We start from the raw sequence: 135,695 nt of genomic DNA on the forward strand, positions 1-135,695 counted from the left end.
ACTCGTCTTAATCTGTGTACCATATTACTTTTAATTTTATGCCATACTACTTTTAATGTTATGCTTAATGAGTCATTCAAATGGAGATTATAAGGCGAATTTCATAACTAATACAAAAAAAATTAAGTCTCTTGGATTTTTTTTAAAATGATGAAATGCTACTTTAGCCTTTGCCATGACCAAAGATTTAGACCAGTCTTAAGTAAATTGTTGTTTGTTTGAGCAAGGGTAGGAATTTGACAAACAAACGAACATTGTTTAGGGAAACAATGGACATCTTAATTTGAGCAATAGTGCATGCATTTGAAAAATGACTGCAAACATGTTCTCCATTCTTGTGCTGGGCCCAGATCTAATCTAAGCCAGAATGTGCTTAAAATAAATGCCACTGTCTGTACTTGTGTCCTGCCTTGTAACGATCATCACTAACTTAAGTTTGGCAAGAATACTATAACTAAAGGTAAAAGGGCTTCCTGATCTGCTAGCTGGCAAGCTATTGGCAGCTGAGCCTAACATTTCAAATCTTGAAGTAATTCTTTGGTATATGGTTGAAATTATTCTTTTGTATAGAGCAGGGGTAGGCAACCTCGGCTCTTTTATGACTCATGGACTTCAACTCCCAGAGGAATTCTGTGAGTAGAAGTCCATGAGTCATAAAAGAGCCGAGGTTGCCTACCCCTGGTATAAAGAAACAAGATTAATGATTTCAGCAGCAGGAAATTACATTCTGGCTAATTTACCATCAATTCTGCAATGGCTCAAGGGGCTAGATGCGTCATGGTGAAACTGCGCCCACCCCATTGACAGCAATGGAAAAAAAGTCACGTTATGTCACAACATGTCACATGATGTTGCGAGTTTTACACCCCTGATTTACACCATCAAAACATATCTTTAAAAAAGTAAGATAAAATGCATCAACAAATATGTATATGCTTTCTATTTTCCAAGACAATGTTGTTACTTTACAGCCAAGCCGCTTCTTTCTACCCCCATTTGCTTTGGAGTCTTTGATGGCCCAAAACAGGAGAGCAGAATTAAGAAAGACAGCCTTATTCTTTCACCCATTTTGAACATTTAATCAATCCAATTTTCTATGTTTATAGGACACCTACAACACACTAAATTAAAATGTAACTACGTAGCTAGTTTGTAGTTCAGTATGTCACGTAACTAGTCTTTAAATGAGCTTTGAAAATGATTTGACTTCCATGAACATCTTTTAATTCTCTTCTTAATATTTAACTGAAATGCATTTTAAAACTTCTTATTTTAACTGATGTGCTCTGTTTTGCTATTTCAGGTTTTTCTATTGTGGTGACTTTGCAAACTGCTTTGAATATATCATGACTTGGAAGAATAGAACAGAAACAAATACAGTGGTGATATACTTGTTAGGCTAAAGGGACGTGGTGGCTCAGTGGGTTAGGACGCTGAGCTTGTCGATCGGAAGGTCAGCAGTTTGGCGGGTCGAATCTCGAGTGCCACGTAACAGAGTGAGCGCCTGTTACTCGTCCCAGCTTCTGCCAACCTAGCAGTTCGAAAGCACGTAAAAAATGCAAGTAGAAAAATAGGGACCACTACAGTGGGAAGGTAACAGCGTTCCGTGCACCTTTGGCATCTAGTCATGGCGGCCACATGACCACGGAGACGTCCTCGGACAAGCACTGGCTCTTCGGCTTTGAAACGGAGATGAGCACCGGCCCCTAGAGTCGGAAACAACTAGCACGCATGTGCGGGGGAACCTTTACCTTTATATACTTGTTAGGACTGAGTATGATTAACAACTGAATAAATTACCATTCATACATATTTTGTTTCAGATGCTACTGTCTCACTTCCAAAAATATTCATATAATGATAACTCTGCTGAATAAGGGAAGATTGTTAATAGCTGCCCCTTAGTTGCTTCCTTTTCTTGCAGCATAAGACTAATGTATGATTGCAAGTAATAGATATCCTTCTTCAGTTTATATACATAAGCTATAAAAAGTACAATAAACACAAGAGAACTACCAGACTACTATATTTTGGACCTATTCTAGAAATGTCCATCCTTGACATGTGAAAAAAGTTTAATAAATTGCCATACTCTTAATCCAGATAATTCTGGTGACAGCTGTATTACTATTACTTGTTAGATTTACATTCCATCTTTCTTCCAGAAGCTATACATCCATTCCTGTCTCCCAATTTTGCCCCATAAGAACCCAGAGATATGACAACTGGCACAGGGAACTTCCTTACAATTGCAAGAAAAGATTTAGGCACCCCCTGGCTAAATAGTGGGTTTTGGTGAATCTCCACATGAATGGAAGCTGACACAGCATCTACATGCTATGAAGTCAAACACAACATCTTCTATGGGATCCTTAGTTTGTTGGTTTTCCTGCAGACATTTCATTACTAAACTAGGTAACATCATCGCTAGATAACATGATCATCACAAGGCTGTTACCTAGTTTGGTAATGAATCATTTGCAAGAAAACTACCAAGGCATCAAGGACACGCAAGTTCAACTCTGAGCTACAAATATTCTATCAGTACAACTACAACATGATCTTGTACGCATCCTCCTGAATATGTACTTAGTAAATATGTAAATTTTTCTTCACTCTTTCTTGCACAACTCCTCTAGTTCACCAATATTCTCAGGCCCATGTGTGTGTGAGTGGTAGGTTTGATAGCCCCTCATAAATTGTTGATATTTAATTCTGAAGACTGTGAAAGTCATACCAGAACTTTTAGCTTTCCTGTACACACTTCATGATTAATTTGGAGGTAGTTTAGTTTATCTTGCTAAGATAGTTGGCCTCTTTTCAGTTTCTTTACTAACATTAACTTCCAAATATGCTGATATATACTTGAAACTATTCTTCATTCCACCTGCACAATATTGCATGTGCCACTGATTGCCATCTAACCCAAAATATGAGACATCTCTGTGCTTCATGGTTAGCAACGTGTCCATTTCTTCACATGCTTCACTCCCTTTTCTCCAAATGTATCTTGTGTGATTGTAACCAGACAGTTCAAATGTTTGTTGCAAAACGTTTCAGGCTTATTGAACTTTTCTTGTTCATACTTTGGAGAATGGTTTGGTGGATGAGTTTGGAGAAAAGTTTTCCTTACATGCAGATCATTGCTATACAAGGGAAGCTGTGCTATGGATAACTCCTCTATTAAACATTTCATTGCAGGGGTCCGAAATTCTGTTTTGTAGATCTGACCAATTTGGAGGAAGTTTGAAGAGATTTTTCTTGCACTTCCAGATCTTGCTTTTAATTTACTTTTCTATGTAATCTCACAGCTGGGGGCATCTAGAGTACTTTTTAGAATCTCCTGCTGCTTTGTAAGTGCTGATCTTTATTTTTAAATGCTCAAAGACCAGTTTTGTGATGCTCATGATTGTTGAAAATAGATTGAACAATCCAATCTAACTAGAGGCATTTCTTGATTTGTTGGTATTATCTTCTCTAATTAACTCTAATAAATCAATCGTGGGGAGTTTATTAACATGCCAGCAGTTTTTAAAAAAGGCACTGAGTGCCCATATTTCTGCACCTGTCATATTTTTTAAAGCCATGAATAAGTGGCAGAAGTACATTTCACAAATATTTCTAAATAAAATTTGACTCTGGAAAAAGTTGCACATAAAAAGTGATGATAATATTACTCTCTCTTCATAACCCAAAAGCAACGTTTTCATAGACATGCTTAATTAGATTTATTGGGGGAAAAAGGAGTTAGGTTACAGAAATTTTAGCAAGTGAGTACACTAGTACCCAATTTATCTTTCAAGTTTGTTAGGGTGGCAAGTTCTTGATCCTTTTGCTAACCAACCACCTGTTGATGGGTTAGGCTGGTGTTTTGCCTTTTTCTCGATAAAGGAACAATGTAAGAAATTCAGAATTTATAATATTTTTCAAACCATCATTCTCTTTCCCAGGCTCTTGAAGCCTATCTACCCCGGTGGAACCCAGTGGAGCCCAGTGGATCCTGATTATTTTGGAGGATCCTGGAAGATCTACGCCCTCCAATGCACCTGTTGTGACCTGGTTGGTGCTGCTGGATTGTGTGAGGACGCTGGGGACATCAGTAGATTTGGGGGGATCAGTCTTCATTGATCACACTCTGGAAGGCCCTAATGACTATAGAACTGAGGGCCCATGGAGTTGTGGTCAGGTACATCTTTCTGGAATGGCGGAGCAGCGGGGGATTTCGCCGTTAGCTGACCAGACTATGATATCTATGATGGCTTGCCTTTTACACATCATCCCCAAAGGACTCAGAGGTTCCTGGATATTAGCCACCGTGAGAGGGTGGCTTGAATTTACATCTGCTGCCCCTAGAGGTGAGAGCTCTAGGAGGCATGCCATATCCGGAGTGGTTGTTTCGGACCACCACCTCTTCCCCGGGAATTGGCTCGGCAGCCGTTGTGAGAGGACGGTGGTCGGCCTGCTCGGGGGGTTTACCCAGCTGAGTGGCAGCAGCTGGGCGGAGGTCTGGGACACCTATTTACCCTCTGTTAGATCCTCCTTACTGACTGACCATCAATTATGGACTGCCTTCTACTTGGACTACGCCTTATGCCTTTCCTTAAATATTCTTGCACGGACTTGCTCGCCCTCAGGGGTGCTCCCCCTTCCTGGGTGCGACCCGCCTTTCTAGCCGCTTATGATCTCGAGGAAGGGCCCATTTATTGGGACCCCGAGAGATGGCTGGGCACGGGTAGGGGCCTTCGACGGAAACCTAATAGGAGGCCCCTGATTAGTTTTCTTTCTAAATTTTTTAGGGGGCTAGGGAGGGGGGAGGGTACTCTTTTTGGTTGTCTGGACAAGGGGGGCAGTCCAACAACCTCTATTCAGGCCAGTGCCAAGGTAGTTCGCGGGGGGGGAGGAGCGGGGGCCGGTTGCCTCCGGGGCTCCAGGGCTGGTCGTGGGAATACCTATTCCCACGACGTTAGGGAATGGCAGCAGGTGTAGGAGCAGAGGGCCGTATCGTCCTCAGGGAAGGCCTCTCCGCTGCTTAAAAGCGGTGGGGCACTCCGACCCTCTGGCTCCGCCCCAGGGCTCTGGGAGTGAGGATGCGCAGCCTCCTGAGCTCCGGCTGGTGTACTTGAATGCCAGGTCTGTCACTAATAAAGCTCCTCTCGTCCGTGATGTGGTCGAGGGTGAGCAGGCGGACCTGGCTTGCATCACGGAGACTTGGTTGGGCCCAGAGGGAGGGATTCCTCTGGTTGACCTTTGCCCACCAGGTTTCCGGGTGCTACACCGGCCTCAGGTTCAGGGTAGGGGTGGAGGTGTGGCTGTTATGAGGGAGACCTTATGTCCGCGGGAGGCCACCGTTCCCCAGATAGTCGGGTGTGAGTCTCTCTTTTTGAGATGCGGCCCTGGTGCGCAGTTGGGCTTGCTGCTGGTGTACCTTTCGCCTAGTCACATAGCAGCAGCCCTGCCTGAGCTTCTCGATGTCCTCTCTGGGTTGGTGATTGAGTTCCCAAAACTTATAGTTTTGGGGGACTTCAATCTACCATCGCTGGGAGGATCATCTGAGTTGGCTCGGGAGTTCATGGCTTCCATGACGGCCATGGACCTGACGCAAGTAATTTCGGGACCGACTCATGAGGGAGGCCACACTCTTGACTTAGTTTTTTTATCTGGACGGTGGTTAGATGATCTTGGTGGGGGCTCCCCAATTGTTATGCCCCTGTCATGGACCGATCATCATCTCCTGCGGCTGGTCTTCCATTTTGCCACCCCCCGCCGTGGGAGTGTGGAACCAATTAAATGGTACCGCCCCAGACGCTTAATGGATCCCCAGAGGTTCCAGGCGGCGCTGGGGTCCCCACCTGCCTCCCTTGCTCACAGCTCGGCAGATGCCTTAGTGGAAGCCTGGGAAAGGGCAGCCACTGAGGCTCTTGACCGAGTTGTACCCTTGCGGCCCCTGACCCGGTGCAGATCCCGTCGAGCTCCATGGTTCTCCGCGGAGCTCCGGGAGATGAAGCGTCGGAGATGGGGCCTAGAGAGCGGTTGGAGATCCAGCCGATCCGAACCCGACCGATTGCAACTAAGAACCTACACTAGGTCTTATCTCGCTGCGATAAGGGAGGCGAGGTCTAACCACTTCGCCACCCTTATCGCGTCCGCAGATAATCGCCCGGACGCCCTGTTTAGGGTGACTCGCTCCCTCCTTAATTAGGAGGTGAGGGAGGAACCCTTGCAGGGTTGTGCCGAGGAGTTTAACCAGCATCTGTCGGACAAAATCGCTCGGATTCGGACCGGTCTGGACTCTGACTGGGCAGAGGCTGTCGAGCAGGACGCGGGCGGTCTTGTCGATATCACCTGGGAGGAGTTTGATTCTGTGACTCCGGAGGAAGTGGACAGGATCATGGGGAGGCTGAGCAACACCACATGTTTATTGGACCCGTGCCCTTCCTGGCTGGTGTATGCAGCTCGGGAGAGGACACGCAGCTGGTTCCAGGCAGTTATATCAGCTTCTCTGAGTGAGGGTAGCTTCCCCGCCGTCTTGAAAGAGGCGGTGGTGAGGCCTCTCCTCAAGAAGCCTGCCTTGGACCCAGCTGTATTGAACAACTTTCGTCCTGTCTCCAACCTTCGCTTTCTTGCGAAGGTTGTTGAGAGTGTGGTGGCACATCAGCTCCCTCTGGTCCTGGATGAAGCGGATTATCTAGACCCGTACCAATCGGGTTTCAGGCCCGGGTACAGCACGGAGACGGCATTGGTCGCGCTGGTGAATGATCTCTGGAGGGCTCGGGACAGGGGGCATTCCTCTGTTCTGGTCCTGTTAGACCTCTCAGCGGCTTTCGATACCATCGACCATGGTATCTTGCTGCGGCGTCTCAGGGGATTGGGAGTGGGAGGCACGGTTTTTCAGTGGTTCTCCTCCTATCTCCAGGGACGCTCGCAGTCGGTGTTGGCAGGGGGGCAGAGGTCGACCGCGAGGTCTCTCATTTGCGGAGTTCCTCAGGGGTCGGTCCTCTCGCCTCTCCTGTTCAACATCTATATGAAACCGCTGGGTGAGATCATTCGTGGTTTTGGAGTTGGGTATCATCAGTATGCTGATGATACCCAGCTTTTCCTTTCGACCCCAAACCACCCCAGTGATGCCCTCAACATGATGTCCCGTTGCCTGGAGGCGGTTCGGGTCTGGATGGGGAGGAACAGACTTTAACTCAACCCCGACAAGACCGAGTGGCTTTGCATACCTTCATCCCGGGTTTATTCGGACATGCCACCTCTCACCATGGGGGGTGAATTATTACCCCCCGTAGATAGGGCTCGCAACTTGGGAGTCCTCCTAGATTCACGGCTCACCCTGGAAGACCATATAGGAGCTGTGACTAGGGGGGCTTTCGCCCAGGTTCGCCTGTTGCGCTATTTGCGGCCCTATCTAAGCCGGGATGATCTATGCACGGTCACTCATGCGCTCGTGACCTCTCGACTTGACTACTGCAACGCTCTCTACATGGGGCTGCCCTTGAGGACCACCCGGAAGCTCCAACTGGTACAGAATGCAGCTGCGAGAGTTGTGTTGGGAGTCTCCCGATACTCCCACGTTACACCTCTGCTCCGTGAGCTGCATTGGTTGCCAGTTGCCTTCCGGGTGAGATTCAAGGTACTAGTAATGGTATTCAAAGCCCTACATGGCAGGGGTCTGGAGTACCTGAGGGAACACCTGCTGCCGGCATTCCCTCCGCCCTGTGTGTTCCCACAGAGAGGGCGTCCTCAGGGTGCCTCTGGTCAGAGAATGTCGACTGGTGGCCCCCAGGGGGAGATCCTTCTCTGTGGGCGCCCCGGAGCTATGGAATCAGCTCCCGGTTGAGCTCCGGACGGCGCCCGACCTTCGCTCCTTTCGCCACGAGCTAAAAACATACTTTTTTGAACAAGCTGGCCTGGCCTGATGAGGGGATCGGGGGGTGGGTTTGCTATTGCTATTTATTAGGTTTTAAATATGTATTTTAGTATGTGGGCATTTATTTAATTTAGTTTTAACTTTTGTAATTTGTATTTTTATTCTTGCCCTGTTCACCGCCCTGAGTCCTGCGGGAGAAGGGCGGTATAGAAATATTATTAAATAAATAAATAAATAATTTATGTTTTCAAATGTTCAGAAAGGTGTTTCGCTTTTTGTCTATGGAGACTCTCAATCATCCAGGTCACGATTGTCCCAAAAGTGCATTTTCCAAAAGGCAACTGGACTTTGTTTTCTTTTCTTTCAAAATGTTTTGCTTCTCATGCAAGAAGCTTCTTCAGTTTAGCTTAAATTTTGGTTTAGCTTCAGTTTTGTAAAGATTGTATCTGCGTTCTCCACTTAAAGATGAACTGAAATATACAATTTAACCAGGGTTTAACTGCTGCATGGAACAGCATTTGATAGCATACTGCAGACATGTCAAACACAAGGCCCGGGAGCCGGATTCGGCCCGCGAAGTGGTTTCATGTGGCCCACGAAGCCATCCTGGAAACAGTGAGGGAATGGCCCCCCACTTCCTTGGCCCTGGCTCAGAGACCCTCCTTCTGCCAGAGACCCTCAGATCTGTCCCACTCCTGCCCAGGCCCCCATAGGCACCCTTGATGTGAACAATGTACAGCTGGCCATGCCCACCCAGTAGGCCATACGCACTTTAGCCACGCCCACCCTGGCCATACCCACCCGGCCCCCTGAGGGCAACCGCAATGCTGATGCAGCCCTCAATGAAATTGTGTTTGACACCCCTGGCATGCTGCATCACCCTGGGTCTACTCCAGTATTTTAGCCATTATACTACACTGCTTTTATTGTGAGTTTTCCCTGAGATGATGCCACAAGTACAGAAAGCATCTAAATGTTAAAGAGATTTTCACCAATCTGGGGCCTTGCTTTCTGGGAATTCTGGGAACGTGTTCCAACATATCTAAAGGCACCAGTTTGATGGAAAGCTGTTTTCATTAATGAAACAATTGGTGTCACAGGTAGTTTTGTCCTTAGTTTTTAACATTTATCGATAGGATGTAAGATTATGATTTGACACTGGCAACACTGAATTAAGACATATATTTTAAAAAGAATTTTATGAATGTTAAACTTTAATACATGTAAAGTAACTGCTGAGAAACTGCAAAGCCAACATAAACAGAACTGTTTGTAACATGATGTATGTTATGGTAACAGAAATTATGGTAACATCTCCCATAGTAATGCTTTTTCTTCTTTTTTTAAGGAAATTGAGGAAATGTTAAAACGCAGCTATATTTCTGCACGTAATGCAGACATGTTCATTTACAAATCATCATCAAATGTCTCGGTGCATCGCAACATCACAGTCTCGTAGTCTAACTGAAGAATTTCTTCCTGCCAAAAATAAAGGTGGAGGAGAAGAATAATTAAAAGTTTTGTTAGGAGCTGGACTATTTTGGGTAATACAGTTAATGAATAAACATTTCATAGCAAGTTTAAATGACCTACAGAACAGTTCTTTGGTAGTCAGATTCTCAATATACTGAGCATACTTGTTTTTTTACATAAATGCAGCAAGACATTGTGGCAGATGCTAATCAGAGCCTGCTGATTTATAGATGTGAATGTTGTTCTTTCAGCTGGTTTCCTTACCAGGAGGGCTGGCTATTTCATAGCTCAAAAATTCTGCAAGTCAAGTCCACTAAATTTAAATCAAGATGTAGACAAAACATTGCACAATAATAATGTGATAAAAGTTATCCAAATACTATTTTGTAACACAAAATCCCAGTGTAACTCTGTACCTCACATTACAGAATGGATCTAATCCAAATTGTATCTGCATTTTTTTAAAAAAAGGAGAAAATTAATGAAAGAACGTGCTACTAAATAGGCAAGCTTTTTGTTAAGTTTCAAAAACCAACTTCTCCCTCTGCAGAAGTTTTGATTTGCTGGTCAGAAAGCAAATATAAAAACACAGACAAACTTACAGAGAACTGATTTTGTTAGACAATTTCTTTTGAACATGGCTCTTGGTATCTGATGTAATTTCTGTTTTGTTTTTTTGCTAAGTGTTCAGATTTCTAGAACTCAGGTGATGGGAAACTCAATTATTAGCATTCTAAAACTATTTTAAAAGAATTTAGAAAACATACTAAAGGCTGATTAATATGATCACGCGTGCTTACTGAACTTGTGGATCTGGGGTGAAACATATACATAAACACCATTTATTGTCATTCTTCAAGCTTAGTTTAACTAATTTATTTTATCACCACAGCACAGTCAAATGCAGAAGGAATGGATGTGGAGTAAAATAGGGTAAGCTGCAAACTATGTGCATAAAATAAAGTATGATATATCTTGCTCCTCTTAAATTGATTTTGATTCACTATACTGTTTTAAACAACAGAAACATCTACATTTCATTGATATTAAGAAAAACCTGTAGGTAATTAATTTTGGTTAAGGTTCATAAACTAGGGTGTACAACAATGTATACAGAAGCTGCACTGGGATAGAGATAGTAGGAATTAGAATGGGAAGCACCTGCAGGTCAGTGGCTGGAGTGAGCTGCATTGGGGATTTATCAGTTGATTTTTTAAAATGGATCATTCTCCTAAGCAATTCTACCTCCTTGGGTGCCATTCCTCTCCTCTTTAAATTCTGGAAGGATTTTTTTTTCCATAATGCAGATGTTATTCTCTAGACATTAACCGGAAATTGAGGAGCTGTAATGCCAGCATATCAAGGATATGTCAGTTTGTGGGAGGCCACCATAATAAAATTGCTCAACATATTCTCATATTCTTTACAAGCAGATTTTACATAAAATTATACTGATATCCATCATTTATTCCATCGAAACCATTATGGGCATTATTTTAACTTGCAGGCTTTCCATATCACCCACATTGTCATTCCTCATAAATCAGTTTGAAACTAAGCACAAGTAACTTCAAATCTTTCAGTCTTGAAACACTGAGACAAAGAGAATCTCATAAGCCAATTAGTGCTTATCCTACAGTTAACAAAAAGAGACTTTAAAGAACATTTTTACTAGTCATTGGAGCAATACAAATTCCTACACCCTTGCTACACATAAAAGGAAATTAGTGCCTAGTCCCATCATTTTTCAGTATTTGGTAGTTCGACAAAGAGGTTGTGATGGGTAGCTAGGCTGAGAGAAAGTTGATAGTGAAGAATAAATACAGAAGTGCATTAAAATACTCCTCTAGTATCTTCTTAGCTAACCTGCTGCCATTTAAAAGCTCCTGTGAATTCCATATCATGAAAGTATTCTCAAAGAAGTACCATGCTGGCAAATTTGCAACCAGTCACTTTTCCCAGTAGTTATGGGAATGACTGCATGTTTCTACAACTTTAACTGGAACAAGGAAGAGATAAGTTCTAAATAAAATATACAGCAAGAAATGTAGAACTGTGGGATGATACAAAAAAGTTTAATGGCTGTCTTGCCTTAAACCCATGGCTTCAGTAAGGCAGGTTTCCCCAATAATAAAACAGAGTACCACAAACATGTAGTACCCCAGAGATTAAAAGAAACACTGTTAACAATCATATCAATTTCCTCAAACAATATTGTGAGAACAGTCAAGTTCAAAGTCAAACCCAAAATAGTGTAAAACAATGATGTGGAAGACTCCTAAATATCCATTCAATCCAGTACCTATTAGCCAATAGTTTTGGAAGTTCAAATCTCAGTCCAACAGGATACTTAAATCTTAGTCTATTTCTCTCCCTCCCTCCAAAACTGTCTACATTAATTTCCTAGAGAAGCCATGGTGTACTGTTGGAAGATCTAAAGACCAGTTTAGGGACAAATTATCCTGGAGAAGATCTACTTTTATGTTCAATATGAGCTGATACTGACTTACTGACATGTAATAAATCAGTATTAATTTCCAACACAATAGATTTATGAATGTATTTGCTCTCCCCACGCCAGTTAGTTATTTGTCAAAACCCAATCCTATTATATTCCATTTCATTTCTATTTCATCCCACTTCTCCTCGGTTTTGCCATGCTTCCAAGGGGGAGGAGGGGATGTGCCTGTAGGGCATTGCTTTCACTTCCTCCCCCTCACTACAATGCAATCCCTTATTTTGTTTATTGGGGCTCTATCCTGTTTCCTGCGTTATCTCTCTCTCTCTCTCTGAACTCTTTAAACTGTCAATTGAGAACAAAGGAAGAGATAGGGATCTAACCTCAGTGCCTGGATTTTGTCTACGCTCCCAGGCTGGAGACAGGCCGATCTTATCTCCTCGGTTCCCACAACGGACTTAACACTTGGGGATTGGCTATCTCACATGGGGGGGTTGTCGATCTATAGGCTGGGGTCCTGCTTAGGGACACTATAACCTGCTGTGTTGCGTGGGAAATCTCAGATCCTGTCTATTATGCATGCTATCTCCTATTCTTAATAAAAGTTCCGGCTTGGAAGAAATTGTTTCCAAGAGTTCTGCTTTCTTAAGATGTGGGCTTGAAGTAGGTCCTGACACTAAGTTTGTACAAAATAAGGGGCTTTGAATGGGTTCTAAAATACATGCTCATCAAATACTACAGCCAGCTTTTATGAAAGTTATTACTTATACATAACTCTAGTTGTACATTAGTATGTTGGATAAAGAAATTTATATATTTTGAAAAAATAAAATGCTAGGTGAATCTCACTTTGAAAGTTAATATACCTGCTTTAATATTTTTTCATACCATTCCCAATTTCATAAATCTGTGACTCTTTATGAAAATCACCTTTTTCATTAGCTAAAAATTATCCTCTAATTCATTTCTGAATTGTTTCATATGGTAAGAAATAACAATAAAATAAGATTAACCATTACATTTACCAAATATAAATGTTTCAAATCTGTTAAACATTAGATTTGTCTTACAGAGTGTATTAGTATGCCAGTGAAATGAGCTATTTAGATTCCCTTTTTTTAACATTAACAAAATGTGCACCAAGTGTTTTGCACCAAGAATCTAGAAAAACCGTAAAGAACCTAAAGGTGTGAAGGCCATCCCTTTATTGTTTTCTCTCTTCCATCTCATTAAGGGAAGATCCTGAAACTAGAGGGCACAAACAAAATATTTACTATCAAAACATACTTCATCAACCAGATTTAAATAGGTGGTTATGATCCACCCTGTTTTGAAATCTACCTACATAATTCTATGGGAAGGTAGAAATTAGATAGCATGTGATAGCAATCAGACACAGACAGATGAAAAGCAATGTATTCGCATATGATAATTACATTTTAAAAAAAGAAAACAGGTGGTCCTGGTTAACCAACCTTTAGCTGCGCAAACAAAAATACTTCAGCAGATGTATTAATGAACAAAATGGCATTTAAAGTAGGTAAGAGTCTGGCAATATTAAACACTTATTGGATATGAAGCTCAGAATTACTACTGTGAAAACATAGTTTGGACTAAATTCACTTGCTTAGAAATAGCACTGATTAATTTTTTAGCTAAAAGAGACAAGAAATGAAATAACATTTCTATAACATTTGTTATTTATAACTAAAATTGTATTTACTTTGTGTCTCTACACTCTATTTATTGCTAATAATTGCTCACTACTGCTATACAAGGAGCTGCCTTTGAAAACCACCCAGCAGTCAAATGACCCAGATTGCAAATGACCCAGATGAATAGATATAAGCTTATTGTAGCTATACGATATTTTTGCCTTACTAACTGCATGGTTCCCAATAAGTTTTTGGTTGCAGTTCAGAGTGCTTGATTATCACCTATGAAGCCTTTTTAGCACATAGGATTGGTTTATTTCTGGGATGTCTGTTCCCAAAAATAACTATCCATTCCACACACTTGAATAAAGTGCATAGACAGGGTCCCTTGCTTAAATAATGTCATCTTAGGAGTCCCAGGTGTGTCAGAGGCCCATAAGATCGAATCAAATGGCCACATATTTAGGCATCAAGTGTCAATTGCTGTAAACCACACTATTGCATTTCTATTTTTTTTCATTACTTAAATACCTTCATTTACGCAATTTTGCTTTCCTTCATTCCTTGTGGTTTTCCTATGAACAGCATGCCTTAAAAAATACAGGGATTGAGTATTTTATCAATGAAATACCTATTTGACATGATCTTCAACAACTACAAGCAAATTTCAACTTTTTATGATGCTTGTGGAGCATAAGGATACCCTGTTTCCCCTCAAATGCTCAGTTTAATTATGCTACAGTTCTCCAGAGATTTAAGAAAGGTGTCTTTTTACAAGTCAAGGAATGGCTGAGCCAAAATGAACTTTGCTTTAGATGGTGGCCGAACGTGGCTGATGTTTTTTAGGCTTGGAAGATAAGTCAGCTAGGTGGTGGTTGGTATTTGGATGAGAGATCACCAGGGTATTTCAAGGTTGTAGGCTAAAGTGGGAAGTAAAAAAATAATAATCCCAGAAAGTGATGGTAAACCATTTCATTACTATTGCTAAGAAAACTGCATAGCTGGATACATGTAATTACCAAACCTAATCCTAACTTGGAGGCAGTTTCAGTTGAAAATTGTTACCACATGAGTAGCTGAGAAATGACTTAATTATGGGACTCTGAAAGCAGATTTGAAGTCATTTATTGTCCTAATGCATTAGTCACTTTCAACTTACCCAAATGCTTCAATGTGACAGAGCTTGTACTTTTTCCATAACATGAGAAATGGTCCTAACAAAGCTTATTTCAATCACATTGAAAAATCCTACCTGTGATGGTTGTGTGCTAGCAAAAAACAGGTTTTTCAAGAAGCTAATGATCTGCAAGTAGAGGTGATGTTTATCCTCTTGACTATCTGAAGCACAGACTGTGAACGCTGAGCTGCAAACAAAATAATCTATACTGAGGTCACCTATCAAGTGTGTGGAAGAAAAAGCAAGAAAACGTATATAAAGGCCTCTGATTATAGGTTTGGCTGAAAGGAAATTCACACAATTACCTATCTTTGCTTTCATGCAGTGCCTGTACTAATGGAAACACTGACTCCTGAAATTAAGCTGCTCCCAAAGAGTTCCTTTGTGGTGCCATCTGAGCAGGTTTGCATCACTGTCCCCTCAGCCTGTCCTGCCAGAGTTCACAATTGGTGGCAGACAAAAGCCAGTGTGTAGAAAGCCACAATCAACATGTTGCTGGCCCAGTAGGTTTTTTTTGTCTCTTCTTAAGGATCATCAAATGCATAACCTCTGTATGTGGTCAGCTCATCATCAACCTCTAACACACTCCAACACCTTTGGGGGATGTTGGCAACTGGTCAACCATTTTGTTCATTTAAGGAAATAAAAGTGGCTGCTAGAGCTGGAGGATTAATCACCTTCACAGCAAAAAGGGGGCTGAGGGGCAGAGATTAGACCCTGGAGGGTATGTTCCCACACAGGAAATAGCACTAGCACTAAAATGTACATACCACTTCACAGTGCTTTACAGCCCTCTCTAAGAAGTTTACAAAGTCAGTATATTGCCCCCAACAATCTGGGTCCTCATTTTACCAATCTCAAAAGGATGGAAGGCTACGTCAACCTTGAGCTGGTCAGGATTAAACTCCTGGCACTGAGCAGAGTCAGCCTGCAATACTGCATTTTAATCACAGTGCTATCAAGGAAACTTGTGGAACCAATTGGAACATGTGATTTTAGACTGCCTTCCCCATGAGCATTAATGTGCCATATATTGTCTGCATGTGGAGTCTTGAGGCAGAATATTACAGACAGCAGAATTTCTAGAGTAGAACACCAGAAAACCTCTTTCAGCTACCTCTGCTATAGGCTGCCTTGAGATTCAAGAAAAGGTACAAGAACATATGGCCTGGGACCAGGGAATGCTTATGGTAGGGTCAGTAGACTATGGGGATAAGGCCTGAAGTTGACCAACGCAATGGGTAGCCCAGACATATAGGAACAAATAGTTATTCTGACCTAGTTAAAGTTTATCTAGTTAAAACCATTACCTTTGACTGGATATTTCTTGAGTTTCGTTTCTATCAAGGAAACTAGTGGCCACATCAAAAGCATCTTCAAAGAGGATCTAAAAGAGAAAGCATTTTGGACACTATATCCAAAAGCATCATACAAGAAATCTCTTTCTAAATGCCTGCTGTTGAATAACTTTTATTCTAGTGATTCCTAAATAAGGAGTGTGGCATTTGGGTATTCTAAGATGAAACGGGTTGGTATGAATAACTGTTATGCACTGATTTTTCAGCACTCAAATTTAAAAACAGTTAGTATCTCTTTTTTAATCAAAGAACATTTATTTTTATGGTTTATAGTTTATGATGATTTCTAATTTTTAATGAGGTTAGTTTATTAATTTCTATTTTATGTTATCACTGAGCTTGGTTGTAATCAAAATGGCTCAAGAAGAACCAAACAGTGTAAGATAATAACTAAATTACTCTCTGCCTCCTTACTAGATGATGTTCTTTTTCTGAAACTGACACCATACAAGTGCTGCTGGTACTGTCAAAACATCATAGGGCATAAGACATTAAGACAGGGATTAGTTTCTGTGGAACCTATTTAATTAAAAACAATCACATCTTTCCCTAATCACACATGGATTCAATGGAGAAACCCACATAATTATTAGCTGATAAATGAGGCTTTGTAACTTTTCCACCTAATCCACAAATCACATATCTCATCTGGTACCTAACATGTTTTAGTTATCACCAATATGAGCTAACGGGTGAATAAAGCAATGATGTGGCATGAGTTTACATTCTGACCAAATGTGGTTGTGTTGTAATAAGATTATTATATTATATACTCTAGGCTATTTTGGCTACAATTTTATTCTTTTTTCTTGACTCGAGCTCTCTTTTTTAACAATTTCTGAAACAAATTCTCACCTCCTCCGGTGTGGATGCTACTGAACTGCTGGCTCCCTGACTGTTGTTTCCACTGTCTCTCACGCTGCCCTCATCAGTACAGGCAGGTTCTTGAGAAGCTGTCTTGAACTCTGAGATGAAATTCTGTCTTTGACCACAGTACTGCAAAACACTGTCCTTCCTGTCTTCTGGGAGTCCCTGCCACAGATGGGAAACAGCTGTGGAGACCACAGGGAGCATAATATCTTCTGGGCTCACAACTGCATTATCAACCAGCAAGTCTACAGTCTGTTTGTAAAAATGCAAGTATCTGGAATGAAACAGGAAAGGAGATATCTCTCACAATATGGTCTGGGATGGTATCTAACAGGAGCAGAGCAAAACACTTTGGGCGTCACTGAATTGAAATGGATGAGTATTGGACACAGTCAGTCAGAAGATCATACTGTTCACTGCTCAGGACATGAAAAACAAAGACAAGATGCCATTTCCTTATAGCGAGGAAGAATGTAGCAAAGACAGCACTTTGGTACAATGCAGTTCATGAGGGTTATTCAATGTTTGGCACCAACCAATGATGCAGAAGAAACCGACAAATCTTGTGGTCAAATTCAATCTGAAGTTGACAGAACATGCATATATGATGACTGAAATGTGAAATTCGAAAGCTGGAAAAAGCTGGACTACATGGTCTAGGGAACATCACCAGATCAAATATTTGACTACATGATTGACACAAGTAGGTGGAAGAATTCAGTTACAACAGCAAAAGTGCAGTCAGGGATTCTTTGCTCATGTGCAAGTTGCAAGTCAGGACTAAAACAGAAGAAAACCAACTAGTTTCCACCATATGATATGGAATATTTTATACCCACCATTTTCAAGGAGAACTTTGAAGTCCTGAACCTTATTGATGGGAGCCAGAGGAACTGTGGAATGAAATCAAATAAGTTGTTAATAAAAAGTGTGAAAAGAGACTGTCTATGATTAAGAAATAGAAGAAACCAAACTGGATTTTTGAAACAGACAGTAGAAGTTTTTGAAAAAAAGACAGAAAAACAAAACTCTCTGGAAGGCTCTAACCATTCCATTCCTAGAGAAGGAACAGTATTCCAACATCTATAAAATCAAAGATTGAAACAGACATGGAAAACAAAGTAAAGTCTTCCAAAAGATTTATTAAACCAGAAAGAGGTTCTAACATCTAATTGATATGCTAAAGATGTCAAGACAGATTCAAAGAAATCAAGGAATATATTGAAATTCTGTACAGTACAGTACAGATGTCAACATCCAAGACAGTTTAGCAGATATTCCCTACTTATATAATTTTCTGATACTAGAGTACCAAGTTAAATCAACACTCTGATTATTACCAAATTGGAAAACTATAAGAATTGATGGAATATCTTCAAAAGTATGGCAAGCAACGAAGAAGAATCAGTAAAAGTTCTAACTGAACTGTGCTAGAAAATGTGGAGAACACAATGGCCAATCGATAGCAAGATGTCTGGCTACATACCAGTACTAAAGAAAAGATCCTTAAGAGATTGTGCAAACTGCTACACAATAAGTAACTGTAATTCGACATGCTAGCATAATAATGCTTAGGATCATCCAACACAAATTAGAGCCTTATCCAGCTGTTCAAATTGATTTTAGAAGAGGGAGATATTATAGCTTTAAGTATTTTGCAAAAATCAGAAAAGTAAAAAAAAATATCCTCCAAAAGACTTTTGATTGTGTCAATCATATCAATCTATTAAATGTCTTTAGAAAAATGGGATAAACAGAATATCTCATTATCTTCATACAAAATTTATGCACAGGTCAGGAAACAATAGAATGTGATGAAACAGACTGGCTCCAGTTGGCAAAAGAATAAGATAGGGAAATTATCTCCTTATCTGAAAATAATGAGAAAAGCTGCATTAGAAGATGAGTGCAGTTTTAAATCTGAAGAAATAACCTGCATTAAATTGAAGCAACTACACTGATATTTATTTATTAAATTTGTATGCCACTTATTTCGCTGTTACAGCGACATGTAGTGGCTTATAAAATGATAAAGATAATACAAAATGAATATGTCCCTATATATTGATTAATAATCTTATCTTATCTTCAATGCTTCAACCAAATACAAGGGGTCAAAAAAATGCCTGACAAGGAAGATTGCTACTTTAACTGCACTTTCAAAGTAATTGCAAGGGCCACAGAACTTTATAGCTTAACTATGGAAAATAAAGTGTAGGAAAATAAAACTGATGAGAATGATCAAATAATTTGGAAAATTAATTTTCTATCTAGGGTGCCTGACAAGGCAATATCTGCAGAAAATTATGTTACCCAATAACAACATCCTTAATTAAACCACTTATAATTCTATGTTAACAATATCTGTTGCTAACGTTTCACAACAAAAGAATAAAAGGACTAGAAAATTTATTTATTTATTTATTTATTTATTTATTTATTTATTTATTTATTAGTTGAATTTATATACCGCCCTATTGCCGAAGGACTCATGGTAGTGTCTGCTTTTATCATAATCCAAATTGAAGAGGTTGCTTTCTAAAACATTTCATCGAAGGAGAAAAATCAATATAACTCTTATTGTAAATGGAATTTCTGTTTTAAACACTAAGTTTGTACTGCCATTTCTTTTATTTGTAACTCATGGAAAAAACAAGCTTCCCAAGTAAAGTCAAAATCAAAATGTTAAACAGACACACATTACAATCATGTTTTATACAGAATATAATGTAATTATGATGAGACCTCACAAAATGAATATATCCAAAATAAAGTCCAGAACAATTGCCAGCATATAACTATTTATTTTTTCATAAAATTCTAAAATTTTTCAAGCTGATATTTAATAATGATACTAAAGGAGCATAGTACAACAATGGGGATAATAATAATTTATTACATTTATATGCTGCTAGACTCCCAGCAACTTTGGAGGTATATAAATGAAATATTAAAAATAAGAAAGACAAGAGATAAAAACGAACAGTAAAAATGGTAAATGTGACAAGAACCAGACAAGAACAAAAAAGAAACAAACCCACTTAATTCAACCAGACTTCATTCATCCTTTCTAAAGGCCCAGGTGATGAACTGGGTCTTCAAGGCCCTTCAAAACATCAAGAGGGTGTGGTCTGTTTTGATCCTGAGAAGAATTGTATTTCAGAAGGCAGACACTGCTGGGGAGGAGCCATGCTTCTAGGTCCCAACAGATGGTCTTGTTTAATCAAACACGCCAAACGGAGCATGCCAACCAAGCCATATCAAATCAAATGGGCAGATACTACAGCTGGTAGGCAGTCCCTCAAGATACCAGGCCCTATGCTAGGTAGGGTTTTATAAGTAGTGACCAACACAATGAATCACAGCCAGATGTAAACTGGCAACCAGTGCAGCACACAAAGCAGGGGTGCTGCTTGGGCAAAGCAAGGTATGATTATCATTGCCTGCACCACTGCATTCTAGACCAACTGAAACTTTTGGGTGGTCCTTAAGGGCAATCCTATGTAGAATATGTTGGAGTTAAATTGTGAGATTGGGTGATTGTCTGACGAGGCCAACGGGAGCTGTGAGTTCAGGAATATCTGCAAATTGCTTATCATTTGTCAGGTCTCTCAGGAAAATCAGACAGGAAACACAACCTCATAAGCTAATTCTACTTTATGGTATGGCTACAATAACAGAATCTTGCAAATCTGGAAGTACAAATCTTCCATGATTTTTTTGTAGCCTGATCACTTAGGGTGGGTTCTTCTTGCTTCTTTCTCTAATTAACTAAGGGGCTTTTTGCCCTCATGTCTGACTGTTCCCTAGGAAGCATCTCTTTTCCTTGCCTGTCACATACAATTACATTTAATCCATCCAAAGTGACAGATAGAATATTCAAGACCTGGGCTTTCTCAAAGACACGCCGCCCCCCCCCCCCCCCCCCGCCATGCCATCTTTGTAGACCTGGCTTGGAGATGGTTCTTCTCCATCTAAGCACACAGAGTCTTCAGGCACCGGGACGTAATCTTTAAATTCTCACTTGGCCAGCCCAAAAGCAAAAGATAATAGACTAAGATTAAATACAAAAAATGACCACACTAATGACAACAGGCAGTTAGAACTGACAATGAAAAAAATTTAAGTGGTGGATAGGTTGTTTTTTGGGATTGACTACTAACAGTAAAACAACTAGAAGTATATTACAAACTAGAACCTGACAAGGCAACAATGAAAGTCTGGAAAAAGATATTCAGAGGCCTGATCACCATCTCCTTCTTCCCCATTGTCTACACTTACTGTGACCTATAAAGATTAGAATTGTAATGACAATAGTTTTTCTTGTGACACTCTATGGGCGCCAAGGTTGTACTGACACAAAATAAAAAGTATTGGTGCTTTTGATATTGGAGAAAACTCAATAATACCATGGACAGCTGGGAAAACAAATAAATGGATCATAGTACAAACCAATCCAGTTCTCACTTGAAGAACAAATGAAAGGAAAAAAAATGGATGACCAACATCAAGATGGATGGACTGTTTGCTCTTATTTATGATTTGTAGGATGGCATTTGGGTTTATTTGATTAAGTATATCCTAAAAAGCAGGAATTAATTTCTTTCATTAGGAGACTAATTGTGGAATTAGAAAATAAATACAAGCCAATTCACCCTAAAATCTTGAATATGAATAATTTGCATTATTATAAAAAACAGTTATCATATTTGCTTTGAAAGTATCACTGTAAAAGGGAAGGAATGAGACAAGAAATCACAAAATAACTGTATAAGTCATGGATTAAAAAACAAACCTTGTACTGATTTTTGCCATCTCTAAAAAACAGATAGGTTAATTAAGAAATGCCTCAAGTCCTATAATCCAAACACGCTTGCACCACCTGCTGGTCATATTGCATAGTTATTCTTACAATGCTGTCCCCACTTCCTCAGAAAAAAAATACGTATTATGCTATGTGATAGGTACACAGGATCATACTATGTGACAGATATATTTAAGAACAGCAGAAACAGAACATGTGTTTTTCAGAAGCAGTTCAGGTTAAATAGTGACTCGCAATTTGCATCCATAAGCATTTCCATTTTATTTGGAGCTATTGTTAGATATATTTTTCTTTTCTTCTGCTTCTTTCTTCCCTTATTTTTTCTCCTTTTCCATTCCATATTGGTTGTTTGTTTTTATTCTGAATAAAATTTTTAAATAAAATTTATAAAAAAATAAAGCAAATATCACTTTGTTAACTAGGATTCTTGACTAACCTGACACAAATGAACCTTTTCAACTAAGCTATATACCGTAGTTACAGACAAAATATATGTCTGTAATACTGATCGGCACAATTGGGCAGTCAGTGGTGCGTTCTCCCCCTGCTACACAATAAACAAAATATAAAAATATTATAGGACAATATTCTTCCATTACTTAAAAGACCGTGACGTGAAATATAACATCCCCTTACTTTCTTCTATCCTGCAGTTACTAAAATCTATTAAATGTCTTCATTCATTCAGCTCTAGACTAACTGAAGCAATTTAACCCTATATAACTTTATTTGATGAATCGATTCAAAAGAAGTATCACATTTCTTCATGTACCGTTCAAACTCCATGAGATCGGGAGAAGAGGTAGTTGATGACTCTGTTAGCCTTTGACTTACATCTTCTTCTACAATTGGTTTCTCATGTTCTTGGATCATGTACCAGACCGTGGTGCCATTTTGTCTCAAAACATCTGAAGAGGGTACAATGCTAAAAAAAATAAATGGAGGGATTACCTAAATTTGTATATTTTTTTGTCGTGAACATGTGTCGAAAAGTCAACAAATTTTGTTTGGTGTAATTATTCTTCACGAAACACACCATGCTACATAAACCACCTGGGGAGCAATATAAACGAAGAGAATAAAGAGAAACGAGCATAAAAAAGTGGGATTGAGATTCATTACATTAAAAATCGCACTTTCATATTCTCTATTTCACATGAACTTTCCTTCTTGCTGTTTCTGCAACACATTAAAGACTGTAAGTCCATGCATATTTCATAGAATAGGAATGTAATTATTTTCTGAAGCTCATAGACCTGAGATATTTAAAAGGGACACTTTCAGAAAGTTTAAATTTTTTAACCTAGGATTGTTGAAATACATCTTGACATATTCCTCCTTTACATCTTCCAAACTGGATGGATTGCCGTCCTCCAGATTTAAAACTTCTGTTGGCAACAAAAAGAACATCCATTACTACCGTAATAGGCATTTTTTGAAATTTGAGTATAATCAAATGTATTTAAGAAAGTATTGTAGGAAAATATTTAAACAAGCAGAGCTATTATCTTTATTATTGGTTATTTGTAATATTATCACTGCTAGTATTATTAACAGTGTGTTGCTGCCCAAACAATATACACGAAGTATCTGTCAATAAAATAATCCGAACATAATTTCAACCGATACAACAAAATGAAAACAGATAATATATTGGCAACAAACATTATATAAGCAACAAGTCATAAAATTCTATGGATAACAATAGGTCACCTAGCTCTATTTTGGAAGGGGCTATAGCTCAGTGATGGAGCACAGATCTTCTCTGAAGAAGTTTCAGTTCCCCACATTTCCAGCTAAGGCCACCTGGTAATAGGTGATGCAAAAGTTGATCACAAGCAAGTTGAGCGCTTGAATAGATGGTCAAATCACTCATAATTAGCAGCTTGAAAATTAGGCTACAAAATGGTGACATGAGCAATGATCCGAATGTCACAATGGAAAAAGGAAGTGAATAGAGTTCTCTCTGATCCAAATATAATACAGTTGTATTTAATAAAATATATTTGACCATGGGAAAAATAGATACTTTATTTATATGCTTTATATGCCGCTTGGGGGGGCGAAAGCCCTAATAAGCAGGGATATACATAGAATGAAGGCTACTGCTAAGCTTGTAAGCCGCCCTGAGTCTTCAGAGAAGGGCGGGATATAAATGGAATTAAAATAAATAAATAAAAAATATTTCAGTCCAAGACTAGGAATATAAAAAGAAACCATTACAAACACAACAAATTACAAAACGCACAAAAAAGTAAGATTTAAAACAGAGCAGCAGGAATGAACTTAATCTATAGATCAGCTTTTATATCACCTGTGATACCCTTCATTTCTTGGTAAACAGTGCCAGAGACAAATTTTACTACCTTATAATATTGTCTAGATTTAAATCATATAAAAAGAAGAGACACATGTGTCTGATCTAAACTATGGGGAACATTTTAACAATATAGGATAACAGCTATGGATAATAAATACAGGATATAGTTTTAAAATGTTTTAACTGTAAAATATTTTTTTGAATTGTAAGCTGCTCAGAGTCATTGACTGTAGATAGGCTGCTATAGAAATTGACTACTGATTGACTGACTGACATTGCCCTTCAGAATTATCCATTCCTCTGAAGAGATATTTTGGTGCTTCCTGTTTTGGCTTGGGTAAATACACATTTATATCAAGTTCAGCACCCATTTAATCTTAGCTGATCCAAAAAAGACTAAACAGGGTTCTTCAGATTAATATTTGGGTAGGACACAACAAAAAAAATCTCAAGGCCATAGATTAATTTATTTAATTTATCAAATTTATATGCCCACCCATCTCACAAGAAGGGGGCCTGGCGATGCAGAAAAAAAGTATAAAAAGTATGTCAGTCTTATAAGCACACACACAAGATTCAATCAGCAATGGAGCAGCCTTGAGATCTCACCAGTCCCCTGAGACCTTACAAAGCCAGATCTTGAGAGAACTAGATCAGGAATTCAAACTATTTCTGGAAGAAAGCAGTGGCAAATCACTTTCATATTGCTGCCAAGAAAAACTCAACAGGAATGTCTGTAAGGTTCCGCAGAGTGAGATCAAATCAAAGAGTCTTTAACTTATGAATGCTCACTGAATATATCAAACATGGAAGCAAATCTATGTGAAAATACTTAAGAGATTAAGCACACCCTCCTCACCTTCTGATAATTCTGTTGTTCATAGTGATCTGTTACGCTAGTAAATATGAGCTGCAAAAGATTCATCTTCTTATGTTCCAGCCTGATTCTGATCCTATAACTTGGCCACTAATCTAATTTTTTTTAAAGAAACAAGGACATAGCAGAGGAAAAAGATTTAGGAAGCACTTCTATATAGTACCTTTCATCTTCAACAGATTTTCCAAAGTTTTCTCCAATTCCTGGATATAATTCTTAGCTTGGCATAAAACCTGAGACTAAACAAATGAACAAACAAACAAAAAAGAGCCAATTGAATGCATTCTGAAGAGACTAATATTCATGTGTTCATTTAATTGTTTAGTTAATTAATTAACTGGATTTTGAGGCCAACCTCTGAAGGGTTTACGTCCCAAAGATAAAAAATAATAAAATTAATGCCAGATTTTGAAAGAATTGTAGAATAACTGCAGGGGAGAGCTATACAGATGTCTGGGGACAAGGTGTTCCAACTGACAGGCATCATGTCAGAGAAGGCATGCTTCCTAAGGCCCAACAGGTGACAATGTTTAATTAAAGGGACTTGCAGCATGCTCACTCTACCCAATCCTATCGGGCAGGCAAATCGCTATCAGAAAGATAGTCTATCAAACAACCAGGATCTATATCATGAAGGGCTTTACAAGTGATAAGCACCACCTTGGATGAAACCCAGACACATGTATGTCCTAGTTTTCCTAATCAACCTAGTGCTCCTGTGTGATGGGAAACTCATGGCTTACTGGAAACTGCTAAATTATAACTCCCAATAGCCCTCCACATGGGCTACGCTCAATGGGGACTGTACTTTAGCAAGATCTGGAGGGCTACTGTTTTCCAACCTCTGAATTTAATACATCAGGTTATGAGGAGAAAAGTTTTTTAAAAAGGAAAAGCATACAGCTGCCATACAGGCTTACAGATTATACTGACTTATTGTTGAGGCCTGGATTCATATTTTCTATGTAATAACAAATAACATGATAATATCGTGGTGTTAAAGTACGGTATCTCCCATATGAAAATCATGAAACATGCAATCAAAATCCATGTGGAGAAAGAGTAAAATGTAGCTTGCCTTACTGGCCATCAAAGTGTAGGTAGTCCTCAAATTATAACACAATTGAGCCCAAAATTTCTATTGCTAAGTGAGACAGTTTTTAAGTGAGTTTTGCCCCATTGTATGAACTTTCTTGCTACAATTAAGTGAATCATTGCAGTTGTTAAGTTAGTAACACAGTTGTTAAGTGAATCTGGTTTCCCCATTGATTTTGCTTGTCAGAAGATTGCAAAAGGTGATCACATGACCCCAGGCCACTGCAACTGTCATAAATACATGCCAGTTGCCAAGAGTCCAAATGTTGATCACATGACCATGGGGATGCTGCAATGATGAAATTGAAAAATGGCCATAATTCACTTTTTTCTGTGCCACTGTAACTTTCAACAGTCCCTAAACAAATGGTTGTAAGTTAAGGACTACCTGTATTCATATCTTCCTACACTAAGTATAATAAATAGTCAACCAGGAAGGAGAATACCACTTGAGAAGCAAGGAGCTTGAAAACAGTTTGAGAGGATAGACTGTTGATAGCATACCTGTATAAAAGGCCTGAGATGGCTTAATATGCATTTAATTTTCTCAGGAAACCAAATTCTATGAGAAGAACTAGATAACTTTATTGGAAAAAAATAGTCTCTTTCTTCATTAAATCTTAATTATTCTTTCAGTTATAGAGGTGAGTTCTCTGAAGTAGCTATCTTTCACAGACTGAAATTTTTGCTTTGACTTTGCACATATCAGCAATAGATTAAAATGTATATTTGTTTTCCTGACATTTTTTTATTGTGTTAAGTGCACTGGGTAAATCAGACTTGCTTTCGATCATTTTTTTTTTAAAAAATACATGAAACAGTATGAAACAGGTTTATATATTAAGATAATACTAAATTGTCATGGACCAGAAAGAAATCAATTTATAAAACCTTACTTCCATATCTCATTCTATATCACAGCTTGCTGGCTCAAAGCTCTAAGGACTTTTGGTGTCCATCAACTTCCCTGACATCTGACTTAAAAGAAAGTGTCAACCCCCGCCGGCCTGCCGTCCGATCGGGCCTCGACATCGCCTCCATCGAGCCCCGGACGCTCGGATGGTGGGCGTGGCTTTGCCCGAACTCCGCGGAGCGCGCCGCCGCAGCCCCGCCGAGCAGCTGGCCGGCGCTCAGCTGATCGGCGCGCCCGCTCCCGGACATCGCCTCCCTCGACCCCCGGAGACTCGATTGGCGGGCGTGGCTTTGCCCGGACTTTGCGGAGCGCGCCGCCGCGATCCCAAGCAGCTGGCCGGCGCTCAGCTGATCGGCGCGCCCGCTCCCAGACGGCCGGCGGGTGCACGCTCGCCTCGTCAGCGGGGACGGTGCCGGGCACCCACCGGTCTAGCGCTGGCGTCTGCCCAGGACCCTTTAACTCCTCGGCGGCTGGACTCTGAGCTGCGGGCGGCGCCCGGGCAGAAACGGACTGGACCAGACAGTTAGACTCGCCCCAGCAAACTGTAGAGGGGTGTGTGGCTGTGCCCGTTTTGCCACCCTCTCTCACTGGGCGCTTGGATGGACTCGGGGAGAAGTTAACAGCCGCAACGCCGGCACGGACTGGGGCGCGTGAGGGAGCGGAAGGACAGGACTTACCTGGGAGGGGGCTTGACGGGCTGCAGCAGTGCACACGTTGGGTGGTGGCTATGCACGGTGATGGGTGGGGCGTTTATGGGGAGGCGGGCAGATGCCAGTTTGCTTTGAAGGGGTGGGGTTAGGGTGTGGTAACATGATAAAAGAGCGTTGAGGCTAGGTGCCTCAACGCTGACTTTACCGCGGTTTGATTTGTGGAAGAAATAAACCTGGTCACCCGTTCCTTTCGGAGTGCTTGTGTTTCCTGGCAGAGGACGACGTGACAGTAAGATTATTCTACTAAGTAAAATTAAGTAAGAAGCTAGCATGTTGCAAAGTAAAGCAAAGCATCATTTGTAACATTATTTATTTGCAGCAATAGTTTGACAATGAAGAGAGAAATCTTGAGATTCCTTTTGCTAAATGGATGGTTACTAGTGGTAAGACCCAGAGCTGCTTTGAAAGGAGATGGGTAGCAAATAAATTTAATAAATAAAAAATTGTTTTTTAAAAAAGTAAATAGATTGGTATGTCTGTCATGGCAGTTTTTTTGTGAGTTGGCACTCTCCCATAGTATTTACTTCTTTATTAAAAAGACTGCCTGCTCTCACTCACGAGATATAATTCTAGCACACAGAGGACAATTCCCTACATTTACAGATGAAATTGGAAAAAGCACTAAATCAAACTTCCATGATAGCTTTAATTTCATAAATTAAATTTAAAAATAGCAATTGTAAGAGAATATGAATAATACAGCAAGAATATTTATTACTATTACTAAGTATTATTCTTACTGTATTTTTTTTTCACTTTTAAAGACTCACATACTTATTTCTGTACCTTTGAGACAGAATTTTCTTGCTGTGAAAATACAGTTTCTCGTAAGTTGTTGAACAGTCCTGCCAAAGTAGCTCTATGACGTGCCTGAGATAAGCGTCTTTTGCCCACTTGTGGCTCAATACCTTGCAGACGAGTATGGTATTTAGGAGTCACTCTGGCATATGAGGTGGGGTAGTCTCCAGATATCTCCATCAAAAGCTGAAAGATAATACCTATACTAAACATGCATAATGTGAAACCTATTGTTTCTTACTATATTCATATTATACCATCACTGAGTGAATTAGATCAAAATTAATTTTAAATGCTTATATTTATGCAATAAGGACAAATAATATGGCCCAAACTAGATGAAAATATATGCATGTTGAACATTTTCACTGTTATATATTATTATTATTATTCATAGTACTATTAGTTAAACTACTATTAAATTTTCATATAATAAATGTTGGTGAGAGGAACTATCAACACACTGAAATTTCATGAAGCAGTCAAAGAGCTGAAGAGTTTAAGGACCCCTGTCCTAGAGACATCCAGCCATCTTGGTGTAGATAGGGCAATAATGAGTGAGACTTTCTACTGCCTCCATAATGGCTGCGTGGTGCTTGCCTTCATGACTTTAGTTTTCTCAATTCTGGACTGTGCTGCATTTGATCACATGAACTTCGGACATCTTAGTGGATTTTAAAATCATTCTTTGCCCTTTGGACTAAACCTGAATTTTGGACTTTGTGAACTCTTGCCTTTGCTTTTGAACTCAGTACCCTTGTGCCTAGACTGAGTATTGCTGGACTCAATAGGACTGCTTTGGGTGCAAGTGGGAACTTGAGGAATTAATATTAAGGACTTGGACTATTAAAAAAGTCCTTAAAACTCTCGTGTATATGGATTGAAACAGGATAAATATCCTTATTAAATATAAAATTGATAGCTCTTTTGCTAATCCATGCATATGTCATCTAATAGAAACCTGAGAATTAAATAAGTAATTTTCTTACACAAAATATTTATTTAGGATGTTGAAAGTATACCTACACACTGCCATCAGTTATGCTGTATCTGGACTACACAGCTTGCTTTGCTTTAACTGGTAAAGTTTGGATTACTGTTAAGTGCTGTATAAGAGAGTACCCTTACAGACAATCTGAAAAGCTGTAAGTACAAAATATGCTGGCTAATATTATCAAGAACTGAGCATTAAAACCATTTTATGTTTGTACAACAGCTTTTTTTACTGGCACTTTCAGGCCTAGTGCAAATTGCTGTCATTAGCCTGAGAATTTTACAGCTTGAGACAATACAGCATTGAACAAAGCATTTTCTTGTACATTTCTTCCCAATCTTCAAGATTATTAGCTACCCTGTTTTGAGTACCTTCACATGTTGAGGTATGACAGGAGGCTGATGTCAGCAATGGACATTTTCATTAATACTCCACTAGTTTGAGATCTGCCTGGCATGTGTATTATTCTGTGGGGGAGGGGGAGGGGCACTTGGCAAAAAATCAAAATAGTTAATTCTTTTGTCTCTGTTGGTTTAAAACATTGTTTTATTTGTTTTTTATTAAGTTTTTTCACTGATTTTATTGTACTTTTGTGGTGCATTGTCCAGAGAACTTAATACAATTTAGCAATGAATAAATAAATTTAGCCTGCAGTGGAGACCTTGAGACTATATTTTCATGATACATTACTCAAGGTTCGATCAATTAACAGTTTTCTGAATTTGTACAAGATAATAAACTCATTCAGGCTGTGTTCATTCAAATGACAAAAAGTAGGTGGCTACACAGGAAGTCATCCAAATGTGAAAAGGCCAATCTACCAATATATACTGTATTATATACGGAGGTAGCCCTTGACTTACGACCACAACTGAGCCCAAAATTTCTGTTACCAAGTGAGACAATTGCCAAATGAATTTTGCTTCATTTTGCGACCTTTCTTGTCACAGTTAAGTGGATTACTACAGTTGTTAAGTTAGTAACACATTGTTAAGTGAATCTGGCTTCCTCACTGATTATATCAGATCACAAAAGATGATCACATGATCCCAGGATAATGTAACCATCATAAATATTAATTAGTTGCCAAACATCCAAATTTTGATCAAGTAATCATGGGAATATTGCAATGGTCCCAAGTGTGAAAAATAGTCATAAGTCTCTTTTTCAAATGACACTGTAACTTTGAACAATCATTAAATAAACTGTTGTAAGTCAAAGATTACCTTTATTAGCATATTACAAATACTGGCATATTATAATCTTCTAATGTTATGTATAGGGAATTTTTTATGAAGAAACATTCATCTTCCATCCATATTACAACGTAGTAAATTCTATTTAAATTCAGTACTTCTGTTAGGATGCTCAAGATGACACATCAGAATTTATGCAAGCAATAATTTCATTAGAAAAATCGACATTAATTTTTTTTTAGTCCTACATGAAATTTCTGTCCAACTCCTTTGACTGCAATTTTGTATGCCGCAGGTGGAAATCTGATGGAACTGAGAGATAGACATACTCAAGTTTAAGTTAATATGCTTAAAACTATACCATGAATCAATTTATGTTTTGCTATAAATTTATATGGATGAATGTTGGTCATTCCTTATTACAATATGAAACCAGTGAGCTCTTAGAAGAAAACCAGCTAGAACTCAGGTCAATGTTTTTCCTTATTTCTCAAATTTATCTTTATTTAACCTCACAAATTTATACCTGCAATTCTTTTACGTAAATATGGCCTACCTGTTCAACTGCTATGAATAGGGTTGTCCATATGAAAATGTCAGAAGTGCTTTAATATTTAGAGTAATAAATATAGATTATTTTAAATAACAATAAAAGTGGGAACACTGTATATGTCTTCTAGTTCTGCCAATTTGAAATGCAATGTAAAATTTTATTATTCACAAAAAGAGATACTGAGATTTGAAAAATACAGTTGGTATTTGAGAATTAGACATGTCCCTTTATACGTTAAGGCTTCGCTATCTCTGAATATAGATTCTTTAACAGAAATTATTTACTCTAGTGAGGAAGATTACAAGAATCGTACATATTCAGTGAATACATCTACAACATTAGTTCAAATGAAAGGTTTAAACATGATTTAGAAAAATTAATGGAGAATAAGGCCATTTATTCAGACCGAAAATTGTGGAGTATGCTTGTAGCCCAATGTGCTTAGCATAGGATGTAATAATAATAAAGCTATTTATGGCTACTAGTTAAATTCAGCAATATATTACTTTCAGCATTGAAATAAGAGAAGGTGCAATACAGTAGCATTCCGCTTTTGCTAATAGGCTTCCAATTTTTATTTGATTGGAAAACACCCAGCAGTTTCAGCTGGGTCCATTAGTGGTTTTTTTGTCTCTCTTATGTTTTCTTGCTTCTGCCTAAATATGTGCTTAGGGCATTTTAAAAAGTGGGGGGTTAATATATTATATACTGGTCAGCCATACATTTTGCATGCAAAAGAACTAAGATTCCTTCTCTTGAATCCCAGAATTATTGCTATTGCATAGACAAATTGGAGGGACCAACGAACTGATATGGCAACATTCGGAGAATGAAACTTGGTATTGAAATAGCAGCATTTGTCATTTTCTCAGCCTGCTTTTCCCAAGATTTTCAAATTACAACATCGTCCCTCCTGACTTCAAAAGATAAAGATTGAAACTTACTACTTTCTCTATTAACTATACAGCCAGCCAACCAGCCAGCCAGCCACTCTATTTATCTACCATCGCCTGTGTCCAGCTATTCTCCGGGTTTGTCCCATCCCCTTCTGTAGAAACACCTTTTTTTCACCATCTTTTTTTAACGTCAGCGTGCCTAACTAACCTTCCTTAGTAGTGCAATTCTTTCCTCACTTTATGCTCCCAGTTCCTCACTCCACGCTCTCCCGTCTTTACAGACTCGACTCTGGAATACGAGAGATAAAAACTACACTTTTCACTCACTCATTCGTTACTCCCAAGTCCTACCGCTCATTCCACCTTGCATACATTCCACTCACCCACCTACCATCTGCACACACTCTCACCATAGTATTTAGTGGCGCACAACATAGGACCAATCACATCGCAGGAGGACTCGTCAACTGCCAATAGGAAGACAGGAATATTAAACAAGAGATTCGACCGAGGTGATGCCGGAAATTGTAACAAAAACGCGGGAAAGATAAGACGAGGCGAAGGGAGTAGTTTAGAGTCCCAGAGAAGAAATAGATCTGACTTGTGTATCGTTTATTATATATTAGGTATATATTAGAATACGGGGTCTTAAGCTTTTAAGCTCCTGGAAATTTCAACGTGTTTGGTTCGAGGTACTTTCAGTGTGTACTGTACAGTGTCATCAAATAAGAATGCTTGCGCTCTTCGTATTTAGTTTAAACCGAATCTACTTGCTTGTAGTACCAAAGCAGCCGAGTCTTTCGCATAAATATCAGGTGCATAGAAACACATCCAATTCTCAGGATGAAAGAGGCGTTTACTTTTACTCTGCCTTATTTTTTTAAACAAATTTGCTTACTGCAAATTACTAATAGCCTAGATAAATATTCCATACCTCTATCCTCTCCAGGTGATGGTAGTTCATTGTTTTCAGAGGTACAGAAAGGTTTGAATTTAGCATACAGATTCTAAGAACATTTATAATAAAGCCATTTAACAGTAAATAAATGAGCAACCGTATATAAAATGTGTAGGAATGCTGTTTCTATTTTTAAAGAAAAATTTCATTTTAAGGTGCAGGGTAAATTGTGCCCTAGCCAGGTATCAATGTTGACGTGAGAAATACCTGCTGGCACCAGTAACAAACTAATGACTGATTGTTATAGATATTGCAGATTGAAACTGCATAATTGACTTTTAAAATGTTGACCTAAGTTCGTCTGTACATGCACAATACCACTCTTGAAATTGTACTGTTGGTTCATTTTCCACTTTCTTGAGTCCTCCTTAACTGAATGGAGAACATGGTCTACACTACAGCAGCTTTTTGCAACCATAATCCTATAAATTCTGAAGTCTGCTCTGTTAAAAACTTGATTTAGATTTTAATGTATTTGTGTAGCAATACCAGAACATTTTTTTAAGATTGAGAGGCTGAGAAGTTGAAGGTTGAAAGTACCATCCCCAATTTTTTTGCTGCATCCTTTGTCCACTGTTAGTTGCATAAATAGCCCAGTAAGTGAGAGGGCAAACAAGTGAATGATTTCTTACTATATTTTATTCATTTTGGTTTGTTTCTTTGAATGGAAAATATTAATCCATTATCAATATTGAAATGCATAGAATGACACCCCCCTCCTGGATAATTCCTTTAAAAAGGCCTTGTACATGCATGTTAAAAATAATATAACAGGGTTAGCAGCATTAATATACAGGATAGGTAATAAAGTTGGTGGGTCCATCCACATGAAGGATTTTTTTTATTTACACACTATGTGCGATAAGGAAAATTAATAACTAAGTAAGCTAATTAAGAAACATCTAGGTTCTTTAAAATCTGAAATACCGAGGGTTGTGCCAAAATCATGAGTTTTCTTTAATAATCGGCGTTGCCAATTCTCAGTCAAGGATTTATTTATTTAGCGTATGGCATATCATACGGGAACTAACAATATAAATTAACAAGTAGAAATCAGTCAAAGGAACCAACGTCTTTTAAGGATATCAGTGCTTTAAGGCTCCGACCCAGTTTTCTAAGCAAAACAAATCACAATTTGAAAATACAAGCCAATCATTTGTAATAAAAAGTTGGGTGGCGAAGGGGCGGAGCGGAGCGAGGAGGAGGAGGATTGAGGCAGCCAGCGAGCGAGCGTAGGGCGGCGCATGGAACTCCGGCCGTCTCTTCGTCTTGTCGTCGAGCCGGGGGCGCGATGGCGGCTGCGGCGGAGCGTGTTGACGAATTGGTGCGGGAATACTTGCTGTTCCGCGGCTTCACTGCCACGCTGAAACAACTAGATGCGGAGATCAAGGCAGACAAGGAGAAAGGCTTCCGGGTGAGGATTGCAGGGAGGGAAGGCCTGAGCTAGTTTGAGGAGGTTTAGGTGATGGGGAGGGCATTTAGTCCAGAACGCCCCTTCCCCGGTCTTCCTTTTTCACGCTGATTTGCTACTGCCAGAAGCAGGAACAGAGAAAGCATTGTTGTGCCCCGGAATTCTGAGCGTCTTGCCGGAACAGCGGTTTCTGGCTGGATGGGCCTGCCTTTCAGCAGGGACTGGTTGAAATTATTTTTGGATTTGCTTCCAGTTCGTTAGTTAGAAGGCACCCAGTCAGTCCCTTGCAGCTCTTCTTTAGAACCGGTCTTCTCAGAGAACGGGAGGTGAAGAGCATGTGTAGATTTAGATGTTGACATTTTGCTTATATATATATATATATATATATATATATATATATATATATATATATATATATGTGTGTGTGTGTGTGTGTGTGTGTGTGTGTGTGTGTGTGTATGTATGTGTATATGTATATATGTATGTATATGTATATATGTATATATATGTATATATATATATATATGTATATGTATATATATGTATGTATGTATATGTATATATGTATGTATATGTATATATATGTATATATATATATATGTGTGTGTGTATATATATATATATATATATATATATATATATATATATATATATATATGTATGTATAATAGATTATTGGAAGGGACACGGTGGCTCAGTGGGTTAGGACGATGAGCTTGTTGATCAGATGGTTGGCAGTTTGGCGGGGTCGAATCCCGAGTGCTGTGTAACAGAGTGAGCGCCTGTTACTCATCCCAGCTTCTGCAAACCTAGCAGTTCGAAAGCACGTAAAAATGCAAGTAGAAAAATAGGCACCACTATGGTGGGAAGGTCACAGCGTTCCGTGCGCCTATGGCGTCTAGTCATGCCAGCCACATGACCACGGAGATGTCCTTGGACAAGCACTAGCTCTTCGGCTTTGAAACGGAGATGAGCACCGGCCCATACAGTCGGAAATGACTAGCACACATGTGCGGGGGAACCTTTACCTTTTAATAGATTATTAATCAAAATAAAATAATCGTCACTAGAATTTATTTAAAAAGACTAAGTCCAAAAAGTTAAACAGCTATTAAATTGATTTAATATTTCAGACAGAGGCATAATCGGGAGCCTCAGGGATCCATGTAATTTCTGAAATGAATGCTTTTAAAGCCAGGGTGCAGTCGTGATAGATCTTTTAAAATTATTTTGTTTAAAAGTTATGTATTGCTACCTACTTTGTGGCACACAACTCTGGTTGGTTAACAACAATGTTTAAAAATACAAACAAAACTAATATGAAAAGAATGAAATAAAATAAAGTTAAGAAAAACCACACACCCAACCCAAAACTTTACGTAAGTATCCTGGATTCCAACCTTATTGTCCCAGCCAGCTCTTTACCAATATGCAGAACGCTTGTTACCAAACTGTAATTTTTTAAATATGACAGAAGTGGAAAATTATGAAACATAAATCTAGAATGGCAAAAGTAAATGAAATAAAATATTTTTCTCCTGATCCTACCAACTAATATTTGGTTTGTAGCACTTTGACCCAACATTCAAAGGCCAAATGCAACTCTTGTCTGGAAAGTTACTGTATATATTATAGTAAATGTTTCTATATCTCTGGTTTTTCTTTATATGTTCTATTTCAAGTTCCTTTTTGAAACAACCTGTTCTTTCCTATTTCTATTGGTTTTAGCTGACAACAGTTGTATATTACTCTACTCACAGGCCAGTAACCAGACATTCCCTTTAAAGCTAAAATTGACCTGAGATAGAGGGTTATAAATAAGAAAAATTGGCTACAAATTACAGGTAGTGCTTGACTTACAATGGCAATTAGAACCAAAATTCTTGCTGCTAAGCAAAGCACCCAGTTTTACAACCTTTTTTTCTATGGTTGTCAAGCTAATCCATTGCCATTAAGCAATTCTGGCTTCACCCATTGACATTGTTGGAAACCAGCTGGGAAAGTCGCAAATGGTGATCATGTGACTCTGGGATTGTGCAAATGTTGTAAATACTGGTTGCCAAGCACATGAATTTTGATCATGTGAACATGGGATGCTGCATCAGTTATTAAGACAAAGACCTTTTCGTAAGTCACGTTTTTCAGTGCTGTTTTAAGTGGTCACTAAACGAATGGTCATAAGTCAAGGACTACCTGTATATCGAAACAAAGGTTATGGTCTTCTCAGTAACAGAGTTAAAGGCAGATGGAGAATAAATCAGAAGGTCACAATTTAGAGATACTTTTCAGTGTTTGAAGGGAACAAATGTGGATTGTTCCAGATAGTAACCAAAGATATTCCAAAACTGTTCTAAGCTTCCCTACCTGTACTTAATATTAAGTTACCTGCCACTTGCCATTCATTTTTTCAAAGTTAAAACAATCAGGCAAATACTATGTGACTCCCAGGTCTGTTGTTATAAAGATTTCTTCAAACATTTTAAGAGTTACATCCTGGACTCCAGATAGTTCCCATTGCATCTTGTTACCTCAAAGCCTGGCTTGCCTCATTTGGAATTTAAGACATATCTTTTCAGTTGCATTCTTTATACTACTGGATAGTTATGTTTCATCCTGGAACAAAGAAATTAGAAGCAATCTTTATTGTAGTTTCTCAGGACAACTTTTAATTGTCTTGGCTTTTGAGTCGATTAATATGTTGGATACGGATCATCAGAAAGTCTTAAATATTTATCAAAAATGGCAGGAGCTAACAGAGGGATGTTAATCTCCATTAACCATTTATTTAATGTTGCACATGTGTTTCATAAAATTTTCTCCTTAGCCAGGCTGTCAGACCCTCAATGTTTTTGGAGAGGAAGTAGAGGAATTGGGATTGGAACAAATTTGCCCATGTGAAGTTAGGTAATAGAGACAGCCCCACATGTATTACTATACTGCCTCTTTAATATGAATTGTTGTACTGCTCTGAACTATTAAACCCTGTCAAGTATATTTTAATTATATATACAGTATATGAATCTTATTTCTTTAAAGGAGACGCCTGGTAAATCATGGTCAACATACATGATTTTGATTTTTTCCTTCTCTCCTTTATCCTCTGACAGATAATTGTACCCCCTAATTATTGCTGTGATTTTTCTTGATAACTGAAGTTGTTGATTACATAACTTACTTTGGTGGGTTTCTAATTAGGTGGACAAGATAGTGGACCAGCTTCTGCAGTTTGTTCACAGCTATGATCTAGCTGCTCTTCGAGAGTACTGGAGTTACCTTGACAGACGCCTTTTCAGTCGACTGGAGGATATGTATCGACCTACAGTGAACAAGCTGAAAATCAGCTTATACCGCTATTATCTCATTCATGCTGTGCAGGTTTGTGTCAACTTAATAAGCTTGCTTCAAAATAAGGATAGTTAAAAATAGGTACAGGTAGTCCTTGATTTACTGCAGTTCATTTAATGACTGTTTCAAGTTACAACAGCACTGAAAAAGTAACTTATAACTATTTTTGACACTTATGACCATTGCAGCATCCTCATGTTGCTGCAGATCCTTGGCAACTGGCTCACTTATGACAGTTGCAGTGGCCTGGGGTTGTATGATCACCTTTTGCGACCTTCTGACAAGCAAAGTCAATGGGGAAACCAGATTCATTTAGCAACTGTGATTAACAACTGCAGTGATTTACTTAACTGTGGCAAGAAAGATCATGAAATGAGGCAAAATTCACTTAACAGCTGTCTCACTTAGAAACAGAAATTTGGGGTCATTTGTGGTCAAGGATTATCTGTAATCTGTCAAAACAAGATATTCATAATTCTTCAGAAAATAGCTGTGTAGTTTAGTGGGAAAGATACTCTTGTTCTGTTAGAGAGCTATAAAATCTGTATTATCAGCTGCTGAAGATTGAACAGCTGCTGCTGTGGGAAAAAGGGATATCTGAATCTCTTTTTTGTACATTTTAGACAAACAGAAATGACAAGATACAAGAATTCTTTCTCAAACAAGCCTCCGAACTTCAAAATCAGACTGAATGGAAGGACTGGTTTGTTTTGCCTTTTATCCCAAATCCAGATGCAAATCCTAACTTTGCCATGTATTTTTCCCGTCGGTGGATAGATATTTTTATTGTTTCTCTACATAACTTCCTCAGTGTTTTATTTCAGTGTATTCATATCCTTTTCCATATGGAAGAATATTGTAAGCCTGAAGCAACTGCTTTTCCGTGCACATGTTTTCTTTTACTTGTTTTTTGTTAGAAAGTAATAATTGTTTTTATGAGGGCAATAGGAATCACCTTTCCATTCTAGCGCAACTGCTTCTATAACTAATGAATTAATGTATATTTTTATATTTTAAATAATCATCCATTACTCTACCATGCTAGAACTGTGTACTAGAGACCCAGCTAAATGTAATTTTTGGCTAAACTGTTTGAGAAACTATACAGGGGTGTCAAACTCAATTTCATTGAGGGCCGCATCAGCATTGCGGTTGCCCTCAGGGGGCCGGGTGGGTATGGCCAGGGTGGGCGTGGCCTACTGGGTGGGCGTGGCTAGAGTGCGTATGGCCTACTGGTTGGGCATGGCCAGCTCTACATCGTTCGCATCAAGGGTACCTATGGGGGCCTGGGCAGGAGTGAGACAGATCTGAGGGTCTCTGGCAGAAGGAGGGTCTCTGGGCCAGGGCCAAGGCAGTGGGGGCCGTTCCCTCACTGTTTCCAGTATGGCTTCGCGGGCCACATGAAACCACTTCGCGGGCCGGATCCGGCCCCCGGGCCTTGTGTTTGACATGTCTGATTACTATAGCATTCAGATAGGATCATATAGACCACTGGTCCAAAAGGACTTACAAAGTCAGGTTTTTAATGCTGGACCTTGGGGGGTGGTGAGGGGAGATGTTATTTCATAGGGCAAGAGCAGTACCAGGGAAGGCAAAGTTAAGATATTTCCCCAAAAATTCTTAGGGTTCTTGGAATGTAAAGTTTGGTGCATATGCAAAGGGAAGAGACCTGTAAGTATCTTAAGTATCCTTAACCTTTGTTACCTGTGCCAGTGATTCTGAACTTCGAAGCAGAATGTCAGCGGACAAATCTCCTGCAAGAAAAAAATGAAATCCTTTGTCAAAAGGTAAGAATTGCACCTGTATATTAAGATTTGTGCCGCAGTTCTGGCACTGAAATATATTGTTCAATCTTTCACTATATGTATTTAGAAAAACTATGAAAAAAAATAGATCTTCATAATATGAACTTGATCTAAGTATCAAACAACTCAGGATTTACAAACCAAATTTCAAGCAATGTTTGTTAGACTATCCTAAAATGTTTAAATGAATCATATAAAAATGTTCCTTTGTGGCTGGTAAGCATGCTTGTGCATGCTGCCCATTCATGTTGTAGTTTGATAAACTAATATTCTTACCTAATAGTTTGTGCTAATATAATTGCTGTTTTGGCATTAATGACCAATTAATTTCCATTTCTGTGGCTTGCATTCATGTAGAGGGAAGGCCAATTCTTTCTCCATCTTTTTCTAGTTATTTGCTTTGCAAGCAGAATACTCCCATATGAAAAAAGAGGAACAACACGAGGAGGAGGATTTGACACTTCATCATAAACTTCCTTCATATGTAGTTAACATGGACCATCTGGGAGACTCAGAGCTGTGAGTGTATGTTAGAGGCTAGTCAGTGAGCACACAATTAGATTACCCAGAGAAATCTTGGACCTTATAGAAGTGTTTGCATGATTTACCTAGTGAACTCTCCTAGAGACATAGACAGATATGATGGAAGAGAAAGATGAGGAAGCATTTGAAATGTATTGCTTGTCTTCCACCTTCTCCCTCGGCATTCCACGTTCTCATAAAACTGATGTTTAGCTATATCTTTTTTTTTTAAATCTTCATGAGTTGTTAAATGCACTTCATGTAAGAAAGCATCCCCCAACTGGTGCCTCTAGGAATCTTGGGACTGTATTGCTATAAATTCTCAGCTAGTTGGCTGTTCAAGAGTGGGAATTCTGAACGTTGGAATCCTACAATGTTTCTGAACAAGCCAGGTTGGAAAAGTGTAGTTCAAGGACTCTTTGTCTGAAAATGAACATTATGTGACATAAATGAAACTTCTTTTGGAAAGTGGAATTTTTGTCAGGTATGGAGATTTAGGGTTCACCTCCATTAATTTGCCTCCCCACCACTACTCCCTGCATCTCATTTAGTGACTTGATATGCAGCCAGAGAAGCACTGCACATTCTCTGCAGGCCCGAGGAGGATTTCTGTCTTCCTTGCTACCTCAGAGCAAAAAGGGCCCTGCAAGAACAACCCAGCCAACAGGAGCCACATCAGCACAGACAGGAATCACACAAGGAGGCAAAAAAGAGCTGCCAAACCACCAGGTAAGGAGAAATGATTGCAGTTTCTCTCTCTGTGTGTGATATGTAAGAATCAGGGTACACAATACAGTATTGCTTTTGTGTGTGCTATTCTGTTATGTACCTGAATTGCTAATTTAGACAGAGACATGGGGCTTTGGAGAATAAAAATGTGTCAAATCTTCCCTTTGCTTTCTAGGTTCCCAAAGGGAAAGAGGCTGCAATTGGAGGCAAGGAATCAAAAAGTCATATCGGTGGTGTGGTTTCCATGGAGCCTACCTCAATACAACAGAATCAGAGACGTTTACAGGATCGTGGAAAGGAAAAGAAAGAGTTTGGATCTAAAATAACTTTCCAGGTAGTGTAGCTAGTGTCTTGTGTGGATAGGGCAACATTTCCTTCTGAGTATTTCTGAGTCAAGTGAACTATGTGTCTTTCTGCTCATAACCAGCTGATTGGTGTAAGGCAAAATGACCCGTGGAGTCTGAGCAGTTACTTATTTGTTTGGGTTTTTTTTTTTAATGAGTCACCTATTTGAACTGGGCAAGTGATAAAACATCAGTGTTATTTCTTCTGCCAGCTGATGTTCTCTTATGAATCACGAAAGGGACAAAAGGTTCCTTAAAATAGTTCGAGCAGCAGAAGTTTACGCAGGCTTTTTGCCCTATGACTAGTCAGCTGCTTATTTCTCCCATAGTGTATTTGCATTCAGAGATGAATACTTTGTAGGGAAAAAGCTTGTGCAAGCCTTCCCAGCTTTTGAAACTTGATGGAAAAGAAATAAGCAGCACTTTCCCACTTTAAAAATTTTGCTTGTGAAAGACCCATTGTGATCTGTGGTCAGAAAATATAGTTGGTCCTTTTTATGTGAACATTTATTGTGGATTGTAATAAGCCCTCAGTTACTTATTTCTAGAATAGTAGAAAGTTCCTAACAGTTACCTCTTCTATTAGAACTGACTGGGCTAGGATGCCTTTTGTTTTTTTTACAATTACCCTTCTAATGGCAAATAAGTAAGACATGGTACATGTACAAAAAGTCTTGTTGCAGCACAGATTTTAGAAACAAAATTTATTTCAATTTGAACCCTTAGAAATAAACTTTTAGAAGATAGGGAGTTCTTCATTGTCCTTCAATATTTTGCTGACTTGGGCAATTAGAATTATTGATAATATTTTCAGGGTAGATTAAAACATTGTAGTATTTTGGTGTTCTCAATCTTTTTCCTAAATGTTTGTTCTAAGATGGTCTCCTTTGTTTATTCTGTTTCTGCTCAATCCTTGAGATCTCTTTTTTTTTGGAGGATTAAGGGTCACATTAAGAATTAATTCTCTTTATTTTTTGCTGAATTTGTTTGTGTTTGCATGTACACATGAAATGAAATAGTGAGCTTTATCAGCCATTTTGCAGCAAAAGTGCCAAATACTCCTTTGAGGCTCTTTTATTCTTGGTATTATAACCCTCAACGTGTTACAGTATTGGAAGAAGCCTTGACTTCCTCAACACAATTAATTAAATATCCTTATGTAGAATATTTTTAAATGTGGAACTCACAGCATGCTTTCTTTCATATTGAAAACTATTCATTTAATCTTGCCCCCTCTTTTGATTCTCGACTGTTTCAACAAAAAAGTTCCATTGATTTATTTTTGTTTGGTGGGTGATGATTGAAAAAAAATGTTTCTGCTTGTGCTTTGTGTTTTTCCTCTTTTTATATGTTATCTTCTGTTTATGTCAAAATTGTTCAGTGCTTCTGTTTTTTAGTGAGGAAGTGACAAGTACTAAATATTCCTGCCTAATCCTGCTTAATGCTATTAACTTAGAGAATTGTGTCTGAATCTCAAAGTTGAGTTTGGCAATAATCACTTTTTCTAAACCAAAAAAATATGTTCTGCTCGACAATCGCTGTTGCATTAAGAATTCATTATCCAGGGTTCCGTTTGTAAAATATGTAGATGTCCAAAATATACCATAGTATAAAATCAAATTCTAAAAACAAATGGCAAGGACATATTGAAAAAAAGCTGGAAATGTCTGTAGACTACTCATGTCTCTGGGAGATGTAGATTTGTCTGTCAGCATTGTTACATTAAGGGACACGGTGGCTCAGTGGGTTAGCTTGTTGATCAGAAGGTCAGCAGTTTGGCGGGTCAAATCCCGAGTGCCGCGTAACAGTGAACGCCTGTTACTCGTCCCAGCTTCTGCCAACCTAGCAGTTCGAAAGCACGTAAAATGCAAGTAGAAAAATAGGGACCACTACGGTGGGAAGGTAACAGCGTTCCGTGCGCCTTTGGTGTCTAGTCATGCCGGCCACATGACCACAGAGACGTCCTCGGACAAGCACTGGCTCTTCGGCTTTGAAACTGAGATGAGCACCAGCCCCTAGAGTCGGAAACGACTAGCACGCATGTGCGGGGGAACCTTTACCTTTACCTTTATTGTTATATTGTACACCATTGGGAATCTTCAGACTACACTTGAATACAAACATAAATATGTGGATGCAACATGGTTACTGATTAAAATCATGATGCTTCTGTGACACAGAACTAACGCTAGGCAGAAGTGATTTTTTGTAAGTTCCCATTTCTGTGCCCCTGAAGGCAGCAGGGGACCATTTGCTATATTTGCTGCTTAGAAGGTTTACATTTGGGGAATGGCAATATACTTTATAGAAGAGTATTTAATATTTAGCCATTTTTTCTCCTTTTAACATTTACTGCTTTTTTCTTTTTTTAAAAAAAATGGTTTAATAGAATAGAAAAGAATCAGAAAACATACAAAAAACTTACAAAAAGGAAAGTGAAATAGATAATACCTAATTTTTTTAACAAATCTTGACCCCAGACTAACATATTGTCCAATCCTTTTATTGTAACACTAAGGAACTTTTGAAAAGTGAGGGTGCGCACGTTTAATCTAACCAGTTTTTGGTCCCATTTATACATGCAGCTTTCCTATGACAATAACTTGTTACCATCTAAGCATGATGGATCTTAAATAGATAATTTCTAAATATTTGTAATGTAATGTAATATATTTACACTTTTGAAACTTGATTCAGAATCAATAATATTTAATCAATATAGAACAACCAGAAGATATAACCAAATCATGTATGACTTTACTTTTGGATTTATTACATTTCCACCATAAAATATGTATAACCAGCCCTTATGAAATGCCTACCGAGAAATGTTTTAAACACCTCCCAGGCAGTGATCAAATTGGTAAATTGTATATTTGAAAAAAAAAATCTCAAAATCTTTTTGTTGTTTGTCAACAAGCTTTGGATCTTCTAATAATGAGGTATTAAAGTACCAGCTTGAAACATTCTCCTAAATGCCGTAAATAATGCCACTAGGCTGTGATCAGATATTATAGTAGATCATACAGAATTTCTGCTTTTTTGCTAGCTGAATGACAGGGGTTTGCTTTTTAGATATAGTAAGTTATGCAGTGGTCTAACTTATTGTGCAGTCTCTGAATGAGGAGGTAATTTTAGACTGGATATTGAATTGAGTTCAGGGGTCTAGTTTCATTGGGTTCAAATAGTTGAGTGTTTGCTTTTTTCCCAAGGGTGATTTCTCTGAGAATGGATAGACCAATGAACAAAAATGTCTCATCCTGCAATTTGTAACTTTCATAATAATATTTTTATTGTTGCTGATAGGATACAAATCTGTGGCCTTAGTTACCTAAAACCTAGCTTGGTGCAAGATAGGTTTGAAGAGCTTAATTGATTCTCCTAGTTGGCTGTGTCTTTTTAGGGACAGAATGCTGAGAAGAAAGTGGAGATTACTGTCATTGAAACAGAGCCATTCCCTGAGGTTCATGTTGAACAACTGGAAAACCAGACAAAAGTATTTGGAACTGTCATGGATGCTGGAGGCATAAGGCATGAGCAGCCCTTCATTGTTCTGAGTCAAGAGGAATATGGAGAACACCACTCATCCATCATGCATTGCCGGTAAGGATTGAATAGAAAACTGAATGTCATATTTATCAATATCATCTCAGTAGAGTGGAATCCAAATCTTTGTGATCTTACCATACCAAATTGTGGACATTTATTCTTGGCTCCCAGTCTGTCGATTGCAAATTATATTTAAGTACATGTTTTGTTATCATAAGAAATATACAAAGTTTTGCATATTAGAAATACTATTTAAATGAGCATGAATATATCTACACAGGATTTAATAGATGTGAAAGATCAAATGGATAATAGAAATCCATACCAAATTTATGAAGAGAAGGCTATAAACGCAAAAGTCTTATCTTCTTTCTGTGTGCAGGGTGGACTGCTCTGGCAGAAGAGTGGCCAGTTTAGATGTGGATGGAGTCATCAAGGTGTGGTCTTTCAATCCTATCATGCAGACAAAAGCATCTTCAATTTCCAAGTCTCCACTGCTTTCTCTGGAATGGGCAACCAAACGGGACAGGCTGGTGAGTAGCTGGGGTTACTGTGATTACAGTTTTGGCCAGGGATGATTTTTAGTCCAGTCTATGAGGAGGCAGCCATGTTGAAGAAGTTATACTAAACCCACCTTCCTTTTTGCTTGGATGTTCCTAGCCATAAAAGTACCTTAAGATACCTGGCTCTGATAGTAGCTATGGTTTTAGGACATTGATGATGCTACAAATACTAGGCTTGTAGCAAAATTAATAGAAAAGGATTGCAGAATTCAAATTTGCTATGTTGGGTGATTTCTGAAAAATAAATTCAGAAAGTGAAACTAAAAGGTTGCAGCTTGGATATTAGGTTACAAGCGGTGTTCTAATATCTTCCATCAGTTTAACAGGTATCAGCTCTTTATTGTTGCTGAGCAATTTTGAGTTTCTTCTTAATAGCTCTTGTTCTGGGAATATTCCGTGGCTAAAAACTATTTTGATTATCCACTTGATTGTTTCTTATTGCTTATTTGTATTCCTTGGCTGATGCTGTGATTTATTTTAAATGTGTGCTGTCCTAAATCGTTGAACTGATTATATAATAATAATTCCCAAACATCTGGAGTACCATTTGAACATCACTGGCATTGACAAAATCCCCATCAGTCAATTGCAAAAGGCAGCTTTTCTTGGAACAGTTTACATCCTGTGATACCTTTAACATCATCAAACAACAACATTGCCTCAGTAGGAATCAGTAGATGGATAAAAATGCAAATTCTCTTTAAATATCTTGCTGACCATATGACCATCCGTAATAATAATAAATTAAATTTATATGCTGCCCACCATGGATGCCTCATAACAATCAAACAAATTACAATAACATAAAACATAAGTAAAGCATAAATAAATAAATAGCCTTATGTTAAATATTTAATAGTAACTATTATAGAATTCTTAGAATAAAAATACCTTGTATGAAAGGATGAGAAAGTCTGCAATAATATTTATTTTATTAAACTTATGTGCTGCCCATCTTGCCTGGAGGCGACTTTAGCCTTACAATAATATGCCAGGATAATCTGGAAGTACTCATATTTCTTTCTTTCTTTCTTTCTTTCTTTCTTTCTTTCTTTCTTTCTTTCTTTCTTTCTTTCTTTCTTTCTTTCTCTCTCTCCTCCCTCCCTCCCTCCCTCCCTCCCTCCCTCCCTCCCTCCTTCCTTCCTTCCTTCCTTCCTTCCTTCCTTCCTTCCTTCCTTCCTTCCTTCCTTCCTTCCTTCCTCTTTCTCATACAAGATTTTAGAAGTCTACCTTTCAGACAATGGTAATTTCCTTTTTGTCAGGAACTATCTCACAGTTGCAGTTAGGCTATGGACAAGATTAGTTAAAGAAGGATTGATTAGAACAAGACAAGGTTTGATTTCTTTATTTACCATGTTAGAATCTCGACTTGTCCTAGCCTTCAAGACACAAGTTTATTCTCAATCAGGCCTCTTTAAAAATATGTAAACTTTAAGTAAACTTTAAAGTAAACTTTAAGAAGGCAATACTGTCTAGCAAACTAGATGGCCTAAGCTAAATGATAAAAGCACCCCCCACCCATCCCCCATACACACACACAAAGCCTGTTAATTTTCAGAGGAATACCAATCCTATCGTTCATCTCTGTTTTTCCTCTGTTACTTCTCTGAAGTTGTTGCTTGGCAGTGGAGTTGGTACTGTTCGTCTATATGACACTGAAGCCAAGAAGAATCTTTGTGAAATTAGCATTGATGAAGATATGCCCAGGTATAAGCCTGATCTTTAGCTTTTGTATTTCATCTTGAATGATAGTTATTTTTGTGACATGAATAAGAACAGTACTGTTGATTGTTGCTTAAGCTGATTGCTTATTTGTGAATTGGAATCATGAATGTGAGATCCTTAGTGCTCTCTTGAGCTTGGCTGGGTATTTGCAGATGTTTCATTATCCAACATAGGGTAAACTCTGATGATGTTACCTAGTTTGGGTAATGAAACATCTGCAAGAAAACGATCAAGCTCAGAAAGCAACAAGGATCCCTCATTTCAACTCTGAGCTACAAATATTCTCCTTTATTGGAATCTTGGAGTGTATTTTCAGCTTTGCTTCTGTCACTCCTTTGCCATTTCAACAGTCTTGGGAGGAATTGTTAATGCTGTATTTGGGGTGTTTTACATACTATGGCTTCTCTGCATAGGAAAATTCTGTGACAGAAGAATCACATAAGACTTTAAAAATTTTACTTGTCACTTTTCGTAAGTGTGACAAGCCTCCTTCTTTTTGAGTTGTAAGACAGTTAAAGAGAAAGGATGAGTATAATGCTGCTGTATCATCAAAGTTCTAGAGTGGTACATGATCAGGCACAGGACTAAGCCAAGTGGTAGAGGAAAGCAAAAGATTTTCTTGGGCTTCCTACAGAGGTGCAGCATGAGCTGACACACAGACTTTATTATGCAGATATTTGGTCATAGTCATCTATAGCTGTTCTGACTCATTTGCATTTATTTAAGAGATCTTCAGAGATTGGAGGAGGAGAGAATGAAGAAGGTACATGTTTACATTTTCAATATTGAAAGTGGGTATTTATACCTAGCATAGATGCATATTTTTGTGTTAGGAAAAAGGACAATGTAGAATTCTGATCAGTCCCAATAGCAGTTGGCTTCCCTCTTGGTTTGCTGGACTATGTGGAAAGCCACATTGTTTCTCTTTATTTCAGGATCCTGTCCCTTGCTTGTAGTCCAAGTGGTGCTTCCTTTGTCTGTTCAGCTGCAGCATCTGGCCTTGTCAATCAGCTAGATTATACTACATCAGATTCTGGAGGAAAGGGCATCAATCAAGTTCCTGGGAAATTGCTTTTGTGGGATACCAAAACTATGAAACAGCAGGTATAGTGTTTATTCCCCCCCACACACCCTTGCGCTTGTTTGATAAAAATAAAAGAATGTTTTCTTAATCTATAGCTCAAAAAAGAGGGTACTTAACTGATGTTTTTAACAAATTCGTCATATATTTCTCCTTAATATTATGGTTGCTTAGAACTTTTGAATAATTGTCATCACAGTAGCTTTAATGTTGATGTGAGCTAATGCCAACTTGACCAATGTATGTTTGCTTATTGCCACCTTCTAGATTCAATATTGGCCAAGGATCCCTAGTTGGCTTTTGTGGCTAGATGTACTTTTTGTACAGCTTTGAATGACGCAGATCGTTAACTGCAAAGAAAACATGTTAAAGAAAAGTATGTCTCTTCCAATGAACTTGGGGGGAGGATATCCTTCATCTCTATTTAGGTTATATTTAGGCCTCTCTTGGTGGGAATTTTTTCATTTTATAAATAGCTGCTTTCAGGAAACAAGGGTAGTTTATGAAAAGCTCCTTGTGTCCATTTAATATTTTCAGAATACAGTGGGAGATGAAGAAACTCAGATGTAAGTTTGTGGTGTTTGGTTGAACAACTGGATTATTTATTTATTTATTTATTTATTTGAATTATTTGCCACCCATCTCATTTCAATGCTATTCTCAGATGGATATCTCAGAGTAATTGCTCCCTTGGGAAAGAACAAAAAATTTACATTCTGTGTTCTGTTTGCTGTTTCAGCTCCAATTTTCTCTTGAACCAGAGCCAATTGCTATAAACTGCACAGCCTTCAACCATAATGGGAATCTCCTGGTCACTGGAGCAGCAGATGGCATAATTCGCCTCTTTGGTAAATGGCTTTTTTTCCCCCATTTTAAATTCTGTAGGTCCTAGGATTTTCAGTTACTGAGCAGACACTTCGTTGTGGGAGCAGGAGTGGGAGAATGGGTCAAGGCTGGTACACTGACAAAAATTAACCAGTGAGGTTATTCTCATTTAAACATTTACTTTTTATTAGATCCCTCATTTTAATAGATACAATGCAGTGTACTTTAGGTATATTTTGACTATAATTCTCAGCTAAGATACAACATTCAGGGAGGTTGTTATTGATCTGTATATATATATAAAACCTTGAGTGAAGGTCTCTATCTATATCAGATTTCATGTTAGGACTTGGCAGTTAACTTTTTATTTATTTGTATCCCATATTATTTATACAAATGACTCAAGGCAGTGAGCATATCCAGCACACCTTCTTCCTCCTATTTTCCTCATGACAACAACCTGTGAGGCGACTTGGGCTGAGAGAGGGTGATTGGCCCAAGGTCACCCACCTAGCTTTCACGGCTAAGGTGGGACTTGAATTCACAGCCTCCTGCTTTCTAGCCTGGTGCTTTAATCACTAGGTCATTCTCCTCTGCTTTCTTACCTCATACTGGAATAAATAGAACTAATGATTGTTTGTGTTTTGGTAGAGATTGTTAAGGTTTCAAAATTGGTCTTTGTTTGTTGGATGTAGCTTCAGTTAGGGATGAAGAACACGCCCCCCCTGAATGAAGTTCTAACTCCATTTTCTCCAAAAGCAAAGCCAGTGATTAAATCCACAATATGTGTTGTGCCCAAATTCAAAGGAGGTTATCAAATTGGTGTCTCTCAAGCTTCAGAGCATCTATAGCCTTTTAATAGAGTGGAGATGGAGGATTGGTGGAATTAATCATGTTGAAGACCATTGTAACTGTTGTATTCATGCAGATAAAGATAATTATTTTCCTCCTCTGTTGTTTTCTTCCTCTAGAGAAATCATCCCATTATAACACCAGCCAGCAAAAGTCTGTTCAGTCAGAATATCAACATGGTTGGCCAAGAGAGATACCAAGTTCAAAAACTGTCTTACAGAACTATGAGGATAATCCACGTGGCCTTTTTTTTCTCTCTGTCTTCCAGATATGCAGCAGCATGAATGTGCTATGAGCTGGAAGGCCCATGATGGGGAAGTTTATTCTGTTGAATTCAGCTATGATGAGAATGCTGTTTATAGCATAGGTGAAGATGGAAAGGTAGGTTTTAAAAAAAATGTGGCCAAACTGACATTATATATGACAGGAACACATTTATTTATATTAGTATTTACCTGTTTCCCTGAAAATAAGACCCAGTCTTCCTTTTTTTTTATTCCAAAAGAGGCATTAGACCTTATTTTGGGGAGATGTCTTATTTTTTTCTACTGTCTCACCTCTTGGCAGTGGCACCAACAACCCCATCCAGCATGAGCCTGTGTGCCCACCACTGGCCCACTTCCTCTGCAGCCGCTCGCGTACATCACCCCTGGCCTCTGTTTCACTGGCAGAGACCTTCAGGAAAGCCCTCTGCAGCTGAGAACGGAGCCCTGGGCTGATGCATGCGTCACCCTCTGACCTCCATTTTGCTAGCACAGGCCTTCAGGAAAGGCCTCTGCAGCCAAGAACAGAGCCTTCAGGAAAGACCTCTGCCGGTGAAATGGAGGCTGGGGATGATGAGCAGGTCAACCTGGGGCTCTGTTCTCAGCTTCAGAGGCCTTTCCTGATGGCCTCTGCCGGTGAAACGGAAGCTGGAGGTGAAGTGCGAAAGCGGCGGCAAACAGCGGCAGAAGGAGTGGGCCGGCGGCAGCCATGCTGGCTCCTGCTGGACGGGGCTGTTGGTGCCACCGCCATGAGGTGAGACAGATGTTGGGGCTTTTGAGGCCTGGCTGCAGGGGCGTGTGGGACAGCTCCCCCCCTGCCTCGCCTCACCTCGCACCGCGAACAACCAGACGGAATGGGCTGGTGGCCAGTTTCACATGCTCTTAATTAGGGCTTATTTTTGGGGGTAGGGCTTATGTTAGGCACATGTGTAAAAATCAAGCTAGGGTTTGTTTTCAGGTATATCTTCCTTTGGAGGTATATTTGGCCCTCAAAATAGCTGGTAACTACATCTAATTAATGTCACCATATCTGGAAAAGACCTTGCAACTCTCTGTATCTTCTGAAGTTTCATCTGAAAGCTGTTCATCCAGTGAATCTATAAATCATTTTGAAAATTAACAGTTGTCCTAATTTGTAGGGATCCCCATTGGTTGCATTTCATCTGGTGTCAATGATTTTTTCTTTCTGTATCTGTGGGTGCTATATTGCAAAGTAAAGAATGCATGTGTATTCTTGTATATCTTACTGGGATCTGTTATATCGTTGTAGTTTATTCAATGGAATATCCATAAAATCGGATGCAAAATTTCTGAATTTAGTCTCCCTAAAGATGCCACTGGGCCCTTTGTGTTGTCTGGCTACAGCGGATACAAACAAGTCCAATTCCCACGTGGAAGGCTCTTTGCATTTGATTCTGAAGGAAACTACATGTTAACCTGTTCTTCCACAGGAGGGGTTATCTACAAGGTACTAGCTATTGATTAAGATAATTACATGCTGTCTCTGAATTTGTTTGAAGAACTGAATTTGTTCATTCTAAACCAGGCCTTCAACTATGACTTATGAATAAGCATCAACTTGATGCAGTTTCACCATTTGCATAACTTATGAAAGCATATATGATTTAGAAATCACATGTCTAAGCCAAAACCAAGTAGCCACATTGAAAGGTAGTATTATATGTTAGGCTACATATAGTACCTCTGGGTGGAATTTACCAAAGAAGATCTTGGTTCTTGTAGCCATCTATATTAATTTTCCTATGATCATATATCTTGTTAAAGGGTTTGGAAAACGTAAGTGGAGACAGAGTATAAATGCAGCATATTTTGAGAAGTAGAGTGATGAAACTTTGATCTGTTTTATGATCCATATAACCTTCATTGACATTAGTGTATATTGTACTTTAATCATCATTCTGGCATTATTTATCTCAGCTCTGCTCTATGCTTAAAGTCCAGGATAATACTCTATTTTTTTTTAAAGGACTAGAGTTGTCCTAGAATTTTAGATCCCAGACTGGCAAGTGATTTGTACCTTAAAACCTTGCTAATCTTTGATTTATTTTTTCTCTATTTCAGCTGAATAGCAATGACAAAATACTAGAGAGCTGTCTTTCCCTTGGAGGACACAGGGCTCCGGTAGTCACTGTGGACTGGTGCACAGCCATGGATTGTGGGACCTGCCTCACTGCATCCATGGATGGGAAGATCAAACTAACCACTCTACTTGCACAGAAGTCTTAAATGAAACTATGCTCCAAGATGAGAACAATTTTTTTCTACAGAAGAATGATCAATCAGTATTAACCATTAGCTTCAGGGTTTTGTGGGGAGGGAGGGTTTAATCACTTGTCTAAAGGTCATAATCTCCTTTTAAGTTAGGAGTTAAATTTAACTGCAAAACTGCTGCCACTTCGAAGGGGACCTTCTAACAGTTCATCTCAACAAATATTAAACATTCCCTGATCATCAAGCTCCTTTCAATAAGGATCAGTTCATTTAACTCTTGGTCTTCATTAGCACATAGCCATAATTCTCTGGGTTTGTCCCAAGATGGAGTACAAATTTGTTGTGGTTCTAGCAGGTGGGAGACGGAGTGGGAAGTCTTTTTCCATACTAACAGTATTGGCTGCATTTTTACTAGGAAGAAAATTTGATTGCATTTACATTATGCTGCTTTGGTTGTTTGAAGAACATTCCGTGCTATGCTTCTAGAAGAAAAAAAGTTATTATATAATTCATATTGTTTATTTTCCTTTATTTAGAGTTTTGGACATCTGATATAGACTGCAGGAAGCATATGATAGTAAAAATGTTATGAAATGGCTCATCTGTTTATTACTACCAATTTTTAATCAGTTCATTCTAATTTAAGTTCTGTTAGGAAAGCAAGCAAGCCGAGAGTTTTATGGAACTCTCAGCTTTCTTTCTTCTATATTTCTAGCAATTTGCATGTTTGGAGACGATAAGAATACACTATACACAGTGAAAAACCTATGCATGGCTTAAGATCCAAGCAAAAACAACAGCATACCTTGGAATTGGTTTTATGTCGATCCATAATTTTTTAGATATACAGTCATGGCCGAAATTGTTGGCACCCCAGAAATTTTTCCAGAAAATCAAGTATTTCTCACAGAAAAGTATTGCAGGAACACATGTTTTGCTATACACAGGTTTATTCCCTTTGTGTGTATTGGAACACAACAAAAAAGGGAGGAAAAAAAGCAAATTGGACATAATGTCAAACAAAACTCCAAAAATGGGCTGGACAAAATTATTGGCACCCTTAACTTAATATTTGGTTACACACCCTTTGGAAAAAATAACTGAAATCAGTTGCTTCCTATAACCATCAATAAGCTTCTTACACCTCTCACCCAGAATTTTGGACCACTCTTCCTTTGCAAACTTCTCCAGGTCTCCCTTATTGGAAGGGCGCCTTTTCCCAACAGCAATTTTAAGATCTCTCCACAGGTGTTCAATGGGATTCAGATCTGGACTCATTGCTAGCCACTTCAGAACTCTCCAGCGCTTTCTTGCCATCCATTTCTGGGTGCTTTTTGACGTATGTTTGGGGTAATTGTCCTGCTGGAAGACCCAAGATCTCGGACGCAAACCCAGCTTTCTGACACTGGGCTCTACAGTGTGACCCAAAATCCTTTGGTAATCCTCAGATTTCATGATGCCTTGCACACATTCAAGGCACCCAGTGCCAGAGGCAGCAAAACAACCCCAAAACATCATTGAACCTCCACCATATTTCACTGTAGGTACTGTGTTCTTTTCTTTGTAGGCCTCATTTTGTTTTCGGTAAACAGTAGAATGATGTGCTTTACCAAAAAGCTCTATCTTGGTCTCATCTGTCCACAAGACGTTTTCCCAGAAGGATTTTGGCTTACTCAAGTACATTTTGGCAAACTGTAATCTTGCTTTTTATGTCTGTGTCAGCAGTGGGGTCCTCCTGGGTCTCCTGCCATAGTGTTTCATTTCATTTAAATGTTGACGGATAGTTCGCACTCACACTGATGCTCCCTGAGCCTGCAGGACAGCTTGCATTCCTTTGGAACTTGTTTGGGGCTGCTTATCCACCATCCGGACTATCCTGCGTTGCAACCTTTCATCAATTTTTCTCTTCTGTCCACGACCAGGGAGATTAGCTACAGTGCCATGGGTTGCAAACTTCTTGATAATGTTGCGCACTGTGGAGAAAGGCAAATCTAGTTCTCTGGAGATGGAATTGTAACCTTGAGATTGTTTATATTTGTCCACAATTTTGGTTCTCAAGTCCTCAGACAGTTCTCTTTCTGTTGTCCATGCTTAGTGTGGCACACACAGACACACAATGCAAAGACTAAGTGAACTTCTCTCCTTTTTATCTGCTTTCAGGTGTGATTTTTATATTGCCCACACCTGTTACTTGCCCCAGGTGAGTTTAAAGGAGCATCACATGCTTGAAACAATCTTGTTTATCCACAATTTTGAAAGGGTGCCAATAATTTTGTCCAGCCCATTTTTGGAGTTTTGTTTGACATTATGTCCAATTTGCTTTTTTCCTCCCTTTTTTGTTGTGTTCCAATACACACAAAGGGAATAAACCTGTGTATAGCAAAACATGTGTTCCTGCAATACTTTTCTGTGAGAAATACTTGATTTTCTGGAAAAATTTCTGGGGTGCCAACAATTTCGGCCATGACTAAGTAACATGCATAGCATTCTTGGTCATCGGCCCGAGTTCACCAAATGCAGTTACTCTCAGAAATACATCTAAGGAGGCACAGCTGTGGTTTTCAGCTGTAATAGATTAAACACATCAGAAGTCTAAGCATAAGGTGAACAATAGTGTAATAAAATGTGGTTTGGCAAGTGTTGAAGATGGTTGAAAGAAACAGAAAAGTTCAAACCTACAGCCTATACCAGGGGTCGGCAACCTCGGCTCTTTTATGACTCGTGGACTTCAACTCCCAGAATTCCTGAGCCAGCATAGCTGGCTCAGGAATTCTGGGAGTTGAAGTCCACGAGTCATAAAAGAGCCGAGGTTGCCGACCCCTGGCCTATACTAACTTAGAATCATTCTATTTTTTTAGGTGCGGGGAAATAGATGAAATGGCACCATTGCAACCATAGCATGTTTATGGAAGTGCAATATAGACTGATTAAAAAATGGGGGAGGGGAGCCCAGTGTTGTCATTTATTAATAAGGCCTTTTTCATTGGAGGAAAACTGTTGAGCTGACAGAATTTCAGATGGTAGCACCCCACACTGCAACAGTGTGAAATCTCAGTTGGATATACAATTTCCATACTTAAGCATTCCTGTGATAGAGACTCATGAGGAGTTCAGATGTGTCTGCGTTCCTATGACAAGTTTATGTTTAATAATTACAGGTTATTGTGGCTTGACATTGCACACCAAATCATGAACTAACCACATTAATTTTATTAAAACAGAATTGTGGGATAAAATACAGCTATTATATAGTTTGATGTCTTGTGCAAACAGAATATGAAGTTAAGGGGAAGAATAAATGCATGTCAGATTTCTTAGAGGAAAAAATCAAGTTTATTTAGAAATTGTTTTGCACCTAAAAACCATTTTTATCACTTTGAAGTATTTAATTGTGATAAATGAAGATATGTGGACATTTCTGAGACTAACATAAAAAAATGATATAAAACGAACTGTGGCAATTATTCAAAGGACGGAGGGGGTTACCGCATGACATTTGGATCAGTGTTTTTCAAACTCTGTACCTTTAAGGTGTGGACTCAGTGGTGGGATTCAAATTATGTAAACAACTGGTTCTCTGTGTGGATGCCGCTTCCGGAAGTCCATTCTGGGGCTGGGCAGCAAAAAATTAGCTACCGGTTCTGCCGAACTGGTGCGAACTGGCTGAATCCCACCACTGTGTGGACTTAAGGGAATTCTGAAGTCCACACATCTTAAAGGTGCTGAGTTTGAAAAAACTGATTTTCATCACTTTTTTTCCTTCTCACGCAGAGCTCTAGTCTACTGTACGCAACATGTCTCATTCTGCTTCCGGGTGCCTCCTTGAAATTCAAGTCCCAGAAGTTACTGGTGTGCAACTAACATGATGGAGTAAACCCGGCTTCCACCCCAGCTGCCAGCAGAAAATGGTTGTTTATGCTGTTGCTTTGGGTTTGGAGGTGTGATGGGTGAGGGTGTTTCTTTTTTCTATAAGCACTTCTTGGAAAGCCCCAGTTCTTCCTCCGGCTTTCCAAGGTGGGCATCGGCAAGCAACGCGAAGCATCTTCATTCGCAGGACGAGTAAACATCCAGTGGTTTTCTTTTTAAAAATTAAGATTTACTGGTTTTACAGATTCTAGCTTGAGATATTTAAAAGAATAACTGCACAGCTTGTTGCGCGAGGAACTGGGATGAATTGGATTCAGCCTGCAGTCTTTGTCTACTGGTTTGGGAATAAGTGCCATGGAATATAGTAAACCTTAATGTGCATTGAATTTGGTGCAAAACAATATTAAGCTCCTGTGGGGGCCCAGATGGGGCTGGGGGGGGAAATCTAGGGATCTCTGGCAGAGGCGGGGGCAGGACCAGGTTGGGCACCGGGGCTAGAGCCTTGCCCACCCTCTTAGGCCATGTGGGGGCTTGCACAGCTGCCTGGGGGATGGGTGCCCAGTCCTTGAGCTCCTGGGGTGCCGGACGCTGCAGCCCGGCTCTGCTTCTATGAGGGGATGCCTGGATGTGCTTGCCTTCAGGCTGCTGTAATTGTGCTTGTTCTCTGCCCAGATTGGGCTGAGGGCGGCTGAGGGGTGGCAGGGCTCCTGCTGGATGGGGCTGCTGCTGCTGTTGCTGCCATTGAGGTGAGGCAGGTGGCGGGACGGGTGGCCTAAGGATCATTACTGGACCAAGCCAGGGAGTCGCCCATGGGCCATGAGGGACTGGTTTTATGGCCTGGGGCATGGAGCGGGCTGTCGGGGAGGGGGCCGAGTGGCTCCTACCGACTTCTGCCCCCCCCGCATCCTGGGACTGCATTTTCTGGCCACCTCACCACCAGAGAGCACAGAGAGAAGTGAGGCCAGGTGGGCCTCCTACTACAAATGCCATTGGCAATGGGACCGGAGAGCAGCGACGAGCAAGAGATGCCAAAGGGAGGCCAGGGGCAGGTCGACCTATCTGACTCCCCCTGGGGAGGGGGTTGCCCTGGGGATGGCCTTTGCGGTGGTGACCCATGCACCCTCTGCCCTCTGGTGCATCTGGGATCAGATGGCGCCATGCCTCAGACATCTAAGGTGGTGCCGATGTGCGTTACCCTCTGGAGGGGGGTGGATATGGGTGGGCTGCCTGAGCACCGTGCCTCTTTGTCGAGCCAAGCGGGTGGTGACGCATGACCTCCAGCGCTGTGACAACAGCTTCCCTACCGTCGTTGGCTAGCCTCGACCCCATGTCCTGGATGGGTCCTCCCAATGCAACACACTGCGACTCCCACTCTGGGGTCCTCTCCTTGTCTTGTAGCCTTGGCCCAGCGCATTGCCCTCCATCCTTCTCTCTTCAGAACCTTCAGGTGCATCAGACCAATAGGAGGAAAATTTTCACAGGCCAAAAGGGGGAAGGCAGATTGCCGCTGCAGCCGTTCTTTGCTCTGGGCATCCTGTGCATGGGGGCCAACTGTATCTGGCAGCAACCTCACTCTGTAGTCCGCAGCCCACATAGCGCAGGTGGGTCTGAGTGCTGCAGCCACCGGGCCAGCCCTCCAAACAGTACATGGAGGCAGAGGCGCGGGGGGAGGCACGTGATCTCGGCTGCTGGACAGCTGGGGCAAACGGTGGGACGGAGCAAGTGTGGGGGCAGGCAGCCACCTGGCACATCAGGATCACGTGCCTCCCCATGCCTCTTCCTGTGCCTGTTGCTTGGAGGGTCAGGAGGGCAGTTACAGCACTCAGACCCACTTGTGCTGCATGGGCTGCGGAGCCTCAAGAGTGTGCCAGCTGAGGGGGTGGTGGGTTGTAGCTGTTGCCAGACACCGTCGGCTCCAGCACACTCGCTGCCTCCTGTGCACTGAGGAGGGCTGGGGCAGAGGGGACAGGTCTCTTGCTGTATCCAGGGTGGCCCTGTGGGCCAATTCTGGGCCCATCGCAGGCTGGATCTGGCCTGCGGGCCTTGTTTTAACATGTTTACACTAGAATTTCTGTAGCTTGCTTCTGTCATTAGATACTGCTACCAATACTCCCAAAATTATGGAATTTGAAATCAAATCTCACTAGGTTGAAACGGGTGTAGAACTAGCAGAAGAACCTTTCCTAAGGTGTTTTGAGATGTGTTGAGACTCAGTTTCGATAATTTCCATTGCTGAAAAGGATAGCATATCTCTCAATAATTCGTTACTGTGCAAATAATACTTAGTAACTGAAAACAGTAATAAGATTATCTACATACCAATGTATCGCCATTAACCCATAAATGAGGAGTTTTTCTTTCCCCAGGGTTCAAATTGTATGTGAACAATGCCATGACCTTTTAATTAAAACTGAATTATTTGTATTTTTATATTAGTATATGGTAGTCCATTTTTTGTCAACTTTCTGCCAGAAACAAAGTAATTTGTAAATAAAATCATCTTCATTATTAATAAATGTGTCAAAGTTGCATTTGTAAAACAGCATTATGTCAAGGATTTTTTTTACTATATAGCATTTTTATATCTTTTCCCATCTGACAGACATTAACACAATGCTTTTTAGAAGTACCAGATGCTCCAGATCTGCGGTTTAAAGCTACCATACAAGTAATAAATGCACTGTGATAATTTCTTGATTCTTAGTCACAACCCAGGTAATTGCTAAATGGTCCGAACATTAGTGGAGAAGAGATACCTATTTAATGAAGACAAATAATAGAACCTAATCCAAAAATGCATGTCTCCAGGGCACTTGAGTACTTTAGCAGATTTCCCTACCACCACCACCTATTGTTCTATTATATTCTTGCATCATAGGAGTTTAATCATTAATTTAAATATAGGTAATTCTCATTTACTGACCCCTCATTCAGCCAATATTCAAAGTTGTGATGGTGCTAAAAGGGGGCACTTAAAACTAATCCTCAGAGTTCTGGCTGTCACAATGCCTCCATGATCACGTGATCACAACTCAGGTGCCTGGCAGCCAGGTTGCACTTATAACGGTTGTAGCATCCCAGGGTCACATGATCACCATTTGGTAAGGCAGCCAATACTGAAGCCAGCAGGGAAAGTTGTAAAATATTCCTGTAAGTCATTCACATTCTTGCAGCCTTTTATCCCAGAAATCTCATAGCATGTACTCACAGCACCCCTTCCCCTACACCTGCACCCTCCCCCACCTCCGGACACCATAACAGCCACTTATTCAGCTGTTAGCCTGTTTGCAAGTTGCCTGGGACTTCCCCAGTGACTGTTGAAAACTGTCGGTTGTGAGGACTGTCGCAGTGGGGACAGTCAGGATTGCCATCACCAAGCGATGCGGTCATGCGATGTTGCCCTTTATGACTGCATTACTCAGCACTGGAATGTCCAGTCACAATTACTGTTGTTAAGCAAGAACTACTTGTTTATAAAATGTAACAGGGCTTGAAGATTGAATAAATATTTTGCTTCTGGGAGCTCAAAATTAGAGAAACAATTTTTTAAGCCAGGGATCAATTAAATCAGATAGTTCAGGAAGCTAGAGGTCAAGACTACTCTTTCTATGACTGGATTTACACAATTTGCTAAGCCAAAATGAGGTTTGTTTGTTCGTAAGCTAGTATAAACCTAGGCAATTATACACTGAACTATGATTAAACAAATTGTAGCTCTTAATTTAGTATGAAGATGGCCAGTAAGAACTACTTACATTTATTTTTAAATACAGAATTCAAGTCTTCCAAGTCAAGCAAAAAAAAAAAAAGCTTATTGAACCTGGGAACCCAGCAGGAGATTTCTTCCCCCAATGCATCCCATTAAATCTCCAATTATAAAAACAGATTTCCATAAAGTCTCCTCCTGATCAGTTTATTTCATGAAGTCCTGCCATTGTGGTGTAACATTCCTTCACTTCTGGTATCCAAGCCACCATTATCCTATCTATATCTCCTATTTCTGAGCTTAAATGGACTCCAGAAGATGGTAGAGGACAGGAAAGCCTGGAGGAACATTGTCCATAGGGTCGCGATGGGTCGGACACGACTTCGCAACTAACAACAACAACAACAACAACAACAACATATCTCCTATTTATCGATTTAAAAAAAGTAGATGTTGCTTATAAATGTTAAAATTATGTAAAGAAAATCTCCCTGACATATTTTAAGGCATCATCGTCTTCCTCCGGTTTGGTTTCCTCGTTGCTACTTAAAGAAGCTGACTGAGCTGGAGGTGTGGATGGTACAGGAGGATCCTTGGCAATGTTGGCAGCAGTCCTTGGATGGTGACCATCTGTCAATTCCTGTTGACGCTCTTGGACCTCATCTTCTGATGAAATCACATCACCTTCTAGAGCTTTGCAATTCTAAAAAAGGAAGCAATCATATTTTCTTTCATTTTGGGATCAAGACACCCAAGTTTTTCTCTTTGCTATCTAAATTAGGATAAGTGAGATGTAGAATATCTACAAATATGCCTGATTGGTAAACATGTAAATAATTCTCTGTGGTCAAAAGAAATAAGCCCAGATGTCCTTGAACTTATCAGTGAGTTTGATCACCCAGTGCAATTTTTAATTTATTTTTAGTTTTTAATTTTAATTTATTGCACAGATGATTTTAATTTTATTTTTATCTTAATTTCTGTACTTATTGTATGTTCTGTTGTTAGCCGCCCTGAGTCCTTCGGGAGATAGGGCGGGATATAAATCCCATCAATCAATCAATCAATAAATAAATTGGCTGTATTTAAGCCCAATTCTTTTTTCCAATTCTCAGATAGCAAGATGTTCTGGCAAAAATTAACTGAAAAGCTGCAGCCTCCACAACTGCAGGAAATCATATGGGAAAAGGAAGATGCTGCCACCTGGGCAACATCTTTGCATTGCTCACCTCAGCTAAAATACAAAGAGCCATGTCGACCAACTCTGCTTCATTCATACAATACACAGTCTCAGTCCTACAAAAGAAAATCATACTGTGAAGTATGTAAGAGGGAAGACCAACCCTCCCTCCAGTAAATATCTCTTTATAGACAATCAGCAGATGTCAGAAAGTGCAAATTGTCAAATTCCCTTTTAGTCGTATTCAGCATATCTACTGTATCTATTTCAATATAGTTATCTATTTTTAGCCCTGATGTCAGGAAAAATAGCCAAGACCAACTCAATCAATTTTTTTTTATATTGTGGTCAAAGACCAGCACTACAAATAAGAGCATTAAAAACAGTAACAAAATAAAAACGGACAAATAATATATTACAATTAGTGGTAGGTTACCAGTGGGCAGTTAAGAGTCTAATTTTGCATACAGTAAAACAAAATTTGGTGACATTCAAGGAAACTACTTCATATGGAACTGGTAACAGCAGTTTTAGATAAAAGAGATCAGTACTTCCTGGGTATTTTATTAGGTAAGGTCTTACTAAGTGAGTCCGTAAGTTCTTATAAAAGATACAGTATAGCAGAACAACCCCTTGTCCACAGGGGCAACCATCTAAAATATTTTAAAACTCTTTCCTGTATCTCAAACAGCTCTTCACCATGATCTGCCTTTATTTTTTGTGTAACCTGTCTCCCACAATTGCTGTACTTTATAACAAAATTGTGGTAGTTGTTCAAAAACGTTTCCTACTCTTAGAACTGTAGAGGAAAAGCTTTTTAACATTTCATTCTAATTTAACCTCAATTCAATCTAAAATATGGTTTCTCACAAGCAAACTTTCAAGGTATTATATGAGTGTAACTATTTGGGATGACATATTCTGTAAACAGTAATAGCAATTTCATTTTTAATTAGTCACAAACTGATTCTACCATGTTTCTCCACAAATAAGACCAGGTCTTATATTAATTTTTGCTCCAAAAGACGCATTAGGGCTTATATTCCAGTTAGGTCTCATTTGGGGAAAATACGGTATTAAATATGTCCGTCTGGCTGATGATCTTAACTGAGGCTTATTTTGGGGCTTATATTACGAGTGTCCTGAAAAATCATGCTAGGGCTTATCTTCCAGTTGGCTCTTATTTTCGGAGAAACACAGTATAGATGTGTGTGAGTATGCACAGATACATGTGTGTGACTATTTAAGGGTATAAAACCAGAAAGATAAAGCTGAAATTGAAGAATGTAATAGTTCTACAATCCTGGAGAAAATCTATGTAATCACTATGAGTCCATACTGATTGGATGTCCCTTAAGTCTATCAATAGTCCTATACAAACATCCCACAACCCTCAACAACCCTCCTCCCAATTTGGCTCTTTGAGGGTAGAAAAGGAAGTTGAGAACAACCCATTCTTCTCTGATTTTTAAGAGGTAGGTAGGCAGCATACCTTGCTAAATCTGTCCTTTTTCTTCTCTTTGATTTCATTTTTGCCTTTTCTGCTGGTTCAGCTGTCTTCTTGGTCATCCATGCTGGAAGAATCCTCTTCTTTGCTGCCTCAGGGGAACTCATTTCTGTTAATTCAAGAAGAAAGGGAACATTTTGTACAAGAAAATTTGAAATTAAATTTTGTTGAACTAATGGCTCCATGCAGCCTACTGTTCCTTTCTGACAATGTTTACACATCTCAGCCATTTGGTGCTAACCATAGGCAATAACTGAACTGCCAGCAAACAGAGCAAATTGAAACTACTTTTGGTGTGTCAATCAAAAATATACTGGCTCATCTTTGTCATGGCTGGTCAGCTAACACTTTATTTTACAAATATATTAAAAAGTAAATAAAACTGGCAATTACACACAGAGTTACCACAGACTGGAGGGAGGAAAGTTAAGTATCACCCCCTTCCATTTGTGTTCCATTTCAATAATTTGTAGGTACAAGTGCATATGTAGAAAAAAATAATAACACGCCTCTGCATCTGCCTGCTGCTTGGAGGGCCGGGCTGGCAATCACAGCTGTCGGACTCACCTGCACTGCACAGGCTGCAGAACCCTGGAGTGCACCAGCAGAGGGGCTGGCAGACTGAGGCTGCTGTTGGACACCTTGGGCCTCCACGCACGGGACACCTGGAGCAAAGAACAGCCATGGTGGCAACCCACCTTCCCCCTTCAGGCCTGCATTAGTTTCCCTTGGATCGGTCCAATAGACCCAAAGGTTCCACAAATGGAAGGACTGAGAGAGGGCAATGTGCTCAGCTGCCAGATGGAGGCCACGAGAGGACCCTGGTGTGGGCATTGCAGGGCAACTCGACAGGACCTGTGGAGCTCCACCCGGGATGTGGGGTCATGGATCAGCCAACAATGGCAGAGAAACCATTCTCGCAACATGGAGGTTCCACATCACCACCCCCTCAGTTTGCGTAGCGGCAACACGTGTGGAAGTATGGTGCCCAAGTGGCCTGGCCATGTCACCCCCCCCACCAGAGGATAATGTGCATCAATACCTTGGACATCTGGGGCATGGTGCCATTCGGTTCTGGACATGCTGGAGGGCAGAGGGCGCAAGGGTCAGCATTGCGAGGGGTGTCCATGGCCTGAACACCCTTGGGAGAAAGGGACAGATGGGATGACCCACTGCGCTGTGCATAGTAGTAGTGGGAGGCCTGCCCGGCTTCACTTCTCTCTGAACTCTCTCGTGGTAAGGGAGTGATGGAAAAATGCAGCCCCAGGATGTGGGGGGGGGGAAGAGTGGGGAGAGCTGTGTGGCCCCCTCCATGTCCCACCCCTTGTGGCTCACAGCTGGGCCAGTAATGATCCTTAGACCACCCCCACACCATCACCTGCCTCGCCGTGCTGTAGCACCACCAGCAGTAGCAGCCCCATCCAGCAGGAGCCCCACTGCCCTTCAGCCCTCTCCCCCGCAGCCCAGGAAGCCCAGCCTGGGCAAGGAGAGCAAACACAGCAGCAGCAGTCTTAAGGAGGCAAGTGTGGCTGGGTGTCCCCTTGGAAAAGTGAGGCTGGGTTGCGGGATTCTGGCACCCTGGGAGCTCAAGGGTTGGCCCAGGTGCCTGCCATCCAGGGCCCCAGGCAGCCTATGCTGCCAGCCACAAGCCTCCTAGCAGCCCGAGAGGCTCCTCCAGTCGATCACGCCCCAGCACCTGCCTTGGTCCCATCCACTTCCATCGGAGAACCCTGGATCCTTCCCCAGCCCTGCCCCACACAGAAGCCCCCTGACATAAGCAATGTTGAGCTGGCCATGCCCATCTTGGCCATACCCATCCACCCATGTGCAGCCGGCCCAAGGGCAACCACAATGCTGATGTGGCCCTCAGTGAAATCGAGTTTGACATCGCTGTTCTAGTGGATCGCGTTCCATTTCACCACTTCATTTTCTTGTCTGGTTAAAAACCAAAAAAGGCATCAAAATTGCGTAACTGAATTGATTTATTTACTACACAAGTTATGAAGAATACAGTGATATATAGCAGGATAATTATATTCTATTAGGATAGTAGCAATAAACTGCCTGCAAGTGTTTTGTTAGGGACCTTTCTTCTTTTACAAGCAATAAACATTATTGCTACAGATTGTAGATAGAAAGCAGCCACACAACTAACTCACTCACTCAATCTCTCTTCCCCTCCCTCTCTGATTTCGGAATATGTGGAGACATGTAGGCAAGGGAAAAGATCTGGTTTGCAAGTCAAGCCAACATTCACAGAACCCTATAGATCAGGGGTGTCAAACACAATTTCATCGAGGGCCGCATCAGCATTGCGGTTGCCCTCAGGGGGCCAGGTGGGTATGGCCAGGGTGGGCGTGGCCTACTGGGTGGGCGTGGCTAGAGTGCGTATGGCCTACTGGGTGGGCATGGCCAGCTCTACATCGTTTTCATCAAGGGTGCCTATGGGGGCCTGGGCAGGAGTAGGACAGATCTGAGGGTCTGTGGCAGAAGGAGGGTCTCTGGGCCAGGGCCAGGGCCAAGGCAGTGGGCGCCGTTCCCTCACTATTTCCAGGATGGCTTCGCGGGCCACATGAAACCACTTCGCGGGCCGGATCCGGCCCTCGGGCCTTGTGTTTGACATGTCTGCTATAGATTGATTTAAGGTTTCAAACTATACACCAACTCCCAAGTAAGCTCTCAAAGGAAGTTCCAATACTAGCAAACAATAGCTGACTGATAACTCTCGTCTTGAAAACCGAAGCGTGCAACTTCTGTCAGCTTACAGACCATACCATGCTTGTATGGCAAGGGCTGTGCTCCAAAAATAGAAGAGACTAAAATCAATTGTGGTAGAAGGCATGGCGGATTTTATAGGCGTTCAATGCTTAACTCCTTTTTGCCTTAAGCCTTTCCTCAAATTCTTAATTCTAAGTGTGGTTCCTCTTGAGAGGGCTTCAGTTGATCTTCCAGTCTTTGAAATAGGAGAGACTGTGCATTAAGTGTTATGTGTTAAGAGTGTTACCTTCCTTCCAGTTCAGTTATGTTGAAAAGCATTCTCTGGATTCAATATATTCAGGTCTTGGAAGGTATTTTTGCACTGACTCCACCACTCAACTCACTGCAGTGTGTTACATTCAGATGCTGCCTCACATCTGCCAAACAAGTTATTCCATATCCAACTTGGCTAAGATCTACTGGACTCAATATTTTGGGTTCACACAGTTCACTGAGCCATAAGTAAACAACAGAGCATGGTTTTGCATGATGAATTCTTGCAGTCTATTTTGCAGTTCAGTTGTGTCAATTGAACAAAAACTCAAGGAAGGCTCTTGGCAGCAGTCAAAAGTCTGTTATGAAGTGTCTTTGTACTTTGCAAGGTAAAGGGTAATTATGAGCAGGTGGAGGAGAAGTAAAATGTAAGCTCCAACTAGAGCTACAAAACCCTCACTGAGTTCAGAGACTTGAATCCATTTCTGATTGGTAAAGATAAACAAAACAAGACCAACAGGCAAACTCACACCGCTAACAGACAGAAGAATCTGAGCCAGTTTCCATCCATCTTGGTCTTTGCGGCACAGGGCCTGCTGCATGACTGTACTGGCAGTGAAGAGACACAAAACTGGACTGATGTATACACAGACCCTTGATAGCACCAGTGCAACCTCACTGATTCCCAACTTTTCCATTTCTCTGATCATAAGGCAATCCACTTCTTCTTTTTGATTCCACAAACAGAAATTGTAGAAGCCAATCCTTTTGGTGGGAAGACTGATGATATTCCCAGCTTCCCAGACAAGGGCATATAATAGCAAAGCATTATAACCAATGGCAAGGGAGAAATTACTCAGGTACAAGAGGCAGGAGATGTAGGGTGATTCTCTTAACCCTTTAATGAATTCAACAATGTTTTTTGGGAAATTCAGCTGCATTGTCCACCTGAATACCTAGCAGAAGAAAGTAAACAGTCAGGTTGGATTCTAGGAACTATGTCTCCACTTTGTCACATACTTCCCAAGTGTCAATTGGTAGATTTACATGATACACAAGACCATTCACACTCCTGGAAAGCTTTGGATGCTGCCACTGAGCCTTTCAAGAGTTATTAAAAGTGTAAATTATAAAAAGCAATGCTATAGAAATGTAATGAATTCAAATGTTTTTAATTTGCTTCTGCATGCTTCCAACAGAGCTTTCAAAGACCAAGTCTAGCTCCTAGCCCTATACTGTTAACAAAATATCCCAAATGTTATCAAGTTGTAACGTTGGACTTTTTTTTTCCAATTCTTTTCCCAAACCTGTTAAGAAATATTATACTGTTGGAGATATATATATATATATATATATATATATATATATATATATATATATATATATATATATATATATATATATATATATATATATATATTTTAAAAGGGGAGGAAAGGTAGAAAAAAACAGTTATAAAATTAGGCATGTTAAGAAGAAACAAATAATTTTCCCCTCTCATATTTCATAATCTGGTGTTATGAGTAACACAAGCTGGTATTGCTCAGATTCCTATTTTGAATTTTAACTATCATAGTCTATAGTCAGTTGATACGTTGTGGATTAAGGAAACTAAAGCCTAGCACATTATGAAGATTGTAATAATAAATGGTAGAAAATTCACAACAGCAACAAAAGATCCTTTTTCAGAAGATGCCTGGAAAAACTAGAATTCACTACAAGATTTACTAATGACTGATAGCATGAAATTTTTTAAAGAGGCGATTATACAAGTTCCTAGATAATAGGCATATCAATATTCAGTTATATGTTACTTCCAGTTTCATAGGCAATATGTCCCTTACACCAGGAGCAGCTGAAGCAAATCATAACATTTGTTGGCTTCTTCTGGTGTGATTCATGGTGGCTCTTATATTTGGGTATTGATTAAACATGCTTCCTTTACAACATAGAAAAAAACACGTGTACAATACTTATTACACCCTTCTCCTTTAAATTCAGTAGACAAAGAATGCTCTTTAGGTTGAGGACAAGATTGAACGGTGAACTGCATTAAAAATGCAACTTAAGTCATATGTACTAAAAGAGAAACAAAGCTACTTTTCAAAAAGTATGATGAACATATCTAAAGCTGCAAGATACATAACATTCAAAAATATGTTCACATACATGGTTCTTCATTCCTGGTCGTTTTCTCACTACTAACTTACAGCATCTTCATAGCATCATCCAGCCGTCCTTAAAACACAATAAAAATTGTCCTCAATCCTCAATTTTATGAAGACTTGCCAAAAATCTGAATCAGCTGGGGTAACTCTTGAAGATGCTGTAGTTCAGGGGTGTCAAAACTGCCAGCCCAAGGGCTGAATGCATCAGGTGGAAGCCGCACCTCTGGCAAGGGGAAAAAAGTAGTAATATGTTGCAACATGTCATGTGACACGGCGAGTTTGACACCCCTGGTGTAGTACAATGAAGAGGTACAATGAACCCTACTGCCTTGATACACCTCTGAGACCAAAAAGTTGGAGCCTAGAACTCCTGATCTCCTAAAGCAGGGTGAAGAAAGAATGTTTGAAACAAAGGGAGGAATACCTTAGTTCACAATGAAGAAAGACTTTTAATTTGTTAAGCAACTTTCATGAGACTGAGCAATGAAGGACAAAATAAAAGCCAATCTGTGGAGGAATTAATTTGTAATTCACCATAATGTTAAAACAGAATGGTACAAGTATTATCTATTAACTTTGATTTGGGGGGAGGGATAGGAAAAAAGATCTGAAACTCAAAATAGATTATAACACAATCTCTTTGGGGAAAAAGTGAGGCTTATAATAGTATATAAGAGGAAAAAAATGCCAATCCCTGTGTAAGCTGGTAAGAAAGAAGAAAAATTAAATATTAGGATAGAAAGAAGGAGCATACAACAGAAACTGAAAACAAAATATATGTGGAGGACGGAGATTGAAAAACAGTGGGAGCCAGAAGAAAGATGGAGAAAAAGTATATAGAAAGTTGGCTGGAGAAACTGTCTCAAGTAATAGTAAGATTTATTTTTTATCTTATCTTAATATTTTTATAAAGTGGCAGACATACCTAATATTCCTTCCTCTTCCTATTTTCACCACCACAAGGTGTGTGAAGTGTGTTAGGCTGAGAGAGAGTGGCTGGCCAAGGTAGTCAGCTAGCTTCATAGAATGGATAGTCCTTGACTTATGACCACAATTGAGCCCAAAATTTCTGTTGCTAAGTGAGAAAGTTGTTGAGTGAGTTTTGCCCCATTTTATGATCTTTCTTGCTGTATTTAAGTAAATCACTGCAGTTAAGTTAGCAACATGGCATCCCCACTGACTTTGTCAGGTTACAAAAGATGATCACATGATCCCAGGACACTGCAAATGTCATAAATTTGAGTCAGTTGTCAAGCATCTGAATTTTGATCATGTGACCCTGGGGATGGTGCAATGGTCATAAGTGTGAAAAATGGTCATGTCCCTTTTTTTTTTAGTGCTGCTGTAACTTTGAACGGTCTTGAAATAAACTCTTGTAAGTCAAGGATGCAGTCTAAAGAGGCCGTACAAGACACAAAAAAGCAGCCTGTGTATATATAAGGCTTATTCACAGCCCTCCTTAGGCTCTAATACAAACAGCAATTCTCTTCCTAAAAATCAGCTAAGGCTTTTCAGGCAAGAAAAGAAGCTGCAGTAAGGGAAAGTGAATCCAGTCTTTGGGCAAAGTGGTCTGAAGAAAGATTGGTAAACTAAATAATCTTGGCAGCTTGAGGAGACTTGCTCAATGGCATCTCGGCCAACAACTGCCAACTCTTAAAAGTCCTTAAATCCAACACAATTCTGAACTGCTTGTGATCACTTCAAGGAACGATATTGGTGTGATGGTGAAATAGCCACGTTGGAATGCATCGAAGAAGAGTGCCCAAAGATACCCACGATCTCTTCAGCCGCTTCACCGGTGCCTGAGAAAGCAGCCATTTCCACTAGGACGCCAGCGCCTTGCAAAGTTTGGGACAACTTGCAGGCAACACGCAATCTAATCCATCCGCGGAGCATTAGGATCAGGAAGGGTGGGCTAAAGACCTCGTTCGCTTAGTGCGGTAAGAAAGGGAAGGAGGTACCGCTTGCTTTCATTTGGGGTGCCCGCCGCTGAATCCAACTCAATTGGAAAACCCGCAGGGCCTCCGTTCTCTTGCCCGAGTCAGGAGGCGTCGGAGGCAGAGGCTGCCAAATATTCGAGACCATTGCAAATAACCGAGAAGAATGAAAGAGTGATAAGAGTCCATATCTCTAATTCCATATTACAATGCCCCTACACCTCGTGAACCCTTAAAGTAGCCAGGAATAGTAATAATTTTTAAAAGGTTATTACTTGCCGGCGAATCCGAAGGCACTAAATCCTACTCCTGGAAGCGAATCCTCCTCCACGATCAGGCTCGCTTTCAATCTTGTTTACAGGTTTTGCTCCTCGGATCACGTGCTAGCGTTAGCAGATTTCCCTTTCGTTTTCGTTTTTGTCCGATTTCTCTGCACTAGGGTGTTTTCCGACTAGAAGGTGTGGTCTGTTTTCCTTCACCTTCCGAGGGAATCCAGCTGATTTCCCAGAAACTACTGTTCGACATTTTGTTTATCCTTTTTAAATATTCATGCGTCACAATTTAGGCACGCCTCTGCAAGGCTCACAGATTTATGAAAATTGTAATTGTGATGAATTTATTTAAACGTATCATTAGAACATGAAAGTTTGGTAACGAAGCAGAAATGATCCTTGGGTTGTTTTAGGGCTTTTGTTTCGTCGTTCCTGGCTTTCTTAATACACAAAGCGCCAACGGTTTCAAATTTCAGAGTAAGCCTGTAATAAGCGTTTCATAAATACAAAGAGGACAGCAGTGATTATTAGTCGGAGGTGTTTCTCGACCTCAGCAATTTTAAGACGTGCGAGCTTCAACTGCCAGCATTCCTCAGCCTGTATGAAGTTGAACATCTTAAAATCGAGAAACACGTGTTTTCCCCAAAACGGCCCCATTAAGTAACGCACTCCAGTATTCCCAGGGTGACGCTCTTTGCAGGAGAGGGTAGCGATTGGGATGCGTTGCGCAATCGCATCTAGCACATTGCAGTTCTTAAAAAAGATTTCCTCTTAGAAGCAGAAAAAGCAACTGCCTGCAAGCACCAATAGCAAGAGAACAGAAATTCTTGTCGCACAGTGTGCCTTCGTGCACCTATACAGAAACGTGATGCAATGCACAAAATGCACAAGGTTCATTATTTCTAGGCAATTATTACAATTGCCAATTGTGGGCTTCCTTCTATTTTTTTGTTTCGGAGGGTTGGGATTTTGTTGCTTACTTACGAGGGTTTTTCTTTTAAGTAGTCCAGTTAGAACAAACAACCAGATTTTTTAATGCTTTCATGAAGGCAATAGCCATATATAATTTCATTGCTGTCTTATTGTTCAGGATCTTTTCACATAAGATCTGAGAAAGCTTAAAGGTAAAGGTAAAGGTTCCCCCGCACATGTGTGCTAGTCGTTTCCAACTCTAGGGGCCGGTGCTCATCTCCGTTTCAAAGCCGAAGAGCCAGCGCTTGTCCGAAGACGTCTTCCGTGGTCATGTGGCCGGCATGACTAGACGCCAAAGGCGCACGGAACGCTGTTACCTTCCCACCGTAGTGGTCCCTATTTTTCTACTTGCATTTTTACGTGCTTTCGAACTGCTAGGTTGGCAGAAGCTGGGACGAGTAACAGGCGCTTACTCTGTTACGCAGCACTCGGGATTCGACCCGCCAAACTGCCGACCTTCTGATCGACAAGCTCAGCGTCCTAACCCACTGAGCCACCGCGTCCCTTACTGAATTCTAAAAGTCACCCATTCATGCAGCCTAATTTAGGTGTACAGGTAGTTCTTATTTTCCAACCATAATTGTGCAATTGGCTAACAATAGCTAACAATAACCATAATTGGAACCGACAACTCCTTGGCTAAGTGACACAATCATAAAATGAAACATCATGTGATTATGCCAACATAGGACATTAGTTCCAGCAGCAGTTGTTAAGCATATCACTTGACTGCAACTTATCTCTTCTTGCCAGCTTCCCCACTGACTTTAGTTTTTCAAAGCCTGCTATGAAGATTGCAAATGGTGATCATGTGACCATGGGGACAACTTTGACAACTGGTTGTAAATCTTTTTCAGCATTGTTGTAACTATGAACAGTAACTATGGTCACTAAGCAAGGTGTCCTTTCTTCTTACAACTATGTCCACCCAGCATAGAAACACCTGCTAAGATGAAATCTTGGTATTCTTTATACTTTTACATTTGAAAACGAGCAAGTTTACTTTGCTGTTATGTTGTGGTACAGAAGTGGAAATGGGACATTTGATTTTCCCTCCTATCTATCTAAAAAATCTGAAATAGCATCCTGTTCAGACAAACATACTTTTACTGATTTTTCAAATTTTTGTATTTTTAATTAAACTCTTCTCTTCTATAGGCATAATCTGTTGAGTCACTCCAGCAGCACATAACTGATGAATTGTTTCAAACACTGACTATCTTAACTGCTCCTCCTCATTCAAGGAGATTCAAGGTGTTAGTAATGACTTACAAAGCCCTACATGGCATGGGTCCGGAATACCTCCGCCCAGTACGCTCCCACAGAGAGGGCCTCCTCAGGGTGCCACCGGTCAAAGAATGTCGAAAGGGCGGTATATAAATGTAATAAAATAAATAAATAAATAAAATAAAGGCCCCGCCCATCACCCTGTGCGCTGACCTCCCTCTGTGCACTTTGTTGGTACCCCTTAGGGCTGTCTGCCATGTAAGCCTCGTCCTGCCCCCAGCCGTCCTCTCCCAGACCCCACCACCCGCACCGTGCAGCCCTTTCACTGCGGTCATGCCCCCCCACCAGCCCGCCGTAAAAACCCCAACACTCGAAACGTCCCCACCACTGGTCCGCCCGAAGGTCCGGCCGAAGAAAGGGGCAGCGCAGGCATGACCACCAACTGGCCGACAGCTGCCTGCGGCAGTCTAATCCATCCGGCTGCCTCTCTATCATCCTGTTCCGGTCAGAGGGAGGTCTGCAGACCCTGCGCCGAAAGGACATGGCGCAGGTGCACCCAACCCCCAGCCAGTGGCCACCCGCACCGGTCCCAGCTGTTCAAGCACTGTCCTGCGCAGGCGTGTCCATCGGCCGGTTGGCAGTCACCTGCAGATGCTCCCGTTGTTCGGGTGCAGGCGCAGCCGGCAGCTCCGGTGCCAGCTGCTCCGGTGCCACACAGCCATTCAGCGCAGGTGTAGGCGTCAGCTGGCCGGCAGCGGGCTGTCGCGGCTTCTGAAGGTCAGACGCCATACCCGGCCAGTAGCAACGAGGGGAAGCCGCTCCTCTGTGCTGGTGCAGAGAATGGCTTCCGGAGATGAGAAGGGGACACCGGAGTCTGGCCGGCACATCGGAGACAGATGGGCTGGTGTGACGAGGTGTCCCCGACGGGTGACAAGCCAGTAGGGCTTGACACCTCAGTTTTTCGGTCCCTGAGGCCAAAGACGATTCTGTCCCGCAACCTCCTTTCTAAATTTTCAAAGTTGCAAAGGCGAGCTGCCTGTCGGACTGCAGCCATGAATGCTGACCCTGATTCACCCGGCAGCTGGTTCCTCTTTACAAACTCAAACGTCCATGCCATTTCCGACATGTGCGGGTTAAAATGCTGATTCAGTTTGTCAATGAGGTCGTCGAACTTCACCTCCCCAATGGCCGTGGGTAAACACAGACCCACTGCCAGTTTATAAATGTCCTTTCTGCATATGCTGAGTAGGGCGGCCACCTTTATCCTGTCCTCAGTAATGCGGTTTACTATGAAATAAAACTCTAGCTGCCCCATGAACGCTTCCCATTCTTCGGGCTGGGCGCTATTGAAAACAGGAGCTAAACCGACTGGTGCCATGGGGGCTTGAGCTAACCTGACTGGTGCCATGGGGGCTTGACCGACCTGAGCCATGGGAGCCTGACCGTCCTGAGACATCTCGAGCAATCCGATCAATCCTGTTCTGCTTCAGGCGATGATTCCCTGCCAGATGGGGTGTCCTACCACCCTTTGGAACAGGCTCCCACCTTCATCGCCAATTGTTGTGTCAGGTATGAGGATCAAGGAGACTCAGACTTCAAGCGTGCATGACTTTATTAGGAGGGAAACGTGGTCCAGAATGGAGGAACAAAGGGTACCAGTCACCTTTATACCTGGCCAGGTGAATACCTGGCCAATAGAGTTAAACCCCTGCTTTGCGCCGGCGGGTCAGCCAATCCCTTTCAATCCGGCTCTCCCGCCGAATGCTGTTCCTGCCCGGAGCTGTCCAGCTCTGCGCCTCCTTCAGTAGCTGTCACACGTGTATGCTAAGCTGCATACACTACAATACTTTTTTTCTTTTAAGATTGAACACCTTATGGAATGAAAATCCTACCCTTGTTTAATATGATTCAGCCCTGAGAAACCCAAATTCCATTTCATTTTTTCCATATCATTTTCTTGAATTATTATATTTAGAAATGAAATGACTTTCCCGAGCCTAACCCCACCCTGAACCTTAATCCCTACCCTGGTTCTATCCCTTCCCCAACCTTATAAAATTCAATAAAAACTTTTATAAAAAAGAAATGAAATGATTCAACTTGCTGCCCTGTGCAATTGGCTAGCAATAAAAATAAATCAGATCATATTTTAGTTTTGTTTATATTAATCACAGCCACCTCCCTCCCAGATGTTCTAATTTGTATCCAGTAGTTCAATCTTGTGAAAGTGCAACTGCTCTGCCTGCAACATCTTCCCAGTCCGATGTCTACAGAGGTAAAGCAGGACGCTCGGATGTAGTCTGAAATGGCACAAAAGAAACTGCATCTTGTGTTACGCATGAAAAGAAATAGTCTCAGTTGTGTTTGGAAGATCTTGCCCTGAAGGTCTGTCATTTTTACATCTCTTAGGAAAAAAATTGCTTTCACTCTGGCAAAGCAGGTTTCTTGTTGGCATTTTTGGCCTGCTTTGCAGTAGAGACCTGGATGTTTCATCATCTTCAGAATGTTTCATTAAAATTGTTTTGTTGGGCCCTTTTGTAGTGAGTAAAGTAGCAAGGCGTGGTCTGCACAAATAAGCAAAACAAAGTAATTTTAAAAGCAATACCTCAAAATTAGTTGCTAGTTATATAGTTACTACATGTTTCATAACATGCTTCTTGATAATCCAGGCTGCCCAGCACAACAGAGGCCATGCTTTTTTTTTTAGAATCAGTGAATCAGGATGTAAAACATGGAAGCTACTTATTGACAAAAAATACAAAATCTTAATATTAAGAAGTATATATTTTTCTTCCTGACTTGCTGTGACTACATTCTTTATTCAGTGAATTCAGAATGCTTCTTTATATTATTTACAAAATAATTTAATTTAAACTTGCTTCAGTTAAATATTTCTTGATCTGGAATTCTGCTGTTTTGTTGAATCTTTGTTTTGATCTATTTCTGCCCATTGTCACATAAACTTGACTTTCTCATTAAAAAAAAGCAATCACAAAACAATTTTGGATGGAAGCATTAAAAATCAGGCTGAATGCATACTACAGTACACTTTACTTACCGGTGTCGGCCCAAGGATTTTAGATGTTGTTCATTCCTCAAATATTTTTCAGTGGGCTGACTGTATTTTCCCTCAGACATCAAAGGAAGGGATAGCAGCAAATCTTGTGTTATAGAAGATTTGTTCAGTTTAAGATCTTCTTCACAGGTCCCTCCACTAATTCTGTTAGTTTTTGCATTTCTTGCTGGTGACAATTCATTTACTTTATCTTTGCTTCCAGGTAAAATACTTTTTGGTGGCTCAGGGAAACCTGTGATCAAAAATAAGTAAATCTGAGATAATGTTTCCCAAGATCATTTTAACACACAGTTCAACAATTTAGTCCTAACATGTTTTACATGATTTTTTTCTGTGATATATTAATAAATTTACAGCCTATCCTACAGAATCCTTCTTTCAGATCTTGTCATGTGTGCATATTTTGTTATACTCAATTAGGAAAAAATGTATTTCAAATTGATCATTGTGTCATAAATCATTATGTTCATTTACGATAATTCAAGCTGATACTTTAAAAATTTCCCAAATCCCCTTCTCCTATGAATAAAAGGATTATGTGCTCTGCAGAGAATATGTGCATCTCTGAGAGAAAGAGGAAGGGAGGGAAGGAAAGAAGTTTATTTGGCAGTAATATGGAAGTGACATGTCATTGCTGAGGGGTTTTTTCCCCTAAACCTCCTAGTTTAGATTTCAGCACAAACATTTCAGCCAACTATTATTCTGTCCCAGCTTAATTTTTAATTCTTTCAAAGTGTTAGAATATCAGTCCTCATAAAGTTTTTCAATTGATAACTCTAAATGGGATATAACTCCCCCAGACAGAATTGGTGTGCAATCTATGACCTTGACTTTTCAACAAATCCATCATGTGTGCAAGTTTCACCTGTTCCTGGAATAGGAGGCTCTGCTTGTAGTAATTTTAAACTGAACAATGGGGACAGTGAGTTAATTGATACAGAACATTCCTGTTCCTGTCAATCTAAAAAAATTAGGGTTACCAGCGCATGTAACCTAGAGGTGTGTATGGACAAGAATATTAACCTAGCTGTCAAGCATAATCAAGCTTTTAATAGTGAGTGCTACACCAAGTGCAATAATCAAACTGGTGGTAAGAAAATAGGGGAACTCAAGCACCACACAGGTTATGTAGAAAGTAAACACAGGGTTAGTCATAACAGACTCAAGTGTCTATACACCAATGCACAGAATATAAACAATAAACAGGGTGAACTAGAAATTCAGGTAAATGAGGGCAGATAATGATATTATTGCCATTACGGAAACTTGGTGGGATGAAACCCACAAATGGAACACCCAGCTAGAGGGATTTAAATTATTTTAAAGAAACACGAAATAAAAAGGAGGTGGAGTTGCTCTCTATATAAGAAATAACTACATCTCGGGCTTCCAGTTTACGTGCGCGGCGCTTCCGGACGCTCAGGAACAGTACGCTTCCTGTTTCTTTCTTTTTTTTGGAGAGGAAGACTTCCCTGCAATCACGGAAGGGCGGCAGCCCTCCGCTTGAATCTGGGACAATCTCCTTTGGCCTAAAGAAGAAGAGACCGCCCATAAAGATAGCTGGTCACTAAGCTGCTCCCTTGTTGTTGTTGTTGTTAGTTGCGAAGTCGTGTCCGACCCATCGCGACCCTATGGACAATGTTCCTCCAGGCTTTCCTGTCCTCTACCATCTTCTGGAGTCCATTTAAGCTCACGCCTACTGCTTCAGTGACTCCATCCAGCCACCTCATTCTCTGTCGTCCCCTTCTTCTATTGCCCTCAATCTTTCCCAGCATTAGGCTCTTCTCCAGTGAGTCCTTCCTCCTCATTAGGTGGCCAAAGTATTTGAGTTTTAGCTTCAGGATCTGGCCTTCTAAAGAGCAGTCAGGGTTGATCTCCTCTAGGACTGACGGGTTTGATCGCCTTGCAGTCCAAGGGACTCGCAGGAGTCTTCTCCAGCACCAGAGTTCAAAGGCCTCAATTCTTTTGCGCTCAGCCTTTCTTATGGTCCAACTTTCACTGCCATACATTGCAACTGGGAAGACCATAGCCTTGACTATACGCACTTTTGTTGACAGGGTGATGTCTCTGCTTTTTAGTGTGCTGTCTAGATTTGCCATGGCTTTCCTCCCGAGGAGCAAGCGTCTTTTAATTTCTTGACTACAGTCCCCATCTGCAGTGATCTTGGAGCCCAGGAAGATAAAGTCTGTCACTACCTCCACTTCTTCCCCATCTATTTGCCAGGAATTGAGAGGGCCGGATGCCATGATCTTGGTTTTCTTAATGTTTAGTTTCAACCCAACTTTTGCACTCTCCTTCTTCACTCGCAACAAGAGACTCTTCAGTTCCTCTTCACTTTCTGCCATTAGAGTGGTATCATCTGCATATCTTAGGTTGTTGATATTTCTTCCAGCAATCTTAATTCCAACTTTTGACTCCTCTAGCCCTGCCTTTCTCATGATATGCTCTGCATATAAGTTAAATAGGCAAGGCGACAGTATACAGCCTTGCCGGACACCTTTCCCAATTTGGAACCAATCAGTGGTTCCGTGTCCAGTTCTCACTGTTGCTTCTTGGCCCGCATATAGGTTTCTCAAGAGACAAATAAGATGTTCTGGTACTCCCATCTCTTTAAGAACTTGCCACAGTTTGTTATGATCCACACAATCAAAGGCTTTAGCATAGTCAATGAAGCAGAAGTAGATGTTTTTCTGGAACTCCCTAGCTTTCTCCATGATCCAGCGTATGTTGGCTATTTGATCTCTGGTTCCTCTGCCTCTTCGAAATCCTGCCTGTACTTCTGGTAGTTCTCGATCCACATACTGCTGGAGTCTAGCTTGTAGGATTTTAAGCATAACTTTACTAGCATGAGAAATGAGTGCAATGGTGCGATAGTTTGAACATTCTTTGGCACTGCCTTTCTTTGGAATTGGAATGTAAACTGATCTTTTCCAATCCTGTGGCCACTGTTGAGTTTTCCAAATTTGCTGGCAAATTGAGTGTAGCACTTTTACTGCATCGTCTTTTAAGATTTTGAATAGCTCAGCTGGAATACCGTCACCTCCACTAGCTTTGTTGTTGCTCAGCTTTTCTAAGGCCCACTTCACTTCACATTCTAGGATGTCTGGCTCTAGGTCAGTGACCACCTCAGTGTGATTATCAGGGACATTAAGCTCATTCCTGTATAGTTCTTCTGTGTAATTTTGCCATCTCTTCTTAATCTCTTCTGCCTCTGTTAGGTCCCTGCCATTTTGGTCCTTTATCATGCCCATTTTTGCATTGAACGTTCCCTTCATCTCTCCAATTTTCTTGAAAAGATCTCTGGTCCTCCCTATTCTATTGTTTTCTTCTATTTCTTTGCACTGTTCATTTAAGAAGGCATTCTTATCTCTTCTAGCTATTCTCTGGAATTCTGCATTCAATTGGGCGTATCTTTCTTTTTCTCCCTTGCCTTTCGCTTCCCTCCTTTCCTCAGCTATTTGCAAAGCTTCCTCAGACAGCCATTTTGCTTTCTTGCATTTCTTTTTCTTTGGGATGGTTTTGGTTGCTACCTCTTGTACAATGTTGCGAACCTCTGTCCATAGTTCTTCAGGCACCCTGTCTATCAGATCTAATTCCTTAAATCTATTTGTCACCTCTACTGTATATTCCATGGGGATATGATTTAATTCATACCTGACTGGCCTGGTGCTTTTCCCTACTTTCTTCAGTTTAAGCCTAAACTTTGCAAGGAGAAGCTCATGGTCTGAGCCACAGTCAGCTCCTGGTCTTGTTTTTACTGACTGTATAGAGCTTCTCCATCTTTGGCTGCAGAGCATATAGTCAATCTGATTTCTGTGTTGACCGTCTGGTGATGTCCATGTGTAGAGCCGTCTCTTGGGTTGTTGGAAAAGAGTGTTTGCTATGACCATCGTATTCTCTTGACAAAATTCTATCAGCCTGTGCCCTGCTTCATTTTGTACTCCAAGGCCAAACTTGCCTGTTATTCCAGTTATCTTTTGGCTTCCTACTTTAGCATTCCAATCCCCCATGATGATAAGAACATCATTTTTTGGTGTTAGTTCTATAAGGTGCTGTAGTGCTTCATAGAACCGGTCAATTTCATCCTCTTCAGCACTGGTGGTTGGGGCATAGACTTGGACTACTGTGATATTGAATGGTTTGCCTTGGATTCGAACTGAGATCATTCTGTCGTTTTGAGGATTGTATCCCAGTATTGCTTTTCCTACTCTTTTATTGACTATGAAGGCTACTCCATTTCTTCTGAGGGATTCTTGCCCGCAGTAGTATACCTGATGGTCATCTGAATTAAATTCACCCATTCCTGTCCATTTTAGTTCGCTGATACCTAAGATGTCGATGTTCAGTCTTGTCATCTCTTGTTTGACCACGTCCAGCTTGCCTTGATTCATGGATCTTACATTCCAGGTTCCTATGGAGAAAAAATCTTTACAGCATCGGACTTTCCTTTCACCACCAGACATATCCACAGCTGAGCGTCCTTTCGGCTTTGGCCCAGTCGCTTCATTCTTTCTGGCGCTACTAGTACTAGCCCTCTGCTCTTCCCCAGTAGCATATTGGACGCCTTCCGACCTGAGGGGCTCATCTTCCAGCGTCATATCGTTTTGCCTTTTGGTACTGTCCATAGGGTTTTCATGGCAAAGATACTGGAGTGGGTTGCCATTTCCTTCTCCAGTGGATCACGTTTTGTCAGAACTCTCTGCTATGACCTGTCCGTCTTGGGTGGCCCTGCACGGCATAGCTCATAGCTTCATTGAATTACGCAAGCCCCTTCGCCCCGACAAGGCAGTAATCCATGAAGGGGAGCTGCTCCCTGCTGAAAGCCAAAAGCACTACCCAGCACTAAGAAGCAATCTGGAGGACATGGGTGAGCCTTTACCTTTCCTATTCCCTTAACCATCTTCCTGTGGGACTTTCCTGAAAATTTCTTTCCCCATCTTTTGAAAAAATGGCGAATATCTACTCTGGGAACAAATCTTAAAGCCTTAAAGCTTTAAAAGAAATTTAAGTAATTCAGCAAAGAATCTAAGCAATTTCATCTGTATTTACTAAAAAGCTCCTAAAAAGCTCCTCTCTAAGCTGTGAATTAAGGAAAAAAATTGGACTAATGTTACAAAAGTTCTATATTAATTTTGAAAAAATATATTAATTTGCATTTTATAAGTTATTCATGACATCTTGTGGCGAAACGTGGTACAGCAACTAAATTTCTTTTTTCTGTTGTGAGAGCTGACTGAATAACAGAGCTGTCCTTGACATTATTCTTTAAGATAAGTGTGGGAACACCTGGAACTGAAAACAACTCTTTTGGAGGTGGATAATCCTTGATTCTTATTAAAATAGCCTCCATGGAAAATTTAGCTGCAAACAATAACAAAATGGATGAATATATCCCACCACTTGACTATAAACTGATACTGGACACGATTTTGGCAACGACAGAGCAAATTAAAGCCAAACTGCAAGAAAAATCTGACAACTCAAAGCCACCAAATCAAATTCTGACTTTAAATGAGGAAAAAACTCAAAACCAAATAGAAGTGGAAACTAACACTAAAATAGGAGATTTCAAAGAACAACAAAAGCAACCTACAGAAAACCTTAAAGTCCAAACTTTAATGGCAACTACAAAACTTACAACTCAAAAAGTAACAGCACTTGAAGAAAGCAATACTAAGAGTGAAGACACTAAAGGCCTTCAAATACACTATATTGAGAATTCAACTAATCAAATGACAACCATAACACCAGCTGCTACTTTCTACCTAACCCAGATAGAATTGGAAGAACAAAAAGACTTGACTGATCTAATGGAAACTATATTACATCAATCATCAAAAACTGAACTATGAAAGCAAAACTACAATGGCTACAAAGGGGAGATTTTCCTTGCAAAATTGACATTTGGATATGTTCCCTGGATTCAAATAAGGGCTATGGGAAGAAAGGAAGATACATTTGAGAATTTAAAGATGCCAAGAGGGAAGCCTGATTGGCACAAAAGGAAGGCAAGAGTTAGATTCAAAAAACTGGTTTCTTTTTTGGGATTCCTAAAGATATAAAAATACCTTTCAATGGATTAAGAGGAATCTCTAAAAAATATAACTGATTCTACATTCAGCTTTTAGATCTGTAAGGGAAAACAAAAGTAAGCTCTTAGAATATAATTCTGAACTATATTATAGAATTTGGAATGATATATCAAAAGATAGTATTTTAACAATTGATGTATGGTTAAGATGACTTATAGAATATATTAGTTGTTACTTTTGAACTATATTATAGAATCTAGAATTTTGTATATAAAAGAGAGTATTTTAATAATTGTTGAATGGTTAAGATAAAAAATATACTTCTAATAATTGGTTATTTGTTAAGATGAAAACTAGACTTTAGTGGTAAAACATAAGAATGTTTTGTAACGAACAATGTAAGTTTTGTAGACAAGAGAATTATTCTTTATTGAAATAGGGAATTGTGGGTTACCCAAAAATTAAGGTTTTTTTTGTATACTATAGGCTATTCTAGAATATTCTATTGCAATTAGATAAATTTTTAAAACAGGATATTGTTATCTATTAGTGAAAATATATTGAAAATATATTGAAAATTTTGTTAATTGACTAGGTACAACTAGAAGTGTATTAACTTGACTATTTTGACTACGTGATAACTAAGGGAATCAGAGAGGGAATCCCCGTTGATGTAACCTGAACTATTTACAACTTGTTATTTGTTATTTTGACTACCCAACCACCATATTGCTTCACAAATAACATGTATATGTAAATATTTAAAAAATCAATAAAACTTGAATATATATATATAAAGAAATAACTACATCTCTACAGAAATAAAGCACAATAATGATGAAAACTGTCTTGAATGCATTTGGGTCAATATAAAAGGGTGAAAAAATAACATTGCCATGGGTGTATAGTATAGGCTACCCAACTAAACAGAGGAAAAAGATGAACTTTTTGCTAGTCAGCTAACTAAGGTATGTAGGAAGCACATCAAAATAGTAATGGGGGACTTTAATTACCCTGACATCAACTGGGAGACAAACTCTGCACCAAGTGAAAGATTCCTGACAAACCTAGCAGACAACTTTGTCTGCCAAAAAGTAGAGAAGGGAACTAGTGGATCAGCAATATTGCACCTAATTCTCACTATCAGAGATGAAATGATAGATGGAAGCACAAGCAATAGAATATGGTCAAACTAGAGTCTTGGACTTTAAGAGAGCTAATATCAATAAACTTAGAGAGAGCTTGGGAAGGATTCCATGGATGAGAATCCTCAAGGGGAAAACAACCCAAGAAGCTTGGGAAATTTTGAAAAGTGAGATAATAACAGCCCAGTGTAGCACAATACCAACAAAGAGGAAAAATAACAGCTGTCAAAAGAAACCAGCATGGCTGCATAATGAACTCTCTGATAAATTGAAAGATAAAAAAGGACAAGTATAGAAAGTGGAAAGAGGGACACATAACTAAATCAGAATATCAGCAAATAGCCCGAGCCTGCAAAGAGGAAGTGAGGAAAGCTAAAGCTCAAAATGAACTAAGGATTGGGACAAAAGTCAAAAATAACAAAAAAAAAGCTTCTTTCAACATGTTAAAAAACAAGAAAAAAGTCAAGGAAATGATTGGTCCATTAGTGGGTGAAAGTGGCAAGAAGGTGACAATCAACAGGGAGAAAGCAGAACTATTTAACTTGCTTTTTGCATCTGTCTTTACACAAAGGGAAAAAACAGTCCAGCCTATCAAAAACAGTACTGTAAAAACAGATTAGAAAGATGTTAAGATAGGCAAGAAAATGGTAAGTGAGCACCTGTTCATCCTAGAGGAGTTCAAATCACCAGGATCAGTTGGATTACACCCCAACGTTCTGAAGGAACTGGCAGATGTGATCTCAGAACCACTGAACTATATCTTTCAAAGATCCTGGAGCACTGGGGAACTACCAGAGGACTGGAAAAGAGCTGATGTAGTTCCCATCTTCAAAAAAGGGGAAAAAATAGATCCAGGAAACTACAGACCTAACAGCCTAACCTCAATACCTGGGGAGGTTCTGGAAAAGATAATCAAGCAACGAATCAGCGAACACCTAGAGGCAAACAAAGTCATTACCAAAAGCCAACATAGGTTTGTCAAAAACAGATCATGCCAGACATATCTTATTGCATTCTTTGACCAAGTGACAAAATTAGTGGACCAGAGGAATGCTGTGGATATAATTTACCTGGACATTTGATAAAGTAGACCACAATCTACTATTTGATAAGATAGAAAAATGTGGGTTAGACAGCATCACCACCAGGTGGATTCGTAGCTGGCTGACTGGCTGTACTCAGCATGTGGTCCTCAATGGAACTGCATATACATGGAGGGAAGTGTGTAGTGGGATGGCCCAGGGCTCTGTTCTGATTTGGATGAGGGGATAGATGGGGAACTCATCAAATTTGGAAGGAAGAAAGGCTGTACAGTCCACAAATTCAGCTTGTTTAGTTTCATAATTTAATAAACCATGTAGCAGAGTTCCACAATGAGTAAACATCTCTGTAGGAGAGCTGCAGATTACTAGTACTTGTTTGCATATTTCCCCTCCAAAATCTTTCATGGAGAACCAAAAGAATAGGTGTCATAAATAATAATATTTAATAATAATAATATTTAATAACTAAAAATGAGATTCTAAAATCTCAACTCATCTATATACTGTATTTAAGTCTAAAAAATTGACGCCCATTGTTATTTATTTTCAGATATCTATTCCATAAACAGATTTGTGAGGAAATATAAGAACTGTATGTATTACCATAGAAGCCATTCACTCATTATCAAAAGCGTATTTTAAAGTCTTATTTTGAAATAAGTAATGATATAACTATGTGAATTATTAAAAATAAATTTAAATCATATTGTTAAATTTAATTGATACTCTGTATCAGTCTTTTCATAGAAGGTATAGATATACATGTCTATGTTTATGTATGTGAGGCTAATTCATTCTCCATGAACTCTTTTGAGCAGTACTGGAAGTACATGCTATAAAGTAGCTTAGGAAATTATATTTTATTAAATGTTCTTCAGATTCTAAATATTGGCTTTTCCCACCCCGAATACAAATGTATAGTTCAAATATTATTTCCAGTTATTCCTCTCCTCTGAGAAGGAGTAAATGAGAAAGAGAAAATACAATATGAATAAATGTTTTATTTTTGTATCAGAAGGTAACCCATTCAACCCTACAGTTTGCTCTATCTCTCTGATTTTGGCAGCTTGACAGGGAGGTTAAAAATGGCTGATCCTGGGCATATGTGTTTTACGGTAGTACTACTTTTGCTATTATTGACTCTGTAGTTGATTAACTTAACTGAATATTCTCCATCAATCAAGAAAAAAAAATCTTCAGATTAAAGTTAGTGTTCCTTTTCCTAAGAAAGATAATGAATTGACTTAAAATATTTTATGTATCAAATTGTTCATCAAGACTTGGAAGACTTTAAGGTCCAGCCTTTGATAGTATACAAGTAAATCAGCCAATGTATTTTAGACATTTTGATGAGATATAAACCCACTGTAATTAATAAAATTTTAATGTCCAATATGAGAAAAACCTTTGATCTCTGGATCTCTGCAACTATTAGTCTTTCCAGTTTGATACTTTTCTAATCTCCAGGCTGCAGCTTTGTTATATGGAGCATTTAAATGGATTTCTTTAGCTAGAGCAATATTTTGTAGTTCTTTTTCGTTTAACTGTAGTGTTTCACAGCCCCTTCCAGGATGATTTTCTGCTACTGGCTGAGGCAGATATAAAGAGCTGAAACAGATTAAGATTAACCATCTCAAAACTCAGAAGAAAATAACATGCAAAATGAATCAATTCTTAAAAGTTATACAAAAAAGGTAACACTTCAAAAATGTTGTGTCTTCTGAAATATACAGTCAACTCATTTTGTGAAATAGTACTTATGTTTACATTTATGCTATATTTGGATATGAAATATGTGACTTGTTATTATGTTTCTTCTTTAAAATAAAGTAAAATAATTGTTCTGCTGGCAAATATTTCTTTTTTATAAGCAGATTTTTCATATTTCATTTATACCTGCACCCAAACCTGCAATGTAAAATTTATTGTAAGAGAGAATGATAGAAATTTTAATTAAAATAAAGACTAGAGATAATAGTTTTATAAAGCACATGTGCAGTCTTATATTTGACTGATCCATATTAAAGTAAATTACTGTATATTCTGTAAGATTTTTTCCCCAAGGTTTAATATGAGGGTTCCAGAAATCAGTAATAACAAATATATAGTTTTCCTACCTTGGATGACTGTCCAGTTGTATGAGTGATGCTACAAATAAGAGATAAAAAGACGACGTACAGTATAATTGAAATTAAACGACTTTATTTATTACATAGATTTCAGTCCTTTCTTATGTTAAGAATGAAAATCATTATTCTCTTCTCCGGGAGAGAACCACATTAATATTTTTGATTACTGATATAGTTTTTGTACAAGGGAATAATTCTGCTTATGTTCATTCATTTGGACATTTAAAATTAAGTAGATGGCATCCCCCCTTGTTTTAAATATTTTCAAGATACTATAAATAAGGTTTTAGCCTCTATCATTAAAAATCAATTTGATTTATTAATGATTTACAATGAGACAAAATTGGACTTGGCCTAAATAGTTCCTTCCAACTCTACGATTATATAAAAATACAGAATTTATGAAAAAAAATGGCTCACAAAAATTGTGGAAATCAAAATTATTGTGATATTTTGGATTATTGTTGAAGAACTCAAGCAATTAAGCACATATGGCTTGCATCACAGAGACTTGGTTGGGCCCAGAGGGCGGTGTTCCTTTGGTTGATCTTTGCCCACCAGGTTTCTGGGTGCTACACCAGCCCCGGGCTCATGTTAGGGGCGGGGGAGTGGTGGTAGTTATTAGGGAGACCCTATGTCCGCGGGAGACCACCGTTCCTCAGATAGTCGGGTGTGAGTCTCTCTTTTTGAGATATGGTCCTGGGGCGCAGATGGGCTTGCTGCTGGTGTACCTTTCGCCTAGTCGCACAGCGGCAGCCCTGCCTGAGCTACTCGATGTCCTCTTGGTGTTGGTGATTGAGTTCCCCAAACTTATAGTTTGGGGTGACTTCAATCTACCATCCCTAGGAGGATCATCTGAGTTGGCTCGGGAGTTCATGGCTTCCATGATGGCCATGGACCTGACGCAAGTAATTCTTGGACCGACTCATGAGGGAGGCCACACCCTTGACTTGGTTTTCTTATCTGGACGGTGGTTTGATGATCTTGGTGGGGGCTCTCCAACTGTTATGCCCCTGTCATGGACCGATCATCACCTCCTGCGGCTGGTCTTCCGTTTTGCCACCCCCCGCCGTGGGTGTACGGAGCCAACTAGATGGTACCGCCCCAGGTGCTTAATGGATCCTGACAGGTTCCAGGCAGCGCTTGGGGCCCCACCTGCCTCCCCCGCTCACAACTCGGCGGATGCCTTAGTGGAAGCCTAGGAAAGGGCAGCCACGGAGGCACTTGACCGAGTTGTACCCTTGCGGCCCCTGACCCGGTGCAGATCCCAGCGAGCTCCATGGTTCTCTGCGGAGCTCCGGGAGATGAAGCGTCAGAGACGGGGCCTAGAGAGCCGTTGGAGGTCCAGCCAATCCAAATCCGACCGGTTGTGACTAATAACCCATATTAGGTCTTATCTCGCAGTGATGAGAGCGGCGAGGTCTAATTACTTCTCTGTCCTCATCGCGTCAGCAGATAATCGCCCGGCCGCCCTGTTTAGGGTGACCCGCTCCCTCCTCAATCAGGAGGTGAGGGAGGAGCCCTTGCAGGGTCGTGCTGAGGAATTTGGTCAATATCTGTTGGATAAAATCGCTCGGATTTGGACCGGCCTGGACTCCAACTGGGCAGAGTCTGACGAACATGACACGGGCGGTCTTGTCGACGTTATCTGGGAGGAGTTTGATCCTGTGACTCCGAAGGAAGTGGACAGGATTATGGGGAGATTGAGCTCCACCACATGTTTATTGGACCCGTGCCCTTCCTGGCTGGTTTATGCAGCTCGGGAGGGGACACGAGGCTGGTTCCAGGCGGTTATATCTGCTTCTTTGAGTGAGGGTAATTTCCCCGCCGCCTTGAAGGAGGCGGTGGTGAGACCTCTCCTCAAGAAGCCCTCCTTGGACCCAGCTGTGTTAAATAACTTTCGTCCAGTCTTCAACCTTCGCTTTCTTGCGAAGGTTGTTGAGAGTGTGGTGGCGCATCAGCTCCCTCTGGTCCTGGATGAAGCGGATTATCTAGACCCGTGCCAATCGGGTTTCAGGCCCGGGCACAGCACGGAGACGGCATTGGTCGCTCTGGTGAATGATCTCTGGAGGGCCCGGGACAGGGGATATTCCTCTGTCCTAGTCCTATTAGACCTCTCGGCAGCTTTCGATACCATCGACCATGGTATCCTGCTGCGGCGTCTCAGGGGATTGGGAGTGGGAGGCACAGTTCTTCGGTGGTTCTCCTCCTATCTCCTGGGACGTTAGCAGTCGGTGTTGGCAGGAGGGCAGAGGTTGACCCCAAGGTCTCTCATTTGTGGAGTTCCTCAGGGGTCGGTCCTCTCGCCTCTCCTGTTCAACATCTACATGAAACCGCTGGGTGAGATCATTCGTGGTTTTGGAGTGGGTTATCATCAGTATGCTGATGACACCCAGCTTTTCATCTCGACCCCAAACCACATCAGTGATGCCCTCGACGTGATGTCCCGTTGCCTGGAAGCGGTCTGGGAATGGATGGGGAGGAACAGGCTTCAACTCAACCCGGACAAGACTGAATGGCTGTACATACCGGCATGTCAGGATATTCAGAGTATTCCATCTCTTAATATCGGGGGCGAGTTATTACCCCCCGTAGATAAGGCTCGCAATCTGGGTGTCCTCTTAGATTCACAGCTCTCCTTAGAAGATCATATAGGAGCTGTGACTAGAGGAGCCTTCGCTCAGGTTCGTCTGGTGCGCCAGCTGCGACCTTATCTGGACTTGGATGCCTTGCGTACAGTCACCCAGGCACTTGTGACCTCTCGTCTTGACTACTGCAACGCTCTTTACATGGGGCTGCCCTTGAGAACCACTCGGAAGCTTCAGCTGGTGCAGAGTGCAGCTGCACGAGTGCTTTTGGGGGCCTCCCGATACTCCCATATTACACCTCTGCTCCGTGAGCTGCACTGGCTTCCAGTTGCCTTCCGGGTGAAATTCAAGGTGCTAGTGATGACATACAAAGCCCTACATGACATGGGTCCGGATTACCTACGGGAGCACCTACTGCCAGCGTCAACATCCCTCCGTCCTGTGCGCTCCCACAGAGAGGGCCTCCTCAGGGTGCCACCGGTGAGAGAATGTCGGCTGGTGACCCCCAGGGGGAGAGCATTCTCGGTGGGTGCGCCAATCCTTTGGAACCGCTTACCAGCTGAAATCCGGATGGCCCCCGACCTTCGCTCCTTCCGGTGTGATCTAAAAACTTATCTATTCCAACAAGCCGGCCTGGCCTGATGGATTTGGGTTTTAATAATTTTTATTTTTATTGTATTCTTACTTTATTTCTCTGTACACCGCCCTGAGTCCTCCGGGAGAAGGGCGGTATATAAAAATAAATAAATAAATAAATAAATAAATAAATAAATAAATAAATAAATAAATAAATAAATAAATATGTTTTTGTATTTGAGGTTAACTAGTCTGGAATGATATAATATGTAATATTCAAAAAGTGATCCGTTATTTCTGTATGGTGTAAGTTCCTTTTTTATTTATAAAATGGATATTAACAACTGGAAATGGTTTAGCTGTTAAGCTTCATATTTGAGGAAATAAGATGAAAATTCAAAACCTACTTAGCCATTAAGCTCTACACTGGGGCTTGGGCAAATTGGGCAAATTGGGAAAGTTGTAACTTGGATAGTTGTCTGGATAAAAATGAGAAAATTCCTAAGCACTTCTATGATGTTTGATGGTTTGTAATATGTACAAAAAATGTTACATTATCTTAATCTGTATGTCACTCATGCACTGATTTTGACTAAAATGACTTAGTCTTTCCCGGTCTTTTGGTTGTCTGGAGAACCAGTAGCCTAACACATCTGAAGGGTGTCAAGTTGCAGAAAGCTTCTATAACTGGCTGTAATTACTATCAGATTTGTCTATGAAAGGAAATCAACGTATAATATTTGTTATACCTGCATGGTTGATCACTTCTAACTATGTATTGCCCCCATTTCCCCTTTTCATAATATTGTGCTACAGTACTTAACTTTTTTGATGGATGCTTACTTCCCTCTTCATATTTTCCACTCTAGGAAGTCGGCAACCCAGAAGTGCACTATTTCTTCTTGGTGTATTGCACATTTGGTTATGGGGAGTAGGAGGTAGGAAAAGTCTCTGGGAAACAACATGCTTAAAAGGCTGGGTTAGATCCCATCCAAAATCTGTTTATATAAAAGACCAAACCCAGACATAGTATTTCAATATAATCTTGACATGATAAAAATTGAGAGTATCAAATATAGTTAAGGAATGTATCTAGCTCTTAAGTGCCTAGATTTACTCTCTCATATATACAATCTTATTAACTACAAAATGTTGAATGTGTGCACATTTATGTACAATTAAGTGAACTGACAAATGTCACTACCAGTAACCTTGAAAATTAAGATAAATGCAAAATCACTTTAATGAATTTAATTTGTAAAACACTACTACTATAATCATGTTTTGTTTTTTGTCATACTCAATAATGCTGGATGCATAATTTTATCAAGAATCCCAGGTGTTTTCAAAAACAAAATCGTAAGGATCTTCAAAATTGCAAACAGAATGATGTCCAATGTCAACTTGATTTTGTAAGTCTGTTCCTGGGCCCATAAAAATGGTACCAAACACTTAACACTTTTCACTTCTTTCACACCACATTCCACTTCTGCCTTCAGTCAAGAGAATTTTTACCCAAAATATTGCTAACATTTTTAGCTCTCAACATTTTAGGGATTAAATTTCATTAGGACATTTTGTGTAAGTTTATGTTCTGTAACAGTATTTATTCCTGAGTAATTTTTCTATAGTATTTAACATGTCACACTGGACTCTAATTCTTAATTTGCCTATGGAAATCAAGAAGCATAGTCCACTTCCACTGTAATAAAATGCAGAATTAAAAGAATTTATTCTTGCAAACTGTGACTAATCCTAGGAACAAGCACTGTTGAAACAGCTTGACTACAAATATGTATTTTATAGTCATAATTTCACTATACTCTACTGCCTGTAAATATACTGTATATACATGCATTTCTATCTTAATCATATTTATAAATTAATCACTCACTTAATCCTTGCTCAGGAAAATAATGACTCAGATACTGAATAGTATATTTACTTGGCACATTAGGTACAGCATCTAAGAAAAAGAAATTAAAGACATGAAAGATGATACAGTAACGGATTTGTTGTGGCCATAGACATGATGATAAAAAATGACATCCTATCTCTTGTACTTGTATCCCAATATTGGAGGAAAAATTTGATTCACAAAGTTTGTGTTCAGATGTCATTACACACATTTCATTCCTTTCCTCATCATCACAGAAGCCTATGGCTGTTGCTTTTATCTGTATTGATAAAACATAGATAAATGAACAAAATGAGGCACCTTGTTAACTGCCAAATGCTTATAAAATAGGGTACATGACAGAGACCAATGGATGTATCCTTTATTGTATTATAATGTTTATGTTGCTGTGTTGTTTATGTGCAGCAAAACAGTAAGTATCCTCAACGTCTCCCAGCTTACATTCTGTGAAACATAACTTCATGCATCTGAATTACACTATAGTTTATTAAGATTTACTGTATATAAGACATTTATTATTTATTAATTTTTAAGGTATCCCAAAATTTGGTAACTGCCCAGAGGTGGGCTCCATAGAAATTTAACAGATGATGATGACAACCTCCCATCGCCCGGTGCGCTCACACAGAGAAGGCCTCCTCAGGGTACCGTCGGCTAAACAATGTCGGCTGGCGACCCTCAGGGGGAGGGCCTTCTCTGTAGGAGTGCTGGCCCTGTGGAATCAACTTCCCCTTGAGTCCGGATGGCCCCGGATCTCCGGTCCTTTTGTCGCTGCCTTAAAACATTTCTCTTCCATCAGGCTGACCTGGACTGACGATAGGGATTTTTAAGTAGAATATTTTTAATATTTTATCATTTTATCACTGGGGCTTGTTAGTTTAATCTTTTTTAACATTTGTATTATTATGTTTTATTGTTGTTAGCCGCCCTGAGTCCTTTGGGAGATAGGGCGGCATATAAGTCCCATAAATAAATAAATAAATAAATAAAATGATGATGATGCACATAAAATATAAATCCTCCAGATAAATTTGTTTAAAAGTATGTGCATTTTCCTTTGCTTTCCAAGAGGTAAAAACAGATACTGGGATAATTCTTATATAACTTCACACAATTAATATTAATCAGTATACCCTAAGAAAAAAGGCTTATTTCAATAAATAAATGAACACAAGCGACAGGTTTATGTGTTTGCTTTCTATCTTTGCATTGCTCCTTCCAATTCCTCATTATTTAATATACGAGGGAGCTCTCAAAGTATATTGTATATTTGTATACAGTACTGTACTATAATATAATAATACTGTGTTGTAACATAATACTATAATATATTGCATTCATACCACAGTGTGTACACCAGGAAACTATACCAGATCTGGAATAATCCAGAATCTTAAATTACAGTTTGAAGGTATTGTAATAATAATTTCAATATTTGAATGCAATGACAATCAACATTTAACAAAATATTTTGAGTGTTAGTCATGATATAGTGAGAAGAGGAAAATAAGGATTGATGTGGCACTTTAATGTGTATTCATATTTATAATTATTCAATTAAGATAGAATAATATAAACTGGGTCACTGATTAGCCAAAGACATATGATTGATTTTGTGACTTAACAGAACTTTACATTCAAAGTTTCAATTCTAACTCTCTCTAAAATGCATACACCTTGTTAAAATATCTATGGGACTAGAAATAGCCCTAATCCTAATTTTTAAAATGTTTTCTTGTAGTATATTTTTCTGAAGAAAGAGTCTATTTTATTAAATATATACAAAGTTCAAGAAAGAGGTAGATGCGCGCGCTCACACACACACAAACACACACACACACACAAATACACACACTAAGGGTAACTAAAGAATAAACGAATTTACAGACCTCAAAATATGCTCATCTAGTGTTTTGTAGAACTGGAATGTATCCAGAAAGACTAGCATACCTATAGCACCATAGGTTTATCAGGAAAGTATATGGCAGGTTAGAAGAATCATGTATTTTTTACATAAAGTTTCCACACTTAATTTCCTATTAAAATACAGAATTGGGAATACAGAAAATGTCCAGTAGATATACTAAGTGAACAATATAAAATATAAGTGTGAAAAGAGCATTTTAAAATCTTTGTTCAGTCTGGAAGAAACAATTTAATTTGAGAATAAATTCCAGTTCTGTAATCCTTGCCTGCCAATTATGTTGGATGGGAATTTAAAGTGAGAATGGGAATGAAAGATCAGCTCTCTCCCTCCATACTATTTTTTAAAAATTGTCCAATGCATGTACTGTATAGTGTTAGAGCACATGAGGAATTTACAGATATCATGTCACCAAACACAATTTTCTCCTTCCTCTCATGATAGCATTAAATCTGCAAACAAGATAAAATCTAAAAAGATTTTAAAAATCATCTTTTAAAACTGGCATTTAACAATTGCTGGTTGAGTATTTTGAATTTTTAATGTTGTAATGTTTAATGTCATAGAATGATTAAAACATTACTTTATTACGGTATAGGTGTTATTTTTAATATTCTTGACATATTTATTCAAATTAAGTTGCAACTACCAGCGGAACCCTCTCCCTCAAACCATAATTATTTTAGGTATGCATTTTATTTTACTCATCACACTTCTACTCTAGAGTCACATAAAGGTAAAGGTAAAGGTTTCCCCGCACATGCGTGCTAGTCGTTTCCAACTCTAGGGGCCGGTGCTCATCTCCATTTCAAAGCCGAAGAGCCAGCGCTTGTCCGAGGATGTCTCCGTGGTCATGTGGCCTGCATGACTAGACATCAAAGGCGCACGGAACGCTGTTACCTTCCCACCGTAGTGGTCCCTATTTTTCTACTTGCATTTTTACGTGCTTTCAAACTGCTAGGTTGGCAGAAGCTGGGACGAGTAACAGGCGCTCACTCTGTTACGTGGCACTTGGGATTCAACCCGCCAAACTGCCGACCTTCTGATCGACAAGCTCAGCGTCCTAACCCACTGAGCCGCCACATCCCTTAGAGTCACATAGAGTCACATAAGTGACTCTAATTTAATATTTAATACATTTTAAGGGCATTGTTGGTCACTAATGAATGTATTTGCTATTTCATATCTAAAATAGACCATGGAGTTATAAGGACATTATATACAGGATTGGGAAGATTATATAAAATCTAGAACATACCCTATTTATAGTGCACCATGTAACTATCAAAATGTACAAGCTGATAAAAACATTCTTACCTTTTTTAGAGGGGAAAGCCATTTGATCTGGTTTACTTTTTAAAATGGAACTAGTTTCTTTAAACAATTCATGAACCCCTGCTAAAGTCTTTGACTATTAGAGAAAACAGAGACAAATGAATGATTACTATTCTTCCACATTTCTGAACTCCCTCATTTTTTTCTTCATATGTAAAGACTAATTAAAATATGTGATAAATGCCTTTACGGCACAGACTATAAGTAATCTGGGTATGCTAAATACCGCTACATCTTTCATCATTATGTTTGAACATAATTCCAATGAATTATGTAGGTACAAATTATAGATGTAATCTAAATTGAGAGAATGAGAGAAACTGAAGACTAATACATTTGAAGGTTACTAGGTTGAGGAAGACTGGTTGAAAGAATGGAGTGCTTGTAGATGAAATATTCTTTCTGCGCATAAAGTCAACATTTTAAAGCATAATCACATCTATTTTATTTTTAATCAGACATAATTGAGTTAATCCACAAAATTATAAAAAGGAACCACGTACCACGCTCTTTTGGAATGAAGAACATTAATCAAAGAACAGAAAAGGAGTAGGAAATATTAAGGTAAGGGAACAGAAGGCATGAGCAAAGGGGGAAAAAAGCCAAATCTAGTTTATACCAACAATATACACTACCAGTAAGTCTAGTTTGCAGCAATACCCCTAGACCTCTCTATTCTTGCAGTAAAGTCACTCTTCTTGATATATTTGTTTTGCAATTTGATTGTCATACATGGTTGCTATATGATCAAATCACATGAAGACACTTTTTGCACTCCCGTCATTTTTGTATTTGATCCATAGTAATTCACTTAGCTCCCACTAAGTTTTTTCTTGAACTCATCTCTTCTTGTTTTACCATACCTATGTGTTAAATACTGCATTTCCATTACATTCAATTTACTTTTCTTCATGGCATAACCAACCTTCATTTTGTGTAACAAAATAGGCAGAAGGATATTCTTAAACATGAAAATGTCACCTTATTTTGCAATATTGTTGACAAAATTACTTACAATACAACACACAAATGTCTATATGCTTTCCTTCCTTTCCTTGCAATAGCCTGAATACTATTGTAGTGATGTCTTTTATCAATGTTTGCACATCTTTACAGTTCTTCACTTATTTCCCCAACTTTAATAAACATTCTATAAGGTCACCTATTAGTGAAATTCTATAATGTCGCATATATTCATTATTATCGCTCTGCGATAAACACTATGTATAAATACACTAATTTGATACATTAATTTTCAGAACCATATAATCAGTTTAATATTCTCTGCAATTCATTCAGATTGTTAACCATCATCCACATGCATATACATTCATATCCATAACCAATTCCCTTTAAGTCACCATAAGCGTTCCTTATATGGTTATCCCAAGCTTTCAGCATTCCCAAGCTTACCAATGTGACCCCCTATAGTTTTTGCATTTATTCTTGCTATTTTTATCTTTGTAGAGGGGAACAATAATGGCACTATTCCGATTAAAAGAAACAATTCAACATTCACATACACTTTAAACAATTCCTATAGCAACTTCATTTATGATGATGTCAGGAATGGGAGAACCAGGAAATGGGAAATGCAGAATGAATCCACAATAGAATATAATTCTATTTTAGTAATTTAAATATATATTTAAGCATAACAATAACTTAAATGATGCATTGGATGAATATAATGTTTGCAAATGGCAACTGTACAGCAATAAGATTTAAAAGTATATACAAAAAAGAAGTCAGCATTCTCTTATTTATGTTGCAAAATTTATTCTACCAAGATGACGGCCAAACCTTTTTTGCATTTGTTGTTCTGGAAAAAGTCTCTACATTCTGCTTGTTAATTTCATACTTTTCTCTTTCCAATTTTTGTAATTCCATCAGTTTTAATTTCTGAAAAACCTGGGCCTGTGGAGAAAGATAAATGGGCAGCATTTATATTTACTTAATATACAAAACTAAACACATACCCCGATATCAGAAATAAAAACTTAAGGTAAAAAAATACGTCACATATGATAGACAAAATTCAACTGTAAATGCCTATACCACTCTTTATCAATCTGGATGTAATGTTATGTTCAGTGCCTCAAATAGATTCCCTTCTGGACACCTGGATATTCTTCTCTTACAATTTGTTTTTAAAAAATGCCTTTTTGCCATTTCACCTAGAGGCTGTAGTCAAGAGGCTGAGATTCCTCAGCCTTAGAAGGCTGGGAAATAAAATGAGTTCTGAAAATGAAAACAATCTAGTTGTTGAAATTTCTGTAACATAATCTCTTTTCCATTTCAATAAATCTGATTAAAGAGACTTCTGTGAGAATCTTGCTTTAGGGGTAATTGACTGTCAAGGCTTAAAACTGATGTCTCCAGAAATGTAGACTACTGTACAAAGTCTATAATTTGTACCTACATGCCATGCTTGTTAGAAATTACTAAGTTATAATCAAACATAGCTGGGAAGCACCCACTGGTGAAGGGTAGTTTATGATAAGCTTATTCAGTTCTAATTGTGTTGTCTTGATAAGTGTATCATTCCACTACATCGGAAGTGGCATCAAACAAGTTCAACTGGATAAAAACACTGTAATATTGATATGGAAATAGATGAACATCTACATCTTCTGTGGTAACATTCTGTAATGTATTTAGATGAAGTGAAGAATCTGTATTTTATAATTATAAAAATATTACTTGTAGCAACATTTATACATAGCACTTCCATTAACAGTAAGTAATTATTCAGAAATCATTCATTTCTGTATTAGTGACTTGTAGAAATGTCATAGAATTACTCAGGCAGTTTTGAAATTATATCAAGGTTACCTCATTATGGCCATGCTGTCATATTGGCACAATGATGGTTGGATAAATTACCAGTTATATTTCTCATTGGTCTAACTATTGAAGGACAGATGAAAACATTTCAGAAAAAAATTAATGAAAATAAGAAGTTTTCATTTGATGTTGTTTACATGGACAGATATGTTCAGTAAAATAAAATAAACAAATGCAACTGGCTAGAATGACTTATTGCAAACATAAGGTTTTCTATAAGTCAATTATTCATTATTTTTTGTAGATTCATGCTACCAGATCTCTGAGCTTTACATTATAATTTAACAATACAATAAAATATTTACATTTTTAATTATTTGTTCTTGGGTCTTGGAAACTTTGTGAGAAGGATCTTCATGTTTTTTGGATTCATTCTAAATAAGAAAACAAAAACAACAACTAATCACTACAAGGAACAATCTCTCAAGATATTATAGAATTGTTTCCAGATTTTAAGACTCTATGTTTCTTTTCTACTTCTATTTCCACAGAACAAAACATCCAGGATACAATCTTTCTGAATTACTGTATATCCCATAATAGGAAAATATTTTATTTAAATTTTTAAGTATGTTTGTTTGTTCTAATAATGTAAATTGCCCCTGATTAAGACCTCTCCTGATCTTATAATGGATAAAATTCTGTAGGCAAAATAACAAAACTATAGTCCCAACAACACCATTAATATATTTTTATGAAATGGCTCATTTACTGGGGTAGTATATGGTCTGAACTAATCTTACCGATTTTTCTAAACTACAGCACATATTGTTTATAATACAGAAAAACAAATATATATATTATGTAGGAAGAAAAATTTAAAAATGAGTAAGAAAACCATGGTTGAATTGAGAAGAACTGAAAAAAGAGGGAGGTGAGAAATTTAAAGAATAAATTTAAGAAAAAGAAAACAGATAAAGTGGAAACAACAATAGTTGGTGGAAGATATGGAAAGTTATAATGATGTTCTATGCTTTTGCTTTATTTTTCCTTATTTCAAGACTTCTTTTTTGCCTTATTTCTTCTTACTTCTTTTCTACATAACACTTCTTATCCCAAAAGGGAATAGCATAATTCGTGTGTTGTGAACATCTGTAAGAATCAACAAGCTGTAGTGAGTAGCTACTATGCAACATATTATAATCTATTATACCACTGGTTCATGTAAATGTTTAGAATATCTTCTTCCCGAGGATTCCAAATCAAAACTTCTTTCCTTCTTTACTTTCAAATATTTTTTCTTTGATTTTGTCTGCCAAGAAAGAGAGAAAATAAAATTAGTTAAATTTAATAGGATTAAAGATAAAGATAGTAGAATATTTACTTAAGTCTATTTTAATTATTCAACTAAATCATCTCTCACTATCTCTAAAATATTTAAAGGGAAGTACAAATGATATAAGAAATATGACACATCTCTGTCATCTCCCACAATTTCCAAATTGTTACAATTGTTTTGATGTGTCCAGGTAGGTTTTTCAATGTTCTTATATCCATCCATAGCTGAAGCAACTCAATGTAATGTTTTCCCTCTTTTCCCAACCCATTTTTCAGAGATGACTGATATGACCAAGAATTCGAATCTGCTCAGTTTCTAATGGCTGTTTTAGATATGCCCCCTTTTGCTTTGGTTACTGGCACTTGCCTCTGTGGCTATTTTGGTTTTGCTTCTAGAAGAAATTGGACATCTGATTACTGCAGTGTCATTTTCTTACAAATGACTGACATTATGCTTTCTAATGATTCAAATGTACTTTTAAAAAAGCATTAGCACAGGTTGATTTAAGGTAAGGAGCCAGGACTGCTAATTTCTGTATTGCTGCTTCTGTCATCCATAACCACTTTTATAGGTTTTTCATTGCTTTTGCTAACATGGTGGATCACCAAACCTTTCTGATTTTATTACTACAATTGAGAGGGATGCCATTTTGCCTACTTCATCAGCCCTCTCTGTCTGCTGCCAGTCACTTGTGGTGAGACCTGCTCTTTCGTTGCAGCACTAGTTAGGGCAGGGCTTGCTTGTTGACTACTCCCTTCTGTTTCTTCCCAAGACTGTTTATCAATATATAACTATGTACATAGATCCAGAGCTTGATATATCTTCCCTCTTCAAAGTACAAAGTGAATTTTGTGTTTTGTTTATTCACTAACAGAATGTCTACTCCTTTTGGCAACATTTATGTTTTTAGTGTCCTTGAGAAAGGATTATATTTCTGATATGTATTCAGCTTCAATAAAATCATTTTCACTGGCACTTGGAAATCTCTTTTTCTTGGCTTCTGTGGCTATTTTCCTTTTACTAAATGTGTATTCTGCTCTATATGTAAATAACATGAAATGGATGCATGAGCCTAGGATAATAACAACCGTTATTGACCCCCAGGAGATACTTCTTCCCCTCAATCTCTCAATTGCAGCGCCTTTCAAAATACAAAGTTGTTGCTGGATAGCAAAGTATGTGGAGTAAAGTCTAATGTACAGTAAATTAGCTACTTGTATCTTGCTCAGAGAGTCTGTATGACATAACTGATTTATCTTAATTTTCTGTGTGATACTTTTTAAGAAAAGATTGGACAAAAATTTGTTTGAAATGGTATAGGATTCCTGCTTGAGTAGCGGGTAGGACTAGAAGATCTCCAAGATCCCTTCCAACTCTGTTATTTGTTTATACCAGGCCCAAAAGACAATATGGAAGTTACATTTCATTAATGGATCTTTTCAGATCCTATTGTTCCTTATGACTTTCCATGTCAGGCCTTTAAAAGATCCCTTCATTTTAAAGATCTTTTTAAAAGGTAATTTATTCAGTTATGGCTACTTCCATCTTCAAAGAACGGGAATTATCATCTGTGGCTTTTGTGAAGATCAGAAAACTTCTTTTAGTCTTGACTTGGGCCACTTGCATCCTGTGGCTTATGAAACTTTGTGTCAGGTATGGCTGAACATAAAAAAATGTCAAATTAAGTCAATGCAATAGTTTATCATAGTTTATCATGCAATAGTTTATTTTATGTATTGCTTTCCCTTACATTATTTTGCAAAAAAAGCATAATAGCATAGAATCCTTAATTTTACGTCAGCAGCTAATAATCAGACAAGGCAAATCAAATCACCGATATCCTTCAGCTTCAATCTTAGCGATGCAGCAAGTACTGTATATAAATGTTTGAAATTGCTTTTAACACACACTTCGTGTCATTTACTTTACTTTGATATTTGTTTCTAAATTAAATGAGGGGAGATTATAATGTTTTGATATATCCCTTCCCAACCAATGTTCTTTATTAACACATTTTGTTTATCTGTATATTAAATGCCAAGAAAATACATTTCAAGTATAAAAGTGATGTAAATGGTTGAATGATAATTTTTATCATACCTGGGTTTCTGTTTTATCAGCAAACTCATTAGAGTCTGAACTGTCTGAACTGCAAAAGAAAGCAAGTATGTTGTTTTGATTTACAGGATTGTGAACAATAAGATATTCAACTACGTAATTATTTTACCAGATAATAGAACTGGGAAACATATCATAGCTAATGATTTCACCTTTTAATATTGGCTAGAAATACTTTTTGAGAAACAATCCATTTACCTAGAATCCCCTCTGTCTCCTATATCATTGACACAGGCAACTGGATCGTCCTGTTTTACTAGTTCCTCCAATTCTTTCAGGCATTCATTGTACTAGAAGAGATCAGAGTCAGCAGTGAAAATCAGTGCCTATTATTCTACAGTTCAGTATGAAAAAAATGTTCCTCTGTATTACCTTGCTCTTCTTTTCAGTACAAAATGCCAATAATGAATCACAGAAATTGTATCCGATGGACTCCAAATCTCTAGTATTGAAGTGGGTAGCATTTCTATTTCCTATAATACAAAAGAGAAACAATTCTGAAAAACAGAACTATTCAGCAATAATTTTATGTACTCTGGAGAACATAAGAAAACTGAATTCTGGCTACTATTTTACAAATTTATTAAATAATTTTTAATGAAAATATTCTTATACATTTTATAAATCATTGATAGATGCTTGAATTTTGAAAGGAACTTTATTATTCCATATTTCCAATCTGTACCAAATGCTGATACTGTCCTTGAAGGATTAGCTATATTTTGAAAGTGTTTTGCCTTGTTTGTTTTGCATGATGTTTACCTCATGACTCTTCTCCAAACATTCTGGCAATTAGGAATTTTGTTAAGAACTGCTACCTTCCCCATTTCACTCCTAGGGCTAAAAGTAGCACACTCTAGTAATTGAAACACAGTTGCTTATCTGTGATAATTGATACTCATAACTAGGGCTTTTTTTCTCATATAACACTCAGAACAGTGTTCCGGCACCTTTTTTTGCACACACACAGACAAAAAGCTTTTGCACAAGCTGTGCTACTCCCTCTATTGCAGGGGTGTCAAACTCAATTTCATTGAGGGCCGCATCAGCATTGCGGTTGCCCTCAGGGGGCCGGGTGGGTATGGCCAGGGTGGGTGTGGCCTACTGGATGGGCATGGCTAGAGTGCGTATGGCCTACTGGGTGGGCATGGATAGAGTGCGTATGGCCTACTGGGTGGGCGTGGCCAGCTCTACATCGTTCGCATCAAGGGTGCCTATGGGGGCCTGGGCAGGAGTGGGACAGATCTGAGGGTCTCTGGCAGAAGGAGGGTCTCTGGGCCAGGGCCAAGGCAGTGGGGGCCGTTCCCTCACTGTTTCCAGGATGGCTTCGCGGGCCACATGAAACCACGTTGCGGGCCGGATCCGGCCCCCGGGCCTTGTGTTTGACATGTCTGCTCTATTGGCTTTCGAAAGCCTATTGGCTTTTGAAAGGCAATAGGAATTGCTGCTCAGCACGCCAAAAGACCTGGTGTTGCACAGGCAAGTTGTCTGGAGGGCGCCAGGTTGGGAAGCAGTGTCCCTGGGCTGTTCGGCCCAGCGGGGGCTCCACTCACCCTCACACCGCCCAAGGAACCAACCAGAAAGGGGCAGTGCAGCAGAAACAGCGAAGCGCATCCCCATGGCACCAAGCGCTGAGTGGCCATTTCCTTCCTTCGGCTGCAGTGGAGGAAGACAGAAAGGAGGCTGAGGATTTGCAGCTCCCTCTGCTGCCCGCCAGCCACCTTTTCGCAGGCAATCCTCCAGGAGGGAGAATAGTTTCTTGTGTGTCTGTGTCTCTCGTGGCCCAAAAGGTCTCGAGATTTGAAGAAGTATTTATAGAAAAGGAATACCTAGCGCCTTATGGATTTATATGTCAACTAGCCTTAACTGAAAGATGTGCCACGTATGTGATTTAATCTCATTGGCAGCATCAACTATGCATCATCTCCTAAGCCTTGTTTTGGAACAGAAATACCTTTCACATGCTGGGAAACTCTTTTCTCTGGACGATTGTGAAATAGAAGGATGCCTATCCGAAGCTCTTGAGCAAATCAAACTAATTATTTCATCTCCTGACTACCAGACGAATGACAACAACCAAATTACTTCAACCATCAGGGAGACTGAATCAATCGAGAAGCATGGAAAAGCTCTTATTGATCTCTGGGAGTCATGTTTAAAGCACAATCTGAAACCTTTTTGTAAAGATGGAGACACACCGCATGCAAAGATTGCCTCTGATATTATGAGCTGCATTTTGCAGAATTATAATCGCCCTCCCATCATAGCTTTGGTTGTCCCAGTTGCAGTGAAGTTTCTCCAGAGAGGTAACAAAGAATTGTGCAGGAATTTATCCAGTTATCTCTCCCTTGTTACAATTAGCAAGGCAGAGCTGCTTGCTGAACATACAGAAAGTATTGTAAAAAAGCATCCTACAAGGGAATTCCACGTTACTCCGTGTATTGCCCTCTTTGTATAAAAAGCAACAAGAACCTTTAAGCAACCACCTGAGACAATTGGTAGGACTGATGCCTCATCTGGAACTATCTGAACAGCAACATCTTCTACAGCTTTTGCTAACTATTGCAAACAAAAAACAGCCTAAGGAACAAGCTCGGACCTGCCTGATCTATTTGCTTAATCAATCAACTAGCCAACATGGAACATTCTTTCCATCATATCATTTTGTTGGAAATCAAATACATCACTGACACCTTCTCCAACATCTTGGGTATCCAAAGCAGAGATATTTATTGTATGAGTAACAGTTTCACTGCTGTAGCTAAACATGTCATCCAACAACTGAAAAACAACACAAGGTCGGAATGCAGGTCCCAAAGTTTAGTAGTGCATGCTGGTCATATGAAGGATGTCCATGCAGACAGTAAAGGAGAAGGAGAGAATGGAGATGTTACAGCCAGCATCTCTTTCACTGATCTGTATTTGAGCCAAGAAACCGACAAATTGCCTTCCAGTGCAGGCTCTGAAGAGTCCCAGCTGGAACAATCCTCATTTTCACACCCAAGTATCAAATGTTCAGAACCAGAGAAACTGCCAGAACCTGTTAAAGAAAACTGTCACGAAGAGAACCCAAAACCATGAAGAATCCCATGGAGTATCAAGATAAGCTTTTTTTTCACTTAAAAAAAAATCTCTCTAAAGCGAAAGCATATGTTATGGAGATGGGAAAGAAAATTCCATTCCCAGACGAGTGTCTTGTAGAAGATACAGTTAAAAGTTGTGTAGCAAAGTTCTCCTTCAGCTGTCCCCTGAAAGGTCACTACTGGATTTATACAGTAAATCCAGTTTTGCTCTCATCAGTCACCAGCCTCAACTTTGGATCCATAGTAATAGGTATTCCCCAAACAAACCAATTTTAAATGTTTGAAAGAACATTAATGTTTTGGACAAAGCTTTGGAATTTACTATGAACATTTGCCTTAAATACAATAAATTTAATTTATGTTAAGAATTGAATACATATATATATATATTTAATTATATATATCTTTCACTCCTGTTGTGCCCAAAGTATGTTCCTCTCAGGAAAAGGACTCAGGCAGTCACAAAAAGGGTCAGAACCTGGCCAGTGGGTGCTCTCAGTCAGTTGCAGGACTGCTTTGAAACCACTGACTGGAGTATATTTGAAGAACAAGATCTAAATTCGTATACAGATGCCGTACTCTCTTATATTAAAACATGCACTGATAGTGTAACAACGGATAAGTGCATTAGAGTTTACGGGAACTGTAAACCCTGGATGACTGCAGAGATACGAACACTCCTGAGAGCCCGGGATTCTGCCTTTAAGGCGGGGGACAGGGACAGATACAGAGAGGCCAGGGCAAATCTCAGAAGGGGCATTAGGATGGCAAAACAACAATACAAACAAAAGGTGGAGAACCATTTAGCCCCTACCTGTACTCTTTATACACTTATGATTGTGTGTGTGTGGTGTAGTTGGTTCACATAGTGTGGTGGGATGGAGGGTTTGTTGTCACTGTGTGTTGGGGGGAGAGAGCATGGGGGGAGGCTCAGCTAATCTCAATGTACACATGTTGTACTTTGACAATAAAGGTTTATTATTATATAAATAAATATATAAATAAAATTATATAAATAAAAGATTAACAAGATAAGAGTTCCGGCACCTTTTCTTTTCTTTTTTAGAAAAAAAGCACTGCTCATAACCATTTTTTTTCTTTAGTTAAATGAAATTCTAAAACCCTTTTGTAAACATTTCATTGCAACCTAGCCAGTCTTGTGAAGGGTTTGTTCTGCTTAGTACTTGGCAAGCTAGGCTTGCAATTTAAGAAAAAAAAATATTTGAAAGACGCAACACTACTTTCATGGTTTGCCAAAGTGAACGTGTCCATCTGGTCACTGGGCATCGATTATCTTATCTTTATTTAGCAATTATCTCTACAAAACAGGAGCTGTTACTGAATGCATTAATTATTAATTCTGGAGTAGTATTACTTGTCTTACCCAGTTTAGAGCCACAGAAGGTTACTTCCAAGGTATAGCTGTTGTTAATGCCCATCTTCCACATAGCTACTCGACCTGTTCCTTCTTTGCCTTTCTGTATTTTAAAACTGCAATCTTGGAATGAGAACTTAATAGGATAAGAAATGAAATAAAGTTTAGAAATTCCTGCTAAACAAACATATTATTCATTACAGAGCAGATATGGGTGAAAATAGTGTACAGTTGTAGAGTTATCCCACTGCGTTTGCAAAAATCTGATCAAACTTCTAGATCTTTAAAACTGTCGTTAGTATAGAGACACACAACCTAAATTTCTGCTCAAAGGCTTGGGCACATTGTTCATATATTGAACATATTTGCTCAGAAATGGATACAATAAAGAAAAGTTATTGAATACCCGGAATATACAATGATGGTGTTTAATTTATTAAATTTTAAATACATTTATCTCCTTATCCTACTACCATGCAGTACAGTACACCCAAATTGTCCCAAAGCTGAAAAAACGTATGCATTTATATCTTAATACAATTAAGAGTTAATACAATATAACTGAAATTTAACTTTTAAATTATTTATTAGAGGGACAAACTGGTTATGAGTTTTAGATTATTACAGTACAATATTAAACTAACATGCAAATGGATTCCAGTTTTGATTAATTATCTGAGATATGATATTAAAAGTTGGCTTACTTTATCTGGACAATTTTTGCTCATAACGAAAGGAAAAATGCGCTGGAGTAAGCATGCCCTTTCATCTTGTTCTTTTTTTTCACAGCCATACATGAAGACATTTTCTTTCCTGCTATGTCCATGAAGGTCACAGTATAGAAGAACATTTCGCTCTTCCATTATTCTGTTAGAAGAGACAAAATCACATTATGAGAGCTTTGGTTCTTGAAACCTGGGGTTTTGGCTTATGTTAGGAATTGTAAGTATCATTTAAAAATAATTTAGATTTTCAGTTTCCCATTATATGAAGACATGACAGCCATTAATAGTGTTCCAGTTTCAATAGAAGCTTTTTCACTGAATACACTGGAGATTCAGCTTCATCTCCTTGTCATATCTCCCTTCATTTTGGGAAATATTAACTATACAATATTAAAATGCTCTCTCCATGGCAGCTTAAAATTTTTAAATTAAATCATATGTATGAGCTTCATGATTATATATAGTGTATGAGTTTTATTGTTATATGGCACCTATTGTTTTCTTCTTCTCCAGAAATTAGTCTTTTTATTCCCCCTTGTCAATTATAAGAAATAATAGTGTTACAATAAAAATTAAAGTACTGTATAGAAAAATCCAGTAACCTCTGAACAAAAAATAAATAAAGTGGTACAAGTTGGATAATAAATCATGCATTCATTAACAATGAACTAATATTGAACATAGAATAAATGTATTAAGCAGATAGAAATGATTGTGTTACCTTTTTACCTTTTGATCATGCTGCGGGTATACCAAATAGAAGGAAAAGAGTCTTTAAGCTCTGATCTATAATTGCGATTCAAGTCCTTGCCGGCTAAAGAGCAGCGATAATTGCCCACAATCACACCATCTGGATTCAACATCGGTACCACTTTAAAAATAAAAGTGTCTCGGAGCAATTGGGCATTATCTGAATCCCCTAGAAGGTAATCCAGAAAGCCTTTCATCATCCATGAACTGTTTGTTTCACCAGGATGCACCCTTGCTGTCAAAATGACTGCTGACTTGCATTTTTCCCTATTAAAATCTTGCAAGGGATTAGTAATAGTTAAAACATAGACTATATTCCTAGCCAGAGAATGACATAATATACGTATTTTGCAGAATTTGGATCGTCTTGGGTCTCTGGCAATGGCTGACAAGTAGTCTTGCAGGTTGCTGTAAGTGTATGGATAGCAGTGGGCAAAATAGCAAGTATCCCTGTCATGTGGAAACTGGAAAGTCCATGTCAAGGAAAAATATTGGTGCCCATCATGGCTGAAATTGTTTTTATAATACTTGATTTGATCTCCTGTCCTTTGCCACCCCACTTTGTGGATCTTTGCTTCTGCTTCTGAATATAATAATGGACGCATGCCACGATTATACAAGCTTGTTGGCTTGGTGAAGTTGACAATGGTGAATCGGTACGGCATTCCTGCTTGGGTGTTGGTAACCTGGAAGTAGTACCATTGGGTGTGCTTATTTGTGTAGAGATCAGTACGCAGTGTCAACTGGTATTCAAAATCATTACTAGCAAGGGAAAAAGGAGAAAAATATTTCAATATAAATTATGCATAGATGTCAAACTATTGTTGAGTAAATTATTCATATTTCCTTCATGTCTATTAATAAATATTTTCTTAAAGCCAAATTTATTTGCTATTTTATTTACAGGTCCCATTGTCAATTATTTGTATCAACTTTGAATGGAATTTTTTTATGGACATATTCTAACATTTAATAATAAACGTATATTGAGTTACAAACAAATTGAGTGGTATTAAGGGTGATGAGGCAGAGAGATCCAAACCTCATTCTGGCACAAAATTCATTTAGTAATCAGTGCAATGTAATACCCTAATCTACTTTAGAGTTATCAGGCTAAACAGGAAAAGAAAAATCAAGTTTGCTGTCTTGAACTTACTAGAAGTAAAACAGACTATAGATATAAAACCATACATAAGTGTGCACTAAATTTCCCAGGAATGGTATTTTAATTTTGAGTACATAACAGATCTCTAGAAATTATTTTAATATAAGGATTTGAATACATGTGGAAATCTGGGGCAGATATTATTTTAACAGTGTACGTGAAAAATAACAGCTTTTAATTTGGTATGCTCCAAATGTGGTGGCTTACAGATCTACATGGTTCCATACAGAGAGCCAGTTTGATCTAATGACTAAGGTGCCAGGCTAGAAAAAAAAGTGACTGAGTGAAAGTCCTGCCTTAGCCATGAAAGCCAGCAGGGTGACCTTGGGCCAGTCACTATCTCTCAGACCAACCCACCTCACTAGGTTGTTGTGGGGAAAATGGGAGGAGGAAAATGCATTGGATATATTTACTGCTTTGGGTTGTTTGTAAAGATAATAAATATGGGATACAAATATATAAGTAAAAATCTAGAATTCCCAGCCCGGGCATATAGGATAAGCATCAATTTAGAGAAAGGAAAAATAAAGAAATAAACCCCATATTTAAAACATCCAGGTGAATATTTGAAATTCATGAGTAGTGATCAGACCTCATTAGCCTTGTCTTGATCTATAGTTCAGTTTCCAAGATCCCCTCCACACGCAATCTGAGATCAAGGCCTCACAACATTGTGGAGCTTGTAAAGTTGAGCCAATTATCTCCATAAATGAATATGTTTGGCTCTCAAACTTCATTAATATATTTAGCTCTCATGCTATGATGTCAGTCTCAAAATGCTCATCTGGAATGGTGGGTAGGGTAGCTTCCCAATGACAGGAATTCCCACCTCATTCTACCACCCACCTCTGGGATTCTCTCCTTCTTCCAGAAGCCCAGGGCCTAAGGTACCTTGACTCCTCCTGTCCTTTATTACTGAATGGAGAAATAACTGTCACTCCCACAGTAACGGTTCTTTTTTTTCTAGTGTAAAACCAGTTGTAGTGAGATGAACAGCAAGGGATAGCTTGTGTTGCTTACAGCTTTTAACAAGGCCAGCTTGCTGGCTGGAGGGAGCATCAGTAGATGTGAGTGAACAATGAGATAAATGTATTACAGGGAATTAAAAAAGATGAGAGGCTGACATCTGTGTGGAAGAAATTATGTATTCGTATATAAGTTTCTCTCCATACCCAGACAAGCTACAATGGGAGGTTTTATTACTTTATTGTGCAAAGATAATGGCTCACAAATATGAACACTCAGATCCCAGTAGTGGTGCAAACTATACACAAATACTTTGTGTTATTCTTAGGATCCAATTTTAGATGCATTACCAGTTCAGAATTGGTTATAAATTCAAATGATATTCCTTCCTTCCTCTAAGATGCTAAGTATGTCAAATATAAGTATGTATGTTCCTGCTCCTGCTGTAGATTGGAATATTTCTTCAAGAAAACATGGAGGATGCCTAATTTAGTTTCTTTCTTTTTTTAGCCTCATACAAAGATTTTGGTAAGTAGGAGCAGCATTTCTGCCAGTCACAGTTAATTGTACGAGAAAAAAACATTATTTTCCTGAAAACTAGTTATTTGTCTTTGTCTTATAAAGCATATAAATAGACTGACTTATAGCTGCTACCAAAGGAACTGACATTTTAATAGCTCAATAGGTATACTGCTGCAGAAGAAAAATAATTTTTAAACTAAGGTGCTCATGATAAAGCTTAAAGTAATCAAATACAATTTATAAAATGGTTTGGGTTGAAACAGAGATAAGAGAATTTTCTGGAAGAAGGTTGATTGGGCAATTATAAATGCAGAGAAAATGGAGGCAAGAAAAGTGAATGGGCCCATGTAGAAAGGAGAGGGGAGTAGATTGTGGAGATTGAGAAATGGAAAAAAGAGTAAGGAAGGGAAACTGGATGTAGAAGAACATTAAAAGCAAGATGGATAGTATGAGGGCATGGAGTATAAAGTGAGTGAAAAGATTCAAAAGGACAGCCCTTTGTTTGAAACTGTGCCAGGTGAGGTCTTAGAGAAAAAAAAGACTGCTGGTGTTATTAATGGAGATACAGTTTGGAGTCTAGTGGGGCTGTTTGTGAATTGCTGCTGCTACCACTGCCAACATTTTATTACACATCAGCTGATTCTCAAAGCTCTTAAAAGGTCTTCTCAGAATCTGACATCTGTGTTTGTCACTGACAACCTCTTGGTTACTTCCAGGAAGACATTCAGTAAAGGGAGTAACGGTAGTCAGGGAATTAGTGGGGCAGTTCCTGTACTCCAGAACTGGAAGCAAGAAGTAGAAGTGGATAAGAATTGTTTTTACAAGTCACTCAAAATCCAAGGTAATGAACTTGTCTGTGGGGAGGGGAAAATACAGAATTGAAGAGGTCTGATGGCTGAATTAGAGTCTGTGGTGGATCAGACTGGGAGAAATGCTGATCTTATGAGGGGCAGTAGTAGACTTTCCCCCCTAGAATGATAATCCTGGGAAACCTATTTTTTACATAAATAAGAGCAGTATATAGGGAGCGGGGAAGGTTAGAGGGGCTGTAATGGACTGCATGCTCAGGTATGGATGACTGAAATGGGTCTGTATACTGACTTTGCCAAAGCAAATACTGGATGAAATTCAAAGAGGGAAGAAATGGGATGTTTGTCATTCTCCTGAACTGTTGGGAGAGTGAATGCAGACAGAAAAGTGGTGAAAGAGGAGGGTGAAGCATAGCAGGTAGAAGAGGTGGAAGACACAAAATATGCCTGTCAAAACATAGAATATGAGCAGAAATTACAGTGCTTCAGCTGGCTAGATCTTATGCCATGAAGGGCTTTACAGAGGAAAACCAGCACACCAGCTACCACAAATGATGGTGCATTTGTAACTGTACTAAGTGTTTTTTTGTTGTTAATTTTCTGTTATTAATTTAGAAGCCATTCAGAATCTTCATAAATGGAACTGTATATACTGTAAACTGATGTCACAAATACATAAATCCTGTACTTGGGCAGTATTTGTTAAATTACCATTGAAGATTATTTATCGTATGGCACATTCACATCACAGTTTGATAAAAATATAAAATATGAAATAAAAAATCTAAAATACAGATAGTCCTCAACTTCTGACCACAGTTGAGCCCAAAATCTCTGTTATTGAGACATTTGTTAAATGAGTTTTGTTAAGTGAATCACCACAATTGTTAAAATACTAATATGGTTGTTAAGTGAATCTGGCTTCCCCATTGACTTTGCTTGACAGAAGGTTACAAAAGGTGATCACATGACCTTGGGACACATCAACAGTCATAAGTATGAACCAGTTGCCAAACATCTGGATTTCGATCATGAGACCATGGGGATGCTACAACGGTCATAAGTGTGAAAATTGGTCATAAGTAACTTTTTTCAGTGTTGTTGTAACTTTGAATGGTCACTAAATGAACTGTTGTAAGTTGAGGACTACCTGTACTATAAATAGCCAGATTGCAGGTCTAGTTTTTTTGCTTCAATTGTTGCTGCCAGGAAATCAACAAAGACCATTGAAGAAAATATGAAATACAAATATATTAATAGACTATTTTCCTAAAAAGGTGTGTTGGAATTTGCATCTCATTTCATGCTGTCTAAATTCAAGGTCTACTAAGGATTGGCTTAATGCCACAGAAAATAGAGTATTTTGCAAATTAAAAGAAAAATGGGAAGCAACTCACATTTTGACCACCTTTTGTAGATTTCCACTTTCAAATCGTGCTTCAAAGATCAAAGTATTATCCCAGTCATTCCATGATTGAGGAAGCACTTGCTTTGAAGGGAAACTTCCCCCTATTCGAGAATATCTAAAGTTGGAATCCTTATCGGCTGTTGAGAGGAACAGAATATAGTTAATTTTCAGTAGCAGATTATTGGTAAAGAAACATTTTCTTTAATTTATTTCATTGGCTACGAAAAGGCATTTGACTCAGTATTTTAGCAAGCAATAATTAATGCATTGCTCAACCAAGGCATAGACATTGCTTACATAAACTTACTGCAATCAATATATGAAAAAAACAAGATACATGCTTGGCATTACAAGACAAGATGGAAAGACCTGCACATGGATTAGAGAACAAACGAAAGTATACAATATCATCAAGAGAGTAAAAGAACTGCAATGGAAATGGGTTGGTCACACAGCAAGAAGAATGGATGGCAGGTGGACCAAGACACATAGAATTGATTTTACTTGATAAAAAGCATCCACGAAAGATACCTAAAACAAGATGGATTAACAACATCAGCAAGTATTGCAGGCTCAAAGAAAGCTCAGGACTGTATTGGTTGGAAGCATACAGAAAAGGGCTTCATCCTGCAGTGGATAGGCAATGGCTAAAATGATGATGAAATGAATATAAATATAATATACACACACACACTATATATATATATATATATATATATATATATATATATATATATATATATATAGTATACATGTGTATATGTATTTCTTTGTGTGTGTCCATATGAAGCAGAGATAATTTTCAAATGATTGTGCTAAATGATATCTTTCTAGTTCTCAGTCTTCAGGTATATGATTAAAACTTTGATAGGGATATTTCAAATATATCCCCACAGAGTATATGAGAAACTCTCTCACCATTCAGTTCCTTCCCTCAACATAATCTGGATGTGTAGCTCAACTTCTACAATTCTTAGCAATGGGTATACTGTCTGGGTAATGTTGAACTGAAGTACATACTGTTGAGAGCACTTAGTTGTTGAAAAGTGTTAACCACTTTACAGAATGCTTGATGACTTAAGCTAGCTCCAGTATTTATTCTCCTTTTAAATTCTGCACACCTTTCTGGGATTACAGTATATCAAAAGATTTCATATTAAATAATTGTGGTTAAAGACAACAAATAATTGTGGTTAAAGACAATAATAACAATTTAGTATCTGAAGATTCTCACAGCAGTTGTGCTATACACAATAAAATGCATGCCATTCTGTAAATCTACACTATTACAATATAAAACAAGATAAACAATCAAGCTGAAATTAAAAAGAACTGATTTGTAAATGAGCCAAATGAAAGCGGCAAAAAACTTTCATTTCTGCAAAAACAAAAAAGAACTTAAAATTCCACATCCTTCAATACAAAAAGATTTACAAAAAGTTAAAAAGATTACAATACCAATTCCTTCAGAGAAAGTGATTTGACTGAAAACGTTGGAAGGTTTTAGAGCTAATTATTTTTATTCAGTGTGTTCTTAAGTCTAAGTGCAGTATAAGGCAGACCAATGTAATAAAACACAATGTAAGCCAGTATCAGCAATAAGGTGCTATAGTTATTAATATAAGAAACTTCCTAATACTGGCACAATGTTAATATCATATTATTATTTGGAATAATGACAAGGAAAGTCTTCTAGATTAATAAAGGTCCTGCAAGGAAAAAAAAACTTCAAGAAATCGGGTTCTAGACATACAGTAATTCAATGGGCAATAGAAGATAGACAGGAAAAGCTAAGGAGATTTTTCACTGCATTCAATAGAAAATGCAATTTTCCTTTCCAAGCCAAGTGCTTAAAAAGAAAACATTTGAATGATTAAAGCAGAATCTTGTTTATCAAACTGATTAGCATCCTTAGCCATTATTTTATAAGGCATGTCTTCACTACTACTCTTTTATTTTTTTCATCCTTCAAAAGTCTAAAAGTTAAAATCATTTCAGTGATGCAATAAGAACGATGACAGAAAGGTAGATGTAGCCAAGAGACATAAGAGAGTACTATCCTGGTGATGCTTAAAAATGTGAAGGGGGAAAGAGAGGGGGGGAGGGAAGGAAAGGGAATGGAGCCACAGTTCTGATTGGATTAAATTCTTAAGGAGATAACAGAGTATGAATTATTTTCAAAAACACTGATCCTATTTCTTGGCAAAATAAAACTTTTTAAAAATTAGTAATCTGTTACATTAACTAAAAGGATAACCAAAGAAAAGAACCAACTCTGGCAGAAAGAAAATTAATTTATTAAACTGATATACTTCAAAAGAATTGTGGGATAGATTATGGAAAATGCTATGAATTGTACATTTAGTATTACAAAGATTATGGTGCTAAAATTTAGGATTCTATTTTTACAAAACTGGAATTCTAGAGTTTTTTGTATTAAATTTGCATGTAGAATTCCATTTTAAAATTATTTTGTACAATAAAATGTAAATAATTAAGTTATATGTGTGTTCTCAATAAAATTTGGTCAGACCTTCATCTGCTAAATACACAACAGCACCTTCCCCTGGATCTGGACACGGAGGTTCGATCTCTAAACCTGTGGGATTGTAGAGAAGCTCCGGATGGGATGGAATCCATTCTGCAAAGAGAAAGAAAGAAAATAACTTTAAAATAATGCATTAAAAACAAAAACAAAAATATATTTTAAGGTGCAAAGAAGAATATTTTTATCCCTGCTTATAAGATGATTAGCTTTTTTAAAATGAAAAAAAATATATCGATGACGCTTCATTTTATCTTTTCAAAAACATAAATTGATTGATTTTGCTCAGTGGTGAGATTCTTAGCATTGCCAGTAATCCAAACACAAGCTGTCAACACTGAAATCTGTGCAGTAGCCTGCTAATTTATTATTTCTCTTCTTAGTAATCACCTATACTGCACTTGGAATCCAAAGAACTAATATTTATTTATTTATTTATTTATTTATTTATTTATTTATTTATTTATTTATTTTATTTTATTTTATTTAATTTGTATACCGCCCTTCTCCCGAAGGACTCAGGGCGGTGAACAGGGCCATAAATACCAAAATAACCAAAATACAAAATTAAACCCAAATTAAACCCAAATGTAAAAATAAATTATATTAAAACAATAATTAAAACCCAAACCCATCAGACCAGGCTGGCTTGTTCAAACAAATAGGTTTTTAGATCACGTTGGAAGGAGTGAAGGTCGGGAGCCATCCGGAGCTCAACCGGTAAATGGTTCCAAAGGTCAGGTGCACCCACAGAGAACGCCCTCCCCCTGGGAGCCACCAGACGGCATTCTCCGACCGGTGGCACCCTAAGGAGGCCCTCTCTGTGGGAGCGCACTGGGCGGAGGGAAGTTGATGCCGGCCGCAGGTGCTCCCTAAGGCATTCCGGACCCATGCCATGTAGGGCTTTGTAGGTCATTACCAGTATCTTGAATCTCACCCGGAAGGTAACCGGAAGACAATGCAGTTCATGGAGCAGAGGTGTAATATGGGAGTATCGGGAGACCGATAATATGTATAACTTTGCAACTACAACCTTCTTTTATTTACTTCTTATTATGGTTTCATTATTACTTTAATCTGTACTTTATAAGTAGCTTTAATCAGGGCTTTGTCATAGAATGCCCAGAATGGAGTTCCAGCACCTTTTTTGGATGAAACCTTGTAGGGTAGGCAAAGTGGGCTGTGACGTGTGTGAGTTCTGGCACCTTTTTTTTATACAAAAAAAGCACTGGCTTTAATATATTTTAATCAATTATTTTAATTATATTCCCATTCAGAATTTGTAATAGAATTTATAGAAATTTTTAAAACCACAACAAAATATAAGTACTATATATTGAAACTTGTATAAAATTTTATACAGTACATGTACATTTGTTATTTTTCTTTTTCTTTTAAACTTTTTGTTTTATTAAATTAAAACCACTTTTTAAACCAGCAAATGTCCAACAACAACAACAATAAAGTTGGAAGGGACCCTAGAGGTCTTCCAGCCCAACCCTCTGCTCAGGCAGGAAACCCTATACCATTTCGGACAAATGACTGTGTTTCTTCTTGTACTACAAAAATGGAAATATACTTTATAAAGTGAGCAACAGAATTTTACTGAGCAGCTATGATATAATTCTTAAGTTAGGTAAGATTCTTTCTTATATTGTTAACTAGTTATATAGTAACATCAGTGCTGACACTTTATTAGAAATAGGAAGACAACATTTGTAAAAATAATTATAGGAACCAGGTGAGCAGCATGTTGGCCTAAAGGTGAAGATGCTTGCTTCCTACTAGGAAGGTTGAGAGTTCAATCCTAGATAGCAGCTGATTATTATCTCTCAGGCCACAAAGAGAAAATATCTGCTGCGAACTCCACATAGGCGCCAGGAAGGGCATCTGGCCAGCAAATGCTTAGTTCCATTCAGCTGCACTGACTTTACCCAGAATCAAGGGTTTACAGGGTTGTAAAAAGAAAATATATATATAAGAACAAGGTAATCAGTTAAAAAATCAAGAGTACATCAGCAAGTGTACATCAGCAAGTCCCTGTATTTGTATCGGTAGAATAGTCTATCAAGCCACATGAGCTTCTAAACTGAGTGACTTCGTTACAATAAAAATATGGTAACATAAAAACTGATATACATTCTTCCTATGTTGTATGTGGGGTTGCCACAATTGGTAGGTTTATATAGCCTATCTTCAAGTTATTCAGTTTTATTTAAATAGTAGAAGACTGCTTTTGCCAGAAGGTATCATCACAGGAACTCAAGACTTTATTAGAAAAAAACCCTGCACAATTCTTTTTGTTAAGGTCCTATACAACCTGGAGCAAATAGAAATTTCTTTCCAACACAATTTCTAGTGAGTAGATGGACACTTCCATATTGTTTAGTTGGCAATATAAGGTTTTGCCACTAATTTCTTCAGTGCAGAAAAATTCCCTATCTACAGTCCTGAAATTTCCTGGTGTTCACAATCAAAATACTCAACAGATTCTGAATCTTCTTAGCTTCTCAAGCTCATTTGTCAAGGTTGGCTAAAAGCTACTATCTATTTTTGAATTTGGCCTATAATCATAACAAAAATGGAGATTCACAAAAGCAGACAAGTCTTCAAAATAAAAGGGCAGGATTGTCATCTCAAGAGTGTTAAATTAATTTTTCCCACTTGCTGTATATGAAATTAAATTAAAAGTAGATATCCAAAACAAAGTATTCATGTAGTATTCTGTTTTGCCAAGGTCAGTTCCCTTTGTAGAATAGGCCTTCTACCTGAGATGGTAAAGCTAAAACTATGGCATTACATTCTATCTCTCTATCTTTATATCTTAGTCACCCATTGGACCAAATGCTTAAGAAAGTCCTCAGAGCAAGGAAATTAAGGTTGGTGATCACAGAAAATGCTCGTGTCATCATGAAGTCTCTGCTGTTATCTACTGCAGTGCTTTAAACCCATCTGCACGTCTAACTTCAATGTTTCAAACTACATTGGAATTAATTCCAAGAAATGTCAAGTTGATCAAATCACAGAGCAATAACACATTCATGAAGATATAATTGGATTATCTAAACAGGCACAATTGCAATCCTATCCTCTTCCAACTAGTATGGAAGTGTAACAGGATGGGATTGCTCTACTGAAAGAAAAAGATATACAATTTTTGAAAATCTAGGCTTGATATTGTTGAATAGTCAATTGTTAAAACTATTCATTTTCTTTAATATGCATTTGTTTACATTTAAATCTGAAAGCCGAATTAACTGCATCAATGAAAAGTGATGAATCAAGGAAAAATATTTAAGTGGTTGCAGCAAATCACCAAGTGCCTTATTGGAAATAATATTTCTCTGTGAAAAATGTCACATTAGAAAAGTCTAAAATATTATTTACCAATATGCTTAATTTTTTCTCTGATAACTTCACACTGATGTGGCCAGCGTACTAAGTGCAGATCTCCTGCAGGAGAAAGCCCATATAAATCTCGTGGTTCACGAAGTCGTGGTACCCATTTTCCAGAGTTATATTCCAATAAAATCTGTGTTGTCCGTGGCAAAAGTTGATCACAAAAAGAATCTGTAAGACAAATGTGTGCATATGTTGATCACCGATCACTTTTGACCTTGATGCTTCAATAACCTCCCCTCTGAAATCATGGATGGTAAATTTAAACAAATGCCCATTTTCTGAAGTACAGATTTTTCAAAGAATTGTGTTCTCACACTTAAGGTAAAGGTAAAGGTTCCTCCGCACATGTGTGCTATTCGTTTCCAACTCACACTTAACCCAACCCTTAATAAATAGGTTTATTAATAAGTAGAAATAAATTGATCTGACTAATGGAATTTTAAAAAATTCTTAAAACTTAAGTGCCCCCAAATCACTTATATGATTGTTAAATACTATAAACCTCCTCCACATTCAGATCCAACAAAAGAAGTAAATCATTCACTGTGATTTTGTGGCAGATCATATTTGATTTTTAGGATCTGATCTTAGGCAGTAATAAATACTTCTTTTGTTAGTTTTAAGAGTTTTTGATCCTGGAATTATATTGTTCAAACAAATCAAGAACCTTATCATCTCTATATCCCAAATAAAAATATTATTTATGACTGTGGCATACTGCAAGCTTTGCAAAAACTGTAAACTAGCCCAAAATGGCAACAGAGACTGTTCCACAGAACAAATTTATTTCATAAGACTTGGCTTTGAGTAAAGGGTTAGACATTTATATGGTATCATCTAGTTTGATGTGGGTATATTTGAAAGAATCCATAGTTTGGTTATAATTGCAGTGGCAATGGAAAATAAAAATGTGCAACATTTTGAATCAATATAAGTAGGGGAAGATATTCTGCGATGTAATATGAATAAATGAATGAGAAGAAGATCTAATGCCGAATTTTGAACTATTATTTGGAACATTCAAAGACCCAAACAAGAATAGTTCTGAATGTGGAAAAAAATAGAATTAATTTCTGATGGAAATTAAATCAAAATTGAAATGTGGAAAAGAAAACTAAGTTAGGAACCATGATCAGATTGAATGGAATTAAAAGTCATAAACTGAAATGATAGAATGTTGGAAAGAGCATTTTGGGAGGGACGGGGTGTGGGGGAGGTGCTGCAAGCCATTTTCTTTTATTTTTTAGCACATCACTGAGAAATGTAGTAATATGTAGTTGTTGCAAGGAATAAATGTTTGCTGAATGAAGTAGAACAAGCTTCCATTCACAGTCCACTGGAAATTGGATATGTCATAAAAATCAACAGTAAGTTAATGCAATAGGAACAATATGCTCAATAAATATAAATAACAAAATAAGAACAGATAGATTCAGGAGCAAATGGAAGCAAAATGAATATGTAATTAGTATGAAATAATTATGCTGAGATAGTTGGGTCATAAAGAGAGAATAAACCAAGTTGGAAAACAAATATTTACAGAGTTAATGAATTAAGAGAAGGGGACAACCAAGGACTTTCATCATTAAATGGGGCTGATGAGTTCCTGAAAAACTGAGAGGGAAGAAATTTAAAGAAGACAAGACAATGCATAAAAAAGATGGACACAGTCAAAGCAGGAATACTTTGTAAGGCTTGAAAAGTATGGGGAGACAGCAAATATTATTGTATAAACTAGAATTAGTTATATTGTCTTATCATCTTGTGTCTTTAACATACATGGATTACACTTTCTTAATTCCTTTTCCAGGCTACTAGTTAAAATTCCAGTATGATGGGCATATAGATATGTATTTGTATGTTATTTATTAGTATAAGAGATAATTTATTAACAAAAAAAGTGAACACAATTTCTTCAGATATGTTCCAATATAGTTAGAAGGCATTATGTATGCCAACCTTTTGCTACAGCTGCATGGCAATTAATTTTTAATGTTACCCATATGTACCCTCAGTTCACAAGAAATAGAAATATTCAGACCTGCGACAAATGCACACTGCTCAAGATCTTCTGTTACGTATGGGATAAAAGATTCCTCATCCTAAAATACAAATAAAATAAAAGAGAAAATGTGATTCTTGCAAAATGAAAATTAACAATCTGGTAAAAATAACTATTAATAGAAAATTCATGCTTAATTTTTAATTTTGCAGGACAAAATTAAAAGAAATAATGAGGTGAAAAAAAAGATCCTGGGCTTTGGAATACAATACAGAAAATATGCATATTGTTAAAGGTAAAGGTTCCCCTGCACATGCGTGCTAGTCGTTTCTGACTCTAGGGGCCAGTGCTCATCTCCGTTTCAAAGCTGAAGAGCCAGTGCTTGTCCGAGGACGCCTCCGTGGTCATGTGGCCGGCATGACTAGACACCAAAGGCACACGGAACGCTGTTACCTTCCCACAGCAGTGGTCCCTATTTTTCTACTTGCATTTTTACATGCTTTTGAACTGCTAGGTTGGCAGAAGCTGGGACGAGTAACAGGCACTCACTCTGTTACGCGGCACTGGGGATTTGACCCGCCAAACTGCCGACCTTCTGATTGACAAGCTCAGCGTCCTAACCCACTGAGCCACCGCGTCCCATATATGCATATTGTTAGGCATCCTGAATTACCAGGATGATCTGTCCTACAGCATCAAATAGGGTGAGTGTGCTTCTCTTAAATGTTGCCATCTAGTGGGATCTCAGACACATGTTTTTCAGGATAGCCCCAACCCTTTTGAAAAATCTCCCCTTCAAGATTCAGAGGGCTCCCACCTTATTAGTTTTCTGGAGAGTGATAAAGATTTAGTTCTTTACCAAGGCATTGGGCTAGGATGGAAGTGAAACCAGCAAATATAAATATAAATGTAAAGTTGTTTGGATGCTGTGGCATATAAGTATATTGTGGGACTGTTATAGAAATGTATTGCTATATTAGCTATATCTTTTGAGTGTCATTGTGAGCTGCCTGGGATTATTGTGCATAAAGAGATCATATAAGTTTCCTAAATAAATAAATACAGGTTAATCCCACTGTAATTTGGTAAAGAGCACAGCATAGATTGCTAGAGATCAAAGCAGAGAGTAATACTTAATTCAAACTATTCACATCTTTTAGTTATATAAAAGATTCCTATCACAATTCCTATCACAGTAGTTTGAGCATCTCACAGGGGGAAGAACTAATTCAACACATATTATTTGATAAGGCAAGATTATTGTGAATAAAGATTTCTGCTTCTGAGGTACTATATTTGAGGCTTCCTACACATAGATTTTGTCCATCTGATACAAAGAGCTTAGAGGACTTGTTAAGGTTACCTTCTTAGATGTCAGGAGGTTGTAGGTCTGGAGGCAGATCTTTTCAGTACCAGCTCCTTCATCTGCAACATTTTATCACTTGGGTTGAAGAAGACTATTGATATTATGGCCCACTAATGGGGCCATAAAGATGATTCTTCTTGTATAGTATTTAGAACACATTTCAAGTAAGTGCTCAGGTCTGGTCTGCTAAGGCAGTGGCCCCCAACCCCCGGTCCGTAGACTGGTACCAAGCTACGACATGCCAGCAACCATCCACACAGACAAGCAAAGCCCCATCCATGGGATGCAGGCAGCACACAAAACCGTGCACTCTCCAGTCTGCAGAAAAATCTTTCTCCATGGAACCAGTCCCTGGTGCCCAAAAATTTGGGGACCTCTATGCTAAGGAATTTTTATAAATTTGCATTGTAATTATTATATCATTGCTTTATTGTTTTGTTGTTTCTATTAGATCGTGAGCTACCCTTAGTCTTGGATAGAGGTGGCATAAAAATGATGGTAATAAAGAAGTAAAATGAATAGATTCTATTTTCTGCTAAAGTTATTAAGCACAAGGAAATGTGTTAATTATTTATGGAAAACTATTCTGTGCCTGGATATGTGGCATTTGGATAGGAGGATTAGCAGGTTTGGATTTTTTTAAAAAATATTGGATGTAAAAAATGTAATGTGGAGAAAATACTGCACAGATAATGCAAGGAAGTGCATACTGTATATTTAAATAATTGTTATGGTATCTACTGCCTAGACAATTTAAATGCATATGAGGAAATATACAAGTAGGAGAGGAATAGTGATCTACTATATGTTCACTTTGACAAATAAATGGACTATACAGTATACAGTAGCTTAGAATCAGCTATGTTTGAAGTGCATACAAGCCCAGTTATTAATTAATTAAATGTTAGAAGAATATAAAAAACTGAAGGTTTAAACATACTGAGTTGTAATTTTCACTGGTTAACTGTTCTATGTACTGCTTGTCCTTATTTGAATCTTCGGACATAATCTTCTGAAACCAGGCCCTTTTCTTTTCCTCCACAGACTGAAACATAATCAAAATTATTATATGAACACTGCAAATACACAACCGCCTTTGTTAATATTTCTAAAAATGTGTTAGTCAAGCTATTGAAAACTTTCAGTATAGTATAACATATTTTAAAAACACAAATAAATTAAAAATCAATGATTAAAATTACAGTTTAAAGAAGCAACAATTAAAATACCATTGAAACAGACTAATTAAAAGCACTACATATCAGATGAAGTTCTAGAAAATTAAAAAGCTCTAGGGCTAGGCTGAAACACTAACTCAACAGGTGCTGAAGTGGACATTTCTGGAAACAGTATTCCTTATCTTGGAATATCTATTTAAAATGACCTATCCCTGAGTAGGCACCTGAGACATTGTGAGTAGGGCTTTATTCTATGATCTCAGGACTTAAAATAGGGATACATGTATCCATAAAAACAGAAAAGTATGACACAATGATTGCCTCATCCATACCACTTTTGCTGTCTGGCAAAATTTCTTAAAATCTGCTATATAATACTTTAAAAACTTAACCTTTAAATACATTTGTAAAGAAAAAGCTAGTAATTTCCATTGCCTTCCAGTAATGTTATCCTTCCACAGCAAAACATTAATCAAGAATAATGATCCATTGAAGGTGCAACTGACTAGAAAGTCTAAGGACTTAGTGCTGCCAGTCTTGTGGTGACCTCATATACTTATACTAGTTGAGGATGAGATAAGGACACTGTCATAAAGACAAGACAAAAAAAAGGTTGGTGTGCTGATGTAGGCACAGTTGGGAAAAGGCCCTAAGCCCAACAAAGTATTTGATAGTTTAAAGATGGTCTTTGCTTAAGCTATAGTTAGAGGGCAGGCAGAGAAACATCTGAGAAAGGTGGGTACTTTTTAAAAGAGCATTCCTGCTCTAAAGAGCTTTGTTATTCAGCACGTTGGCTGAGGAATTCTGGTAGTTGAAGTCCACAAGTCTTAAAACATTATGTTACTCTTGTTACTCTCTAAGCTTGGTTTTCTTTCAGTACCCAAATAGGTGATATCTTCAGTGCTAGGAGGGGGTGGGATTTTCTCTACTAGTGGCTTGCCATGTCAGTGTTGGTGGAAGTGTTCTTGGTGGTTCCTTGATTAGGCTGTTTACTGTTAACCTGTTTATCAGAGTGTTGGGTAATGAAATATTTGCAGGAAAACAACCAAGCTCAGAGAGCACCAAGGACACCACAGTTCAACTGTGAGCTATAAAGATTATTTTCTGTCGAAAGCAATATGCAGACAAATACTTTAAGGAAATGTTTCTCAATCTAAGTAACTTTAAGATATGTGAACTTCAAGTACCAGAGTTCTCCAGGAAATTCTGGAAGTTAAAGTCCACACTTCTTAAAGTTGCAAGATTGAGCAACACTGCTCTAAGATTTTTAACAACAACAACAACAACAATATTGGAAGGGACCTTGAAGGTCATCTAGCCCAACCCCGTTCAGGCAGGAAACCTTATACCATTTCGGACAACTGGCTGTCCAGTCTTTTCTTAAAAACTTCTAGTGTTGGAGCATTCACCACTTCTGGAGGCAGGTTGTTCCACTGGTTAATTGTTCTAACTGTCAGGAAGTTTCTGCTTAGTTCTAGGTTGCTTCTCTCCTTGCTTAGTTTCCATCCGTTGCTTCTTGTCCTAAAGTTCCCCATTACTATTTTGATGTGCTTCCTACATACCTTAGCTGACTAGCAAAAAGTTCATCGATTTCCTCTGTTTGGTTAGGTAGCCTATAGTATACACCTATGGCAATGTCATTCCCCCCCCTTTTATTTTGACCCAAATGCATTCAAGACAGTTTTCATCATTGTTGTGCTCTATTTCTGTAGAGATATAGTTATTTCTTATATAGAGAGCAACTCCACCTCCTCTTTTATTTTGTCTGTTTCTTTTGAATAATTTAAATCCCTCTATCTGTGTGTTCCATTTGTGGGTTTCATCCCACCATGTTTCCGTAATGGCAACAATATCATATCTGCCCTCATTAACCTGAATTTCTAGTTCACTCTGTCTGCTGTTCATATTCTGTGTGTTGGTGTATAGACATTTGAGTGCTTTATGACTGACCCTGTGTTTACTTTCTACATGACCTGTGTGGTGCCTGAGTTCCCCTATTGTCTTACCACCTATTTGGTTAGTGCACTTCGTATGGCACTCGCTATTAGAAGCTTGATTTTGCTTGACAGCAAGGTTGATATTTTTGTCCACACACACATCTATGTTACATGCACTGATAGCCCTATAATTTTTAGATTGCCGGGGACAGGGATGTTCTGGATCAATTAACTCACTGTCCCCACTGTTTAGTTTTAATATTCCTCCAGATAGTCTGTGAATTTATAGCCGAGCAACTCCGTCCCTTTCTTTGATGGATGCAAACCATCTCTTTTGTACATTTTTTGATTGGACCAGCTACAGACATTGTGACTAATATATCCAAAGCCTTCCCCTTTACACCACTCCTTTAGCCACATATTGAATTGTGGTATACGCTGGCCTTTTTCATTTTGCTCCTTATACACTGGTAAAACCTCTGAAAAAGTAAGCCTACAGCCTATTCTGCTAAGTTCCTTCCCCAAGCTCTGGAAATCATTCTTCACAGAGAGTACATCTTTTTGGGACAGATTGTTAGTGCCAAGATGTACAATAGCCTCTACATCACAGTCCTTGCTGGCATTCTTGATTATTTTAGAAATACGCTTCTTGTCCCTACTGGCAGTAGCACCTGGAAGACACCTGACCTCTTTTGAAACCTCTGTGTCCTTTCCCAAACTTACATCCCTTATAACCTGAAGACCTGGCTCTTCGAGCTCTCTGGCCCAGGCTGAGAATATTTTTAATTTTAATTTTAACTGGGTTTTAATTTTCTCAGGGTTCTATTTAATCTCTTTTAATTTGTTTTAATGTTTGTATTGACTGTTTTTTAAATGCCCTTTAAACCGCCCTGAGTCCTTCGGGAAAGGGCGGTATATAAATCTAAATAAATAAATAAATAAATAAATAAATAAATAAATAAATAAATAAATAACTGAATCACCAACCAGAAGGTGGCTTCTCTTTTTGGATGCCTTTCTGTTCTTGCATGACTGATGTGTAATACCTGATTTGCACTTCTCCCTGTTGAAAACAAGTTCTTCATCTTGGACCACAATCCCCTTCTTATTTGTGTTATCATCACAAATACCTTTACCTGTCTCCTTAATGTCTCTATTAAGGTCAGCAAGGGCACTGTATCTGTTGTGCAGGGACACAGCAAAAACTTTGTGTTTAAACCTACTTGTGTTTAAACCTAAAGAGCCTTGGTGGAGCAGTGGGCTAATGCCTCCTTAAGTAACACCAGCTGCCTGCAATTAGTGCAGGTTCGCATCCCACCAGGCTCAAGGTTGACTCAGCCTTCCATCCTTCCGAGGTAGGTAAAATGAGGACCCAGATTGTTGGGGGCAATTAAGCTGACTTTGTAATAATGCCGCTTGGGGTGTGTGTGAAAGCCCTAATAAGCAGGCATACACATAGAATGAAAGCTACTGCCAAGCTTGTAAGCTGCCCTGAGTCTTCGGAGAAGGGCGGGATATAAATGTAATAAAAATAAAAAAATAAAAATAAATAAAGTGTTGCACTGAACTAAGCCAAACATTCTTAGAAGGATTACCACTGCTGTTTATGATTTTTAGTTATATAATTCACGCACTGTTAAGCGCGCGGGCCGCTAGTCCACCCCCAACAGACTTACAGAATGTAGTACCTCCCAACAGCTCTGGGCAGCTTAAATGAAGTTTGAATGCTATGGAGATCCAAACAGATCCAATCAGGGTCTCTGCCTCCTTTTCTGGCCACCCCCAACAGACTTATAGAATGTAGCACCTTCCAACAGCTCTGGGCAGCTGAAATTCAGTTTGAATGCTATGGAGATCCAAACAGATCCAGTCAGGGTTTCTGCTCCTTATCTGGCCACCCCCAACAGACTTACAGAATGTAGCACCTCCCAACAGCTCTGGGCAGCTGAAATACAGTTTGAATGCTATGGAGATCCAAACAGATTCAATCAGGGTCTCTGCTCCTTATCCGGCCACCCCCAACAGACTTACAGAATGTAGCACCTCCCAACAGCTCTGGGCAGCTGAAATACAGTTTGAATGCTATGGAGATCCAAACAGATTCAATCAGGGTCTCTGCTCCTTATCCGGCCACCCCCAACAGACTTATAGAATGTAGCACCTCCCAACAGCTCTGGGCAGCTTAAATGCAATTTGAATGCTATGGAGATCCAAACAGATCCAATCAGTGTCTCTGCTCCTTTTCTGGCCACCCTAACACACTTACAGAATGTAGCACCTCCCAACAGCTCTGGGTAGCTTAAATAAATCAACTCTGCAAAAATACTAGTTAAATAATTTCTAGGTAGTTTCTGCTAGATGAAACTGATCAAATTAACAGATGGATTTATTACATCAAAATGGGGGGGGGGGGTTCAGCAACTGTGTAATGTACAATAACTGTGTAATGTAATTATTTCAGGAGCCCTAGAGAAAGTCCAAAGTGCAACTTGAAGGCATCAAAGTCCTATTTGGTTGAACGTGGAAGATTATGTCTCAAGATTCAGTAGATGAGGCTGGAAATTATCTCAGATTATAACCCTTCAATCAGATCCTCCCTCCTGAATCTCACTTGCATTTTGAAGAATTCAAAATCTTATGCTATTAGTTGACAATCTGCTTGGTTTCATAAAGCCATTGGCTTAACATGGCCTGCAATGCTTTTCCGTTACCTCCTGCTCACTTAGAATTATTTGAGCTCAGTGATGCACACTTCCACTGTGTTCTGTTCCCTCACCTTTGTATAAGCGCGTGACTGCTGATTCCCAAGTGCTGGGGGAAAAAAGAGGAAAACCTAACCTCGCATGGCTAAATGTCAATTTCGACCTTAGCATCCAGCCCACAGCAATGTCAAACTGCTGAGCTGTCAGGGTGTGGCCTTGGCACCCTCTCGTGGTCTGTGATGGCGGCTGCTGCCGTGAATTCCAATGAGGAGGCCATTGCTATAGCAACCCTGAGTGCACCGGTTCTTTCCTGGAATCATTTGCCTTTTCTGCGCCTTCTCCCTTGAGGGGCCTTGACTTGGAAAGGCAGCCCCGTTCTTGTGTCAGGAGAAGCGAGAAATAGATGCCACCACTTTCCCCACGAAAACAGGCGTACCACTCAAAGCAGAAAAGGAGAAGAGAGGGAAATAAATATTTGAATACCTTTGGTTGCACTGTGCCCTGTTTGCAACTCCGCTACTTATCGAGAAAAAGTTGGTGAAATCGTTTCCTGGGGGCACAAAAGGAGGAAAGATTGCTGAGAAGTGTGCTTACCGGTATACTGGCATTGTGAAGATACTGGATTTTCCTCTCAGCCTTCCTATCCTAGGAAGATCAAGCAAAGATTGACCAAAAAGTTCATTTCAGGTCTGAATTCTCATGCAGTGAAAAGGAGAGGGCTTGCAACTTCTGGTTGTAGTTATCCACGTTTCTGCACACTGAGATAATTGACCACCTGTACAAATACAGAGCCTATCATGCTTTTATATTTATATGGAACAGATACATTACCTGAAAATTTAGGGGAGAAAAAATTGTGTTTATATGTATTTTGGTTCTGACTTTAGAAGCATTTGGCATGTCTGCACTGCCAGTTGTACTGTCAATTATATAGCTATAATACATGACATAATTTTTGGAATGTGTAAGAAATTTGAACCAGCCCACAAACTCATTTCCCATTGTTTGTGTATATATAGAAAGTAAACACTGAAATAGATTTGTAAAGAGCAAGGACTTTGATTAAATTGAAACGCTGCTAAGCATAGAACTGTTGAGTAAATTTGCAGCTGTTTCTGCTGTTATCTTTTTATGTGCTTATGATTTTACATCAAATTTTAAAATCAGCTAAATTGAATAGGAATAAGATTGTGACTGAAAGAATACTAATTCTGAAATATAGTAAATATCTTTTAACAAGTAACATTAAATTTAGCTTTAGTAGTGTAATTTGCTTGCTTACTGTAGCTAAAACTAAGTTATATTTCTAAAGCATTAGTATGGATCATTGAAAAGAACAAAGATTTAATATTTATGATTCAAAAATATAAATGTGTGAGAAACATGTTTTTAAAGACCTTTGCAGCTTGTTCTCATATATACCCTGCCAAAGGAATAATTAAAATTATGAAATTTAGAATCTACCAAGCTTCCCTCCCATGGACAGAAGACAATCCATGGGAAATGTGAATCAGTAATCCATAGCTTTCCGTAAATTAAAAGAAATGGGAGCTGTCTTATTCTGCTCATGAATATTTTGAGAATAGTTACTTACAAGTTCACATTCAGTTTAAATCAGATTGTTAAAATGTAATCATTAACTGCCCAACTTTAGATATTAGATAAACAGTAAAACCAAATCCACACTTTGGTTCCCTATTTAAGCACAAGTGTTTAATTTGCTCATTTGTGATTCTGAATGATTCTTTCTCTTGGAGCCTAGCAGAACTTATGATTTGAGGTCAGTTTAAGATGCACTGTCGATGAGGTATTGCTTTCTTATCATAGAATACAGCTCAGAGGCCAGCTCAATGAAGATTTTTTTTTGCATGTGCCATTATAATATACGTTTCTTTTTTTCCCCTGGCATTCTCTAGATACGGTGAATTATTATTCCCATAATAACCACTGAATTATGGGAAATGTGGTGAAGCATATCCGGAGGTCTCAAGTTTAGGGAGACTGAACACACTTTCAGAAGTTCTTTAGTGTGCACACTGTAGGATATCATCTATACAGTACAAAATTGGTTAGGGAGGCAGTTTTATAAATTATTTATCTTAACAATGGTGGTTTCCATGGTGATACACTTATAATAATGGCATAAGATACTCCAGGGAGCCTTGTGATCTGATATCCATTACACACAAACACACACACACGCACACACACACACACACACACGTATATGTATATAGATAGATGGATGGATGGATGGATAGATAGATAGATAGATAGATAGATAGATAGATAGATAGATAGATAGAGATAGATAGATAGACAGATAAATAGATAGATAGATAGATAGATAGATAGATAGATAGATAGATAGATAGATAGATAGATAGATAGCCAGACAGACAGACAAACAGATAGATAGATAGGATAGCATTCATTGATTCATTTGGAAGATCTCTGTTGTAATTGTATCAAATTTCTGAGTAAGCTTTCATAAGATTCTTGTAATGGACGTTGATGGTAGAGCATATTAAACACCTACTATATATGTTAGGATACCCTCCCAACTGCATAATATAATTAGAAAACATTATAATGACATTCACAGGTTATAGGTGTTTTTTTTTGTTCTTGATGAATTTGAGGATAATGGAGCCAGATTTCTGACTTCCCCCCTCCCCTCATTCCTATCCATAATGTGTAGGTTTCTGTGTAATTAATTACTTTATCCTTCCCTGTCTTTCTATCAGTGTTCATGAGGAATGTGTTACTGATATGAAGCATCTATCAGTTTTTTAAAAAGAATTCAAGCATTACTGCAATTTTTAAAACAGGTTTATAGTAAAAGAACAAAGGTATATTTATATTCTTATATTTATATTTATATTCTTAACTATATTTATAAATATTAGAAGATGAAGCCATGACTGAGACACCATTACCTCTTAGGTAATTGAGAATGAGAATTAAGACAGAGATTTTATTTATTAATTTTTTTTGCAAAGAAATATTAGTTGAATTATAATCCTAAACACATTTATCTGAAAAAACTCCATTTTCCAATCTATGTGATTGATTTCCTTTCCAGTTTACTTCAGTGTCTGGATTGCCATATAAAGATATAGTAGGAAATAGAGGATTCAGAGAGCAGAGAAACCAGGAATTTCAGGGGAAAACAGAATAAAAAGTATAATTGGAAATCATAAAATAAAAGCATTTAAAAATGCAAGTAAATTTTACCTAGAAGCCAATTAGTAACTGAATCTGATGCATGTTTATTAGTAATCATGTATGTGCAAATTAATGGCTTGCTGTTTGTAAATTGTCCAGAGTCACTTAGGTGAGATGAGCAGTATAGAAATTTGATGAATAAATAAGTAAATAAAATAGTCTCTGACAATCCATATCCTTCTCTGAAAGGTACAAATCAAAATTAGCAATAACAGGGAAAAATAAATAACCCCAAAATATGAGATAGTGAAATATTATAACATACTTCATCCTATAACATACTTCCTCATAACATATAGAAGCATTTAAGATGAAATCCTACACTATATAGAAATCTCTCAATTCAATGGTTTATAGACTTTTGTGGCCATTCTGCTAATAGGACAGCAGTGCATTTCCAGATCCAGCATATGAGATACAGATGATTGGCCGGCCCTTCCTTCTGATTTGCTATTTATTTGTTTTCATTAATAAAATAAGATATAGATGAACTTGCTGTCTGTCAACACTCCAAACATTGGATGTTTTTGCTTTGACAATATAAGAGGCAGCCTTTTCCTTTAAATTGTTTTGCTCTTAGAATTAGATGAAGCTTGGGGGGGGAAGAGGGAGAATGTTTTCCCTGGTTGTTTTTAATAAGATACGAAATGGCCTGTTAAGGGAAGGGAAGCTTTGCCCTTCAAACTGATTTGAGAATGTGATTTATGACCGCTAACTGGAGGAGGGAATTGTGTTAGATATTAGGTGCTGAAGGAAGGGGAATTCAGATCTTGACATCCCACCATGCTGTGCTGACACTTTGTTCTCATTATTATAGACTTTTTAGAATAAACAATGCCTGGAGGTTCTTTGAAGTGTTTCACTAGTCGGAACCATGACACTGTCCTTCAAATATTGCTAAAGTGCAACTTTCAAGAGCTTCTACCAGCATAGATGATGGTGAGGGATTCCAGGAGTTCTAAATCAGCAACATTTCCAACCCTAAGGCAAAGATTCATCCTAGAATTTCCCAGGCCAATTTCAAGTGTTCTCAGTGAATTATAAAAAAACAACAACACAGTAAAACTTAGTGGTGGAATAGAATTGGGGAAATATATAATAATCATCAGATAAATAGCAATATTTACTGGAATTGTATACCACCATAGCAAAGGTAAAATGGGGTAGATGAGCAACAGCAATAATAATAAAAGCAGCCATGAGATATCAAAGATAAGATAGAGGAAACAATGGGTAATAATTCTGTTTCCATAAATAAATGGAGTGTCCAAATGGATAGGTCCTGTACTATCAATAAAAAGGCACTGTGTCATTATTCTGCTTTTCCTTTTCTTCATGGACATTTTTCTGGCAAGGAAAAAGATGGAAGAAGATGTAGGAAATATAGAAGAGTTAAAAACAAAAGATTATGAATATAATCTGTGAATATAATCAACTATTTGAGAGTAAATGCTGTGTCTGGAAGCATCAATAAAACCAAATCATCTGAGACCATTGAAGTCTATATGCCAGGGCTTTTCAACTTTTTCACCCATTCTACCACTTTTAGGATATGGCAACATCTGAGTACCACCAGTTGCCTAGCAAGGTGTCAAAAACTTGATGATCCCCCCCCCAAAAGGAAAAAAGTGATGAAGTACAGGTAGTCCTCGACTTACAACAGTTCGCTTAGTGACTGTTCGAAGTTACAATGGCACTGAAAAACGTGCCCCCAAGCCACAGCTGAGCAAGACACCTGCCTGCCTGCCCTATGGTGCTCTTCTTCCTGTCCAAGGTTTTCATTGTTGTGAGCATTTCTGTTGAGGATTGGCAGCAGGGGTGATGTGGGGGGGGTGTTTGATTTTTATTTCTCCCCCTCTGCTGGGTGGTTGCAGCAGGTTTTGGTCACTTCACATGACCCTGGGACATTGTGACCGTCATAAATATGAACCAGTTACCAAGCATCTGAATGTAAATCACAAGACCCTGGGATGCTGCAACATTCCAGCTGATTGGCGCTTCTTTGGGCCTGGACTGACTATAGTTTTAAATTTGGTTTAATAGGGTTAATTGTTATGTATTTATTACATTTATCGTTTAATTCTTTTTAAAATTTTGTATTTTATGTTTTTTAACTTTTTATTGTTGTGAGTCGCCCTGAGTCCTTAGGGAGAAGGGCAGCATATAAATTTAATAAATTCAATTCAATTCAATTCAGCAGAAGTGCTAGGGTCAGTGCGAGGCTCCAGCTGGAGCCTGGCACTGATCCTAGAGCTTCTGCTGAGCCCTGACAGCCCTGCAGCTCCAGCCATCTCTCACTCAGGCTTGTGCGGTGCTGACACCGGTTCAGCTCATTCATCCTATTCTAGGATGGTCACCTACCACCTGCTAGGTGCCAATGTACCACAGGTGGTACCTGTACCACTGGTTGAAAAGCTCTGCTATATGCTATAGTACAGCTTAGCTGGTTCACAATAAAGGGGGAAAATGATACTCATAAGTCAGAATCATGCAAAATTCTATTTCATGCTGAATATGTGTGGTAAAGTAAAGTAATTTAAGTAAGGTCATCAGTATTGATGATGCAAAAAGTTTTTCTCTCTAAAATGAAATCCTGGAAGAAAGATTATTCATAAAATAGCTGTGAAAGTTATAGTCTTCATTGGAAAACTAGAGTTTTTTGAGAGAAGCTTGGTTTTCACTAAAAAATTTGGAATCAAAGAGTGAAGAAAACTATTAATTCATTTGAGAACCTTCATCTTTTCATAGCTAAAATCTACCAACCAAATCCATGAGTGAGAGACCATCATATTTGAAACTAGTTTTATTTATAAATGAAAGTGTCAGAATTATTTTGAAATCAGGAAAACTTAAGATAGGTTCTTACCCACCACCATTCAATCTACAGAAATGACTATAAGTTGACTCTTGCTTAAATGCAGGTTGCCACTTCTGTAGTAAAGATAAAAGGAAAGTTAAGCTAGTAGGACAAATTGTGTAACCCAAATCACTGCCATTCTGTGTCCTTCAACATCTGAAGCCTGAAGTGGCCACTTCAGTATTCTTAATAGTCCCATTCATGAAAACAAGAGTACGTTTACATAAAACACATACAACTTGCCAGAAATCTCCTTTCACACACACACAAAAAACCCAACAACCCCAAAACCTAAGGCAAAGCCAAACCATATTATGTCTGAACCAGGCCAACAACTTTACAGTATTAGCAAGCCCTTGTTTTTATTTCTGGTGCTATAATTCATAGAATTCAACAGTTACAAATTCTTTTTCCTGAAATGATAGCTAGTTTTGTAATTATTTGGAAATTTCCATTTATATTTAATGACAAAACAGCACAAGGAAAAAAAATGTAAGCTATTTCATAGCAAACATGGAAGCTTTTAAGGTTCTTAGCTGATTAATCAGGTGAATACTTCAGTAGACTTTCATAATTTTTGAAAAACAAATCCAAGAGCAAAGTTTCACATTGCTGACCCTTATTTACAAAACCATATGCTGTGTAAAATATTAATATTTTGGGTGGAAGGATGAAAACAAGAAATGTATGTAATGAAGATAGGAACTTTAGATTCCATCAGAGACAAGCAGGAATTCTGGTTGATTATATTATTCCAAACTGTGCCAATTCATGAAGTTCCAGATGGCTGAAAGCTTCCCACGGGCAGATCACAGTGATATCTGCAAGTGAGACAAAGAAATTTCTGTAGCTGATCAAACTATAACAAGGTCATATAAGAAGAAATTCTGTGAGTTGTAGCTTCATAGAAAACATCTCATGTTAACATTTTTTTCTTAAAATGTAGTTAACATTATTACAGTTTGTGACTAAAACAGTATAATTTAAACACAATTAAAATAAAATAAAATGGAGTATTATATAACAGTAAAGCAAAAAAAAACCCTACTCTAAGCTAATTTACTTAGTAAAACAAATTGTCAATTATTAGAAGAAAGATCAGTAAGAGACTTAATTCAAATGTAACTAAAATTGTTGGCTACTAAAATGATAGCCTTTGGGAGATTGAAATGAATAAATGAATATAAATTTGTCAATTATCACCGAATTTACTTAATATTGTGAAATATTAGGCTCTTTGAGGACCTATAAGGTTCTACACATGGACAATGAAACAATTTTGTGACAACAGAAATGGCATTCAAGAAGAATTCAGCTATTCTCCTGGAGATCATTTCTAAGGTGACTTTAAAATGTACATTTGCACAAACAATGGAGGATACGAAATGCAAGGAAGCAGCCTTTAATCTAACACATGCTATTAGTCAGATTAGGAATTGATGGCTATTTTGTTCTATTTCTGGTCTGAAATATCATTCAATTTTATTTCTAAAACCATTATAAATTGTTTGCCAGTTACAAATCCATTTATTTTCTTTTTGTACATATCAGCTATTTCTTTTTTGTTATGGTGCCTCATAAAAGAAGGCATTTAGGAGAAATAGCTAAAGGCATTTCTGAATCCTATCAAAATCTTTTTGCAGATGCAAATGTTCTGTTAGAGTCATAAGTCCAGCTCTAGTGAATTATGCCAGTTGTATTTGAATTTTTTAACTATATTTCTCATTTGAAATAGTATGTCACATATGGTACAAATGTACTAATAAAGACTAACCTTTAGTGACACATTATACAAATTTATTTATTTATTTGGAACAATTTATATAGATGAGATTTTGCATTGTGATTTTATTTTATTTATTCTTCTAAAATAATGGAAAGCTCCCCAAAGAAATTAAGGAAGGCATCAACCAAAACATTGTAGCCAGAATTATAAATAAGAGAACTACACGTATGATTATAGAAAGGCTAGTCTAGATTTCAAATGAAGTAAAGAATGGGAGGTACTTTGAAGAACATGAAATCCATAAAGAACATGAAATTTTTAAAAAATCCTTAGGAATTTAGATTATATTGTATATAGTAAATAGACTACAGCAGACATGTCAAACACAAGGCCCGGGGGCCAGATCTGGCCTGCGAAGTGGTTTCATGTGGCCTGCAAAGCCATCCTGGGAACAGTGAGGGAATGGCCCCCACTGCCTTGGCCCTGGCCCAGAGACCCTCCTCCTTCCAGAGACCCTCAGATCTGTCTCACTCCTGCCCAGGCCCCCATAGGCACCCTTGATGCGAACAATGTAGAGCTGGCCATGCCCACCCAGTAGGCCATATGCACTCTAGCCACGCCCACCCAGTAGGCCACACCCACCCTGGCCATACCCACCCGGCCCCCTGAGGGCAACTGCAATGCTGATGCGGCCCTCAATGAAATTGAGTTTGACACCCCTGTACTACAGCATTTTGTATCTATTGAAGTTTCTGACTGCAAAGGCAGCCTATGTAGAGTGCACTACAGTAGTCCATATATGTGCTGATAAAGGCATGAATAAGGATTGAGGCAAACACTGTTTTTAAATCAGAGACTTTTCAAATAGGTGGCACATACAGTGATAAAGGATTGATCAAACTGCTAGTTTGTTTCTGGCCTATATAGTGACTTGCACCAGCCAACTGATTAATTTCTCATAAAGATGGATGCTTCAAAATTTACTGACTTACCTAGGATATTAATTAGGTAAATGAACAAGTCATAACATTATTCTCTGTATTAAATTGTTATAATAGAATATTTAATAACACAATTTTCCTATATTATTTACCTGTTCCAAGTCCCTCCATTCCTGGGATATCATCTCCAAAACTTTGGACAAAGAAAACAGAGCAAGAAAATGAATGAGAGTGAGGGAGGGAGGGAGGGTGGGAGAAAAATATATATACACAACAATACTTTTTCCCTAACCCAAGAGTAGAATGACAAAAAATGGCTATGTAAAAACTCTTTCAAATGCGGTTTTCTTTAGTGTGTTACATTTAAATTATTATGTTTTGCCATTCAGTGTTCTCATCTAAAATGTAGACTGTCTGGACAAATAGAAGGACAATGTAAAATAAGATGTAATCTATTTCTTGAAATAAGTTACATGCTAATTGTTTAGGTCAGCGGAATTAAAACATCCCTTATTGCCCAGTGAATTTTCGGCGTCCAGGTTGGCTGCCTTAGGAAATAACAGGAACAAAATAGGAAATGTATTTCAATTAAAATAGCAAAAATCAAAGCAAATAAACACAATTCTTTTAGCCCTTTGAAAATATTTCTGTCATCATGCCACCCCGTCTGACTTTATTAACACAGAGATCTATGCACATATCACAGGTGTCTTATCTGACGGCTAAAATATAAAGCAATCATAGAAATATGTCCCATTTAAATATAATTATATATGTACACATTTAATATTTAAGGCCAATAGTCCCAGAGATATTGGTTTTGGCCAGTACGGTAGTTATTCAATCTGATAATTCAGAAAATTTGATCATTCCATTTATAACTAGTCCAAGAAATTTTATGTCTTTAGTTCTGAAAGGGGTACTATGTGGACCAGCTTTTTACCAACTAC

The 135,695-nt window shown here is 38.6% G+C and overlaps 5 protein-coding genes across 11 annotated transcripts; 2 read left to right on the forward strand and 3 right to left on the reverse strand.

The window, feature by feature from the left end:
* Window positions 1-9,098: 9,098 nt before the first annotated feature.
* STRA8 (stimulated by retinoic acid 8) lies at window positions 9,099-28,579 on the reverse strand (the record flags this gene model as incomplete). The annotated part of the gene is made up of 8 exons (XM_083365522.1): window positions 9,099-9,349; window positions 14,709-14,820; window positions 15,944-16,020; window positions 16,847-17,135; window positions 22,459-22,611; window positions 22,990-23,074; window positions 25,047-25,122; window positions 28,388-28,579. 8 exons carry the CDS (start codon window positions 28,577-28,579, stop codon window positions 9,278-9,280), a joined length of 1,056 nt encoding a protein of 351 aa, XP_083221648.1. The 3' UTR covers window positions 9,099-9,277.
* A 5,636-nt stretch (window positions 28,580-34,215) lies between these two features.
* On the forward strand, window positions 34,216-52,839 carry WDR91 (WD repeat domain 91). Of its 2 annotated transcripts, none has more exons than XR_014492801.1 (15): window positions 34,216-34,410; window positions 37,603-37,782; window positions 38,376-38,582; window positions 39,456-39,539; window positions 39,949-40,076; window positions 40,631-40,808; window positions 40,984-41,142; window positions 44,556-44,755; window positions 45,084-45,234; window positions 46,877-46,971; window positions 47,925-48,093; window positions 48,810-48,918; window positions 50,016-50,128; window positions 51,376-51,478; window positions 52,093-52,839. XR_014492801.1 is itself a non-coding variant. In XM_083365252.1 (15 exons), exons 1-15 carry the CDS (start codon window positions 34,288-34,290, stop codon window positions 52,255-52,257), a joined length of 2,259 nt encoding a protein of 752 aa, XP_083221378.1. In that variant the 5' UTR covers window positions 34,216-34,287; the 3' UTR covers window positions 52,258-52,839. The 2 variants fall into 2 exon arrangements, 1 of the variants encoding a protein (XP_083221378.1); XM_083365252.1 differs by having other exon boundaries at window positions 51,281-51,478.
* A 7,011-nt stretch (window positions 52,840-59,850) lies between these two features.
* On the reverse strand, window positions 59,851-70,100 carry LOC310642826 (transmembrane protein 140-like; the record flags this gene model as incomplete). 6 transcript variants are annotated; one of them, XM_083366765.1, is made up of 5 exons in its annotated part: window positions 59,851-60,090; window positions 60,228-60,518; window positions 61,045-61,111; window positions 62,488-62,611; window positions 69,857-70,067. In XM_083366765.1, the coding sequence occupies 3 exons, from the start codon at window positions 62,607-62,609 to the stop codon at window positions 60,288-60,290; spliced, it is 420 nt and encodes a 139-aa protein (XP_083222891.1). In that variant the 3' UTR covers window positions 59,851-60,090; window positions 60,228-60,287. The 6 variants fall into 6 exon arrangements, with proteins under 6 accessions (XP_083222891.1, XP_083222890.1, XP_083222889.1 ...); XM_083366764.1 differs by lacking the exon at window positions 69,857-70,067 and adding an exon at window positions 63,070-65,827; XM_083366763.1 differs by lacking the exon at window positions 69,857-70,067 and having other exon boundaries at window positions 62,488-62,732.
* Window positions 70,101-74,380: 4,280 nt separating this feature from the next.
* On the reverse strand, window positions 74,381-121,182 carry AGBL3 (AGBL carboxypeptidase 3; the record flags this gene model as incomplete). Its single annotated transcript, XM_083366741.1, has 21 exons — window positions 74,381-74,612; window positions 75,107-75,356; window positions 84,750-84,952; window positions 85,462-85,492; window positions 89,462-89,635; window positions 90,532-90,603; window positions 93,797-93,890; window positions 95,618-95,731; window positions 96,967-97,035; window positions 97,815-97,913; window positions 100,041-100,089; window positions 100,257-100,348; window positions 100,431-100,531; window positions 104,526-104,652; window positions 105,221-105,383; window positions 105,971-106,753; window positions 110,851-110,998; window positions 113,395-113,502; window positions 116,794-116,976; window positions 118,850-118,910; window positions 121,117-121,182. The coding sequence occupies 21 exons, from the start codon at window positions 121,180-121,182 to the stop codon at window positions 74,381-74,383; spliced, it is 3,219 nt and encodes a 1,072-aa protein (XP_083222867.1).
* On the forward strand, window positions 101,974-102,748 carry LOC310642670 (ventricular zone-expressed PH domain-containing protein homolog 1-like; the record flags this gene model as incomplete). Its single annotated transcript, XM_083366556.1, is given in 2 exon segments — window positions 101,974-102,459; window positions 102,461-102,748. Coding segments are annotated over 2 exon segments (774 nt in total).
* Window positions 121,183-135,695: the final 14,513 nt, after the last annotated feature.

The sequence above is a fragment of the Vipera ursinii genome (genome assembly GCF_947247035.1).
Source record: "Vipera ursinii genome assembly, chromosome: 6".
NCBI lineage: Eukaryota > Metazoa > Chordata > Lepidosauria > Squamata > Viperidae > Vipera > Vipera ursinii.

Coding starts and splice junctions, on each gene's coding strand:
- WDR91 (XM_083365252.1), top strand. CDS start 34,288: ATGGCGGCTGCGGCGGAGCGTGTTGACGAATTGGTGCGGGAATACTTG. Junction 34,411..37,602: donor ACAAGGAGAAAGGCTTCCGG/GTGAGGATTGCA, acceptor GTTTCTAATTAG/GTGGACAAGATAGTGGACCA. Junction 39,540..39,948: donor ATGAAATCCTTTGTCAAAAG/GTAAGAATTGCA, acceptor ATCTTTTTCTAG/TTATTTGCTTTGCAAGCAGA.